Here is a 110,395-nt window from a genome sequence, read left to right as displayed (position 1 = left end):
CGCAGCAGCGCTTTAAGGATGGTCCTTTGCCGCCACGGTGCTTTAATGTTGCTGCACCCCCCCATCGGCGGCCCCGTCGGCGGGGGGGCACAGCAACGTTAAAGCACTGCCACGGCAAAGGACCCTGCAGAACTTTAACGTTCCTGCCCCTTTTGGCCCCCCCGGCCACCGACAGGCGGGGGTGGGAGCATAGGAAGCAGCTGCCCTGGGGCTGGCGATTTAAAAGGGCCCGGGGCTCCGGATGCCGCTGCCACTATGGCAGCAGCGGCGTCCGGAGCCCCGGGCCCTTTAAATTAACATGGGAGCCCTGGGCGGCGCGGGCCAGCCGGACTGGAAGGGCCGGCCGGGGGACGCTGACCCCCCCAGCCCCGCCCCTTCCACCCAAGGCCCCGCTCCTTCCGGGGGCCAGAGCCACCCCGTACCGGTAAGTGGCCTCAGTTACTTTCACCCCTGCCTCTAGGCAAAACCTTAAGTTACAAAAACAGGAATATACATTCCCTCCAGCACATCTTATTTTAACAGCCGTTAAACAAAAGGAAATCTAACGTATTTCTAGCTAGATTACTTACTAACTTAACAGGAGTTGTGAGGCTGCATTTCTGATCTGTTCCCAGCAAAAGCATCACACAGACAGACCAAAGCCTTTGTTCCCCTCCTCCAGATTGGAAAGAAACTTGTCCCCTCATTGGCCATTTTAGGTCAGGTGCCAGTGAGGTTACCTTAGCTTCTTAACCCTTTACAGGTGAAAGGATTTTGCCTCTGGCCAGGAGGGGTTTTATAGCACTGTATACAGGAAGGTGAGGTTACCCTTTATATTTATGACAACAGGTAATTTAAAAAAGCCATAATAATACTGTAGCAAAAGGGGTCTGGAACCCATTACAGGTACTATAATCTGTTATGAACACAGAGCATGAAGTAATTGGCGCCAATCTGGTTATCTCCCCCATCTTAAGATTGTTCCATTATCGTCCCCAGTGCAAGGGAGGAGAGTATTTAAGGATAGTGGCATATAAAATCCTTTTATCCACAGAATGTCCTCTCGTATTCCTTGACTGAATCTATCACTCTTTCAAATATCAAAAGTCATGGTAATGGGAAGGCTGGACGAAAATAAGCAGCTGGTAACCTTCCTAATGGGCAGGAATGCAGGCTGAAGTCTCCATTGAATTCAGCAGCGCTGTGGAAGCTTGCACTCGAATTGATAACATTTGTATAGAGTACAGTTTGAGCTTATAGTGTAGCTGGATTTAATAATGTGAGATATTACTCATGCTAAGTTCTCTATCAGCGCCAAACAGTGTGGTGCATATACACCAGGACTAGTTTTTAAATGGGCTTCACTCATTCTTAAAAAAAAAAAAAATCATGTCCAAGCAAAGACATTGATAGAGATGGGCCTGAGCTGCAAAATTTAGGCATAAGTACTAATGGGGGTTTGGGGATTCTAGTTGGCTCACACATAAAGTGAGGCCCTAATTGTAAAACTTGGATCTGGATTCAGGTCCAGTTTGTAAAACTTAGATCTGGGTCAGGATTTCAGACTTCCCAAGAACTGAGGGGAGTTTGGATATGAATATATTTGTTTCAGGTCTTGGTTGCAAACTCTCCTCCATTTCGGTTGCTTTGGGATTCTGTGTCAAACCCAGGAACCTCTCTAGATATAACAGCTGGTTTTTCAGAAGGCAAGCTGCATTATGTTATAACACATCTGTTAGTGTAACTATTGAGAGCATCTTCGTTTTGGATTGATCGCAATTTTGTTGTATATATATAATGTTTTACAGACAGTAAGCTAATATAGTGGAAATATTTGGTACCCTGTCAAGATGTTTTCAGCCCCAAAATTAGGTTTTGTTAAAATGAACAGGATCTGAGAAAAGTTATTCATGATGTAATTTTACTAACTTTGATAGAAAGAATGAGGCCTTATATGATTTTGTGAGTATGGCACAATCCAAAAATCTGATTCTAATCCCAATTTTGCCTGAAATGTCAGGGAAGTTTGGATCTGGATTTGAATCCAAACTCTCTTGTTTGGCTTTATCTGTCTAATAGTCTTGAAGGAGACCCTGAATCCAAATACCTCCACATTTGGGGAATTTCAGATCTGAACTTCAAGGTCTTCTCTAATTATTGACAAGATTTTAATGAAATAAAAAAAACAAAGCTGCATGACTACGATAACTTGAATTAACCCCTAGACTACTTAGTAGTGATGTTAGTCAGCTGAGATCTATGCTGGACGTGAAATGCTTTGAGTTCTCCATTTTCATACAGGGTGAGTGGGATGGGAGCCATTTTTTCCCCTTCTTTTTTAGTAAAAGTTAAGTTTGGAGGAATACTAATTAAAGACCACAATTTCAGACTGTGTCTGAAAGCACAGCCTGCAGCAGAGCCAATCTCTGCCTCCGAGCCGGAGTGGCTACAGGACCTGAATGACTGGAAGAGTCAGCAGACCAGCTCTTAAGCCCAGCAGCAGAGGCAATTCAGCAGCTGCTTGAAGCATTTGCTCATGACTGGGATAGCGCTGTCTCCTACGCCTGCCTGTTCCAACCTCTCCTCTGTGTTGCCTCATTCCAGGTAACCCAGGTCTGACCCTCAGCTGTGAATCCTGACTTTGGCTCTGATGCTGGTTCAGGCTCTAGTACCTGACTACCAACTCCTGCTCCAACCACTGGGCATGACTCCTGCTCTAACCAGTAGCCATGACCATCCACATCCTAGTCACGGGCCGATGTCTGCCTCGCCTCTATTTGCATGCACACAATTTACATGTAAAGCTGGCTTGCATCTGCAAAGAGCAGGTGCACACAGTATAAGAATAGTAACACCTCTGTGCACGAGTTGCAATTTGTATCTGCAACCTCCATTTGTCTGAGAATTGTTCCAATAAAGGTCTTAGCATGGGCACAATGTGAGAGCAAGAGAGTGTGGGGGTATAGGCATGTGTGCACATAGAGTTTTGCAGTTGCACCAGTGGAAGCTGCAGGACTTGGATTTAACTCTAAAGCCATATTCATGCTGCAGTTAGACCCCTGATTTGTGTAGCTGCTTGTGGACATGACCAGCTTAACTGGCTTCCAGTTATATGGCTTGGTTTGTGTCAACAGAACAGCTCTTTTGCCATCACAACACCTAGCACTCTGCCTAATTGTATTTTTTTAAGAATACATTCTGGGCAGCTTTCCCGGAGTGCCCCAGGAGCTCTTGTCAGCAGTAAGGGCTATTGGCATTTTAGCAGGCTCCTTCTGCCTCTGATCAGAGGACTTCTTACTCCAAACCCATAATCCCCCCTGCTGCAGGAGTCACAGTATCATGGTATCCTGGTATACCATCTGGTATCATGGATCCTTCCTATCACTGCAGGTTGTCTCCAGCTTATCGATTTTCATGCTTGACAATCTGGAAGCAGAGCAGGGCAGAAAAGGTAACAGCCTTCAGAGCACTCTGAGGTGAGACCTGAAAAGGAGATTGAAGTTTGTGCCTGATTCAACGTGAACTGTGAGAAGGCCAGACTCTGGGCCTGGCCAAGTTCCCTCCACTCGTGGGACAAAGTTGGGGTTCTCTGGGGACCAGTGTGCAATCAGTGAAGCTTTTACCAAGTGGGGTTTCTTTGGTTTTCTATAGAAAGAGCTGTTACCATACAACAGGGGGGATAAACATTTCAGAATAATTAATAACATTTTTAAATTGCACAAACTGGTCCAAAAAGCTGGGTCAAAGTGCAGCTATGCTGCTTGCCTACAGCTGATGGGTCCCAATTGGTGGTGGTTCTCACTGCGCTCAAAGTACCTACAGGAAGCAGGTTTGTGATTTTGGGGCTGGTAAGAGCCACCAGTTTGGGACATGAGGAAATAGAAATCATTGCTATTGCACAGGGGGTGCTAGTGACAGGAGATAGGGCTAGAATGCAGCCTTGCATCTGTGGCCTTGGACCAAATGGTGCCAATGTCTCCAACACCACTTGCATTGTATAAGCTGGGAACAAATGGTCATGCTGCTAACACCCCAGCCAAATTACCTAAAAACATTAATTGACTGTATAACAGTGTCCTTATAGATTTTGAATACTCTGTTTGTATGAGCCGTAATGAGGAAATGGGTCATGTGCATTTGTAGGATTGAAGGGCCCTAATTTATCATCCTTGTTGGCGGAAAGGTGAAGGATTAAGTGGGTAACAGTGAGAACTCCCTCTTGCTCCTTGGGAGTATTCCTCCAAGTTAAGGTTGAGTCACGTTGTGGTGCTACTGTGGAAGGGAAGCTTGCAGAGTTGTTGCCTGGTCTGTGGACTTCCATTTATGCAACTATCACTCCAGCTTCTTTCCTGGCAACTAAATTCACATTTAGTAATTAACACCCAGAAACTTTTAATACGTGAATTATACCCTATTTTCTTGATTTGCAAAGCCTTATTATTACCCATGCCAGAGGTGCTATGAACTTGCACATTACATCAAAGCTTCAGTCTACCAGCAAAACAATCATGGTTTTTTTCCACGGCTGTAAATGTGGCACAAAAAATGTCCCTTCAAAAACGAACAAAAAAATAAACAAACAAAACTTGCAAGTGGTCTTCGTTTGTAGGTAAGATTGTTTCAGACAAAGTCAGTAAGAAGAATTTACAAAAATATCTTTAAATCCGGCTCCATGCTTCAAAAGGATTTGGTAAGTAACTCCAGAGCTGTTGGTTAACTCAGGGTATAGACTCTTTTCCCCCGTGCTTTAAAGGGGTCTGAAAAAGTAGGTGGTTCTACCGCTTTCGACAGAAATGAAAGCAACCTCAGTTCTGTCCCCAGCTCTGAGATTAGTTCTGCCTCCTCAGCCTTCCCTCCGCTCCTCCTGTAGCCCCTAGGGCTCTTCGTCCCCTTTTCCCAGCCCCAGGGGCTGGGGCTGGAGCAGGGTGCCCTGGGAGACACAGAGGTTCTCTGCTGTCTCTGTTCCTCACAGGAGGGGAGGAGGGAGCTCTTGTGCTCTTTCTGCTCCCCCCACCCCTCCTGTGAAAATGGTGTGGGCTCCTAAAGGGGTGCGGGGAGAGCTCTGCCTGCCTCCTGCAGCAGCCCTGGTTGGCTGCTTTCCCCCACTGCTCCACCTCTTTGGGAAGAGCAGCCAGTTGGGGTTTTCCCTCAGACAAGGCCAAAATGTGCACCCCTCAGTGACTTGGACTGGAGTCATATAAATGTTACTTGCTGGTCTGTGACCCCTTTTGACCTGGCGCTTTTTGAGCACGACCTTTCCCAATATCCTTTTCCACAAATATACAGGCTGGTGGTGATCCAGCTTTTCATATTGGGAGCAGTGCCATTGCAATTACCCAGGTGCCATGGAGAGCCATGGCTGAGACTGGTTAACTGAAGGAGTGTTCAAAGTAATTAAGAGGCACTGAGGACATGACCCTATTTCTGATAACAGGGAGTTTCAGGGAACTGCTGTTTAGAAAATCAAGGTTGTTTTAATCAAGTGACATTGATTTGCTTTGATATGATGTTGTGCAATGTATAGTACCATAATTGTAGCCTGAGTAGGATCACTTTATGATTGCAATGAGGAGTTGATTGAGGGAACAGAAGTCTAGAAAAAGCAAATCACGCAAAAACATTTTAAAAATATGAAATGTGCAGAATACTGTGGAATTTAGGGGTGGAGTGTGAATTTGTGTAACCCAACATAACCCAATCTGCTCAGCATCACTCAGCTAACAGATCATCTCCTGGCGTACAAAAATCACATTTGAAAAATAAACACCGTAAGCGAAGAAAGATGGTGGCATAGGATGCAGTCTTTAGTCTTATGCTTTGCCTCCAAGGGTAGGTATTCAATGATTTCTGGGTGGGGAGTCTTTTGTGAGTTGTTTTAAAAGAAATATATTAAAGGAGTATATGTGCCCTGAGATTTCAGTGATCAGGAGCTTGATGTTGCAAGGTGCTCAGTACCTCCTGACAGATGGTGAGTGTTCTCAGCTCCCTCTGAGGGGTCCTCAGTACCTTGCAGAATTGGACCCCTGAGGCATCTTGGGCCTGATCTTAGACTCATAGACTTTAAGGTCAGAAGGGACCATCATGATCATCTAGTCTGACCTCCTGCACCTTGCAGGCCACAGAACTTCACCCACCCACTCCTGTAATAGACCCCTAACTTTTGTCTGCCCCAAATCATGATTTAAAGACTTGTACCACTGTAGTCAGTGTTGGTTTTGTCATTCACTTTGAGTACTGCAAGACTGGGCCTTTAAATTTAAAAAGAAAACAAAGATCAGGGGCTATGATCAAGTAGAACAAAGATAGTTAAAAATGTTACTATTTCATAGGGTTGCGAACCCTCCAGGATTGGCATGGAGTCTTCTGGAATTGACATTGATCTCCCAGTGACTATTGAAAGCAATACAAGAAATTTTAATAGGATATTTTAAGAAAATGATATTACGTCATGTTGGGGGAGGGGGATCTCCCGGAACAGCTTCAGTCAGAGTTGGCAACCCTATTATTTTCATTATTAAATATTTTAAAGCTATAGATATAAAAATAAGTATGAATATAATTTTTTTTTAAAAAAACCCAAAGCATAAGTAAACTAAGCACCTTAACTATTAATAAGTGCTTATGCACTAGAAGCATGCTTCCGTCTGATATGACATTTATTTTTTACTCCTGAGGAGACAGCTGATGAATCACTCATGATTTTTCCCCTTGTGAGGTATGTATAAGTCTCCTCATGAGTGAAGGTAAATGTTATAGACACTGTGTTGGAACAAGATACAAGTATTTTGTCTGGTGGGTATGGCTGATTCAGGAAATAGGCCTGTATGTGGTACACACACACAAAATCTACTCTGCTCCTTTTAACGCATCAGTTCCTTGGGTCCCAGTACTGCAGGGGGAGTGGCTAAATATCCTCATCTCTCATTGAGATCCAGGGTGTTTACTTGGGGGTCAGAAGTGGACACCCTACATTTGGCTCTCTGTCAGCAAACTGAGATAGAAAAACACCTTTCTCGTTTCACCTCCAAAGGTTCAGAGGCACAATGTGAGCTGTTAGAATTCAGCTGTCCCCAGCAAAGGATTTGTGAATATCCCCTGCTCTAGAACCAAAGGGGAAAGAGATTCTTAAAAGAGATGGCTACAGAAATGAGCATGTATCATTATCACCATAATTAAAACTCTAGGTGTGGAGTGTGGTGGCTTTAGTGTTTCATGATTACAATGGGGAACTGATAGAAATGGTAAGCTTCCCCATGTCTCTTAAGCCATGCAACTCCAGTCTCTTCTTCTGTGTCTGATCTGGCCCTCTGAAGGCTGATTTTTCACCCACAACTTAACACCCACAGCTCTAATGAAAGTCAGTGGGAACTGTGGGGGATCAGCATCTCTGAAAAGCAGGCCCATCTTGACTACTCATTCGAGACTGAGCTTTCAAAATGACAAAGTAAATTATGTGAGTAGGCCCACTGATTTTTCAATGGGATTAAGTATAAGAGTAAAGTTGTGTGTGTGTGTGTTTTTTGTAGGATTTGGCATCTTTTGTACCTTAATGTATCCACTAGTTTTTTGTTAAGAACACCAAACTCACTTCATTCATCCTCATAACAGAAAGCTAGTCCATTAGCCTCTAGTGCCATCTAGCCTCCTTGTCTTCTCATCTTTGGGAAATTTTGTAAGTGTGGTATGAATATTTGGGAAGAAACATCTGATGATATTCATGGGGCCATTTCTTTCTTAATGAAAATATATTTATTAGTGCTAGTAAAAAAAATGTTTTATCAATATTTTGAAAAATGTTGATGCTCTATTAGCTGGTTGAAAAACAGGAAAAAAAGTGAGAAATTTACTTCAAAACTTTGAAATTTCTTGAGGAGCTCCTGTAATTCTCAAACTCCACAAATCTGAGCAAACTATAAGGAAGAAAGCGGACAAGGTGTATGACTATTTTATATTTCCAGTATGATTAATTCCTAAGTGCTTTACAAATGTGATAGGAATCACATCAGAAGCATCCATCTCTGGAGTGGAATGGTGCAGTTGTTAGTAGCATACAACCATATTTCATAGCTCTTCATAACAAAAAAAAGCAGAATAATATTATATGTGAATTAAAGTGAAAGGAGAATGTAGGGTGGGGGGTCCAAGATTAAAACTGTCAGATGACCCAGATTAGCATCCCTACTCTTGGGGGGGGCAAGTGCCACAAGTCTTTTAATAAGTGGCCAGAAAAAAAGTGGGTCAAATATGGTGAAACAATCCACTTCTCTTCAATGCACTTATTTACAGTTCTAATGTGTCAGAATTAACTTTCACGTACCAATTAGCAACATGTACATTTAATCAAGGATCCTTAATTTTCTGCAGTCCTGTGGGAACAGACATACACCTTTTCATCTTGTCTTCATTAGCCATAATGCTCCTCCATTCAGAATAGACAGAAATTAGCACACAGCCCTTTTGTGAACAGCTGCAAATGAAGGCTAAACCTGGCAGGGGGGCTGCCTCATATTTTGATGTAAACAAAATAGACAGGAACAGAAATCATGTGCGCACTGCCACAGGCTCTCTCTGTTCTGTGGACTGTCTTCCAATTAGTTTTATATTGCAAAGTAACACTGCAAAATGATCTCATGAAAAACCGGATTGTATGAGACAGTGTTACTAGGACTCTTATACAAATTTCAGCTTCCATTATAGTGGTATCCACTAATGAGTATAGACAGATATGCTATGTACACCTGGGCACACAATTTTAACTTCCTGAGGACAATTCTTCCTTTGTTCCTCATCAGGCTCCTCTGCTGGATCTGTTCCTCCTGTCTAACTCTTCCTCCTGTATTAGTGGTCTTTCTGTATGGAAGCAAATCTAGCTGGTGTACTTTGGGTTGGCAGAGAACATCTATCAGACAATCAGTGTATGCATTGCAAATTATTAGCTATACACCTGTCCACTATCACTGATTATACGTAGGCATCTATTAGAATTTCCATTATAAACCCTAGATGGCTCACTGGATTAATACAAAAGCCATTCAAAATTCTTGTAAAGCCAGACTAGTGCTGTATGCCCTGAGAGATGCTGTGAATCAATTCAAGGAGCTAGAAAATGAAAGCATAATCTCATTTGTTGCCCCTAGGGAATGAGCTGCATGCTTTCTGTGGGTAACTAATCAGAAGGTGAGGTACTTGTTTTGGGGGGAGATTAAACAAGGGCTGCCACTTTGTAAATATGGATCAGTATCTCATTCCCTAAAATTAAAGTGGTTTTTTTTTGGTTTTTTTTTTTGTTTGTTTGGGGTTTTGGGGGGTAAAATTGGAGGAAATATATGCACCAATTGCCTTTGACACAGGTTTACCAGCAGGTGGTGTTGGATAGGATATTTTAGCAGTCTTTAGTACATTGAAAGGCTTTTCTACAGTTTCTCTGTAGAGTGGCTAGTGCACCAACAGGGGTTCAATACATTATTGACCAGAGTCTGCAGCAGTTCAAAGATTTTTCATGTTATCTGAATGATATAACAGCTTTGTAGAAATCCATGGAAGGGCAATTGCCTAAATTGGAAAATAATCACTCAGACTAGGCTATGGGATGGTGTCACAGGGCTTCTCTGTCATTACCCTGTGTACTTCACTGCCTGACCAGTTCATGTGGCTGCATGGTCACAGACACAAACCAGTTTATTATCTTTCACCAAGGTGTGTATTCTTTTCTTACAAAGTAACACAGTATAATGCAGATTTAGGGCAGAGGGCTTCCCTCCAGCCTTTACTTATCAGCCCAAACTCATTCTCTAAGCTTCCTTCAGAACTATCCCCTTTGCTGCCTGTTCCTTTCACTTAGAGTCTCACAATTACCTGGTTAGCCCAGTGATTACCACCCAGGTGCTCATAATACCCCAAGGGAAAGGTTAACTCTGCCATCTGGGACCTGCAGACTTCTTTAGGCTGCAGCAATGTCAGGTGATCAGGGTGCTGCTGATCATGCCCTGTTAAGAAAAGTGAAGTAAACTGTATTATCTTGAAAAAACGAATTTGGACACCAATATGATTGTCAAGAAACTTATTCACTGAAGGGGGAAAAAATGGAGCTAGCATGCTACCTACCAATCTTACTGGACTGCAGCATTTCCTTGCAAAATGCTAAAGACAAAAATCATTTTATGCTTGCCTGTGCTGGTAAAACCTCTTTCTCATACGTAAAAAATGAAAGTTAGGAATGGCCATGAGAATGCAAAACAGCATTTAATGCCACTAAAATGTTATCATCTGCACTCATGTTTTATGCAGAGATTGCAAAAGAGACTTTAGATGTAGTATTTGGACTAATGAAATTCTATTAATACAGCATAATACCTGAACACACATCCTTATATTTCTTGACTCAAGACTTGGTATTTTTTCTAGAAGCTCCTAGACAGTAGCAATAGTGTATGATTTTGTTTCCATATCACTATGATGTTGATTTAATAAATTAAGTGTCCTGTCTTCTGGAGAAAACACTGGTCCTTAAAATTACAGGGAAGGAGGATAAGGAGGAATTTGCTAATAAAGGAAAGTTTAGCTTGGCCTGATTCTATGCTCAGAAGAAGAAAGTGGGAAACATGTAGAGAGTCAAGTAGAGCAGATGCTAGCTAAGCAGGTGGGAGACTGGTAAATCTGCAGAGATCAAAGGGACAGTGTTAATTTGAGAAGCTTCAAACACAAAGTCTCTGAAAAGGGGAAAGGATGGTTTTGTGGGTTTGGCACTGGGCTAGGACTGAAGAGATCTCTGTTAATTTGCTGCCTGTGCCACAGGCTCTGTATGACCTTAGCTGGATTACTTAACCCCTCAGCTCCACATCTGAAAAACAGGAAGAATACTTCCTTTCTCCCAGCCTTTGTTTGTCTTAGACTACCTTTACTTTACTACTTAGCTTTACTAGCAGGAACTGTCTCTTCCTGTGTATTTGTGCAGGGCCCTTTACAATGAGGACCTGATCTTGTCTGGGGCCTCTGGGTGCTTATCCGAAGAAGCAAGTGGTGAAAGACCCTCTAGAAATACTAAAAATATATCTGCTCAGCCCAGGGGTGGGCAAACTTTTTGGCCCGAGGGCCATATCTGGGTGGGGAAATTGTATGCAGGGCCGGGGCAGGGGGTTGGGGTGTGGGAGGGAGTGCAGGGTGTAGGAGGGGGTGTGGTGTGCAGGAAGGGGCTCAGGGCAAGGGATTGGGGCAGAGAAGGGGTGTGGGGTATATGAGGGGGCTCAGGGAAGGGGTTTTGGGTGCAGGAGGGGTGCAGAGTTCAGGAGGAGGCTCAGGGCAGGGTGTGGACTGTGGGAGTGGGCTCAGGGCAGGGGGTTGGGGTGCAGGAGGGCTGTGGGGTGCAACAGGGGGCTCAGGGAGCTGGGGTGCAGGAGGGGTGTGGCAGGGGGCTCAGGGCAGGGGGTACAGGGTGTGGCAGGGGGCTCAGGGCAAGGGGTTGGGGTGCAGGAGGGGTGTGGGATGCACCAGGGGGCTCAGGGCAGGGAGTTTGGATGCTGGAGGGGTGTGGGGTGCAGGAGGGGTTCGGGCTCTGACCCAGTGCCGCTTACCTAAAGTGACTCTGGGGTGGCAGTGGCGCTCACTGGGGCCAGGGCAGGCTCATTGCATGCCTGCCCTGACCCCACACCACGCCGCTCACCACGTCCCTGCACAGTCCTGGGGGCGGGGAGAGGCATAGTGCTCCACACGCTGCCCTTGTCACGCCTTCAGATACCTCCCCTGAAGCTCCCATTGGCCATGGTTCTCCATTCCCAGCCAATGGGAGCTGCGCGGGGCAGTGTTTGGAGGCAAGGGCTCAGCCTCTGTGATATGTAGTGTGAATTATTGTTACCATGCAATCTCTGTATCCATGAATTGTGATGGCTCCTTTGAAACCATTACAGTTTGTGCTGTGAATTCATAATAATTATAATATAAATTATATAAATATACATTATAATAATTCATAATAATAAGTAGTATGTAATTTTGGTGTTCAGGAGTGGGTGTTAATACAAAGGTTCAGCATTTATATGTCTATTTTCAGATTCAAAAAAATCACTGAGACCCCTTTTCATTTGGAGATATATATCTATTGATTTACAGCAACCTTATTACAATGCTGTGTTACAAATGAAAAGATAAAAGCCCAAACCTCAAAATCAGGAACGTGTATCTGGAATTAAAAAACAAAACGGAAACATCAAAGTCTGGAACTACTCAGTGCAGGTTTCAACCAGTGCTTAAGTTGTAATGAAAGAGGTGCTGGGGCTCAAGCAATTTTTTTACATTGATAACTGACACGGCAAGCCCAGAGGTGCCTGGGCTATGAGCTGCCAAGCTTAGAGGTGCCCTGCAAAGCCCTGGCACAAATTAAGCACTGGTTTCAACACAAAATTAATTCTGCCCTCTTATCCTCAACCACTGTCCTTCATTTAACTTTAAGCCACAAAATGTATCCCGGATAAAACCCTGCAAATTGACCCATAAACTGTGAAACCATCCACTAATAAAAGGCTGGGGACCTTTTTGGTACAGACCAGAGGCCACAACGTTTTACATATTGCCTTTCACAATGGTCTAGACAAACCATCCCAGTCCTTGGCTGGTTATCCCACTCCCATTCACCCTTCCAATATTGGTCAGAAACCCCATACTCAAGATTCAGGTCAGAGATCAACTAGCTCCGTAAGAGATATATGGTTGCACAATAGGAGGTGAATATAAACATCTCTTAAATAATCACAGTGAAGCCTGTAACACTCCAAGGGCCAGTCTACAGAGCTCAAGCACTGATCTATGAGGTGATTTACTACTGTAGATGGAATAAGTGAAACACAACATTTTGCTCCTTCACAAACACTGCAACCTTCCTCAGGAATCTGATGAAATGTTGCCTCCAGTTTTTAAACTCTATTTCATGCTGCTTTTAAAAAAATAGAATCCTGGCTAATGTACTTAGAATGGAATAATAATGACAGTTGTATGTAGGCAAGAGTATTACATGGAATCCAAAATGACAAGTTGTCAAAAATAGTCATGGACAACTGAGAGGTGCACCTGACAAGGTTATAAGACACATTAATGGTGGCGTGGTGGAACAGATGTAGAAAATTACTGAAGGCATCTTTTGCTACTGGTAACTGAGATGCTATTATCTTCTCTGGATCTATGCATAAAGTCTCCCACAATGTTATGTTGTCCCTTTAGTTCCCAATGAAATAGCCCACAAGTTTTTATAGTGTGCTGTAGTGCCATCTGGAAGGAACCTGAGGAAGACGTCAAGTGAGCCAAATATTATTGTTCCTCTTCTCTCATCTACACTGTTAATCAGATTAATAGGTAATTACTGAAGTTCATTGTCTGATTCTTGTTTTTCTAAAGAATTTGTTAGATGTTGACATTGATTATTGTTTATTAATAACACCTTGGACTTCTTTGATATTCATGAATAGATAGTGCTATAGCAGTTTATAAATACTATTTCAGTTTTAAGGTACAGAAACTGAACCACAAAGTCAAATTGGCAAACTTGGCTGACTAGAGTTAAACACATAAATACAATTTTCCTGTCGGGGTATATCTACACTGCAATAATAGAGTGGAGGCACAGCTGAACTGCCTGGGTCACTTGACTCGGGCTGCAGGGCTATAAAATTGCAGTGTAAAATTGCTGGAGCCCAGCTCTGGGACCCTCCCCTCTCCTGGTGTCTAGGGGCCAGGCTCCAGCCCAAGCCTGAAAGTCTACACTTATTACTGGGAGAATTCTGTGCCACTGCACACATGCAGAATTGATGTCCCCTGCAGATTTTTTCCCCCTGCAGAAAATAGATTCTGACAGGGAGGCACTGCAATTATATCTTTCGACCACCAGGGGCTGCTGTGGCACCAGGACAGAGGGCAGCCAGCCAAGGAGAGGGAGGGGGCAGTGGCTGTCTTCTCACAGTGCCCTGGCACAGGATATGGCATGGGGGGGGGGGGGGGAAGATGACAGAGCAGAGTACATGGGGCTGCTGGGGAGTCACCTAGACTGGGATTCAGAAGGGCTAGTGGGGGGACAGACTGGGGCAGGAGCTCAGGAGCTAGTGGGGTGACAGTATTGAGCCAGAGGCTGAATGGGAGTGGGGGTGCAGAGACACATGAGGATGGGGAGAGGAGAGGTGACTGAGTGAGGGTGCAGGGACGCATGGGGATGGCTGAGTGTGGGTGAAGGGGCACACGGTGACAGGAACAGATGTGCCTGACTGAATGGGAGAGGCCAGGGTCTGCATGGGGAAGGAACCCCAACTGCCTAACAATCCCTACCCCCAAAAAAACTATTCCATATCTCTCCCACACCCAACAACCTCCAGGTTCACTCCCAGGCTCCTTCCCAGCAATTACCCCTCTCCCTCAGCTCCTCTGTTACCCCGACTCTCCTAAGTCTTTGCACTACTTCTGAGGGGTGCAGGAAATATGTTTCTGTATTGTAGTTTAAATGAATTATTACTCCGAGTTCTGTATTAATATGCCTAGTAGGGAATCTATTTGTCAAAAAAACATTTCCTGAATCTTTTTTGTTGTCTGTATTGTTACAGACATACTTGCTTACAGGCATTTTGAAATAAATTACCAAAATTGAAAATCGTGTGATTATATTGTGTTATTTTAGCCAATAAAATACGCAGAATTTTAAAAGATTGTATACGGATATAGGGGGGTAGCTACCCCATTCCAGTAAAGAGGGGTTAAAAGCAGTCCTGGAGAGGGCTACGGCTGGGAAGAAGAGTGAAAGCGGCTGAGGGAGTGTCTGACCACAGGTGTGGCTGGCCCAATCAGGGCCCAGCTGACCCTGATAAAAGGAGCTGCAGGGCTAGGCTGCAGGAGTTTTACTCTAGCCCTAGAGTGAGAAGGGCTAGCTGCCTGGGAGCAAGGTATCTGGAGCAGAGCAGTGCTGGAGAAGGGCAAAAGGGAGCTAGGGGGCTCCAGCCTGGTAAAACCCCAGGCTGCAGACCTTGTTGAAGGCCTACAGAAGTACTGGGGCTGCAGAGATAGAGCCTGGGGATAGGACCTGCTGCCTTTGCCTAACCCCTTATCAATGATGAATGGCTATTACACTGCAGTCTGCCCCAGTGAGCGGGGGCTAGATGATGACTGGCGGTAGCCACTGAGGCAAGGTGGGTATAAAGGGTTGGGGGTTCCCCTGGGAGGGGAGACCCAGAGTGTGAGGGTCCTGCTGGGGCAGAACCCCAAGGTAAAGGGTACTGGGGTCAGTGGCAGGTGAGACACCAGCCTGCAGAGGGCATTCTGGGATGGAATCCTGATAATTCTCTGGATAACCAGCAGGAGGTGCTGTACCGGTGAGTCTCAACCTCACTACGACAGAATTTAATGTTTTGGCGGAGAATTTCCTGCAGGAGTACACACTGCAATTTTATAGCCCCACAGCCTAAGTACCATGAGCCTGAATCGCCTGACCTGGATCAGCCATGCATTGTCTATTGCAGTGTAGATGTACCCTTCATGTAGTATGGGAACTCTGGCTGCTCGGCAACTCTGAAACTTGGGTATTCTTTATTTGCCTAGGTGCCTAACTATGAATTTATGTATCTAACTTTAAGCACATTTGTTTGAAAATTCTGGTATAAATTATTTGCTTGAGGTCAACCAGGCACAAACCCAGATCTCTTGAGACCCAGTCTCAAAGGTCCTATCTATGAGTTTTACTATCTCTTCATATAATACACACTATTCATCTAAATCTTAATGCATTCAATGGGCCCAAATCAGACTCTGGTTTTAGTGAGCACAATTCTATTGATTTCAGTGTTAGTTTGAATTCAACCTGAAGTCAATGGACTTGCATCCATTAATGACTCCTTCTTGGACCAGCTAGTCCTGGAACCCACAAGGGGAGAGGCAATTCTTGATTTAGTTCTAAGTGGCAGGTGAATATCTCTGAACTGCTTGGTAATAATAATGTAATTAAATTTATCTTCCTTGTGAAGGGGAAAATAGCAAAGAAACCCATCCCAGTAACGTTTTACTTCAAAAAGGGGAACTACACAAAAAGGAGGAGGCTAGTTAAATGGAAACTAAAAGAATTCTTGTCAGCAAGTTAAGGAAGTATGGGCTGGATGAATGCACTATAAGGTGGGTAGAAAGCTGGCTAGATTGTCGGGCTCAACGGGTAGTGATCAATGGCTCCATGTCTAGTTGGCAGCCGGTGTCAAGTGGAGTGCCCCAGGGGTCGGTCCTGGGGCCGGTTTTGTTCAATATTTTCATAAATGATCTGGAGGATGGTGTGGATTGCACTCTCAGCAAATTTGCGGATGATACTAAACTGGGAGGAGTGGTAGATACGCTGGAGGGGAGGGATAGGATACAGAAGGACCTAGACAAATTGGAGGTTTGGGCCAAAAGAAATCTGATGAGGTTCAATAAGGATAAGTGCAGGGTCCTGCACTTAGGATGGAAGAATCCAATGCACCGCTACAGACTAGGGACCGAATGGCTAGGCAGCAGTTCTGCGGAAAAGGACCTAGGGGTGACAGTGGACGAGAAGCTGGATATGAGTCAGCAGTGTGCCCTTGTTGCCAAGGAGGCCAATGGCATTTTGGGATGTATAAGTAGGGGCATAGCGAGCAGATCGAGGGACGTGATCGTTCCCCTCTATTCAACACTGGTGAGGCCTCATCTGGAGTACTGTGTCCAGTTTTGGGCCCCACACTACAAGAAGGATGTGGATAAATTGGAGAGAGTCCAGCGAAGGGCAACAAAAATGATTAGGGGTCTAGAGCACATGACTTATGAGGAGAGGCTGAGGGAGCTGGGATTGTTTAGTCTGCAGAAGAGAAGAATGAGGGGGGATTTGATAGCTGCTTTCAACTACCTGAAAGGGGGTTCCAAAGAGGATGGCTCTAGACTGTTCTCAATGGTAGCAGATGACAGAACGAGGAGTAATGGTCTCAAGTTGCAATGGGGGAGGTTTAGATTGGATATTAGGAAAAACTTTTTCACTAAGAGGGTGGTGAAACACTGGAATGCGTTACCTAGGGAGGTGGTAGAATCTCCTTCCTTAGAGGTTTTTAAGGTCAGGCTTGACAAAGCCCTGGCTGGGATGATTTAACTGGGACTTGGTCCTGCTTCGAGCAGGGGATTGGACTAGATGACCTTCTGGGGTCCCTTCCAACCCTGATATTCTATGATTCTATGAAACCGTCATAGGAGTGAGATGATGGCAAGCTGCATAGAAACTTTTAAAAATCACCCTACTAGTCTCAAACTAAATGTATTCCAGAAATAAAGAACAAAACAAACCCCAAAATGCCACCATGTCTAAACAACAGAGTAAAAAATGTGGTTAGAGACAAAAAGACATCCTTTAAAAAATATGAAGTCAAATATTGAGGAAAATAGAAAGGAGCATAAAGTCTGGCAGGTCAAGTGTAAAAGTATAATTAAGCAGGCCTAAAAAGAATTTGAAAAACAACTAGCAAAAGACAAAAACTAACAGTAAATTATTTTTAAGTACCTCAGAGGCAGGAAACCAGCCAAACAAGTAGTGGGGATACTGGATGCTCCAGATGCTAAAGGACTACTCAAGGAAGACAAGAACATAGTGGAGAAGCTAAATAAATTTACTGTAGAAGATGTGAGGGAGATTCCTACATTTGAACCATTCTTTTTATGTGACAAGTCTGAGGAACTGTCCAGACTGAGGTGCTAATAGAGGAGGTTTTGTAACAAATTGATAAATTAAACAGTAATACATAACCAGGATCAGATGGTATTCACTCAAGAATTCTGAAGGAACTCAAATATGAAATTGCAGAACTACTAACTGTGTTATGTAACCTATTGCTTAAATCACCTCTGTACCAGATGACTGGTGGATAGCTAATGCAACACTATTTTAAAAAAAAACAAAAAACTCCAGAAGCAATCCTGGCAATTTACAGGCCAGTAAGCCTAACTTCAGTACCAGACAAATTGGATGAAACTATAGTAAAGAACAGAATTGTGAGACATATAGATGAACATAATTTGTTGGGAAAGAGCCAACATGGTTTTTGCAAAGGGAAATCATGCCTCACCAATCTATTTGAATTCTTTGAGGGGGTCATCAAACATGGGAACAAGGGTGATCCTGTGGATATAGTGTACTTGGATATTCAGAAAGCATTTGATAAGGTTACTTACCAAAGGCTCTTAAGCAAAGTAGGCAGATAGGGGATAGAGGGAAGGTCCTCTCGTGGATCAATAACTGGTTAAAAGATAGGAAACAAAGGGTCATTTTTTACAGCAGCGAGAGGTTAATAGTGGTGTCCCCTTGGGGTCTGTACTGTGACCAGTCCTATTCAGCATATTCATAAATAATCTACAAAAAGGGGGGAAAGAGTGAGGTGGCAAAGTTTGCCGTGATACAAAATTATTCAAGACTGTTAAGTCCAAAACTGACTGTGAAGAGTTACAAAGGGATCTCACAAAACTGGGTGACTGGGCAACAAAATGGCAGATGAAATTCAGTGTTGATAAATGTGAAGTAATGTACATTGGAAAACATGATCTCAACGGTACTTACAAAATGATGGGATCTAAATTAGCAATTACCACTCAAGAAAGAGATCTCGGTGTCAATGGGGATAGTTCTCTGAAGACATCCACTCAATGTCCAGCAGCCATCAAAAATACTAACACTGTTAGGAACCATTAGAAAAGGGATAGATAAGAGGGGAAAAATATCATGTCACTATATATATATCCATGGTACACCCACACCTTGAATACTATGAGCAGTTCTGGTCACCTCATCTTAAAATATATATTAGAATTAGAAAAAAAGTACAGGGAAGGGCAACGATTATGAGTGGGGGTATGGAACAGCTTCCATATGGAGGAGAGATTAGAAAGACTGGGACTGTCCAGCTTGGAAAAGTGATAACTAAGGGGGATATGATAGAGGTCTAAAAAATCATGAATGGTGTGGAGAAAGTGAATAAGGAAGTGTTATTTACTCCTTCCCATGACATAAGAACCAGAGGTCACCCAATGACATTAATAGGCAACAGGTTTAAAACAAACATAAGGAAGCACCTCTTCACAGTGCACAGTCAATCTGTAGAACTCATTGCCAGGGGATGTTGTAAAGGTCAAAAGTATAACTGGATTAAAAAAAAATTAGATAAGTTCCTGGAGGATAAGTCCATCAATGGCTATTAGCCAAGACAGTCAGGGATGCAACCCATGCTCTGGGTGTCCCTAAGCCTCTGCCTGCCAGAAGCTCGAACTGGATGCCAGGGGATGTGGGTCACTTGATAGATTGCCCTGTTCTGTTCATTCCCTCTGACACATCTGGCACTGACCACTGTCTGAAGACAGGATACTGGGCTAAATGGACCATTGCTCTGATCCATTATGCCCATTCTTATGTTCTAATTTAAATCAAGCCTGAAATTAGCCCACATTGATTCCCATTAAAGTCACAAACACCTTCTGTTTGTTAGTAAGATGTTTTAGTACAACTGGAAAAAAAAACACAAGGAAATGAAACAATAATAACTGTTTGAAGTCATTTTACAGAACTGATCTCAACTTACAAATGCAGGAAATTCAGTTCTGAGACTGGTTTCAGAGTGGTAGCCGTGTTAGTCTGTATCAGCAAAAACAACGAGGAGTCCTTGTGGCACCTTAGAGACATTTATTTGGACATAAGCTTTCATGAGCTAGAACCCACTTCATCAGATGCATGGAGTGAAAATACAGGAGCAGGTATAAATATATGAAAGGATGTGGGTTGCTTTACCAAGTGTGAGGTCAATCTAACGAGTTAATTCAATTAACAGCAGGATACCAAGGGAGGAAAAATAACTTTTGAAGTAGTAAGAGAGTGGTCCATTACAGTTGACAAGAAGGTGTGAGTAACAGTAGGGAGAAATTAGTATTGGGGAAATTAAGTTTAGGTTTTGTAATGACCCAACCACTCCCAGTCTCTATTCAGGCCTAATCTGATGGTATCCAGTTTGCAAATTAATTCCAGTTCTGCAGCTTCACATTGGAGTCTGTTTTTGAAGGTTTTTTTTTTGTTGAAGAATTGCCACTTTCAGGTCTGTTATTGAGTGACGAGAGAGATTGAAGTGTTCTCCTAACATTCATTGTATCTCAGTACTACAAAGGTCTCTAAATAGCAAATAACCTTTCAATTATATTTGTTCACTAAAGGCAACCACATGAGATTAAGGATGGACTTTTAGCTTTAAATCTGACACCCCGCGCTTCCTGTTTTTCTGACCCTTAATCTAATTTAAAAATAGAACCATTGGTTTAATTTAATTACAAGATTTTTTAAATCTAAATGATTGTTATCTTTAGAAATGTCTTTAGGATAAAAATGAATCAAAGATTGCAAACCATGATCAATTTACTTTAAATCAATTTTAGTATTTCTAATAACCCATCTCTGTAATATGGCCTGCTCCAAAGTCTTTTCATTGACTTCAGTGGACTTCGATTCAGGCTCCGTCTGAACAGCAGATATTGTGTATCAGATTATTTTATTAAGTAATATAGTATAGTGTGTAGATAAGCTATGTTACAAGGTGATGAGCCCATTTAAGAGGAAATGGGATCAGCCCCTTCTGTGCCATAAAATTAGCTCCTTCCCAACCTGAGGGGGTGGGGCTAAGAGGGATCAGTTGATGCTTTAATGGGCCTTAAAAAAGGACTCAGGGAATTCACTCTGGGAACAGAAAGATAGTGAGTAGGCAGGCTGGTTCCTGTGGAAGGCTTTGAGGTGGGGTCCTGGTAATCTAGGAGAGCCAGTCTGGTGCTGAGTGTTTGATACCAGAAGAAGGGGACATACTCAAAGGTAGCCCAGAAAGGGGATGAGAACAGTGTGGTTTTAAGAACTATTTTGTTTCTGGGACCTTCTTAGTGGAATCTTGCAACCCCTGCCAGGGTTAAGTTTGTTTGATGTGGGTGGAGGGCTAAGACACATGTCTAGCACTAATCTTTATGTGGAGTTCATTAAAGAGCCCTGAACAAGAGGCACCCTAAGGAAGGGTGCTTACAGCCCATGAAGGGGTGCTTGAGTAGCAGGTGTCTTGTTACACTGGAACACTCAAGTTGTGTGATTAGCAGGAGTGTGATGGCTGCTTTTTGGGCCCTATCTCTTGTGAGGTTGATAAATAATTCTATTAGGAGCTTAGGATACGCAATAACTAGCAGGATAGAATCTTTAACTTTCATTGCATGATATTTAAAGGTAAAGGGCAAATCCATTTCCAAGCTCTCAAACCAAGAATTGGAACTCAAGGAAGATATGAATGGGGGAAGGAATCTCTTCCCCCCCCGCCATGGAGTAGCTGCTACGGCAGTCCAGAGGATGCAGTAGGCCTGTGTGGGGTGTTTGAGTGCCAAAGGACGCAGATAAATGCCTATTGGGATTTTCAAAAGTGCCTAGACTCCCATTGAAATCAATCTGGACTCTGATTTGCCCTTTCTGAATGGAGTGAAGACTTCTGCAGAGCAGCAGGTCATCTGACTCTAGGCCTTCCTGTGCTCTGATACCCTTTAATCCATAAAAGCTTCCTGTGTATCTGTCCTCCATCTACCCTGCCCTTTCTTGCACAACAGAGGTGCATGGGTTCTTCTGCTAGGAGACTCTTTGAAGCGTAGAGGCAGGACCAGGATTTGTCCCTAAAGGCACACAACTCTATTTGCTTGTACTTGTATCTTTCTAGAGGGATGACTAGAAATTGCTTGTTGATGAGTTGTAAACTCTCAGCCAACTCTGGCCTCACCCCTACAGTCTCAGCCAGAGGGTGGCAACAGGTACATTTTAGGAATCTGCCTTTAGGCTGCACTCTTGAGTTCTTGTGCTATAGTAAAGCTGATTATATTTTAAAAAGTCCTTACTGCAGCAATAACAGGAGCAGAAAACAGCACCAACAATACCCACTTGATGTAAATTATCCTACCCAGAGGGAAAACGGTGGGGACTTTAAAAGCAAGGCTGCTGGTGTTGCTAGAACAGGCCAGTACTTCAAACTATCTGACTGTTCTGTCCTCCCTTGACAAGTTGGAACGTTGTTGATTTCCTTGCAAGCACTGGGGTACTTGTGTGAAATTGATAAGCTCAGCAGTCCTTAAACACACACTGAAAATACAACACTTCCCCTTTAAAATAGAGTCTGAAAAAGGTGTTAAACATTAGGCACCTCTACTGAACCTCGTTAAACACAGAATTTGTGAAAGTTTCACCTCGAAAGAGAATAATGAAGGGTGGTTAAAAGATTTTAAAAGCAAATTATTTTTTCACCCCCCCCTTTTCCCTAACACACACCGGGTTACTAATTAATGGCATAATGAACCATCTAGGCAGGCAGGTGCAGTACTTTGACTCCCAGGCCATCAGCACTGGGGATATTGTCACCCCAAGAGACCTTCCCGTTTATTGAGTGTTTCCCATGCGGCGGAGGAAAGCATTCAGCTGTTGCCTGTGGAGGGCCGGGGAATGCTGGGCTTTGCTGATGTAACGGGCTCCCTGCACTTTTCATTCAGATCTGGTTGGCTGCAAGCTGGCAGAGAGCCTGAGCGACGCCTCCAACTCCGATGAGGTCATCCCAGCTCCCTTTTTTGGCTACTACAGGCAAGATCTGCGCTGCCTCAGCATTAAGGTCAGCTCGCTGCTCCCCCGGGAAAACTGATGCCTCTAGGAAGCCCCCTGCCGCCCTTCCCCCAAGCCCAGCCCCCGCGATTCCCTTAAAGCCGGAGCCGGAGGGGATTGACCGCAGTGGATGCTCTCGTTTGCTCGGATGTGAATGCTGTTTGCGAGTCGGTTGCAAGAAATCGCGGAGCTGCTAGTGCCCGGCGCCCGCCTAACTAGGGCCAGGGCTGAGGCAACTCCCGAGCTGGCTCAGCCCGCTCCTCAATTCGTATCCACCCCACCCCATCCCCGGGCGGGGATGCATCGGCCCCGCAGGGAGCGGCGCGGGCTCCATCAGCTCTCGGTCCCCGGAGACTGGCTCCTGCGGGACAAGCGGCTCCCGAAGTAGGGGTTGCAGCTCGCCCCACGCTCTGAGTGGCGGGAAGAGCAAGGGTTTCCCGCGCTGGGCGCGCTCCAGCCCGCCCTTCAGCACTCGGGCAGCTCCCTGCACGCCGGGCCGGAGACAAACTCCTACGGATGCGATGGCAGAGTAACTCCAGGGCTCGCTGAGCAGCCCAGTGGCTGGCCTGGCCTGCGGCGCGTCCCTCTCCTCACCGGAGAGCCGGGCGGGAGCCGGAATCCCGCCGCAGCTCCCTGCCGCGGCTTCCGATGCCCTTTCGGCTCCGCAGGCTTCCCCGCACGCGGCCCGAGAAGAGACCCAGAGAGAAACTTCAGCACCCGGACAGCTGCCCTCGAGACGCGGGGACGGCAGCACCGCGGCGGGCTCCGCTCCCCGGCCCCGCGGGTGCGTCAAGCCAAGCCCGGCCCGGGTTTCGCTCCCCACCTTTGGGAGCGGGGACCCCGGGAGGGTGAGGGCAGCGACCTGGACCTGGTTCCACCCGCGCCAGCAGAGCGATGGGGAGCTGACCTTCCTCCGCCGGCCGCGCGGCTCCGCATTCGGGTGCTCCGTGTCAATGCCTTCTTCGGCCGGGAGTCTTCGTCTCTTTCGCTAGTTCAACCCCCCTCTCCCCGCAAATTTTCTGGAGAAAGGGGGGCTGATATCTGTGCAAAGAGCCTGCCCTGTCTGTCGTTTGGATTGGCGGCTCCAAGGCTGGAGGGTGCCTGGGCAGTGTATTGTACCAATGCAGCAACCCCGATGAGCTGCAGCGTTAGAAAGAAACCCAGGATTGACGCTGCTGTTGGGGGGTGAAACCCCCCCCCCAACTTTGGCATCCGGGAAAAGCGTGTCTCTTCCCCCCCTCCCCACCCCCCAGCCAAGCTTCTCTCTTCGGCGACCGTAGAAAGAAATTTCCCATCCTATGTAGCTGAGGGTAAAAGCGTACCCGGGGGGCAGCGCCACATCTGGCAGGGATTTGGGGGTTAAAATCCAGTGTCCGCCGCAATCAACAATGGCAAATGAACCGGTGATTCTGAATGTTTATGACATGGTGAGTATGAAACAATATTAAGTTTGGAGGTGGGGGTGAGGGAGGGATGACAGCGTGCGATTGGTTGCAGAAAGACTAAGATGAGGAACGGGGCATCTAGACCTGGAGAGGCTGAATTTTCCAAGCTTGTCTTGTTCTGGATGACCGGGGTGGTGCTGGCTCTGGCTGTTTTTGCAGCACATCACAGCGGATTAACAGTAAAACTGTGCTGGATTTTCTGCAGATTAGGGAAATTGACTTTTCAATTTACGAAGCCCCAGCTAGAGAGAGAGGCGATCGCCTCTCCTATTCCTAGAGCTAGATGCCCTTGACTTTCAAGGCTATCGAGCATCAGGCTGGAGAGAGAGCCCTGGGGGGAGGAAAAACAGTTTACAAAATATTCCTTTAATGTTGTTAAAACTAACAACCCAGATCCGAATCTCATATGTTTAGAACAGTTGAACAGAGGCTGTCATTAGGAAAAGGCTTGAAGAAATGACCTGGGTAATTTTTTTTTTTTTAAGGTGAATAGTAATTGCTTGAGTAATAAGCAATTTTAACTGATAAAGCTTCGGCAAGGGGGCATAGGAAGTGAAGTATTCTGCACTCCATGATCATGCCTGGGAATGTTCTCTTAAAGTTCACAGCATATTTAACAGCTCTCCTTACCATCCCTTTGTGGCAGGGGGAGGGAATTATTTGTGTTAAAATCAATAAACAAAGCAGAAATCTCAAATACAACCTGTGCTACAACTCAAAACCATAAGAGGGCTTTGAAGAAACCATTTTATTTATGGTTCCCCCATACACTCATGAGAGTTGTACCCAGCTCCCTCTTAAATGATTGGCATTGAGTAGCATACAGAGTGGGGACATTTTGATGGGGAAGCATTTCACTTGATTTGTCCTTTATAAGCCAAGAATGTGAAATTCCATTAGTCCCACAATTTTTAATCAACTTTCTGTGGAAAATACCACTTTATTAGGCCCAACATCTGACTTGATCATAACTATCCAATCCCACACTTTAAGAATTTATGGCATGACACTTTATTTTAACTCCATACAGTGGTAATTAACACTAACTTTTAACAGAGTCCATGGAACATATAACACTCATATGCCAAATGAATTATGATGAGGAGATTCATAATGAATGCCAAAAATAGTAATAATGGGACACTTTAAATGAAGTGTTGGCATTTACAGCAAAGATTAAGTGATTCTCTGTCAGCTGGGAAGCCTTAAAGTACTCCTGTTGGGGGAGAAAATTGCTATTTAAACTGTAACACCTAGATCTATGGACACAGAGGAATCCAGCTAGACTACCTTGGCATATACAATACTGAGCCTCATCTGAAGGCTCTCTCTGTTTTATGAACCACGCTGACATAAATTCATTTATTTTGGAATGCACTCTGCTGTAGTCCATGTTTAATTGCTTGGCAGCCCAAAACAGTGCCTTATTTGTGAGACTGTAGTAGGCATCATTCTATCTAATGCCTTGGAAAGGTGACGTGTCATTGGATGGTTCATTCCAGAAAGATTCAGACCAACACCACCTCCATTTGGTTCCTTCATTTTTTTTAGTAAGTGAATTCCCTGAGAAGGATGTCAGCTTGACAGCCCTGCAGGATGAATTCTGCTGATTCTCCTTCCCGATGCTACAGCATGGGCAGCAGTGTAAGGTTTCCTTTGGTGCCCCGTTCTCAGTATGCCTCAAACCTGAGCTGAAAGGATCACCTCCAAAGGTGAGGGGAACCCAGTTTCCATGGCCCATTCAGTCCTTGATTGTTCTCCTGTGATTGTCACCAAAGATATGCCTATTAAGGGCTTTTTTTTTCTCCGCCAGTTTTGCGTTGTGATGTATATGCTTGTCCACAGGGAACTGGGTTGAGGCCACAAATTTAATTCAGACTGAACAAGTTCTGATCTCCACCAAACTGTGAAAGTCTCCATACCTCATTGTTAATCCCCTGGGTTACCCCTAATTTAATGACTTTACATAGAAACCATTCTGATTTCATATTCCAACTGTTTGCCTTATTACTGAGTCACATACAATTCAGTTTCTATATTATAACTGCTGGGGCTACATTCTTTTGACTGGTGCTATGATTTTAATGCCATACAGCATGGGATATGGCCATGCAGTTCATTACATTGTGGTGGTAAGTTATGGTGCAGCAGGGAAACAATTGCTCACATAAATAACTGTTTTAAAAGTAGCATTAATAAAAGGGGGGGGGGGGAACGGCAGCTGGGGATAACAATTAACTATAATTTAAAGCTATGCTTTCCTGACAAAGAACATGACCCCAGTATGGCATCAGGGAGCACTTTAGCTACAGGAAAGCTTAGCTTTGGGGCAAAAGTTCAATTAAGAACCCCCTGTGCAGATATGAAATATCCACTTTGTGCAGTCTTGAGTATTGAACGATTATGGCCATTTATCTCTTACCCATTGGATATATACAGGGTGTCTTTTGAAAGTAATGCTGGTATTTAATGAGGTGCTTTGCCAAATAGCTGCAGTGGGTAGCTACATTTAGAAGCCTTATTTTTTTCCAGCACAAAATAATTGAGCAAAAATTGTTCAGTGTTTCCAAGTACTCAACTTGCTATCAATAAAAGCAATTCTACCCACCTACAATATGGATGGGGATTGTATTATATTTTGTCTCTGCCTAAAGAGCACAAAAAATAGGAGGATGGAGAATGTACCTATTGAGACAGAAAACTTTAAAAATAGAATAGGTGGGCTGTTGACCTAGTGATTTAAAAACATGAATCTAAAGTGATTGCATGGCTCAGCACCTGGTCATGTGGTTCAGAACCTTTTAACCTCCACATGCCCAGTTTGAATCTGTTTGAGAGTGTGGTTGATGGATACATGAAATGAGTTGGTTTGTGCAAGTTCTGAAGGGGTTGGCTGCTCCCTAGATAGTACTGCTCCTTTAAAAGGGTAAATCAGGGCACCTTTCAGATTCAGATGGTGAGAAAAAAAAATAAACTATGTAGTGCAGCCCAAACATTAGTGAGATTATAAAATAACTTGGTTCAACCAGTCCATCTCTGGGTCTATTGACTGTCTGGGAATTTCCTTTAATTATTTGTGGCTTATTTTGGGATGATCAGCTAAATCAACATAACTAACTTTTAATAAAGATCAAGATACTAAATCAAAGATGTAAGATTGCAAATATTTTAAAGTGTTTAACTCTGACAGGTTAACTACATTGACATGCCAAAGCATTTCTCTAAAGAATAGTCAGGTTTGCACAGACTAAGGTCATCAGACAATCTCATAATGTTTCCAGTCAGTTACAGGGCACATGTCTGCTTTTAAATTAACAGCTGTTCATGTATATCATTGCTCTCTTGCTTTATCTTTAAAATTGTCATGATTCTCCACTGCCTTGCACCGTGTGTCTAGCAGAAAAATGCTACCAATCTCGCCTGACGGCATTTGGTACCCACTGTGCCCTGGTATCAATGATTCACCATTGCACTGCACCTGGTGTAATCAGGCCTGGTGGCTGCAGTAAATGTAGAGCTGTAACACTTGATCTCTGTATTTCCTGAGAGCGGGCCTGAGTTTCCTCTCAGTTACACCAGTGCCATTCCACCGATTTCACTGGAGTTACTCCTGATTCTCACGGGAGTAAATGAGAATCCAGTGTGTTCTAGGCAAACTTGATCTTACATTTTCCCCATAATCAGAACCTTCAAAATGGTAGCCAGAATGTAATTATTTCACTTTGGGGACCAATTGGCTTCTTTGCATTTTCCAGATATCCTTTAATCAATTGTAATCCAAGTGGCTGATAGTCAATTGATAACAAGGGGCTGACACTGAAAATCTATGCATAGGTCTCTCATTTGCTTAGCTGATTATAGAATGACAGTGTCTTTTATCGATGTTCTTATATGGCACCCATCACTTTATTTGAGTGGCTTATGAAATTGCAAAGCGAACACACACGTTTTTTCTCTCCACTTCAGTCAGCCAGGCCTAGGTGCCTGCGTATATGTGTGTGTGTGTATATGTATATATATATAAATATAAAATATTTGTGGTATTCTTGTGGGAAGCCAACACTGAAGAAGGGATTGCATATTGCTCTGAAGATGCTGAGGTTTGTGGTCATCCTCATCTTTTCCAGGAGTGAGTTCCAGCGTCACAGGTCAGTTGCCAAGAAAGCTCTGTCTTCTGTACATATGAATCTCACTCTTGTGTTCCATTGTTCCCATGAAACGTAGCTGTTTTGGGAAGTCATGATTGTGCAGGGTGAGGCAGTTTGTCAGGTTAGACTTGAAGATGAGAGCCAAAACTGTGAGTGATGTGGTATTCAAAGGAAAGATAGTTAAGAGATTAACTCTGGGGTGATGTCGTCTCCGTGTCCTGTGTTACTGAGTAAGGAGCTGCTGTTCTATACCAGTTGCCGCATTTTTAAGGTTGTTGGTTTCATATGTAGGTACAAAAAACTGCAGCAATCAATTCTAGAGGTCACAAATGCATCAACTACTCTGGCTAAATCTGAATCTGACAGCATCGGGTGCAGTCTCCTGACCAGCTGCAGGTGGAAAAAGGCATTTTTTCACAGCTATGGCTATTTGTGTCTTCAGAAGCCCTGAAGGGTGCAGGTGGAGACTGAGGGTGTAGACTGTCTAAACAATCTGGAGGCAGATAAGTTCTTTCCACACTACTCTTACCATTTTAGTCTTTCCACCATTCAATTACAGCCAGATATTCTTCATGGATTTGCATTGGATAAAATGATAGAATGGAACTAGACATCCCTCTTCTCTCGTATATTTGAGGGAGGAAATCAATCAAGGAAAGTAAAGAGAAAGCAGTTTAACTGCGTCCCTTAGTTCAAGTAGAAGGAATCAACAGCATGTTGGGTATCTGATCTAAACCTTACAATAATAAACCAATTAGAAGGCTAAAAGAGTAAGTGGCATGGTCTGTGTTAATGAGTCCAACAGCAAAATGTGTCCCTTTGTGCGTAATAAATGGATTTTTGTTGTCTTAGCAACTGCCAGGAAATGTGCCAACTATCAATGTAACAATCTGTTTTGTCAACAGGGTGACAAGTTAACTACCTGTCCATGGTATATCCAGTTATGCCCATATCTTCTAGCTGACTGCCATAAGCTTGTACACCAGCTATTTAATTTCTTGCAACCGTTCAGCTTGTTTGGACACACGCGAGCTAGATCCACAAAAGGATTTAGGCACCTAACTACCACGTTAGGCCTAAATCCAAAAGTTAGATGCTCCCACCACCTAACCCAAGAGGTGCTTAAATTTCTGCCAGTGGGCATGTGCAAAGCCATCTCAGTCCTGACGCCCAGCACCTAATCCCTGGCAGAATACTCAAACTAGGTGTTACCTCTACCTATATCACCAGAACTTGCACTAAACAATGGTTAGAGCACTCACCCAGAATGTGGGTGAGCCAGGTTCCAATCCTCACTCTGTCTGATGTGGAACAGGGACTTGATCCCAAGTATTCCACACCCTAGGAGAGCACCCTAACCCCTGGGCCATAGGTTGTGTAAGTCAGCATAGCTCCATAAAGCAATGGGGTTACATCAGTTTACCCCAGCTAAGGATCTGATCCCATATCTCTTTGATGGGAAGAAGAGAACTCAACTCTGAACTTCCCCAGAGTTTGGGGTGTTTGGATTTGGCATGTTAGAGAGGGAGGGGTTCAGGTGGGGATTCAGATCCAGGGGTTTGATTTTGGCCCATGTGTAATGTAGAACTTGTATGAAACACACACAACCTGAGCATCTGGCCCATAAAGTTGAGCTCCAGATGCAAAATTCAGGCCTGGGTTTATGGTTTGGATCTCCCTCTTATAGTTACTTTCATTTATATCAGCATCTGGGAAGGTAGAGATTCTCTGAACATATGAGACAAATCCATGAAAGCAAGACGGACTTGCTCATACTCCATTCAGTCCTTAGCTTCTGTGCTATTCAGCAACTGGTAGTATTCTGCAGAATGGTCACCTGCCCACTAGCAACTGAACTGAAGCCACCAACTCATTGCTGATGGGCCCCTGAAAATCATCGGATCTATCTCTTAATATGGCAATGTATGGTATATCTGAGTATTATCTGATAATTACACTGGGTCACTAGTGACCTGGGCTGAATTTAAACTGGTGTCCTAGCCTCTGTTAGCTACTCCTCAATCATCCAGTTTTCTCTTGTTTGATCAAGGTTGGATTTTTTTGACCTTCTTGTGCTCATCAAGAACAGGATGATGCAATTGTCTGAATCTTGAGAGATGGTTTGGGGAGGTAAGGGGGAGAATCAGCCACCAAAATGGATTTATTTGTCTGTCCAGGAAGGGGAAAGAGAAAAGTAAAGTTCCTGTGTTTTTTGTATCATTTCATTACTGAGCTAGCCTATATTGCTGGAAAAAACTGATTAACCATATCCTATGTAAATCACGTGTTCATGAAGCTGATAGATTTATTAGCAGGGTGAAGGCAGACACTTCCTTTTGTGGGTTCATATAGCAAGCCTGTGAATCAATGGCATTTCTTATGCCACAGCAAACTCTATGGCTGTGCACAATATGGGCTTTTTTCTAAGAGTAGAAAACTGTTTAACTGATAGCTGGTAATCTAGGGTTCACTGCTGGGAAAGCAGTATTTATTTATTTAGCATTTTGTGTATTCACCGAGCCAAGCAATAGCATTCATAATGGCCAAATGGAACTCTTGGAGCCCACCGCTGAATTTGGTTCCTTGACAACATGTATCATTGTTAGATCTGTACCACAGCTGCAGCTTGGATTGTCTCCAAGACCCCAACAGTGCTAGTTGGCTTTACAGAGGCCTCGCCAAGTTTGGAATGGGTTAAGAAGGGCCCACTGATGACATGGCAGGTCAAAGCTGGGTGGGTGAGCAGTAGGGTCTGTGACGAGGAACTGATTGGTGGTTGGTGAGAAGCACCAGTCTTCCTGCCACAGGGACTCCGCTATCACGTCCTGGCATGGCAACCTCAACCACAATGGGTGTTGTGATGAAAGATGTGTAGCTGGTGCGTTTAAAAGGTCTTTGAACAAGGGCAAGTTTGGATCAGCACGTATCTTCTCAAGCAGCTTGTCTGTTGCAATTTCCTTCTTGATATAAGGGGAGCAATGTGGCTCAGAACTGGAAGTTCTGAAAGATGAGTCGGTTGGAGAGTTTCTGTGATACGCATTGTTGAGTTACATATCAACAAGTTTTGGTGTGTGCCAACCGACTCCATCCTGGCGCACAGTACTCTGCTATTGAGTATAAGATGGCAAGGGCTGAGGCCCTTAGGGTTGGAGCATTTGCTCCCAATGAAAAACCTTCCAGTTTGCTGACAAGGTTGTGGCATGTCTTGATCTTTGCTGCTATCTTGCTCAGGTGGCTTTTGTATGTCAGTGTTCGGTTGGGGGTCACGCCTAAGTAAACTGGGTAGGCTTCATGCTTTAGCCTCTGGCCATTCATTATAATGCTTAGTTCTCTCTTAGAATTGGCATGGTGTAGGAGGAATGTGCTAGAGACTGTCTTGCTGATGCTAGGCTGAAGGCGCCATGTCTTGCAGTAGTCGGCCAGCTTTGCAGCGTCATCACTCAGGGTCTTCTCCAGCCCAGAGGAAGTTGGACCCGGTAGCCCGCAGCAGATGTCGTCTGCATAGATGAACTTCCATTACTGGGTTGGTGGCAGGTTCGTTGCCATATAGATTGAACAAGGGAAAGCAGTATTAGGGAAGGGCAAAGTGCTGCTGTGTTAAAATGTTCTCCGAGAGCCCCCCGCCACATTTCATTCTGGAGAAAAGCAGGCTTAGGGTGCTCAGAATGACAAAAGCATTGCAGCCTGTCTGGTAAGTGGCCCACTCCCTCATTCCAAAATACAGGGCACTTATCAGACAGCCATGAAAGATCTGTCATTGGGAACAGGCTGGCGCAGATCTGCCAAGTAAAGACAGCATGCTGTGAACTGTGTGTAACATGGCTTCCTGGCCTTCAATCCCAGATCTGCCACTGTTTTTTCCCCTGGGATATAAGATTTCCTTTTCTACTCTCCTCAACACCTTCTGCAAGCAGTTTTTATAAGATCTTGATGTTTTAAGAAAAAAAAGTTTTCATTACCAGTACTAATCATCACTATAGGATTTTGAGTGTGTGAACAATTGGCCAGGAACTCTTCTTAGAATATAGCGTGACCTGCATCTCAATAGGTCAATAGAGAGAATTTCCCTGGGATTTGTGAAAGAGAAAATAACTCCTAGTTATATACTACCAGAGTCAGTTATTTGCCCAAGGCCAGAGAGTTTGAACCTGGTCTGTTTTTAGGACCTTCTGGTACTTCTTGGATGGGGCAAGCACTTAAGACCCTCCCTTTCCCTTTCCCTTTCCCTGTAATTATCTCCCCCACCACACACTATTTGATGGCTTCCTGAGAGAGAGAGATGGGACAGGAAGCCAAGAAGTTCTGTCTTCTGACCCTGACCCTGACCGACCTTGGACAGTTCATGCCCTGTGAGATAGTTCCTATGTGTTCTAGTGATATGAGAACAGGCCTGGGAGCTAGGCACTTTTGCGTTCCAATCCCAGCTCTGAGAAACTCTCTGGCCTACCCCACCCTGCCCTCTGGCATGCTTGCTGAGTTTAGTTTTGGTTTTAATGCTCAGTGTTCTTGGCTGTAATGTCATCCGCTATGCTGTTCATTTTAATTTTGATGGATATCCGTTAGCCAAGACAGCTGGCAGTTTTCCTTCTGGTGGCCACTTGGGATGCAAAATGGAGCAACTCCAATTTACCCCAGCCAAGGAACTGGCCGTGTGTGTGTGTGTGTGTTTGTGTATATATATATATATATACTTGCTCAGTTTAAGATTAATGAGGCCAATGCCAACCCTAAGTCATCCTTTCTACTTGGTTGCATAAGTTGCCATATGACTGTTGGATGCTGACGAGCTGCCTTACGGGCACTTAATCATGTGAAATTGCAATAGAGTGAGTAATACGCACAGTATGTCATGATGGTTGGGAAAACTTAAAAACTGTGGGAGCATCTTTGTGATTGTGACCTAGTTTGCTGTAATTTATTGTGTATGAGTGGGTTTTTTCCTCCTTTACTTCAAGAACTCTGTCTGTCTTGAATGAGTGTTATAGTGTGGGTGACACTGCAATGCCATTCAGTGGCCCGTCCGTCATTGAAAGAGAGATCACGCTTAGCAACACTGCCTGGCAACAAATCAGCAGCATTGTGTGCTATGGAAATGTCATTTCTGCTGAAAATAATTTGATATTTAAAATCATATGGGGAGGACTCTTTCAAATATGCAGCCCATGTACTGGCTCTCCCAAAACTGCACAAGCATGTACCACACGTGCAAAAATAGGTTGTGCACAAACAAATGATGATGTGTGTGCAATTTCCGTAGGGCAGGTGTAGAGACTTTTTTTTTAAGTGTATGTGTGTGAAACAAATATTTGATCATCATTTGGGCTGAACTATGCAACTCCCTGCTGGATTAGCTATTTATCCTGAGTAATGCAGCTATTTCAAACTCATGCCAATAAAGCTTCCAAACCAACCCACTGTATATTCTCTAAGTGTAAATACTTAGAAATATGTCTGAAATGACTCCCCTAGGAGTGACCAATCTGTTTCTTCATGGACTTCATGGACCAATCAGTTTCTTCATTTCTTCATGGGTTCATCTAATAAAGATACAGCAGAACATACTCATTATGTTGGGGGATACTTTGGTGTGACTTCTGAAGACCGGAGGTTGCTTAATGGTACCTTGTATAAGTTTCACTGTGACTGTTTCTCTTCCTCTCTCATCATTGTGTTTCACAGTGTAACATGATTTTATATGTACAAACTATATGTTCCATACTGTAGATATCTTAGCTCCTGTTCATCTTAGTGTAAAGGGGCTGGCCTTATATTCATACTATGGTATGTAAATTGCCCCATCTGCCAGTTCTGTCAATACCTGGCCAAAACCAGCACCTGCGTGCAGACTAAATGGCTAAACTGAACCCCAGGGAGATTTCAGTGATGGCAGGAGGAAGAGAAAAGACCTTGGAAAACCATGTCTCCTCTAAAGCATTCCCCATTATTGAAGGCATCTACCCTCAGAGGAAGTCAGTCCACAGTTTGGAGTCTTTTTGGCCTCCTTAGTCCATCTGAATTCCTAAATGGCCATGTCAGGAAACGAATGCCCGCTTCAACTGTGTCTGGCCAGGCAATGGCGCCTCATCTTATGGGCCAGGGCAGACCTACCCACAGTGATCCATGAATATGTGACCCCCCGACATGATTACTGCAACTCAGATCTAGGGATGGTGCTGCACACCCTGAAAAAGCTCCCACTTTTGTTGATACAAAACATAGTAGCCCATTTGCTTAGGAACAGGTTACCAGGCGCACATCGGCCCAGTGCTCCGCTCTTGGTGCTGGTTCCCTATTGAAAGGTCTCTCCCCTGATGTTCAAAGGACTCTGTGGGACTGGCCCTCGCTCTTTGAGGGATCACCAATCTCTTTCCATAATCATGGTCTCCACTGGCACTATGAAATTGTCAACCAATAGGGGAAGCTCCTGAGCGTGGGAGAGACAACTTTCATGTAATAATATCAGGGCTGGACCTAGACTATGGAACTCACCCCTAGAAGAGATAAGAATGGCCATAGAAATAACAGCAAAACTCATTTCTTCCACTAAGCTTTCCCTCAGGGAGTTCACACCCACCCACTCTCTGTTTGCGTTTACTTGCTTATTTGTGTGTGAGAGACCAACACAATCTATAAACTAATTAAACTATTTAACCTACAGAGTGGGAGGGAAGAAAGAGAGAGATTATTTCTATTTTTATATACTTGGGAGGTGCTCTGACAAAGCAGCAGTGGGAGCCATGTAAGTACCTAGTGAGATGGATAGATCTGTGCCTGGTCTCTATTCCCACACTATGTTTCTGCCTCAGTTAGATGAATGTTTGCTAGAGATAAACAATTTATCATACAAATAAGCTCCCCTAATTACTGTATTTCATCTTTCGAGACACGTTTTCTTGTGCTACCAATTTTGCATTTGGTACTTTGTGAAATTTCTCTGATTGTACTACCTATTAATACCTCACAGCCCTGCTCAGCCTCTCTTCCAGTGAAAGAGAAACAATAGTGTACGCAGCCACTGACGTGTAAAATCAATTTATCCATCTCTACAGAGAGAATAGACTATATACAGGATAATACGTTAAGGACAAACTCCTATCTCTGCATCTGTGAGGCACATCCTTCTTGTGAAGAGTGGGGGTTGGTAGAAAATGTTATGACATGAGCTTCTCCCTCTTTGCATTCTTCTGACAATTCAGTAGCCTTAGCCACTGGTTGAAAGAAATTAGACTGTAAACTGTTTGGGGCAGGAACCATCTTTTAGTTCTGGTTTGTACAGCACCTAGCGCAATGGGTCCCTAGGCAATACCTTGGGGATTCCAGATGCTTTGGTAATACAGATAGTGACAGTTACATAAGAGAGATATCGGAGTACAATATTTCTTGCATACTGTAAGTGGGGGGGGGGGTATCGTCCTCTGGGAGCAGATACACTTAAACAAAGATTGTACATCATATTTGTATGTGCATATATATCATATGATGTATAATTCAGCTTTGGACAATATCAGTTTGTATAGCTTTCTATTATATAATGTGGTGTTCAACTAATGATAAGCAGGGTGTTGAGGCTATATGAGCAAGAGTGACTTGGACAACAGGCCTGATCTCATATACACCTGTTTGTCTCCACTCCTCCCCCTCACCCCATCCCCACTTCTGGAGTAGCTCCCTGGACATTAATGGAGTTGATTCTGAATTACACTGGTGTAACTGACACCAGAACCAGGCCCAAAGCTGTGAGTGAAAGAGGTTTAGAAAGGTGCAATGCCACGGTTTAACTTTGCAAATATATTCATGGAAACAACTTTCTCACAACCTTTCCCTTTCTCCCAGCATAGCCACTCATCCTCACAGCAACTGTAGAGAGTCACTGGAATCATCAAGCGCATCTCTCCCAATAGCTTATGTGGAAGACAGTGTCCTTAGGAGAGGTGAATGCAAAAGGGAAGTGAATTTCCCATCCTCCTCTTGGTTCATCTCCTCCCTTGTTTTGTATTTATCTTTCCTTTCCCTTGTGTTTGTAAGACGTGAGCCAGCCAGAACAGGTGCAGCAGCTGGACCTGCCCCTGCATCAGCACAAATCTCCCTATAACCAGACACGAAGAGAGATTGCTGAATGTATAAATACCAGCCGCCTACCAAGTTGCATTTCTCTCTGGCAAATGGTGATCTCATCTTCCTTTTTAACCTGTTTATCTCATCATTGCGTTAGTGTTCAAGGGAAGTACTGATCTGCACTGGGATTCGTGGGCATGTGTTAATCTGGCACTGCCTTGCTCCCTCTTCCAATTCACTCCCCTCTTTCCTTCTTCCTTACTGAAGATATATGTTCAGAGGCTTCCTCTTTGCAAGATGGGAGGGAGGAAAGAAGATGTGAAATGTAAGTGCAAGGAGCCCAAATCTGAATTAGCAGATTGGGGAGGGCATGTGTGTTCTATACAATGGTGGTGCTAATTTGTAAGAAAATGCTTGTTTTCAGGGGGAAGGAAGGGCCAGAGAGACTCAACATATTCAGTGGAGGGGTGGCAATAAGGAGATCCTCTGGAAGATGCTTGGAGGGGTGCTGAGGGAGAACCCTTTGGAGAGAGCGTGAAGGTTTCTATAATTCAGGGACTTTTTTGGGGATGCCCAAGCACTTCTGTACATTTTGGATTATGAGCGAGTTTGCCATGGCAGCAGGCCTCCACTTGAGCACAGGGACAGAAAAAGTTAAGAGTTGTGTTAAATAGTGTGGCCTAAAAAATAAGGATGGGCAAACCTCCAAGTGTTTGAAGGCTCAATTCAGAGAGACCATGCATGTCTGGGATACTTACCTGACCTCGCCCAAGTGTTTGGATCTGCAAAACTGGGCAGGGAGCCTGGGAATCTCCTGAGGACATTGTCTCTTGTGTGGCTTCTGGTCAGTCCAGAGATAAAGTAAGAATGGCCTCTCTGGCATTTCTTATAGTTGGAGAGCTGAGACGTGTAGTAAAAACATTAAAAAAGGGGCTTGCTGTCATTCAAATATTATGTGTAACCTAAGCAAAAATATACAATTTTAGGCAAATGAATTCCCTCATCTTGGACCATCTGCACCTGTGGAGAAAATGGCAGGAGGAATTCTGCAAAATGGCAGGAGGAATTCCCCCCAGAAAGGAATGGGCAAGGAAAGCTTTCATTTTAAGCTCCCATCTGGTAGACCACATGTGTGTTCTGTGGGTGGCTGGGAAGGAAGCTGTCCCTGTCATCAAGTAGTCAGGATATAGTTCGAGCAAAGGTTTCTAGATGAAATCATAATTGACCAATTAGCTCTTGCTTGCAAAAGGGATTTTCTTGCAATTATCCACGTCCAGCAGGGTGGAAATCCAAATCTCTCTGCCTGCTGTGGATTTGCTCTTCTAGTTCATCAGGATTATTTTTTTTCACCACCCACATAATTGTCAGGGCCAGTTTTTCCCTGTTGCCACATGCTAAGGTTATAAAGATGATTGGTACTTCCTAGTGGCAGTGCAAAACATCTTTATCCATATCACTGTGTACTGACAGTTGCATTTTTTTCATTACAGTACTTCCTTCCCAAAGGGTGCACTCTAGTTGCTATTTCCAGAGCAGGTGTCTGCACGTAGCCTCGGCCATTCCACATCTCCAATATGTCCTCCCCTGTAATGCTACTATGTAAGGGCTTGTCTATACAAGCATCTTGGTTCCCAGCAGGCTGCTGGGTAAATCTATCCCACGCCAACTGACAGTACACTAACTGTCCATGCTGCTGCTGCATACTGAAAGTTTACTAGTCCATTTTGATCTACTCCCATTTCAAAGTGCAATTATTTGTACAATGGGGATAGTAGAGTTTTCCTATCTCACAGGGATGTCGTGAAGATAAATATATTAAAGACTGTGAGGTTCTCAAGCCCTGTGGTGGACAGGGCTAGCTAGAGCTCTGTTGTATTCTTCAATGATTTATCTTCATAGTCAGGATATTTCCTGACCACATGGCTTTGAAATTGGTCACCATTTGAATGAGTATTTTAATGTGTCTCTGTGTGTGTAACACATGCATATATAAAATTTGCAGGTAGCCATCTATAGTTACTTGGGCTTTTCTAATGAAATGAAATATGCAGTGAGTTGAAACTGATTCCTCCCACTTCCTCTACCCCATCTCATCTGGGTGTAGTGAAGTAAAAAGCTCCCCCCGAAATCAAACTTCAGCTGTCACAAAGTCAGCAGTCCCCATGCCCTAGTGAATCTCTCTGCTAATGAAAGAAATAGAGGCTGCAGCTAAATGCTTCATCTGCCATATGTGGCCAAAGGCCAATGAAAATAAGGGCCAGGAGCAGGTGTGTGGGTTGCCTCCCAGAAAATTTGATATTGATAAAAGGAAGCTCCAGTAAAAGAGATCAAAGCAGCAATGCCAAGAGGAAATGAGAATCCCAAGCTCAAGTGGTGCTATATCAATCTTCCCACCCCTAGGCAAAACTGTGGGTGGGGTGGTGAGCTCTAGTCAAAAGAATGAGTGGCAATTGCTAATTAGAGAGCTTGCTCCCATGTCACAGAGTTGGAGTAGAGTTTTAAGGGCCTGATTCTGCTCTCGTTAAATTCAGCTGGAGCAGGACTGGCCCTCAGAGTGGGGTTTAATTAAGAGCACTTCTATTCTCCAGTCTGGTAAGAACTGGTGGTATGCACTGGAAAATTAGCATGCTTTGCATTTGCAGAATCTCTGAAGAAAGGGAGTGGGAGGAGAAGAGCCACTGCCTTGCATGGCAGACAGCTGTAGCACCTGATTCTTATGAGAATTACATGGATTTATGCAGGTATATTTTATATGTAATAATAGATAGTACTCAGGTAGCATTTTTAACCTTTAAAGCATTTTACAAATGCCCATCCCATGAGAGAGGGAAGTATTTTCCTTCCTGTTTTACAGGTGGGGAAACTGAGGTAGAGAGCGTTCCTTGATTTGCTAAAGGCATAGACTGAGTTGGAGCCAGCCTGGATTAAAACTCAGGAGTTTCTGGCCCCCAGGTTTCATTTATTTTAGATTAAGGCCCAAGTATGAGTTTCATCAGTAAACTAAAGATTAGTAGTATTCAGAGCCATTGATTCACACACATTCTAAGCACTTGTATTTTTCTCCAACAGCCATTAAAGACAATTTTGTATTTGAAATGGTGGGAGGAAAAACATATAGCTTGTGTATATGTCTGTCTGTCATTACACACAAATTAAGGCAGATCTCTGATTATGACATTCATCTTGACTGGAGAGGAAATATAAGAGTGCTCATTTATGATTACACCAGTCATTGGATATCTGTCATCTCCTCACTCACAAAGATAAATGTCCTGTCCGATATCATCTGTCATGGTTTTTTTTATACATGATGATACATACAGTGTAGCATACAGCTAACTGGAGACTGTGTACATCTTGGGATCCTAATAACACCATGGGAACAATGTAGAGTGAAACCTAAATTCTGTGCACAGCCTTATTTGCAGTGTGATCATTTTATGTACTTGATGGATCATCCAAGTAGTTAACAAGGAGAATCTTTTCCCCTCATTTAAAATCTGGTTCTTACCAGAGACAGCCTTTTGAGGTGTTCTGGCAAACTTTTATAAATGGGTCAGAGGATAAGTTTGTTTAATTGGAGTTTCTGCTGTGACAAGTGCAGACTTCAGATTACAAGACTGTTTGTATAATAAAGGTGAGAAATTCTGTCCTGCTGTATCATCTAGGAGTATGGCATACCCTCCCATTTTAGAGTGCTTAAAAATGTACCATGTTATGAAATGATCCTACAGAGAGAGATAGACCGGGGAACAAATTCATCCCTAGGATGGCTTGCCCCAGGGATAAGTGCATAGGATTTTAGTCTGTTTTATACATGCTTCCATGCACCATGGGGGTGTCTCCTCTTTCTCTCTTCTCCACTCCTCCAGAATAGTCCTAATTAGAGATGAGCCTGAATCAAACCAAACCACTGCATCAAAAAACACCCAAAGTTTGCGGAAGTTTGGATCTCAGTGCAAACGTTGTGGCTATTCTCTATTTTAGAGTTTTACTAAATTGCCCATCTCTGCTAAATCCCTGTCTCTATAGTGGGCTCAACCAGAACCTGAATCTGAACTCTGGGAAGGTTTTAGATCCATATCTGGATCTGCAATTTCTGGCTTGGACCCATCTCTATTTATAATGGAATGGTCCAGTGCTGGAGACAGCATTTCTGCCAAAGGCACTTGGCAGGGGCAGTGCAGAGGGGGACTTTTGGGGGCTATAGCCACCCCAAAATTTGCCTTAGCCCCCTCCATAGCCAGACCTGCCAGTAAAAAGGTCAAACATGATGCAGAAATAAGGGTGGCATGGTATGGTATTGCCACCCTTCTCTGCTGGTGGTGGTGGTGCTGCCTTCAGTGCTGGGCACCTGACCAGTAGCCGCTGCTGTCCGGCTACCCAGCTCTGAATGTTGGTGGTGTCCACGGCTGGTCTTAGCAAAAATGGTGTGAATGGGGGGTGGGGGGGGTAGCTCCTTGTATAGTGACGACTGGAGTACGTACAGAGAAAAATTAGCAGGTGCTTAGCACCCACCAGAAGCCAACTCCCTCCCACTCAGCGCCTCCTGCCAACCGCAGATCAACTATTCCATGGTGTGCAGGAAGTGCTGGGAGAGAGGAGGATGAGATGTGCTTGGGGGAGGGAGTGGAAAGAGGTGGGGGAGAGAGCAGGGTGGGAGTGGAAAGAGGTGGAGTGGGGCCTTGGGGAAAGGGGTTGAATGGAGGCAGGAAGAGGAGGGAGTGGGGCCTTGGGGGAAGGGGTGGAAGGGGGGCAGGAAGAGGTGGGGGTGGGGCCTTGGGGGAAGGGGTAGAGTGGGGGGTGAGCAGGGGTTGAGTACTCCCAGGGAAAATTGGAAGCTGGCACTTGTCACTCTGTGCTGTTGCTACATTTTTGGGGGTCTTTTTTTGGTAGGGGGCTAAGAGGTTACAGTACTGGTCTCTTCCTAGTAGCGAACTCTCTGGTTCAAGGCACTTGGCCGTAGACTGCACGCACGCCTTCTTGTGAGACAATCTCTCTAGGTATTTACACTGTTTTCATTTCCGTGGGATCCGAGTGCCTACAATCTGTCACTTCATGGGGCCAGCTCACTTAGCTGGGATGCATAGTTGGGAACTGAGTTCATGTGTTTAATAAACTTTACAAGCATTTTTAATGGTACACCGCTGAGTCCGCCTGGAGGATAATGATGGAGACAGTTAGAAGCACTCTTTACATTCTTATGTGCGTGAGAGGTGGAATTAAAGTTCCAAGTGTAATTTTTTTTAAAAGTGCCTGTAAGAGGCATGTTAGAGGCTATGAAATTGTTCTTTACATGAACTTTTAAAATTTCCACCTGCATAAATTTGTTTGATCCAGTAACAGCTTTAACTACATCTAAATTGACACAAATTGAGACAATAAGCCTGGAATTACATAGTGCCAAGTAATTATGTATTACAAAGTGACATCTTGAAGTAGATCAGTAATGTGCCATATTATGAAATGCTCCTACAGAGAAAAGAGAGACATATACACGTGCCAAGGGACCAAAATCCCCCCGGCATAATGTCATTGGCTTTAATGGCACTTACAACAACAGTTGAACTTGGAGGACAGGGTTTTAGTTGGTTTTTAGTCCAATTTGCATTTTTAAATTAAAAGGAAATAGTTGCTGGCCTCTTCCCATCACTTTCTTCTCTCTCTCTCCAAAAAGAACTGAGGCACAGGAATTAAGTGACTTCCCTAAAGACACACACACAGTCTGTGGCAGAGCTGGGAACTGAACATCGGTCTCCCAAGTCTCAGATGAGCACCCTAACCACTCAGACATCCTTTGTCCCCTCTACACTAATGTCTGAACAGGATTCCACTTTCTGAATGATTCCGAGTGCTATTTCTTCCAGAGGAATTGTGTCCTCTATTCCCATTTATAATAATGAATGGAACACAAGGGTTGTTCAATTGCCTGTGCAATTCTTATTCCTTCCTTTAACTCACATGATGATGGAAGGGATTTCTTATCCTTTTGTGATGACTATAGTCAAGACAACTTGGTTGCTATCTAAACTTTCTCCAAGTAGTCACTCCTGACTTCTGCTGAGTCCTTAGGGAGTTGCTTTATCTGGTTATCTTCTTTCCATGGTGTTGACAGGTGCCGCCTTTTTGAAACCTTAAGAGAGACTATTGTCCCTGATGAAAATCAAGGTGAATCTAGTAAGGCATGCAAGACGGATGCTGAGGCTAATGCAGGCTTGTTGCTGAGAGACTTGAATCTTTTCTTCTTCACTAGCTCTTTTAAGGCTAGTATTCCACGGATGAAATTAACAATCTCAACACAGCTGATGAAATTGAGTTTTTTGCTTTTTACTCGTACACTCTTTTACTCTTGCCATCTGAGGGAGGCAAGTACCCTTTGGATGGGATCATGATATTCTTGGCAAAGGAGGCCAGTATGGTGTCCCTTTTTGAAAGGGTAACTACAGTAGATTGACTTCATTCTTTTGGACTTTATAGAACCTCATTATGTGTCTGTTTAAACACTTTCCCTTGCTGAGGCATTCAGTTTCCTTTTGACAGACAGTATGGATGTATAGGTAAACACAGGCCTTTGAGTCAGGACATCTGCTTTCTGCCCCAAATCTGCTCCTGACTCACTGGGAGACCTTGGTTAAGTTGCAATCTCTCTGTGCCAACATTTTCCTGTTTTTAAAGTGGAGATTATAATGTTTTCCTGCCTCACGTGAAAGTTGCAAAGCTTAACAATTTAATGCTTGCAAAGTGCTTTGAAACCCACAGATGGACTGCAAAATAGAGGTGAAAAGTGTTTATTTAATCCCCTACTCTGAGTGAAAAGAACCACTGACTCTCTCAGAATTTATAAAGAAGCATTTACTTCAACATTCCTCTTTTCTGTCCAGGCTGGGAATTCTCCTCCTCTTTATGATTTCTCAGTATCTACCCTGGAGTAGCCTTTCTTTAGTGTCTCCTGAGGGACTAAATCAGAGAGCTCTGCTGCTCCTTTAGAGAGAGGCAACAACCCAGATGAGGATGAACCTGCACCTCCTGTCCTTAGCACTCTCTATCTTTTTATCTGGTTTTTCTTTCTTAGGTATTTGTAGCTCTGAGTCACTCGTTGCTGAATTCCCTTGGTTTAGCTGGTCTCTTTTTGTGACTCACCTCACTTCCAGAAATTCTCTCCTAATTCTCTCACAGGCCCAGTGCAGCGGTTCTTCAGAGCAAGGCTCTTCAGACAGTGTGTCTGCAAAATAATGCTGACAGGGACTTGTCCACAGTGGATCTGCATTTACCCACTCACTCCATAGGAAGACCAACTTTGCTGTAGCAGATAACACCATTGGTCTACCAAGTCCCATCCTCTAGCACTGGTCACAGCCTGATGCATGAAAGTGCTGCCTTCCTCCCTCCCCCACAAACACCTGGCTAATTACACAACTGTTTTTGTGGATGGTTTGGGGGACAGTCCCTTCTGATCCTGGCAGGTGAGCGCTGATGCTCTGAAATGTGAGATTTGATTACACTTCCCTTAGTACAGTGTAAACAGAGGTCAGAGTGTGACTGAAAAAATCGTGAGGCAGGAGGCTGAGCAGATTTTCCATTACTCCAAGCCATGAAACTAATCTAGATGTCAATGGGATTGCAGAGGGGCAGGCTGCTGTCATAAGAAATAGTTGAGGAGGAAGATGAAGAAATCTTCTTCTCTTAGAGGGAGACTTCAACTTGCCTTACAAATAGATAGGCCCTACTGATAAGATGTTACGTTAATTGTAAAACACTGGTCAGATGACAGCTCTGCTGACTGTAATGGTGAATAATTCAGTTCCTCGAGTCCAGTATCTCTGTGCTGTGGAAAAATGGGGGTGCTGTGGAGCAATTACATGATGGATAATCAGCCTGTACCAGCTATAAATTCCCTCGTTGGCTGGCCAAATTTATTTTCCTGTCTTCCTCAAACTGCAAAGGTAATGTAGTGGCGTCTAATAATGGTAGGCAGGACCCATCATCTGCCGGCACTGCTCATCCGGGTCTGGGGAATGAGAAACTGCTTAGAATTGCAACAAACCCTATTGCTCAAGGGCTCCTGAGTGAACAACCTGAGGTTGAGAGGAAAGTTTTCACCTCCACCCACCACCATGACTATGCAGAGTTCCTGGCTTCCCTCGCCTGGACGGTTCAGTGTCTGTAGCTTTGAAGGAGAGAGCTACCCTCTGAATAGCTAATGTCTCAGGTGGGCCTGCTTTGTCACTGGATCAGACGATTGGTGCCCTTTAGTTCAGCATCCTATTTTTGACTGATGCTAATACCTGAAGCTTCAGAGGAAGGCCAGAAGGCCCCATCATGTACCTATGAATGTCCATGGTAAATGGCAGGGAGAATTCAGTCCTGACCTCCATTGCTGATCAGCCTACACCCTGAAGCACAGTATTTGATTACCCTCATTATAATACATAACCACAAATGTGATGGTGGCAGCCATGAAATATCCCAGTTCTTTTAAAACCCAAGATCACTTCTGTGGCCTACAGTTCCAGAGGCTGACTACGTTTCTGCACAAAGCAGGAGTATTTCATTTCACTTGGTCTAAGTTTACGGACCTTAAATTTCTTTAGATGACTTTTTTTTGTTCCTTTTTTAGGGGAGCATAAAAAGGAGGATTCAAGGTCGTTTTCACTCCGCCCTTGAATACCTTTATGAAGTCCCCTCTAACTCTTCTCTTCTTCAGTCTTGGGGGTTGGCAATCTCTCTTCCCATGTAAATTTCATCCTATTGCTACTCATTGTCGTTGCCTTCTCTGGACCTTTTCAGTTTTTGCTGCATCTTTCTTAAGATGAAGTGACCATGAGGCCTGGCACAGGGCTCCAAAAGAAGGGAAAAGTAGCATTTTATTCAATGGGAGCTAATTCTGCCCTGGCCTCTGCGGCTATGGATTCTCCCTTGGCAGCAGAATAAGTACAGTTCTGTTTTTTGGGAAGGAGGGCAGGTTTCATGCAGGGGATGTACACTCTGTGCAGAGCATAGCTCAATTTCACAGCAAGTGGGGCCAGGACCCACGCAAAGTCAGGGCTGCGGGTATTGTGTTATTTTCTATCCCATTCTTAAAGTGCCCAGGTACTCCATGTTTTTTAAAAGTACTGCTGCTCTGCACAGTGGTAAACACTCCCTTTGGAGTGACAGAGGTTGATAACAGTGGTGTACAAGAGGAGGCATTAAGCCTGAGTCCCAGTGTCCCTGAGCCATGGGACATTGCCCCTTCTATCACAGAGACTGTTCAGGATGCACATGATGGCCCTGTTAAGCAGTACTTCTGGTAGAATCATGGAACTGTAGGACTGGAAGAGACCTAAGTAGGTCGTCTAGTCCAGTCCCCTGCTCTCAAGGCAGGGCTATGTGATAACTAGACCATTCCTGACCAGTGTTCTCTCAAATTTTTCCCACCCATGTGCAGAATGAATTTTATGTGCACCAATATGGAAGAGATGTGTGACACATAACAAAATTCATGTGGTGGGGGTGGGACCGAGGGGTTTGGAGTGTGGGGGGAGGCTCAGGGCTGGGGCATAGGGTTAGGGTGTGAGGGCTTCGGCTGGGGGTAGAGATTCTGGGTTGAGGCCTTGGATGAGGGGTTCAGGACTGGGGCAGAGGGTTCTTGTGTATGTGGGGGTGGGAGGTGAGGGTGAGGGCTCTGTGGTGGGGCCGGGGATGAGGAATTTGGGGTGTAGGAGGGTGCTGGGTGTTTTTTGTTGTAACAGAATGGGATCTTAAACTAATGTGATACCAAACCAGTGTCAAGGTGGCCAAACTTGCATCATCACTGAACGCTTCTTGCATCTGTTGGCTTGGAAAGGATTAATTTATGTTTACCTTGGGTTAAGGTTCTGAAAGTGTTAGTGAATAACCTGCTGGACGCCTAACCTGTGTCAAATCCACCACTGTATTAGGCCAGCAAGTGCAGTCTATCTAAGTAAAGGCAGAGGAAAGTGTTTCTCATCTTGCATCTGTCATCCCTGTTCTCTCCAAGAAGTTTCTATGTTTATTATGTCAGGTTCTAAGGAAGTAGTCTGACACCTTTCTCTTTGCTAACATGCCCCAAATAAGAGGTGAGTGGCCAGGGGCCGATCGCTAGCAGACTCTGTCTGTGGCTTATTCTGCATTAGGGACCTGAGTGCCTGCAAAAATCTGCCCCATAGCAATCACTCCTTTTGTTCTACTCCCACCTTTTATGTACGGTAATGAGCAGTTAGTCAAACGAGTTGAGATTTGGGTACAAGGTGAGCCCTCTGGTGCTAATCAATATAAAGCAAAATACATTTGTGCCACTATTTTTTCTGCTGTCTATTACACTGGATAATTGCAGCCTGGGTGAAAAGCATAGGTAGGGTTTATTCAAGCCAGTAAAGACCCTTAATGGAATGGGAGGGAATGCTAAACTCCTGTGCTAGCTGTGGGGAACAGGGTGCAGGACCTAGAGGGTTGCGGAATCTGGGTTGGAGACTGGGTGAGAGCCTGGACAGAAAGGCCAGCTGAGGTGTTAAAGCTTCTTTCATCAGGAATGTAAAGTTTTAAACAGCGCCAATATGACTTTCACCACTTTCCCTGTCCTTTGTATCTCACTCGCTCCATTCCTGACATACCCAGCTGGTAACCATGAAAAGTCTTCATCCACTGCTCTAAGTCCTAAGCAGGGACCTCCTATCTTCCCCAGTCTCTTCCTTGTCTATTGCCACACCTCCATTGCCCCATCCAGTTTTCTTGTAGACCAAGGCCTTGTCTCTATCTGTCAATAGCTCTGATTCATCAAGGAGTGTAAATGCATTGGTGCTGATACTGACCCCTAAATGCCTTTGTGCAGCTTTGCACCTATTTAATTAATCAGGATTTTTGCCTTGCTTCAAGTCCTTAATTTTTTTAAAGTTTTTCCATATGGGGAACAAGTGTGTGCATGTGTGTGGCCGCGTAAGGAGGGGAGTTTGAGATGTCTAGGAGTTGGTTGGTTGACTCTATGATGCTGAAAAAAGATGACCCCTTAAGTTAAATTTTTGAAAAAGTTGATTTGTGAGGTTTCATAGTCTATTCTAGGAGCATTACTCAGTGTTCCAAATACCCTCAAAAATCCAAGGGATACTTAGAGCTCCCCAGAGCTGAGTTGCACAGAGTTGTGAATACCCCACCAAAGCCAAATGCTTGCTGCTGTTGGGGTCTCCATTACAGCTGGGCCTAATGTCAAGTTTCTGCTACCGTCTGGGGAGGCACTAGCAATTCCTAAACAAGTTGCAAATGTGTGGGTTTTTTTTTTTTAAACAAACTGCAAACGCATATATCTATTTTTTTCTCCTTTCATATAATTCTCAAAGCCAGTTGACTCATTTTTGCTCTGTCATTTCAAAAATTATATCCAGATCTAGGTTGTGATTCCTTTGCACATGTAGCCCAAAACTGCACTGCTTTTTCTTACATTGCAAAATTCCATCTAATTTCCTGTATTGTGGAAATTAAGTGTAGACAAGGCCATTTTAAATTTTCTTCCCAGGTTTCTAAACTTTTCAGGTCCCTTTGTATTATTTCTCTGCCCTCACTGATATCTAGAAAACCTTCTCATAAATGAGTCAGAGAATCTTGCAGCTCTTCCTTTTCTGTACCTTGTCTCCCAGTAGGATTAAAACCTGTAATTGTTAAACCTGTTACTGCTAAATTAAACCAGTTTTTTGGATTAAAATGTGTTATGAGTAGCTTCTATTATATTTCAAAAGTGAATTCCGTGAATGGTACAGGATAGAGAGCCCTTCAGACTGAAGTCTTATCTATTTATCCACAAAGGTTATCAATATGCTTCAACCCAAACTTGAGAAGTCCGCCTTCCAGGGCTGCAAAGGGAATTCAGTGTTCCTGGGATTCTCAGTAGAGAGGCCAAGAACTAACTGGACCAACAGCAGAGCCAAATTAGTGTGAACTGGGGTGGTTTTTCGGAGGTGGACTTGTCTCCACTAGAAGACTGGACTGAAGCCATCAGCTATTCTGCATATGCCACCAACTACCTATCAGATGTCATTGACTTTGATTCATCACTTGAACCTGAGGTGAAAGGCTCTGCAGCCCATTAACAATCCTTTCCCAGTTGTCTGTTGACTTCCATTTCTGACATTCTAAAAGTGTGGTTCCCAAGGACAGCAGAAGAGAAATAATGTTTCTGGGCCACCGACAACCAGATTTAATGTGTTCACCTTTTGTTTACAGAGAAAGAAATCATATAATGGTGGAGATCCTGGAAATGGGGTCTTGATGTGGAGCAGTGAGCTTTCCTGGCTTGTCACCGGACTTAACACTGGAACTTCCCATGGCTTCTAGTCTAGTAGGACAGGCGTTTCTGTTCTTGTGTGACCAAACATTTTGGTGAATTCCTGTGGCGAATGAAGTTGTAAGAGTGGTGGTGGTTCAGTTTGTGTGGTGCATTCTGTGTGGCAGAGTTCTAAAGACCTGGTAGCTCTTATGACTGCAGTTGTTTGGAGGCTGCACTCAAGAACACAGCTGTGGATGTCATTTGTAAATAAGGACCCACATATTTATTTCTTTGTTGTGGTTTGATGTTCTGATCCAATGAAAGTCATTGTAACAGATTTTTAAAAGTATATTTCGCTTATGGGATTTCAGGAGACTAAATAATTCCCAGTTGGAATGCTCCACTGAGGGCTAACATGCCTATGCCATGCAGCAAAGGCACTGTAGAGTACACCACACATTAGGAACCATGTTGAAGACTTAATGTTGGAAGCTATCCTCCAACCAGGTAAAATCACATGTAGCTGTTGCATTGTGATAACAGAAGCAATTTTTCCCCAGGTAAAAATACCAAAAGGAGATCTCAGTTGTCCACTCCCTCCCGAAATATCCTTTTTTTTTTTCTTTTTTCTTTTTTTTGACAGCAGCTATTAATAGTGTCTTACAATCTGTTCCTGTTTTCCAAACCATTAGGGAAAACAAGGTTTTATACTTGGTTAATTCACAAGCTTTGTACCGCTGGAAATCTGAGTATAAAAATTACATAAGTCACAGATGAAATGAGTCTTGGATCTCATCCAATGGCTAGAGAGAACTTGCTAACATCAGACCTGCTATATAATGTCATTTCACATGATGGTGAGTTTCTGCTCCTAGGGCTTCTGTCAGGATTCCTTCCCCACTCTGAACTCTTGGGTACAGATGTGGGGACCCACATGAAAGAGCCCCCCTAAGCTTATTCTTACCAGCTTAGGTTAAAACTTCCCCGAGGCAGAGATTTCTTTCTTGCTTGGGATCACTGTCACCACTAAGTGATTTAACAAACAATCAGGGAAAGGACCACTTGGAGTCTTATTCCCCCACACCTACACCCCCTTTCCTGGGGAAGGCTTGAGCATATATCCTCAACAATTGGTTACAAAGGGACTACAGACCCAAACCCCTGGGTCTTAGAACAATGGAAAAATCAGTCAGGTTCTTAAAAAGAAGGATTTTATTTAAAGAGAAAAAGGTAAAAGAATCGCCTATGTAAACTTAGGCTGGTAGTTAATCTTACAGAGTAGCCGAAAATTCAAAGGAACCCCCTCTAGCCTTAGTTTCAAAGTTACAACAAAATAGGGATAAACCTCCCTCTAGCAAAGGGAAAATTCACAAGTTGAGAAAACAAAGATAAACTAATATGCCTTGCCTGGCTGTTACTTACAAGTTTGAAATATGACAGACTTAGTCCCAAGAGCCAACAGCCACAGAAACAAAGAACCCAAAACAAAACCTCTTTTCCCCCATCTCCCAGATTTGAAAGTATCTTTTGTCTCCATTGGTTCCTTTGGTCAGGTGCCAACCAGGTTACTTGAGTTTCTTAACCCCTTTACAGGTAAGGTTATGACCGCTTCAGGACTGGAATAGAAATAATGGTAGGATTGAGGCATATTAACAGAACTATGTGCAAGCCCAGGACTGGAAAATTAGTGGATGATGCACATCAGGGCTGAGGTGTTTTGGCAGAGGTTTGTGGGGTAGCTTGTGTCATGCCTGCTTATAATCAGGGTAATCTTGCCTCTCCTTCAGAAGCATTACATTTATATCAAGGAAGTAAAATATTTTGTTTGGTTTTTTCTGTTTCCTCCTTCACAGACATAAGCAAGGGTTCTGGAAGCCATTAACCTATGTTGGAAATATACACTGGGTGAAATCAGGGCTCGGGTGAAATCAATGGGAGTTTTGCCATTAATGTCAATGGGGCCAGGATTTCACTCAGTGAATTCCTGAAGTGGTATTCCCTGGTTTCCCCTCTGTCTTCTTCTTTCATGCTATCATATTTCACATCTGGATCAATACAGCCTAAGAACTGAATGTCAAGACATTACTTTAGCACTCCCTTGACTGGCCTACTGAATCAAACTGGCGCTGCCTCGACTAATGGCTTTTGGTTTTCACCTTCATGTCATTAATGGATTTTCCCATGCTTTGTGGTGTGTTTGTGACTACATCCATGCACTTAAACATGCAAGCATGTATATACACACTTCTCCCTATGTATACCACAGCATGTGCTAAATATCCTCCCATTCTTGCACAAAGCCTAAGCAAGTGAACTTTGCACAGAGGATCTAAGAGGGGCTGATCTGGGGAGAAATAGTCCCTGCCAACCTGGTACCTTTCGTGGAACATCTGTGTAGCCAATGAACTCTAATAGCAGCTGGGAACCCCTGTGTGGCCCTACGGGGGAGAGGTTAAACCTTTGTATCCGCATATTGATAGGTCCTTTCTCAGTTTGCCCTTATCCAGGGGTGAAAGTAAAATTGAGCTCTTACGGGTACAGGGCATTGGGCAGAAGGGGCGGGGCTGGGGTCAGCATCCCCCAGCCAGCCTATCTGCGCTGCCTGGCTCACGCTGCCCGGGGCTCCTGTGCCGATTTTAAAGGGCCATGGGCTCCGGCCGCTGTTGCTGTGGTAGCAGCGGCCGGAGCACCGGGCCCTTTTAAATCACAGCCCCGGGGCAGCTGCTACTTCTCCCCCCGCCCCCTCCCCGTCAGCGGCCGCGGCAGTGCTTTAACATCACTTCCCCTTTTTGCACCCCCATTGGCGGCCCTGTCGTTAGGGACCCAGCAGGGCTGCCAATGGGGGGCACAAAAGGGGCAGCAACTAAAGCGGGCAGGTACTGATGGCTACTTTTTATCGGTACGCCGTACTGGTGCATACTGCCTTACTTTCACCCCTGCCCTTATCATGCTACTGACTCCTGGAATTCTTCTCAACCTCACCCCTCTTTGTGATGCACTATGGAATTGTATAAGACCATCTATGCCTGCAAAGGAGGAAGGCTCAGCATTTGGCTCTCTCTGTGATTTGGCTCCCGATAAAAATGACTCTAAAACAAACCACAAACAGTTGCACAGATGGAGTCCATTTCAGAAGCTTGTGACACTTAGCAGGAAGACTCCAGAGGCTCAAGATCACTGGAGCGCAAGGTGGTCAGCCCAGGCCCCTCGTACCTCTACATGCTCCCTGCTCACTTCCAACATCCAGATCTTAGCCTTAGCTCTGCTCCCCTTTGCCCTTACTTATTCTCCACTTGCCACATGAAAGAAAGTTAAGGCAACCTTGTTAAATTACATTTGTATTGCCTCTTTAGTGTGAGGGGAATTTGACTGTCCACCAAACATGACTCTCCAGACAAAGAAATTCAGCCCATGGGATTGTGGGATACTTTTGGTGGACTCCCAGAACATGAGTCTAGTGGGGCTGCATCTACAATGTAAAGCAATAGGGCTTGAACCATGGGTCCCAGTTTGACTCAGGTTTGGACCCTCCACCCCCAGGGCATCCTGGGAATGAGCCCTGGGTTAGCACAAATTGTGTGTGGACAGAAGGGGGGTTAGGCTTCAGCCTGAGTTTGAACCCTCGGCTTACATTGCAGTATAGACATACCCTAAAACAGGGGTCAGCAACCTTTGGCACGTGGCCCATCGGGGTAATCCAGTGGCAGGCCAAGAGACATTTTGTGTACATTGACCGTCCACAGGCACATGGTTCGCTGTTCCCAGCCAATGGGAACTATGGGAAGCCATAGGCCACAGGGATGTGCTGGCTGCCGCTTCTCGCAGCTCCCATTGGCCGGGAACAGTGAACCGCAGCCACTGGGAGCTGTGGGGAGGCTGTGCCTACGGACGGTCAACGTAAACAAAAAGTCTCATGGCCTGCCAGTGGATTACCCTGATTGCCACGTGCGGAAAGTTGCTGATCCCTGCCCTAAATGGTTAGCTAGCCAGACCATCCAGCATAGGAGGGAAGGAAATATTTCTGTGACTCATTGTTGAACATTAGATGCCGGATGGGGGGTAGTGGTCTGAGGTAAAAAAGCAGGGTTAAAGTCAGTGATCAAAAATTGAGTTGCTGGCAGATGTGAGCAATGGTGTTAATGGGCAACTACTCCTGGGACCGGACCCCATGAGTGCTCTCATTTCCCTACACCTTGCAAAATGAGGTAATCTGTACTCACCTTCTCTACTTCTCCAGACCAGTCTTATCTGCAGCGATCAAAATGTTGGTGTTTCTCAGTTTTTTACTTTTCTGAGATGCCCTCACGTGGCTCAAATCATGTCCCATTCAGATTTCCATTTCACTTCTGTAGCTGCAGACTAGAGATGGGTACAGGGATAGGATTAGAATAAGAACCAGTTTGAACTTTCTCCCCAAATTTTACCAAACCAAACCACACTACAAGGCTTTTGGCTAGAGCTGGTCTCAAACCCAGCCTCTGGAACCAAAAAAATCCCTGAATTTGGACAGTGTTTAGAATCTGAATCTAGATCCAGATCCTATATTTACAGTTTGGTTAGTTTTCTCCACTGCCTCGGTTGTTCATTTTCAGGCTTTTCTCTGTGTCTTAGTTCCAGATGGGCCTGAGACTGAACTGCCTAAATCCATTCACTTGGGATTTACTGCCCAATTTTGCAGACAACATGTAATAAAAGTATGAGACAGCAATGTGCTAGTCAGAGACCAATGAACATTATTCCCTTGACCTGGGGTGGGGTCACTGTGATGCTTCTCTGGACACTCAGGGCTGTTAGTCACCTTGATGCCACCTTCCTCCAGCATTAGTTCCCTAAATAACTAGCCTGTCAGCCTCTCAAGTCTCTTCTCTGGGCTATACCAATGCTGATGGTTGACAATAGAGGTACCCCAGCCTCTGAATCCCTTCACAGTGTCCCCTTGTGGTATCCAGCCACCAATCACTGGATATCCATAGAAATCCCAGATCCTCCATGCCCAAAGGAACAGTGTGCCCCAGTTTTACCTTAGACCAGCACTCTTGCTTTACACCAAGCACTTGAGTTCAATTATAAAACAAAAGGAAATTTATTTTAAGAAAGAACAGAGATTCAAATAGAAACAAGTGTGAGTGGAAACAAGTGGTTACATACAAAACAAATAATAAAACACAAACTAGGGCCTAAGCTTACTAAGTTACCTTTCCTGGCTAATGAAATATATTCTCACACCAAAGTTCAGCCTTTTGCAGCATTTACTGGCCCCAAGGAGCTAGGACCCGGTCTTTCATTAAGCAACCCCTTCTTATTCAAGGTGCCTCCTCAGTGAATGGATCCAGAGAGTCTTTCTTCACCCTGTTATATACTGAATCAGTCTTTTGTCTTTATTCCCAGGCAGGGCCATCCCCTTGCTGTCGTATTTTTCCTTTTCATTCCCAAGTGGTTTTGAGGTTTAGTTTATCTTTGATGGTTCTCCATTGACTTTTCTGGGTTGTTGTCAGTGCTTAATTTGTGCTAAGGCTTGCCAGGACTGAGCTGGTCTGGCACCTCTAGGCTTGGCAGTTCATAGCTCTGGCACCTCTGGGCTTGCTGCATCAGTTATGAATGTAAAAAAATAGCTTGAGCCCCAGCACCTCTTTCATTACAAATTAAGCACTGGTGGTTGTAATGGTGGATAACTGGGCAATACATTATGTAATTGACTGACCATGCAGGGGTGACAGCTGCCTCCCACCTGAATGGTCCATCACCGAGACATATGATTTCCTGATGACTCACTGTCACTCCAAGACCATAAGGAAATAATTTTCAATATAGTCACATTATTCTTAAGTATTACCTGTGCATGCATCTCCCAATGACTATGAGTATCACTAAGTTGTAAGCTTTCAGTAGAGCCCTCATAGGCTACCTCTTATGGATAAATTCCATGAAAGTGGTGTATTAGGTGTTGTGAGTTTGTCTCTTCTGAGGCAGGAGTTACTAGTAAAGAACAGGGAACACTTTGCCAGTTGGCACTACTGGGCCTTTGTGTCAGTTACAAAGACCAATAACCCTGTCATTTGACAGGGATCAGTATTTGCTGACTTAATTGATAGCTGTTACGCTCAGAAATGCAGACAGAATAGGCAAGTTTCTGTGTGCTTGTACATACCAGATTTCAGATCTGACTTATTTGCTCAGCAGGAAAATAATCTGACTGATGTGCTCAGTGTAGAGCAGTCATTTCCCGAGATCTCCTGAGGACTGTGTCAAAGTGCCGGCAGGTGTTTGCTGCGTGTTCAGCATAGCCTTGAGACAGCTTCTGCAGCTCTCTGGAGACAGGGATGAGGTGAGGACAATGGTAACCCTTGCTGCAAAGCTGCTTTGCTTTTTGGTGCCTCTGATGACAATCATTGGGATGTTTTTTGTATCTGAAATAGTCATGGGCCCAAACCCAATCCCCATTCCAATAAACATTCAGGATTGAGGGTGTTTGAAATCTAAAGCTTGACGCAGATTCAGCCTCTTCAAATGACTCCTACTAGTATAATAGGCAGAAGCAAAGCACCAGGGTCAAGTTGCTGTACTTTAGGATTTTCAAAATCTTTATCTGAATTTTGAGGTTTGAGCCCATTTCTAATTTAAAAACTTCCCCCTACTTCCAGGTTCTTTATTCCTCCAACCATCTGGGTTGGCAGAGCCTGCAAATGCTGTGAGGCATTGTTGCTACTTAGCCTGAGGTGTGGAGACAACACATGCCATTGGACTGTGTGGCGAGTGATCCTCAGAAGGTTCAGAAATCAGGCTCAGTTCCAGGGCTTCTCTGAAGCTTAGCAGAATGAAGTGAGCATGTGAGCAGCCAGCCAGTGAGAATAGAGGAAGGCAACTGGGGGAAATAGGGGATGAAATTAGCAGAGAGATGAACAGCAATTAGAGAATGAGGATAGCGTCACTTCCTAGGGTGCAATCCAGACCAGTGAGGAGTTGTGTCCTGCAATCTTAGGTGCCTCACAATGCGTTGCTGTAGCTCCTCACCGGGGCCACTCACAACCATCCTACTAGCAAGCAGGTCACACCCTGAGTGTCTGTGTGCTAGACAGCCTTGGTTCAGCAGTTCTGACCTCAGCAGCCAGTCTACAGCCCTACTCTGGCTTCTACCAGCCTTCGTTACTACTTGCAGCGTGACCCCAACACACTCCCAGTCCTAAATTTTCTCCAAACTGTGTGCTCTGCAATGTCCAGCCCTGGACACTTCAGAGAAATAATATGGTTTGTGTGCTCCTTTAAGGAGTGAAAACACACCAGTTTGCCACATTATCTGGAGCTGATGTTCATTTTAGTATGAACAGAACAATATTGGTTTAATAGTGAAACAAGTTTATTAATAAAAGCAGATAGGTTTTTCAGTGAGTTGAAGTATAAGAGACAATGTTAGAAAGGGTTACAATCAAATAAAAATGAAAACACGCATCGAAAAGCCTAAAGATTTGATTCAAGGCTTTATTTAAGATGGTGTTTCTCACCAACAGTCTTCGAGCAAGATGGTGAATGATCCATTCCTTGGTCAGGATCTCTTCCAGAGGCCCATATGCTGGTGCCTTTGTCACCTTAGGTGAAAAGATTTTTGCCTAAGCAGGTTTCTCACCTATATTCGGTTCCAGAGACTTCCGTCCGCCCCCGCCTTGGTTGAAGGACCCATCTTTCTCAGCCTCCAAAAGCTTTGGCCCCTTCTGTCTGTCTAGTGATGGATGCCAAAGATAGCTTCTGCCCTTGCTTATATCTCCCAAGTTCAGTGACCTTGCTTCATGAGGCAGGATGAGTAATTTTCCCTCTGTTGATACTCACACCTTCTTGTCAACTGTTGGGAATGGGCGACTTCCACCTTGATTGAATTGGCCTCATTAGCACTGACCCTGCAATTTGGTAAGGCAACTCCCATATTTGCATGTGCTGTAATATATATACTGCTACTGTATTTTTCTCTCCATGCATCTGATGAAGTGGGTTTTAGCCCACAAAAGCTTATGCCCAAATTAAATTTAGTCTCTAAGGTGGCAAAGGTTGTTCATGATGGTCTGTTCTTCCTGTGGGCTTCCCATCTCCCTATATGATTTCTATGTAAATGGGTCTTCCATTGTTTCTGATTCCACCATCTTAATATATATAGGAGACAGGTAGATAACTGTGACATTCCCCACTGTCTGAGCAGACAGTACAGCCTAATATCAATGAGTATCCATAATTCCTTACATTGTGTTAATACATACATTTCACAATTATATTAATCACCAGTGTGTCATCAGATTTCCGAAAAGACCTCACCCTCTATACTTTTATAATACAGTAATATTGTGTACAATTATCATTTGAGGCTAACCTGCCTCTCCCCGTCTTTATAGCCCAGTAAACCTTTGAAATGAATTCTTCTGAAAAATAAAACCCAGACCAAGCTTCTCTCTCCTGCTGGAGGTAGACACCATGCATCTTCTCCCCCACTTGTTAGTGTGAGATTTGCCTCCATCCCTTGTTAGCTTGATGAGTCTGTTTACTATTTATATGTAAATTGAGGTAAACACACATTCCTTTGTTTAAGATAGACAGGTTTAACAACTCCCTGGTTCACACATGCTTTAGTTATAATTCCAGCATATATTTGTAACTCTTAATACTCTCGGTGTACATACGTTGCACACATATATTAGTAAGTTGTTAGTTTTCAAATGGTACCTCACAAGGCATATTTTGAACAAAGATTATTACAATAGTGTGTAGGGTGTGAATACAGGGCTGCTTGGTGTCACAGACAGAAACAGAAATTGGTGGAGAAGAGTAGAAACTGTGGAATGGGACCACTACTGGGGGATCCTCCCTTCCTTCCCTGAAACAAGGTGTCTGTTGCTCAAAGGGAGGGTTTGCTGTTAATTGAGACCAAGGGGCACAGGCAGAAGTTCCCAACCTTCACTTAGCTCCAACCCCATGCTCTTAGGCCATCACTTCCATAAACACTGCACTTCACAAAGTTCAGTTAAAAAGCCTGCCTAATGAGGAGACAAATGGGGATTTAGTAATGGGAAAGGTGACAGATTGGCTGAAGGACTACAGAGGCTCATGTAGTTTGCCAGCTGCTCTCCTGAAATGGGAGCATGTGTTTTAAGGCAAAGATCTGCAAAGAAGGAGAAGCACTAGGCGCTTCCTCGCAGGGGAAACAGACTTGTAATGCCTGAGAAACTGCTAGCGAGGCATTTTGGAATTAGGGGTTTATGGTATTTGGGTTGAACCTCCTCCTAGTCACCTTTGGGACTGCACCTTGTATAACAATGCAACACTTTATATAGAGTTGCAGTCAAATGCATCTCCAGATATCTCACAGAGCTAATACAGTCAGTATTCAATCATCGTCAATAATCCGTAAACAAGTAGAATTCAGAATGTGGATTAAGTGTAACAAATTTGTGGTTACCTGCCAACTGTGAAGTGCCTACTCTGCTGCACATCATGGCCATGCAGACCCCACAGAGACAGAAGGGATACAACTTAAATATTCTGGCTTCAAAAGCACAGACTCCCTACTATGTGAGTTGAGAGAGAATCTCCTTTAGGTGTTAGCATTATAGAGTCTGTGACAAGTTGGGGGCAGTGGTACACATATACAAAACAGTTCATTACAGGATTATTCAGGGAGAGTGACAAATGATTGAGGCTAACTGTCCTAGCAAGGCTCAAAAAACCTCTCACCATGATGTTCTGAGTCACTAGGAAGTATCTGGAAGAGGAGAAGAGAGAGTAAATATGTGCTGGACTGTAGAATTCCTCTGCCCTTGGCGGAATGAAGATGTCCTGGACTTGGAAGCAATGATCTCATTTTCACTGAATTTTCTGAGGTTGACCACTGATTTTGGGAATCCGTATGAGACCCCATTGGGCTGGTTTTGGAGCTGCAAATGCTCAGCCCTTCTGAAAATGGATGCATTTCATATGAGCTGGCACTATGTAAAATGTTGACCTTAACCTCACTGTGTTTTTGTTTCTCCATCTGTTCTGCAAAATTATTACCTATGTAGCACAGATAGTGGGGAATGGTGCTTTATGGACATGTGAGAAGAGATGTTCCCTGCTCCAAAAAACTTGCTACCTAAGTGTAAACACAAAAAATGCCTTAATACAAAAAATCTAAAATGGGGAGCGTATTTACCTAACTCACATGGGTGTTGTGAGCCTAAATAAATTGGTGTTTGTAAAGTGTTTTGAAATCCTCAAATGGATGGGTGGTATAAAAATTGTTGTTAACAAACTTAACTCTGTGTTAACTAATGTTAAAATTCAGAGAGATAAATGTCCCCCCCCCTCCCCAACATCCGCTGCTGTAGTAGGTTCTTGGTGAGCTCATAGTACAGAGCGTATATTTACATCTAAACCCAGGGGAAAGTCCCACACTGTGAAGTCCAGATGAACAGTTTGTTAGGATATCACCCCATCAGTTGGGCAAGCACAGATCCCAAATCTAAAGGGGATGGTATTCTGTCAGTGGAGAGAAAAGGAGTAATTGTGGCACTTTAGAGACTAACCAATTTATTTGAGCATAAGCTTTCGTGAGCTACAGCTCACTTCATTGGATGCATTCAGTGGAAAATACAGTGAGGAGGTTTGTTTGTTTGGTCCTTGCTAGACTCCAGAGAGATAGCCTTGAGGAAAGGACACCAGGATATATAATAGACCAAGGTCCTGTGTTTAGTTTATGCTCCACTAATGCTTCCAAATTTACCTTTCTTCTTACTGTAGTACTGGATAAATGAATACACCTCTACCTTGGGGATTGGAGTCTTCCACTCCGGCATCGAGATCTACGGCAGAGGTATGAAGCTTTCTTTTTAGTTACATCTGAGGCTGGGGGACAATCCTACTGATCTTACGATTTTTTATAAGAAAGGGGTGTCCTGGTTTGTGCCTTTTGGGGTGAGGGGGCTCTGAGGAGTGGAAATTCAGTCAATTATTTTTAGACTGAGGTGTCCAAAGTATGGTATGCATCTCATGCAGTTCTATCGTGGACCTTGCAAATAATCTCCTTTTCAATGTAGACATGCTGTCTGCAAAGCTAGAGTACTGTTTCTTGCCTGACATCCTGCTACAGCTTTGAAGAAGGGACTGGGGAACATTATAGGCAAAAGCTCTCCAGTGAAGCAAAGTAAGAGACACGCAGAGAGTAGCTTTAAGGATAATACAGTTTCCCTTATTTTAATACATTTCCTAGTTCAGTGTCTGAAGAAAGAATCCCAGAAAAATGGCTTTCTCACTGTCCAATTACATGGTCTCAGAAAATCAGTCATTTTGCATCAGCGAGAAAAATAAAATGTCAAAATTCAACCCTGCCAAAGACTTTGTTTCATAAGCTCCTGGAATGGCCTAAGGGGAAGGAGCACTTTACTAGATATTGAAGTTTACCACAGAGTGTTTGGTAAAAATATAAGTCAGCTCATTAATTTATGCAGTAGGGAGTGAAGCTAAAAATGTTTAGAAATCACTTGCCTTCACTGAGGAATCAATCAATATGAATAACTATTACATTGCCTTTTAAAAGGGCAGTGAGTATTTAATTCCAAAAAGGAAAGTACTACATGAATGGCTATGCTTTTATGGCATTTCTAAAGGTCTTTTATGAACAAGCAGAACATCGTGACTTTGGTATCTGTCAGGGAGAGCAGGTAAGAGAACATCTAATAGTTGAGATTTTAAACAAGGAGCTTTCAAAAAAATCACATCTGAGGTCCTCTGGAACAAGGTAGTTCAACAGATGTGCCATCTGAACTAGTCAAAATGCAAATCACCCAGCAAGGTAGCAGTCAAAGCAATGTGAAAGAAGTAGCAATGAAAAAATTCCTATGCAGGGAGGGGGAAAGAAGCCTCATAACAATGGCTTTTAAGAATGCTGAGTTCCTGGACAGAACTGTGGCAGGTGTGGCCGAGGAGAGCACAGGACAAATTATTATTTATTTATTTATTTGTGTAGTGCCTAGGAGCCACCGGTGGAGGTACATACAGGTTGTGCAAGAAACAGGGATATTAGCAAAGCAGCTATCAAAGCAAAGGAATCAAGGAGTACAAGCAAGAGTGAATAATTTGTGTTTCTTAGGATCTGTGTCCAAAGGCAGCGTTCATGAATAGATTTGGATCTAATCTCAAGATTTGCAACATTGGTTAAATTTAAAATTAATTTCAGGGGTAGAGGTGATTATTTTGTAAAGAGATTTAAGAAGATAAGCCTTAGTCCTAATCTGGAGTAGCCCAGGGGAACAGATCCATTGCCTCAGTCCATTCAAAACTTACCTACAAAGGCAAGGAGCCTGTGGTGTTAATGAGACTACCGCAAGTAAACTAGACCAAGCCACAATCATTAAGATGGCCCTCATAAAACTGGATGTTGGCATGGTGTTCAACAGACAGAGCCTGCTTAGAACAGAGACATTCCAGATCCTATTGGAAGAGAGGATGTACCCTATGTGTGCAGTACCACCTGGAGATTGCCCATCCCACTGCTCCTGAAAGTGAAAGAAGAACTGGAAAGGATGGAGAGGAATGGCACAATAAAGGGCAGTAATGAACCACTGGAGTGATGTGTCCCTGTAGTGTCATGAGGCAAGGGGGAAAACTATTAGCACAGATCTAAAGATGCTCAATGAAACAGTAAGAAGGGAAAGAGAGATTCTTCTCACCACAGAAGATACTGTCCCCAAGTTAATGGGTGCAACAGTGCTCTCTTCACAAGGTTTCAGACAAGTTCCTCTCCACCCCAACAGTACCAACCTTTCTGCAAAGCCATTCAGAAGATATTGCTCTTTGCTACCTCCCAGTCAGGGTCACAAGCACCCAGAAATCTTCATATGGAAAAGGAGTGGGATTCTGCAAGGCCTGGAGAGAGTGGAAGCTTTTCTGGATGATGCTATAACTCCTAGGAAATCACAGAAAGAACATAGCATAATACAGTATTGCAACAAGTTCTGATGGCAACGTTACAACAAACCCAGCAACAGTTCTGATTGATAGAAGAGGGGGGAGGGCAGATCCAGAAAAAGTTTTCCAAAATTTTATTTAGCAAATTGGAGAAAATTCATACTTAACCTACCCTCAAAAAAACAAGCTCTTTATGAACTCCTTAAAACAAAAGTCTCTATGTGGATCTGGAGCCAAGCATAAAAATAAGCTTTTGAGGATCTAAAGAATCTATTAACCACATCCCAGGTACTGATATTTTATGATGTTTCCAAGTCTACAGCGTTCAGCTGCTATTGTGGGGTGCTAATAGGAGCCTTTAGCATATTGCTCCTGATGGCTTTCAGATCCTAAAACCGAAACAGGGAGAGAACATTTGGCAAGTATATGGGCATGTGAGAAGATCAAATGGTACATATAGGGTTGTGGCAGTTTCATGCTCAAGATGGACCACAAACCACTCAGACATTTAATAAACAGCAAAGATCTAGGAAAGGTGCCCCTTACATGCCAGAGTTTTCTCATGCATTGTTTGAGAATTAAACCTATTGTAGCTATGTACCATGGAAATACTTTGCGGTGGCTGAGAGTTGCCAGATCTAAGAGGCTTTCTTCTCTAACTGTTGGAATGCAGCCCAAAGCTTATCCAGCCTTAAACCAGGAGACCCAATCCTGGTAAAACCATATGAGGAAGAATGTTGGACAACACCAGCTGTTGTCACTGGACATAGCTGCAGCTTGAGATCCTACATGACTTAAACTGATGAAAGTACTCAGTACAGAAGAAAAGGCAGCACCTTTGGCTGTTGGAAGGAAGGTTCTAGACTGGAGCTCTGCAGTGAAGCAGAGAGAGAGAGACAGAATAGTGTTAGGGGTAATTTTGTTTTTCCTTACATGAATAAAGCTCCTTGTTCAGTGTTAGAAGAGAGTGTCTTTGTGATTTTTTTTTCTTTTACCATTGCCACATGACCGATTACATGTTCCAGTATGCAATGGTCCATCTTGAACCAAGCAGCTTTTACAGTTGACTTGAGATGGAGCATGACATGATGGGTCCTGCAGTTTCCATAGGTCTGACCTGCGTAAAGTGCAGCTGCAATTAGCTCAGTTTTTCTAAAAATCAGGTGGAGACTTTTTTGACTCCTGGTAAACTGCCTGTGTATCCTTCTGCTGGGCAGTGTTTGGTAACCCTCTGCTCTACTGAAGAATGGAGGAGTTTTCTTAACTGGGTGTCAGTCCCATCACCTTCCTATATTACTTTAGGATTTCTTCACCTTAGTAATAAGCTTTGCTGCCACCTTGACTTGCTGACCAAATCCATTCAGGCCAGCTCAGAGAGCCCCACACAGGGATTGCCTAGGACTATGGCCAACTAATAGCATTAGCAGAGATGGAGTATGATCGGGAATTGGGGTTGTGAGGGTATCCTGGGGCTGATATGTAACTGGAGTAGGAGGATGGATTTTAGTGCCTGACTGAAACTGTCTCTGGCAACGGTCCTAACACTATTGCTGATGCTAAGCCATGCAGACAGCTGCTGTGGACTTTCCCTGATACAGCCTTCATTTGATTACTCACAGTCTCTTTCTTTCCTTGTCAGAATTTGCCTATGGAGGGCATCCTTATCCTTTCAGTGGGATTTTCGAGATCACACCTGGCAGTGCGGTAGAGCTTGGCGAGACCTTTAAGTTCAAGTAAGGGCCCTTCTCCACACACCCCTCATCTTGCCGTCATCAATGAGCCTATTTAGGGTCAACAGATCAGTCCTGCCTTGCCATTTTGAGTCTCATCTTCCTAGTACCTGCTCCCACCCCCACCATGTTTCCACCTGCTCCTGATTAAAAAGCAGTCCAACAGGACTCTTGGTGTGAGTGAAGGCTGTGCACAAGGAAATGGGGCAGCATATCTGAGAGAGTGCTCAGCGTTTTCCTCCTCCGTTTTCAAGTGCAGTTTGACATGAACACAGTTCTTTTTTGTAATTTGGTTGTTTTCTTTTTGTGCTCCAGTTTTGCCACTCAGCAAAATTCTGAGACTAGTACCTTGGTAGCTGCTGCAGAGCCAGTAGAAGGAGCACAAGAACATCACACATTGCTTTTTATGCTTTCCACAAAACCAGGAGCTATTGGAAGTTTTCTCTTTTGTCTGCTTCCTATTGACAGAGTGGGAATACATTACTTTCTAGAGCAGAAGTGGGAGGATTTTAGATGCCCCATTATAAAATATTCAAGGTGATCAGATTTTGGGACTGTGGCTCAGTTAATGGAAGATGGAGCCTGTCTTCCCTAGATCACTGATTCAGATTTGGCTCAGAAGAAATTGACTGACTGCAGGATTTTACCCTCTGAGATCCATGGCCTATGTCAAATGAACCTTGTGGGGGTGGAGAATTTTCAATCCAGTTCTTACCGTCAGAAGTCCACATCACAAAAACCACCACCATAAATGGCACACTTCTTGGTGGTCTCAACTGATGGACCCCGGACTGAATGGGTAGAGAAGTGGTCCCTGCAGCTCAGAGTTAAGGCAGTTTTGCAGGGTAGTGTGTAGGGAAGGTCTCAGTGCTGCTGCCTGGGCTGTACCTATTTTTGTGGATAAATAGAGAACATTAGCTTGCAGAGTTGTCATTCAGGAACTTTTCACTAGCACTACATACATGTAAACCAATCCTGCCAAATTTAAAGCCTAAATGACTTGCCAGTGTCTTGTTTTCTCTCTCTTTAGCCTGTGTCTATTCAACCTTTTTCACGGTGTCTTCCCATGTTTCCTGTTTTGTTTTTAAACTAGAGAGTCCGTTGCTTTGGGCACCACTGATTTCACAGAAGAGGATGTGGATAAGATTATGGAGGAGCTGGGCAAGGAGTACAAGGGCAACGCGTACCATCTCATGCACAAGAACTGCAATCACTTTTCCACTGCTCTGGCAGAGGTTGGCACAGCTATTTTCTACTTATCTTTACTGTTTCAAGACCCACAGCAATGCTCATGTGAGAACTGGGGCCAGCACAGCCATAACCAAATCTCTGATCTCTGGCTTTAACCCTCCTTGTGATGTTGCAAAAGTTCTTTGCTGTTCTTAAGCTTTCAAAAGCATGCAATCAGGATGGTACTGAGGTCCAATACAGCAGGTTAATCGCAAGTAGGTATTGTCTGTATTGCTCACCTATAACTTATGTATCTGTGGTAAAGAGGTGGGTGCTGAAATAGTGCTGTAGGGCAGGGGTACCTGCACTCTGGCACATTGTATTGGCTACTCAACAGAAACTGGAAGGCCATACTTAAGTAGCATTGTGATACAGAACGGCCAGGGAGCAGTGGTAGAGTGCTAGAGGGGAAATATATAAGCTCAAGGCTAATTAAGGTGTGGTTCCCTGTAGACTAGGGAAAGTGGCTGCAGGTTAATTGGAGCACCTTCAGTCAATTAAGGCCCTGTTAGGAACCTAATAAGACCCCCTGCTTCAGGCAGACAGAGAAGAGGAGGAAGGAGAGAGGACTGGAGCTTGGAGGTGTGCTGTGAGACTTGGAAAATCAGAGAACTGAAGTAAGGGGGACCCTGCCCAGTAGGGGAGGGGGACTGCCTTATGATAGTATGTAATTAAAGCCTGTTTTTTACTACAGGACCCCAGTCTCATTCAGTAAATGGGTAGTTATTCAATATTTCTTTTTATCCTCCGCATTCCATGTTTGACCCCAAGTCTTATTTACCACACACCATCCAAACCCTGCAATGAAGACTGATTTACTGATTTCCTCATGGACTTTTCTATGGCACTCAACACTTTAGTATCTGAGTGCTTCACACATATTAATGAATTTATGTTCACAACACCCTTATCTCCATTTTACAGGTGGGGAGCTGAGGCACAGAGCGATTAAGGTAAAAAAGCACCCCCTTATTGTGGATGCCTGATTTGAGACACCCAGGACTTGATTTTTCAGAGTGCTTAGCATTATAGAGCGCTTCATACGTTCAAAGCACAGCTTCAGTTACGGCTGTGAGTACTCAGCACTTCTGCAAATCAGACCCAGGGTCTCAAGTCAGGCACCCAGAAAATGAGAAACACACAATTAGTGCCCACTTATGTAAAGTTTGGTTTAACTGACTTGTCCAGCACCATACAGGATCTCTGTGGCAGAGGCAGAGATAGACTCCAGTTCTCCAGTCAACTGCCTTAACTGTGAAACTTCTCTTTCTCTTCCTGCAATCCCCTACCTGATTCACTATACGCCTTCCAACTTTTGCAACAGATGAAGCAGAGATCCTATAGACAAAAGTCTCTGTCACTACACAGTTTTGATTGATCCCCACAGCAGGTCCATCTTGTGCGTTGAATAAGGCAGGGGTCTTGTGGGAAAATGGTATAGAGTCATAGATTTTAAGGTCAAAAGGGACCATGATGATCCTCTAATCTGACCTTCTGCACAACGCAGGCCACAGAATCTCACCCACCCACTCCTGTAATGAACCCCTAACCTATGTCTGAGCTATTGAAGTCCTCAAATCATGGTTTAAAGACTTCAAGGTGCAGAGAATCCTCTGGCAAGTGACCCGTGCCCCACACTGCAGAGGAAGGCAAAAAACCCCCAAGGCCTCTGCCAATCTGCCCTGGAGGAAAATTCCTTCCCGACCCCAAATATGGTGATCAGGTAAACCCTGAGCATGTGGGCAAGACTCGCCGGCCAGCCACCCAGGAAAGAATTCTCTGTAGTAACTCAGATCCCACCCCATCTAACATCCCATCACAGGCCATTGGGCATTTACTGCTAATAATCAAAGATCAATTAATTGCCAAAATTAGGCTATCCCATCATACCATCCCCTCCATAAACTTATCAAGCTTAGTCTTGAAGCCAGATATGTCTTTTGCCCCCACTGCTCCCCTTGGAAGGCTGTTCCAGAACTTCTCTCCTCTGATGGTTAGAAACCTTCGTCTAATTTCAAGTCTAAACTTCCTGATGGCCAGTTTATATCCATTTGTTCTTGTGTCCACATTGGTATTGAGCTTAAATAATTCTTTTCCCTCCGTGGTATTTATCCCTCTGATATAATTATAGAGAGCAATCATATCTCCTCTTAGCCTTCTTTTGGATAGGCTAAACAAGCCTACCTCTTTGAGTCTCCTTTCATAAGACAGGTTTTCCATTCCTCGGATCATCCTAGTAGCCCTTCTCTGTACCTGTTCCAGTTTGAATTCATCCTTCTTAAACATGGGAGACCAGAACTGCACACAATATTCCAGATGAGATCTCACCAGTGCTTTGTATAATGGTACTAACACCTCCTTATCTCTACTGGAAATACCTTGCCTGATGCATTCCAAGACCGCATTAGCTTTTTTTCATGGTCATATCACATTGGCAGCTCACAGTCATCCTGTGATCGACCAATACTCCGAGGTCCTTCTCCTCCTCTGTTACTTCCAACTGATGAGTCCCCAGTTTATAACAAAAATTCTTGATGTTAATCCCTAAATGCATGACCTTGCACTTTTTCACTGTTAAATTTAATTCTATTACTATTACTCCGGTTTACAAGGTCATCCAGATATTCCTGTATGATATCCCGGTCCTTCTCTGTATTGGCAATACCTCCCAGCTTTCTGTCATCTGCAAACTTTATTAGCACACTCCCACTTTTTTTGCTGAGGTCAGTAATAAAAAGATTAAATAAGACTGGTCCCAAAACTGATCCCTGAGGAACTCCACTAGTAACCTCCCTCCAGCCTGACAGTTCACCTTTCAGTATGACACATTGTAGTTTCCCCTTTAACCAGTTCCTTATCCACCTTTCAGTTTTCATATTGATCCCCATCTCTTCCAATTTAACTAATAATTCCCCATGTGGAACCATATTAAATGCCTTACTGTGCTCATGTAATTAAAAGCGGTGTCATAATTGTGAGAACCAAAGGTTAATTTAGGAGGGAGCTGGTGATTGGCTGACACACACCCAGATTCTCAATGGTTCTGGTCCGTGTTGCCTCTTGAAAGAGAGAAGATTCAGTATCCATTATATAAATTTTATTAGTGTTAATAAACAAAAATAAAATCAAGAAAGCATATCGCTAAAAGGAAACTTCTATTAACACTGCTAAATTGAATTAAGAAATACAATTACCAAATCAACAAATTAACAGCAATATTGGATGGTAGTCAAATCATCAGATTTATTTTATACAACAGCTAATCTTATAAGTCATAAAAATGAATCTCAGGAGGTGGTTGTCTGTTTGGTTATAAGTTCCAACTAAAGAACTTCATCCAAGGCAGCGCAAAAGAAGAAATTTGACAACTCTTATTTACCAATTTACAGCCGACCGTTTTAAAGTGTTTTAGTTCTCTCTACAGAACGTGGAACATGCATTCAATAAATAGCTTTTAAGAGACTGAGTTCAGGGTTGTTTAAACTTTCTTTCCAGTTCCTTCTCCACGTGACCTTTCTTGGCACTCTCACACATGCACGCGCACGCACACACGCACAGCCACGCTTCCATATTCTAAAACGCTAAAAAAGGCCTGGGACATCTTCCAATTAATAAAATAAGACAAAACCAGGAAAAGGAAAAATAAAATACTTAACAGGGTTTGAACTCTGTAGCGCTCACGGCCTTTAGACTAGGATGGAATAGGCGCTGGAGCTGCAGTCAGGGAACCAGATGATGATGTAGCTGGTACAGTGCTTGGTGCTGGGAGACTGGGCAAAAGTTGGTGGAGTCTTTGTTGTTCTCTTCACTTCCTTTCCCCAAAGGTGGTCTGCTTTGTACACCAGGAGTGTCAGTCTTCCCTCAGCTGGCTCGTTGAGCTGGTGGACAAAGGCCCATGGCTTTAACCTTCATTTTTATAGTTTGCGATTTTTGCTCACTCCACTTACAGCACCTCCCCCTAAGGTCTTTCGACAAATCAGGCATGAAATATACCTTGATCAGAGGTTAGGTAATTTTTAGGCCAGCATCAGTTTGAAAAAGCGCTGCTTAAGCCAGCAGTTTTAAAAATATTTATTGTTGCATACCACAAGCACTATGGGGGTGAGTTTGTCACCCCCCAAAATATCCAAAATGGAAGAGGCGCAAGACCCTTTTTGAGGAAGTTAACCTATCTCTCTCCTCCCTGACCCTTCAGGGCAGAAAGCCTTCGCTGACATCTTGTACCAACTTACCAAAAGTGAGGGCTCAAAATTCAGTAAAAATAGCTGGTTGCAAAGACCCGAGCAAAAACACCAGCCTCTCAACATCCATCAGCAACATTAAAATTACATGTGGACATCATCTGACAGATGTCTCTGACTTTTCTGGTAAACATGATAATTTGGCAGCCTTCCTATTTTTAAAACGGGTGACAGGTCATGCAGCTTATCTCTTTGGAAATTTCAGTCTTCTAGGGGAAAGACTTTAAAGCTTCTTAAGATAAATCCCATTTAAACTAAAAATAATTAAAGTTTATATAAAGTCTGTATTTTCATATATGTTGTTTCTCTCTCAAATTGCACACACACAAGGGGGCCAAATTAAGGTTGTGCAGGCAACTTTTATTTTGGCATTTCCTAATTTTTGACTGCTTGACTTAATATTCTTTTTATGTGGGTTTTAATGTAACTTCCTATTAAAGTTTAATAATTAAACAAACAAACTGAAAAAACAAATTATATCATGTGGAACCATACTGACCACCCACGGGAGTCATCAGCAGGGTTTGGATCTTTGCATTCACAGCAAAAGGCAGTAACTAGTAGCAGTAGTAGGCTCTTATCTTCTGTGTAGACCAGTCAGTGGAGGGTGGCAGAGAAACACGCTTTGCCAGTAGGTGTCATAGACATTAAATTGTCTGCTCTCAGCCAGAGACTCAGGACTCCTGGGTTCAATTTCAGGTTCTGAAGGGGTATGTAATCTAGGTATTATAGACCCTTATGCCCCCAGCCTGTCTCTTTCCACCGTACTGCTATCTATCACACCCCAACTCTCACCCTTCTGCTCTTATCCACCCCCAAATCTCCACCCACTCTCCTTCTATGCTCCTACTGCACCTTGCCTCCAGCTCTCCTCCCCTTATTCAAGCCCCTATCCCCTGGCTTCTGTCCCCTCACTCCTCTGAGACTATGTACCCTCCAACTTACCCCTTTTGCTTCATCCATCCCTCTCCCCTTCTGTTCTTATCCAGCCCCACCCCCACAGAGGCTCCTCTTCATCTGAGGCAGACCACAGCGTCTATTTAATAATGCATAGCTACATTATGCAAAAGTGAAGGACTGGAAGTAAAGAAGAATATACAAGAAAAAAATTGATGTGGGGATTTAAGTCAGCAGAATGTAGTTACTTGCTCAAACTGGGATTTGACTAAGGACACCAGATTGAACACACAGCCCCATGCAAAAAATCCCCAGGGAGCTCAAGTGGGTGCATGGGGTCAGGACCTCTCTTGCTACCTCTCATCCAAGAGATGGCACTTTCAGGAGTACGGTGCCTTTACACTGCTCTTGGCATTGACTCACTTCTGACATGGAGGGAAGAGTGCTACCTACTGAATCATCAATGCCACTTCCTACAGCAGCTTGGCATTCCTTGGAGGCAGTGTGGCCTAATGGATAGTACATTAGACTGGGATTCTGGAGACCTTGGTTCTATTCTTGGTGCTGCTGCTGACTTGCTGGGTGACCTTAGGGAAGTCTCTTCACTGCTCTATGCCTCAGTTTCCACATGTATAAAATGGGAATAATGATACTGACCTCCTTTGACTGGCACTTCAAGATCTACTTATGATAAGAGCTAGATATTACTACTGCTTCTACTACTGCTTCTATTATTACTATCTGTCAGGCCAATACTACTTGGGATATTTGATGAGATCACAGCCTGTGGTGCTCTCCGTGCAGACAAAATCAGGGGTAGCACTATGAAGCTAGGGAAAGAACTATCTTATCCAGAAGGAGAGAGCTGAGACAGCCTAAAAGCCAGTTGGCAATGTAAGAGTTAACATTTAGTTTTCACAAACATGGTTGGGTGAGATGGACAGCCATGTGCTAGCTGACTGTGTCTGGCCTTCTTAATTTCCTCATTTGGCTGTTGCCCTGTTAATTAGTGTCCATACAGATGTTACTCAGTTGGCTGATTGGCTGGAAGTTTGGAGGCTACCATCTGGTCACGTGGACTGAAGGCAGACTCCATGGCACATTAAGCAGACAGAGGTCATGTTGCCACAGAGAGAGGACAGAAAGGAGTAGGAGCTCTGTTCTCCCCATGGAGGATGGGTTAGGTTCTGAGTCCCATCTTAATAAAACACCCACTCTTCCCATTGTTTGGGCTCAGCTGATTGATTGGGCTCCCTCAGACAGAAACCCAGTTACAATCTGAGATGGGCTTGAGCTACCACATTCAGATTTGGATCCAGTTTTTGAACACTCGATAGTTGAGAGATAAAGGCGGTATGTGTGTTGATTTCAACCTCTCTCTTATTACAGTAGGACAGATTTACTTTTAACAAGACCTCAGCTTGGCTTGCCTTGCCTTTTCATGCCCACAGTTGTTGGTGGATGCAAATAACTGTGGATGCAGTTGATATCAATGTAAGGGGACTTATTCCTTCATCCACTTACTTCCCTGGTCCTTCTCGCATGAACAGAGAGCAACAATACCCGAAGTCCAAAGGTGCAAACAATTCAATGTTTATTGGGGTGAACTTCCAGCAAGCATGATTCCAGTTTCCTTCCTTAGTGTCCCCCTTCCCAGCTCTGACACCACAGAGCCTTACCTGTGGCCCTGTTCCCATTCCTGCCCTTAGCAGGACATGATTCCAATTTCCTCACCCCCATTCCCTGTTCCCATTCTCCCCCCCCCCCCCCCCACTTCCTGATTGACTGCAGACTGTATAGTAAAACTTGAGTTCTGCTTAGCTATACCTTAACCAATCATTTTACTGAAACTTAACTAACCAATCCTAACATATTGTAACATGATTATTTAACCAATTAGTTTACACCCAGCAAAATTAATTATACAGCAGACAGAAACAATCACAGAACCAGACAGAGATTATACAGACAATAGGGAATATTGTCTGTATAATAGGGAAATGGGGACTACAGTGATAGAACAACAAAGAAATGAGGATTTCACATCCCAGCTATTGAGAAGTGAGTTCTTGCCAGACAGGATGCTATCAAACTAAGTTTCCTTTTACATCTTCTAGGCACTTCCCTTTCTCTGGAGGCGATACGCATTATCAGGACAGGATTGTATTCCTAACAGCCCAATAGCACCTTATTTCAAAGTGACTAGTTTGGAATGTGAGGATGTGACCATTCGCTTCCCAGCTTATGGCTGCCTCTGCTGCTTAGCCAAAGATTTAGCCTAAGCACAGGGCCTCAGACTGTCATAGTAAGAGAAGGACCTTACACTGGCAGACAGTGATTTTGATTCTTTCTTTTATACCTCTATAACTAGCTAAGTGATAAGAATACACCTACATTCTTAGAGTATAGGCCTTTACAGACAGGCCTGAATATCTATATCCTAACAGTCATTTACATGTCTAACTACTGGACTGCACCCACATATTAGGCATCTAAATGATTCTAGCTGCAACCCAGATCCCACCTAGCTGCCCCTAGTGGTACCTTCATGGTTCATCTGGGAAGGGAGTGGGAAATTAGTGAATGTGGCAGCCTCCAGCAGAGATTTTCAGATGTGAATTTGCAAGCAAACTGCAACGTTATTGTTAATAACCTGGTTCCCTTTCAAATTCTTCTAGGGCAGAGGCAAGTCTTAAACTGTACAAAAGTGTGCTCTGTGATCCCTATGACAGATCATGCATGACTGCTCCAAACTGTCCCTTTTGATGACACATCCTCAAGCTGATGTCCATATAATTAGGTACTACATTGAGAACCACAAACTGGTTTTAATTTTAAAGGGCATTTATGTTGGAAGTACACTGCAGGGCTGCAGTGACAGAACGGCCAGTGCTCGGTTCATGTATTGGTTCTTTGCTCCCTGCTCTTGAAAGGGGAATGATTTTCTTTCTGATTTGTATGCGTAATTTATCTGAAGTGCCACAGAAAAGGTCACAACCTTCTGCATCTTGTAGCAGCCTCCCATCCTGGAGTTATTTATCTGTCTTACAGTTGCTCTGAAACCCTCCTGCTGCCGCTTTTTTTAAATAATGGGGGCAAGCAGGAAAAGGCTGAATCAGTCAATCCAACCAGGTCAGGTCTTCTGGGGCACAGACAGAGAATCCCTGATAGTTATTGGGCCAAACGCTGCTCACATATGCCTGTGTGAATGGGCAATAATTCTGCTTAAATCAATGATAGCAGAATTCAGCTGCGTGGTTGAGAAACTTGTTCTAAAAGAGCTCTCTGGGATGCTGAGGTGAGAGTTAAGCATCCCAAATCGCCTCCTAAATTATCACATAATTTTTTTTTAAACCTAGAGAGACTATTTAAAGAGACTGAAACTGATCCTGAAGTTAGCACATTTGGTTCAAACTCCCATGCGATTATTCTTTTGAAGTCTCTATATTTCTAAGACTATCTAGATTTGATTGGTAAAAATCACTTGTGGGAAGCAGTATCATCCCAGTGCCAGATTCCCTTCTTACCATGCTTGTTTTTTCCCTCCTTTTGCACCTGCTGCTGCCTTTTTCCTCCTTTATTCCTCCACTCACAAGCCAGTAGGTTCCCCATCTGTCAAGCATCATTACAGCGTGGGCTAGTGGAATGATTAAGTGGAACTTGGCAAGGTTCAGAAGTTTGGTTTGGATTAGCACCTTGAGGTTGAACTGATTATCTGAGCATGTTGGGACAAATTCATGCACCTTCACAGACTTCAGTGGTGTTGCACTTCCTGACTCTATCCTTAGCAAAAATTCCAGTATGCTCCACTGAAAGTTTCCAAATGCTCCCTCTTCTGTCTCTATTGGATTTCTTTGGAAATCTAGGAACCAGTAGACCAAAGAGCTGCTTTGCTTTGTTGCAAAATTGGCCAAATGGAAAAGTAGTGTGGGGATGTGGAAAGCATCCATTTCCTTCCCATGTATGCCTTGGTCACCTCTCGACAGTCTATGGCAGTGTTAATCCTCCCCTCCCTATCTGAAATTCTTCATCATGTGATCACAGCTCCCTCACACCCAAATTGGATCAGGAAGTGGAGCCAAAGAGTAGTTTCCTAAATGGGCAGTGGGGAATGGTATTGAGGAATTAGTTCTCTGCTGATGCCTGATGACTCTGGAGTTGGACAGGATCATGTAGAGGGAATTTAGAAAGATACTTTGGTTGGTGGGTCATGGGTGCGTTTATGGAGCTGGTTCTAGGGATGGTGAACGTAGTGCCCACTTTGGAGACCAAAGCTCTGGGACTAAGAGTAGTGGCAATAGTTACTTTTTTTTGTTTTGTTTTTGTTTTTTAAAGGGTTGAGAGTGATGAAAATCTCATGGATGAGGAGTGTCTTCTTGGGAAGAATAAAAGGAAGGTGACTGAAGAAACTTGTGTCCTACTAGGCAGTTCTCACAATGTCACAAGACCAAGGTTGCTCAGACATGCTTGGGGCCATAGCTACTGGCTCATGCAGACTCTGGATTCTCGCTATTAATTGGTAATGAGACAATACCTAGAGTTCAGAGGTCTGATTTAAAGAAGCATGCAAAAGCTTGGCTGCTTATCCGCCAGCCTTTGGGTGGTAGCTTCTTTTGTTTTATCTGTCTTATTCCATAAAAGGAACTTAATTGCTTCTCCTATTTAGTCCGGCTAGCACACTTCTCAGCCCCAGCTAGGTCTGTGATTGCCCACAGATCAAAGACCTGCTTGCTGGCAGCTACCAACACCAACAGGAATGGAAGGAGAGTGCGTATGAGGTCAGCAGTTAGAATGGGAAATTGTGAGCTAGGATTCCCGTGTTCTATTTCCTCTGCCGCTGACTCACTGTGCGACAATGGACAAGTTTGCTAAACCTCTGTGTCTCCATTTTCTGATCTGTAAAATGGTGATGCTAATACTTCCCTCTTTCATGGGCATAGTGTGAGGCTTAATTATCTGCAAAGTGCATCAGATCCTCTGATGACAGGTGCTGTAAGGGGCAAAGTATATATTTTTTATTAGATAGCCTTAGTTGGCTGCCAGAAGAACAAAGAGAGAGACTCCTAAGCCCCTGAGCTGGTTTAGTTCAATCTGCAGTAAAATAGTTGCATGTCCTTACTAGGGCTGAACTGCATGGTGAGATTCCAAGCTTGTCAGAACCAGTTACCACTGAGCTTCATAGCTAAAAATCTTTTGTGTGTTCTGGTTCAACAGATTCAGCATCACCTCACTCAGAGCATCCTGCTATGAGGGTTAGCCCAGAAGCTCACAAAGGCAGTTGGGTTCTCTGAACTTTGGTAAACATCCAAACCCCAAATGATTTGGGGTTGTCATCCTTGGCAACGCTTACTTTGAAATTGCTAAGATAATGGCAAATGGAGTCTGAATGTGGGATTATGCAGGGTATTGCAACCTGAGGGCTAATGTGAGTGTTAGCATGCAGGAGTTAAGCTAGCCGTCTAGTGGATAGGGTACTGCTAGTTGCTGGCAGCATGTTAAGATTATCAAGATTATAGGGGCAGATGGAGCCAGCTTGGGCAGGCACACCTGATGAAAGCATGCAAATGGAATCTTAGTAGGAGGAGTCTGTATGCAGTGTTGTAGCCATGTTGGTCCCAGGATATGAGAGAAACAAGGTGGGTGAGGGTCCAATAAAAGATATTACAACTTCTGTTGGTGAGAGGGACAAGCTTTGAGCTACACAGAGCTCTTCTTCAGGTCTGGGAAAGGTACTCCGAGTGTCACAGCTAAGTACAAGGTTGAACAGATAGTTTAGCATAAGCAGTTATCACATATTCTAAGGGACCATTCAAGGTGAAGTGGCTCATTAACACCCGTGTAATCATAGCACAGAAAGTGGGGTTAGTGGGTTACAGATTGTTATAATAAACCATACATTCAGTGTCTGTATTAAGAACATGATTTTTAGTGTCTAGCAAAGTCATGAATTTAAGCTCCCAGGCTCGTCTTTTCAAAGTGTTGTGCAGGTTTCTTCTGCGTAGCTGGAAAGCTTGTCTCTCTCGCCAACAGAGGTTGGTCCAATAAAAGATATTCCCACACTTACCTTGTCTCTGGGAAGTATCTGGCGATTCCTGATGCTACGTGATTTTCAGGTGGAGCCATATCCAGATAGGATACAAGATTTTGTCCCCCACCCCACCCCTGTAATTCTGGGCAAAGGTCTCTCTATTAATAGGTGGTGGTATGTGGCAGGGAGGGGGGTGTAGGTCTGTCACTGGTTGATAGAATCATGCTGGACAGGTTTGTGCCCTGTGTAATTGAAGCCATGGTGGAATGGGGGTTAAGGAGTCTTAAGATGCCTGCTATGTGGACAGATGAAGTTGTTTTTTGCTTTCAGTGTGGGGGTAAATGGGTCATCCTTCATAAGGGCGGTTGGAGCCATGTTGGGATGGGGCAATTTGTTCTATTGGAAGGTGGAGGGTAGAGCTGTGCTGAGGAGCTGATGGCTGGAGCATACTAATTGGCCTCTTGGTATCTGTATTTCTTTTCTAAACCAAGGTAAACCTGCTGCTGTGTGCAACAAATTTACTGCAGTGTTCTGATTTCCTTAAAAATTGTTTGATTGTCAGCAAGGCAGGTCTGCTGCATCAAGAAATGGTCAAACAAGAAAGCCGCTTTTTAGCCATCAGTGAATAATTTGACTCCAAAGCTTCCCAGACCCACACTTAGCAGAGTGCAAGCTCTAACTTTATTATTAGTTAGGAAACAGGAAGCCCATAATATCCCGGAAGTCACTGGAGAGATCAGAGCTGGAATGGGAGTGTGGATTACTTCTGAATGCACCCGTGTCCGATTTTGAAAATGCAACTGCTTTTGGAAGCTGAACTTGAGCATATCCCAGTCAAATAGTATTCAAGGTTTCTTCAGCTATAATTACTGTTGGTTTGTTCTGCAAAGATGAGGCCCATGGGATGCGTTTGTGGGAATGGCATTTTGTTCAGCAAACACTTATGAGCTATTCTGGTTAATGGTTGGCAGGGGGCAGAGACAGTTAGGACGAGTGATGGGCAGCAGGAAGAAATAACAGGGAAACAAAGAACATCAGCAAGTGCTTGCTTGCTTCATGCCTGGTCCAATATCCGCTGAAGTGAATGGAAAAACTCCAGCTTACTTCAGTGGGCTTTGGATGTGGCTAGCTGCGGGTAGGGGCTGTATATTTTTTCTTAGTTTAAGTACCATGATGATTTACAGCATTCCACAGAAGCTCATTAATAATGACATTCTGTATCCATAAATTCCTCCTGCAGTTTCAATTGGAGGTGATTTTTGTTTATTTCCTGCCATAAGGTTGTGTAGTTTTTCTGTTGAATACAGCAGCTGTTTTATTTCAGGTCTGGCTACAGTAAAGCAGTGAAATGAGCAGATTTCTAGGAATAGCTTCTATTATCAGTTTAAGTTTATGAAGCATTTTAGAATTCCTTGGGATGAAATATGCTATATAAAAGTCTAAAAGATTATTCTTTCATCACTAACCTTTATGCTCTTGGCTGCACTGAATGATTCTCTCAGCTCAATGAAAATGATTAACAGATAAATGGTTCAGAGAGGGCAACAAAGATGATTAAGGGTATGGATCAGCTGACGTACAAGGAGAGACTAAAAGATTAGAGCTGTTCAATTTAGTCATAGACATGAGGGCCATAATGGACTATGATGATTACCTGGTTAGACCTGCACATCGCAGGCCACAAAACCTTACCCACCCACTCCTGTAATAGGCCCATAACCTCTGGCTGAATTACTGAAGTTCTCAAATCTTGATTTAAATACTTCAAGTTACAGAGAATCCACCATTTACTCTAGTGCAAACCAGCAAGTGACTCGTGCCCCATGGTGCAGAGGAAGTTGAAATTCCCCCAGTATCTCTGCCAAGCTGACCTGAGAGAAAATTCCTTCCCTACCCCAAATATGATGATCAGTTAGACCCTGAGCATGTGGGCAAGACCCACCAGCCAGACACCTGGGAAAAAGTTCTCTGTAGTAACTTGGAACCCTCCCCATCTAGTGTCCCATCTCTTGCCATTGGGGATATTCACTAATAGCAGTTGTGGATGGGCCATATGCCACTGTATGCAATCTCATCATGCCATCCCCTCCATAAATTTATTAAACTCGGTCTTAAAATAAGTTAATTATTTTGTCCCCACTTCTCCCCTTGGAAGATTTTTCCAGAACTTCACTCCTCTGACGGTTAGAAACCTTTGTCTAATTTCAAGCCCAAACTTATGGATAGACAGTTTATATCCATTTGTTTGTGTCAGTTTTGGTCCTTAACTTAAATAACTCCTCTTCCTTCCTGGTTTCAGAGTAGCAGCCGTGTTAGTCTGTATCCGCAAAAAGAAAAGAAGGACTTGTGGCACCTTAGAGACTAACAAATTTATTTGAGCATAAGCTTTCGTGAGCTACAGCTCACTTCATCGGATGCATTCAGTGGAAAATACAGTGGGGAGATTTATATACACAGAGAACATGAAAGAATGGGTGTTACCATACACACTGTAAGAGAGTGATCAGGTAAGGTGAGCTATTACCAGCGGGGGGGGACCTTTTGTAGTGATAATCAAGGTGGGCCATTTCCAGCAGTTGACAAGAACGTCTGAGGAACAGTGGGGGTGGAAATAAACATGGGGAAATAGTTTTACTTTGTGTAACAACTCATCCATTCCCAGTCTCTATTCAAGCCTAAGTTAATTGTATCCAGTTTGCAAATTAATTCCAATTCAGCAGTCTCTCGTTGGAGTCTGTTTTTGAAGATTTTTTGTTGAAGAATTACCACTTTTAGGTCTGTAATCAAGTGACGTTCTTGTCAACTGCTGGAAATGGCCAACATTGATTATCACTACAAAAGGTTCCCCCCCACTCTCCTGCTGGTAATAGCTCACCTTACCTGATCACTCTCGTTACAGTGTGTATGGTAACACCCATTGTTTCATGTTCTCTGTGTATATAAATCTCCCCACTGTATTTTCCACTGAATGCATCCGATGAAGTGAGCTGTAGCTCACGAAAGCTTATGCTCAAATAAATTTGTTAGTTTCTAAGGTGCCACCACAAGTACTCCTTTTCTCCCGTCCTAATGTTTTTCCCTCTGATGCATTTCTAGAGAGCAACCATATCTCCCCTCAGCCTTCATTTTGTTAGGCTAAACAAGCTAAGATCGTTAAGTCTCCTCTTGTGAAGTAGGTTCTTCGTACCTCTGACCATCCTAAAAGCCTTTCTCTGCACCTGTTCCAGTGTGAAATCATCTTTCCTAAACATGAATTGCACACAGAATTTCAGATGAGGTCTCGCCAGTGCCTGGATAATGGTACTAACACTTCCCTGTCTCTGCTGAAAATACCTTGCCTGATGTATCCCAGGATTGCATTAGCCTTTTTCATGGTAACATCACATTGGCCGCTCATAGTCATCCTGTGATCAACCAATACACCCAGATCTTTCTCCCTCTCTGTTGCTGCTAACTGATACATCTCCAGTTTAAAGCAAAAAAGTCTTGTAGTTAATCCCTAAGTGCATGACCTGCACTTTTCTTCCTAGCTCTTTTACTACAGTTTTCAAGGTCATGCAAATCTTGTATGATATGGTTCTCCTCTGTATTAGCAATACCTCCCAATGTTGTGTTATCTGCAAATTGTATTAGCACACAGCTACTTTTATGTGCCAAGGTCATTAATGGAAGTGTTAAATATGACCAGTCCCAAGACCTATCCTTGAGGAACTCCACTCATAACCTCCCTCCAGGCTGACCATTCACCTTGCAGTATGACCTTTTGTAATCTCCCCTTTAACCAGATCCTTATCCACCTTTCAATTCTCATATTAATTCCTATCTTTTCCTATTTAACTAATAATTTCCCATGTGGAACTGCATCAAATGCCTTCCTGAAATCAAGGTAGATTAGATCTACTACATTTTCTTTGTAGAAAATTGGTTATCTTCTCAAAGAAAGAGATTATGTTGGTCTGCCACAATCTACCTTTTGTAAAACCCTATTGTATTTTATCCTGATTACCATTTACCTCTATGGATTGAACTACTCTCTCTTTCAAAATTTGTTCTAAGTCCTTGCTTGCAATTAAGATCAAACTCATGGGTCTGTAGTTTCCCAGTCACTATTTTTTCCTTTCTTAAATATATTTTTCAATTCTCCAGTCATAGGGTATGACCTCCCCCACAAGTTTATATATTCATTAAAAATCCTTTGCTATTGGGGTGGCAATTTCATGTGCCAGTTCCTTTAACATTCTTGGATGGAGATTATCTGGGTTCCCTGATCTGGTTCCATTAAGATGTTTATGTTTGGCTTCCACCTCAGATGTGATGATTTCTGCTTCCATAACCTCGTTCCCATTAGTCATGCTGCCCGTGCCCCCAAGCTCCTCGTTACCCTTATTAAAAAAAGGGAAAATATTCATTTAGGTGTTTGGCAGTGCCTAGATTATCTTTAATCTTCACCCGATCCTCCGTGCTTAGCGGTCCCACTTCTTCTTTCCTTGTTTTCTTTTTATTTAGTTGGCTAAGGAATCTTTTACTATTGGTTTTAATTTCCTTTGCAAGGTCCAACTCTGCTTGGCTTTTGGCAATTCTCACTTTTCCTCTACACTTTCTGACCTCCAAGAGGTAGCTTTCCTTGCTGATCCATCCTTTCTTCTATTCCTTATAGGCTTTCTGCTTTCTCTTAATAACCTATTTGAGATGCTTGTTCATCCAGTTTGGTCTGGACCCTTCTCTACAAATTTTCCCCCTTGCTTGCAATGCAGGCTTCTGATAGTTTCCTCAACTTTGACTTAAAGTAATTCCAAGCCTCCTCCACATTCAGAAACTTGAGTTCTTCAGTCTAGTCCACTTCCCTAACTAATTCCTTTAATTTTTTTAAATTTGCCCTTTTGAAATCAAGGACCCTAGTAGCAGACCTCTTATAAAAGAGATGATTAAGGGGGGGAGGGGATATGACAGAGGTATATAAAACTGTGAATGATATGGAAAAAGTGAATAGAGAAGTTTTATTTGCCCTTTTCCACAATACAAAACTCAGGAGTCATCCAATGAAATTAACAGGCAGCGGGTTTAATACAAACAAAAGGAAGTACTTTTTTCACACAATGCACCATTAACCTGTGGAATGTGTTGCCAGGGGATGTTGTGATGGCCAAAAATATAACTGTGTTCAAAAAAGAATTAGATAAGTTCATGGAGGATAGGTCCATCAATGGCTGTTAGCCAAAATGGTCAGGCATGTAACCCCATGTTTGGGGCAACCCTAAACCTCTAAGTGCCAGAAGCTGGTAGGGGAAGACAGGTAGAACTTTCCAAAATGGCCCTGTTCTGTACACTCCTCCTGAAGCTTTGGTACTCCCATTATTCGAGGAAGGATACTGGGCTAGATGGACCATTGGTTTGACCTAATATGGCCGTTCTTATAATTGCCTGTGCTCACTCTTGGTCCAGCCTCAGTCCCCATCTATCCGCACTTGTGGGTAAGAAATTTGGATTAAGAACACAAACCCCTTACATTTCCATTTTAAAGTGGTCCTATTGTCCAGCAAATTATATGAAATTTGCAGGTATCTCATTAAAAACAAAGGCACATGTTCTCAACTGTCATAAATTGGCATAATCCCACTGTAGTCAGAGGAACTATGCCAATTTTCACCAGCTCAGGATCTGGCCTGAATTTTCCTGGTCATAGCAGCATGACATTTTTGTATGTGCAATGGCATGAAAACATATTCCTCTTTTGCACAGCTCTAGATGGCAAGGAAAAACCTAATCCTTATAACTAAGCTTGGAAGGACTAGATTTTTATCAGAAAATGTCAATTTTACCATAAACACAGGCACAAAAATATTTCCATTGATGATAATTGAAATTTACAGATAGGCAAAATAAGAAAAATGCTGCTTGAGTTCTTAGTTTGATTTAAGGATATTTACTTTGTATATTTTGACATGTGATGTTGACAATTTCTGTTTCAATGGCTGTAAAGCTTTAACTTTTTGAATCTCAATAACTACATTCATTAAATAATTTATGGCCTGAACCTCTATTATTTGGACCCCCCATAATTTCCCACAACTGTGAACATTTAAAACTATAAAAATAGAAGAAAATGCTTAAATATAAACACTGATAATAACCACCGAAATCACATGTATAAAAAAATCAAATTCTGCCCAGCCGACTTATAACAGAAGCCAGTTGATAAGTAAGAAGTGTCAGAAGAGTAAGCAAATTATCTAGGTGTGGCAGTTAGTTTTTGCAGGATTGGGAGTCTTGTTTGGGAGCAATTCCCCCCCCCCGCCCCCAAGAGCTGCTGGATTCTACCTCTGATCTTTCCCTGCCTCCCGCCACTCCACCAACCTGTTGCTTCTGTATAGTTGTTAGAGAAGAGCAGCTGGGAAAAGAAAAACTGGAGTGTCAGAGTCAACCCTTCAGGGAAGAAGCTCATCACAACACACAATGGGATTGGCCTAGAAGACATGTTCAGCATGGAATCCACATTCCAAGGGGTGAATCTCTGAGTTGTGGCTATTCTGAGCCATTGGCCTGGCAGGAACACCCTGCTGCGAAAGAAGAATTCCTCTTTGTGCCCTTGCAATAGCTTGAGTGAATTACAGTTATTCATCCATTGGGTATGATAACCATTATTCTAAGTGTCACCAGTAGTCCCAGTCTTAATTATACTCAGTCTTCCCTAGAGGGCCTTCTGTTATTAGGCCACTTGCTACCTATCTTGTCATCCTGAATCTTCTTGCTGTACTTAAATCCTAGTCTCAATGACTTTCACACAGGGGAACATCTTCACATGGCAGGCTTGGTTTACAGCTGAACAGGTTGATACCTTTGGTGAATCTGACTACTTGTTTTGTTCATCAAGATGGCCTGTAGTCCAGACTCTCAGCCTTTGAGCATCTCAACTGGAGCCCTGGTTGGCTGGGCTGAAATAGCACTTCCTCACCCACAGCCCTAGAACCAGCTGTTTCATTTGACCCTGATTTTTTTTTCTGCTCTCATAACTTCTCTGCTCATGGATTCCTATGTACATGCAGCTATATCCTCTAGCACGGGGACATAGAGATGCAACTGCCATGTTCCTGCAAGTAGGCAGAGGGAGTATGAGTGATGGTTTGGCAGACCCATCATTTCTTCCTGCTCTTTCCCTTTTGCAACCTCCTTTCCAGGTTCATTGTGACAGTGCAGAGGGCTTGTTTCACTTTACAAGAGGAAAGTGACTGCGATTCGAGGGAGAATCTCCATGAGGACTATGTCACACCCAGGGTGGACCAGAAAGTGATTGCACAGGGGAATCTGGGCATCTGGGCAGCCCTGCTTGCGCTGATTTTAAAGCTTCTCACCCCTTTCCCCACTGGCCTTAGGATACCAATTCCCTGAAAACAAGTTAACTACTGAGTCCATTCATACTCATTTACTAGTCTCAGCTGTTCTCTACACTGTGAGATGAAGGCCATTCACAGTACTGCTCCTTTAGTGCATGCACACTGAATGCAGTCTGGCCTGAGCTTTATGGTATGTTGCCACTCAGTCTATTTTGTTGATCTGTGCAGGCTAGTTACACTCCCTGGGGTGTAACTTCAAGTTTTTACATGGTAACTATAAAACAAATTTAGTCTAAACAATTAATTCCAACATGAAAACTTTACTAAGGCTTTTAAGGAAACTAAGCAGTCATGGGATAACAGGGAAGGTCTTCTCATGGACCAGTAACTAGTTAAAAGATAGGAAACAAAGGCCAGAAGTAAATGGTCAGTTTTCACAATGGAGGGAGGTAAACAGCAAGGTCCTGCAAGGGTCTGTGCTGGGACCTGTACTGTTCAACATATTATTTAATGATCTGGAAAAGGGATTTGCCAGTGAAATGGCAGTGCTTGCATATTCAAAATTATTCAAGATAGTTAAGTCCAAAGCTGACTGTGCAGAGTTGTAGAGGGATCTCACAAAACTGGGTGACTTGGCAACAAAATGGCAGATTAAATTCAACATTGATAAGTGCAAAGTTATGCACTTTGGAAAAAATAGCAATATATAATGATGGGCTCTAAATTAGCTGTTATCACTCAGGAAAGAGATCTTGGAGACGTCATGAATACTTCTCTGAAAACGTCAGTTCAATGCACAGCAGTGTTCAAAAAGGCTAACAAAATGTTAGGAGCTATTTGGAAAGTGATAGAAAATAAGACCAAAAATCTCACGCGCCACAATATAAATCCATGGTTTAGTGTGTCTGGTTCTGGTCACCCCATATCTAAAAGAATATAATGGAACTGAAAATGGTTCAGAGAAGGGCAACAAAGATGATCCAGGGTATGCAAAAAGAAAAGGAGTACTTGTGGCCCCTTAGAGACTAACCAATTTATTTGAGCATAAGCTTTCGTGAGCTACAGCTCACTTCATCACGAAAGCTTATGCTCATATAAATTGGTTAGTCTCTAAGGTGCCACAAGTACTCCTTTTCTTTTTGCGAATATAGACTAACACGGCTGTTACTCTGGATCCAGGGTATGGAACAGCTTCCATATGTTGAGAGACTCAGAAGGTTAGGGCTGTTCAGTTTAGAAAAGAGACAAAGGAGAGGAAATATGATAGATATATAAAATCATAAATGAAATGGAAAAAGTGAATAGAGAAGTTTTATTTGCTTTTCCTCACAAACAAAAACCAAGGATCACCCAATGAAATTAATAAGCAGCAGGTTTAATACAGTAGAACCTCAGATTACAAACACCAGAGTTACAAACTGACTGGTCAACCACACACCTCATTTGGAACCAAAAAAATGCAATCAGGCAGCAGCAGAGACCAAAAAAAGAAACAAATACAGTTCAGTACTGTGTTAAATGTAAACTACTAAAAAAATAAAAGGGAAAGTTTAAAAAAAAGATTTGACAAGGTAAGGAAACTGTTTCTGTGCTTGTTTCATTTAAATTAAGATGGTCAAAAGCAGCATTTTTCTTCTGCACTGTAAAGTTTCAAAGCTGTATTAAGTCAATGTTCAGCTGTAAACTTTTGAAACAACAACCAACACGTTTTGTTCAGTTACAAACATTTCAGAGTTACAAACAGCTTCCATTCCCCAAGGTATTTGTAACTTTAAGGTTCTATTGTAGAAACAAAAGGAAATACTTTTTCCACACAGTGCACAATTGACCTATAGAACTCATTGCCAGGGGATGTTGTGAAGGCCAAAAGTATAACTGAGTTCAAAAAAGAACTAGATAAGTTCATGGAGGATAGGTCCACCAATGGGTATTAGCTAAGCTAATCATGGACATAATTCTGTGTTTGAGGTGACCCTAAACCTCTGCCAGAAGCAGAGGGGAAGATGGGATGGATCTCTCAAAAATTGCCCTGTTCTATACACTTCCCCTGAAGCTCTGGATTTGGCTGCTGTCAGAGAAAGGATACTGGGCTAGATGGACATTAGTCTGACCCATTATGGCAGTTCTTATGTGAAGTTGTTTTTCGCTACATCTCAAGTTATGGTTTCATGCTTGAGTGCATGTTACCTTTCAGGAATGTTGTTTAAAACAAACAAACCTCATGTTAGACAACCAGGAAGTACGGAGTTCAAGTTGCACTTGTCCACAAGGTACCCAGGCTCCCGTAACTCTGCCTTTATAGAGATGCGAGGCTGCCATCTTCCCTTCTTTGCATGCAGAGCATTAAAAGCACGCACCACAGAGCATTGATTCTAAAATTTAATCTATGAATGCCCAAATGCTAATTGTGCTGCGTTGTCAACACAGTAACTCTTTTTCTTTTCACACGACGTTTGCACAATAGCATAATCTGGCATATGAAGTTTGTAAAAGGAGACCTGCCAGTCTGTGTCTTCTGGCATCTGTAGAACTGGTTGCCACATTGAATCACAAGGCCTGGTTCTGAGGGCTTGATGAGAGCCATCTACAATGTACTGAATACCTTCAGCTACTTGCAGGATTCTGCCCTTAGAGTCTGAGTCAAAGCCCTTGGGAAGACTCACAATGACTTCATGAGGCTTTGGATCAGGCCCTTAATGAGGTGTGGGAAATGATTGGCTTCACTGTGTTGTTTGTCTAATCAGAAATTTGTAAAATTCTGTGTGCATTCTAAGTATGATCCTAAAGAAGGTTGTGAAGCAGCGCAATAATTATATGCTTAATGTTGAAGCTTTCTAGTCTTTGTGGTCACTGATGAAAGGAAATTCTGTAGTGGTTGGATTAAGAAGTAGGAGTTTCTGATTTCTGAGGGCCCAGGCATGGAGATAGAGTTAAGATGGTTTGGGAGTTGTGTTTGAGAAGTGTAACCGTCACTCTGCATTTTATAATGTATGAGGATTGTACAGTGTTGTTCTTACAAACTCTCATTCTTGAAAGGTAATACACACCAAAACTGCTGAGATGTGCCTACCTCAAGTGAGTCTAGAGAGTTTATTAGGCCTCCAACAAGGCAATGTAAGTCTGTCAGGGTCTGAAAAGGCTCAGACCTCCTGTTGTCTGCAGTCCCATCCCGCTGCAGGTGTCCTAAGGTTTGCAGGACAAGGACTTCCTTCCTCAGGGCCGGCTCCAGCTTTTCTGCCGCCCCAAGCGGCGAAGAAAAAAAAAAAGAAAAGAATAACCCGATTGAGCTGCCGCCGAATTGCCGAGAAAGAGGGAATGAAGGACTCGCTGCTGAATTGCTGCCGAAGACCCGGACGTGCAGCCCCTTTCTATTGGCCACCCCAGGCACCTGCTTCCTTCGCTGGTGCCTGGAGCCGGCCCTGCCCTTCTTACAGACCTCTGAGGTCTGCAGAGGGAGGAGCATATGAAAATTGGATGGGGGGGGGGTAAGATGAGAGGGGATAGGATGGAAGGAGAGTAGATGAGGGAGGCATTCCTTCTGGGATTTGCAGGATAGAACCTCCTTGCAGTGGCGAAGTTCTCTTTTCCATTAACAAGCCTCTCTAGCCATCAGGTTTCACTTTAGATTGTATCACTGCAGGGGAAAGGACCAGAGACTTATTTTTTCCATTGAAGGGTCCATTGACATGCTATAGTAATCTTGCTGAGGCTGATGTTCCCTGTAGTCACTAAAAGAGAATGTAACGTTAGGTAGGTGAGATCATTATACAAAAAATGTGGTCCATGGTACTAGATCTCAGCTAGGTGACTCCAGTGAAGTCAGTTTTATCCCTCTACTATGTTCTCTCAGTCTATGAAGCTGTGATCAGTAATGTAGCAGAAGAGCCTGTGGTCTGTTACTTGCCACTGATTCATAGATTCCAAGGCCAGAATGGAGCATTGTGATCATCTAGTCTGCCCTCCTGTATAACCCAGGCCATAGAACTTCCCCACAATAATTCCTAGAGCAGAGCTTTTAGAAACACTTCCAGTCTTGATTTAAAAATTGCCAGTGATGGAGAATCCACCAGGAACCTCGATAAGTTGTTCCAAAAGTTAATCACCCTCACTATTCAAAATGACAGGTTTCAGAGCAGCAGCTGTGTTAGTCTGTATCCGCAAAAAGAAAAGGAGTACTTTTGGCACCTCAGAGACTAACAAATTTATTTGAGCATAAACTTTCGTGAGCTACTGCCACAAGTACTCCTTTTCTTTTTACTGTTCAAAATGTATTTCCAGGCTTAATTTGTCGGGCTTCAATTTCCAGCCATTGGATCATATTATACCTTCTTTGCTAGACTAAAGATCCCTTTATTAAATATTTGTTTCTCATGTAGGCACTTATGGACTGCAATAGACTCCCTGCTTAACCTTCTCTTTGTTAAGCTAAGTAGATTAAATTTCTTGAGTCTATCACTATAAGGCAGGTTTTCTAATCCTTTAATCATTCTTGTGGCTCTTCTCTCACATTCCTGCTAACTGGGTTCCCTCCTTATCCCCATTCTCATGTTTAGGTCCCCAGTACATTTCTAGATATCCCAAATATCACAGGGGTATTTGGAGATATTGGTCTAAACCTAAATATCAGTGATATTTAGGGAACTATTCAGTTTGCTGCATAGTACCATTTAGGGACGATAGTTTCCTGTTGCGTTATTCCAGATGTTTTTTATCACACTTTTTGTCACTCTCCTATTGCATGTGAAGTAGCATTTCTGGCGTATGTGGGTCAGATTACCCAGCTGTCAGTTCCAGCAGTAGTAAAGGATGTGGCTGCCAGCAATAACGTGCTTTAAGCACATGATGGATGTTATAAATTTCTGCTATTTTCCTTCATTTAAATGAATTCAACTCTGATACGTTGGAGGATGGGAATTGGGCCTGACTTCAGGGGCTCAGAGGCCCTCTCTATTTCCTGCATAACTTGTAGATCGGTGAGCTGAAGCACTGGTGTGGACTTGAAAGCTCCACAGAAATAGATTCCAGACTGTCAGTTCCCATTTCTCCCTCACTTTTGGCTTCTGCTCTGTATGTCTGAACTGTGTTTCCACTTGGCTTCCCAGACAGCAGCGAGGCCATTTGCAGCTCTTAGCCACGCACCCCAGAAGAACTTCTAGTAAAGGGAAGCCAACTTCTCTACTGTAAAATGCCGCCTAGTGGCAGCAGTAAGTACACACAGCTGCTACAGAAGTTTCCTGCCTCAAATGGGGGCAATGCATGAAGTGTGCAGGTTTTAGTGTGAGCCGTTAATCCAGAAGGAAGGTGGGGGAAGATGCAGGACGTACATGGGGATAAGTAGTGACTCTCAGTACCTACTCTCGCTAGCCCACAGTGTTGAATCTGTCTGTAGGAGCAGTGAGAGCCCCCATGGCACCAAAATGTATTGGCGCAAGAGGAATAGCTCAGATTGAATACAGAAGCTGTGGAAGGTCCAGGGCCAACAGCAATGAATGGATACAATTCACAGGGGTTTTGTATGAACAAGAAAAACTGTTCCTGGAATGTGTATTTGGGATTTTTTCTCTAGTAGCTGTACCTCTCAAATGGCCACTGTCTACACTACCAATTTGTGTCAACAAAAGTGATGTCAACACCCAAAAGTCGACATAGTACAAATCACAATTTCATGTTCACACTTGCTCCCTCTGTCGGCAGATCGCGTCCACAGTGGGGGCACCATCATTGACAATGTGATCAATGTACTGTGGGTACCTATCCCACAGTCCTTCTGTTGCTAGGTGTTGTGGGATGACAGAGTGGATCGCGGTGCATCTTGGGACAGTGCTAAATGTCCCATGATGCGTTACTTTCTTTCCCAGCACTCCATGGGCTTCCGGCTTTCTTTCACGGCATTTTTTCAGCGGCCCTTCTTTGCTGTGCACCCCAGCATCTTTGTGAGAAGGGATGGATCCCACACTGCTCTGCTAAGCTCTGTTAACTGTCATGAAGATATTGTGGATGGCAGTGCAGTTAATCATGAAGTTCCTAACCGAGGAAGACTCGCAGGTGCCTGACATTCTGCGCGTTCTGGATAGGAGCAACTTTAGATTGCTTTTGGCATTCACAGAGCAGGTGCATAGGATAGACCATCACTTCTGGGCTCGTGAAACAAGCACTGAATGGTGGGATCATATTGTCATGCAGGTGTGGGATGACAAGCAGTGGTTGCAGAACTTTTGGATTCGGAAAGCACCTTCCTGGAACTGTCCGCAGAGCTGGCCCCAGACCTGCAGTGCAAGGACACCAAAATGAGAGCTGCCTTCTCAGTAGAGAAGCGTGTGGCAATCGCTGTGTAGAAGCTGGCAACTCCAGACTGCTACTAGTCAGTTGCGAATCCATTTGGAATGGGGAAGTCGCCCGTTGGGGCTGCGTTAATGCAAGTGTGCAGGGCAATAAATCATAACCTGCTATGAAGGACCATGACTGGGAAATGTGCATGAAATAGTGGACGGCTTTGCAGAAATGGGTTTCCCTAACTGTGGAGAGGCGGTAGATGGCACACACATTCTAATTTTGGCACTAGACCACTTTGTAATGGAGTCCATCAATAGGAAATGGTACTTCTCCATGGTGTTGCAGGCACTTGTGGATCACTGTGGGCAGTGATGTGGATCACTGACATTAACGTGGGGTGGTCTGGGAAGGTGCATGACACACGCATCTTCAGGATCACAGGCCTGTACAGAAAGCTGCAAGCGGGGACTTTCTTTCCTAACCAGAAGATTACAGGTGCGGGGGGTTGAAATGCCCATAGTGATCCTGGGGTACCCTGTGTACCCCTTAGAGCCGTGGCTCATGAAACCTTACACGGGACACTTGGACAGCAATAAGGAGCAGTTCAACAACAGGCTCAGTAGGTGCCGGATGACAGTTGAATGTGCCTTTGGCATATTAAAGGCATGCTGGCGATGCCTTTATGGCAGGTTGGACCTTACTGAGGATAATATTCCCGTGGTCATAGCCGCATGCCGTATATTGCATAATCTCTGTGAAGCTAAGGGTGAACGGTTTGCTCAGGGGTGGAATGCTTAGGCAGACTCCTTGGCCACTGATTTTGAGCAGCCAGATACCAGGGCTGTCAGAGGAGCCCAGAGAGTAGCTATTTGAAGCAGGGAGGCTTTGAGGCAGCACTTTGACATATCTCTCTGTCTTAATTGCTTTAATGTTACATTATATGTAGTTTTCCTAGGGGGCAATGGTGACATTTGGGGATTTATATTCCTATAATAAAGTGATTAAAATACCTGTGCATGTATTGGCAGTGCCTGCAATCTCATCTTGTACCAAAAAAAAGATGATTTACCATTATAAAAGTTTTCTTTTATTGCACAAGAAATAGCGCACACAAACATACAGATGCTTGGCGGGAAAGGAGGAACCAGGGAAGGGCAGACTTTCACAGCTGTGTGTAGGTCCAGCTATCATTGTGAAAGTTGTCTGAGGGGGTGGAGTGAAGAGGAAACCGAGAAGTCCCAGAAGGTGGAAAGAAATGAGCGGGAGGTGTTTGGCAGGGCATGGAAAAGAGTTCTGAATGTGCTGCAGTGGAGGTCAAGTACTGATCTACTCAGTCTGCTGTATTATTAAGGACTTCAGCATCTGCATTTGCTCCTCCATTACTTTAATCATCTGCTCATTAGCATCCTTAACAAATGCATTATTCTCTTTTCTGTCATGCTATTTGGCTTCCCAGCACTCCTTTCATTCCCTTTTTTCTGAATTGGAGCACTGCAGGATGTCCCAGAACATGTCATCTTTGCTGCATCTTGGGCACTATTTTATCTGGTGGAGACGCTCAGCAGGGGTGCGTGGGGTGTTCCTGAAGGCCACATCTGGTAAAGCACAGGGGACAATGCACAGAAGCGAGATTGTTAAATTTACACACAGCATTGAAACATTTCAATTAAATACACCTTTTGCAACATTGCTGTCACTTTCTCACTGACTCTAGCCAGGTACACATCTCTGCGAACACCCAAAGCATGGTGAGTGTTGACGGGGGGAAGAAGGGGCGCTCCACATGGAGAAAAGAGCACACACTCTTTGCAAGGGTCATGGTGCAGCATTCTAGGGAACAAATTCTAAAATTCTCCCATACTTTTCCACAGGTGGGGATAATTCTAGCAGACATCTCACTGCTAAGGGTAAGCAGGGAAACGAGGGTACATCCACTCCATGCTTGTGGCTTCCGCCCTGCTCCCTATGCTGCTCACCTATGTGCCACTTTGGTCTCCGCACAAGTGATTTCCATATGGCATGGGAAAGTTTCCTACAATGAGGGAAGGAACAAAGCTGCTCTGCCAGGGAACTTTTAGCAGAGGATTACTGAGTACCTCCAGGAAACTTTCTTCGAGATCTCTCTGGAGGATTCCCGTGAGATCTCAGCATGCATCAACACCCTGTTCCGCCATATTGATTAGCTACACAGGGAAATGTCCAGCTCACAGAAACCCAGACAGCCTCCCACATTTCTTTGCCCTGAGCCCACCTGCGCACTACACAAGCCACAGCCACTTACCAGAAGTCTCATCTCCAGCTTCTGGCTCACTGCTGAGAGCAACTGCTGAGACTGGCTAGGTACCTCTGGAGTGGAGAACAGTTCCTGGCTGCCCGCCTCACTGGGCGACCCTGCTGGGAGCTGCACATCCTCATCTAACTCCACCTCTTCATCAATAACTTCTTCCTCCGGGTTAGGTCCTCTTTCTGCCATTTCTGTGTCCTCCAAAGTATCCACGGGGCTCTTGGCGATGGAGGTGGGGTCACCACCGAGGATAGCATCCAGCTCCTTATAGAACCTGCAGGTCTTAGGTGAAGCAGCGGAGCGACGGGTTGCCTCCCTCACCTTATGGTACGCTTGCATCAGCTGCTTAATCTTCGCTCTGCACTGCAGCATGTCCTGATCATAGCCCTTTTCACATAAGCCTCAATAAATCTGCCCATAGATATCCCAATTCCTACGGCTCAAGCGCAGGTGGGACTGCACAGCCTCCTCTCCCCATATCCTGAGCAGATCCAACAGCTCTGCTGTGGTCCAAGCAGGAGAGCATTTGCTGCTATAACCTGCCATGGTCACCTGGGAAGATGCAATGAGGCCTCTCCATGCCGAGCCAACAGGAAATGAAATTTCAAAAATTCCCGGGGCTTCTATGAGGGAGGGATGGATGGTTGTTTACCTGGCTGTAGGGCAGTGGAGTTCAAACTGCTGATCAGAGCAGTCAGGATGGGCATTGCTGGAGGCCAATTAAAGCAATGAAATGAAGTGTGGTGTCTACACTTGCACTTTGTCGAAAAAAATGTAGAGGAAAAAGACATAAATCTCTTGTGAGGGTGGATGTATTTTTTTTTTTTTTTTGCCAAAATGAGACATTGTTCCCGACAAAAGTTGCCTCCCAGTGTGTACGCATTCACTGTTTGAGTTGACAAATGGCAGTTTTGGTGACAAAACTTGGTAGTGTAGACAAGGCCTTCATGTAATGTTCCTTAAATCGAGGCACATTTGAGAGGTACCTTAGTGTTACTCAAGCTGTATTCTCTCTCAGATGGATGCCTAAGAATCCCCATGCTACCTCTTCAGAGTTCAGTTTGATGCAGCCTAGTCCAGCCCTCGTAGCTCCCTGTCTTCATTTTATGAGGGGGGATAAGCATCTTTACAGTCAACTTAAAGGGCTTGTTTAGTGCAACAAGGCTCCCTGTCCCAATTAGCAGGATCAGCTAGGAGCCTCAACTGCCTTCTCAAAGCCTCAGACCAGGGCCGGCTCTAGGTTTTTTGCCACCCCAAGCACAAAAAAAAAAAAAGGGCCAGAGTGCCACCCCTTGAAAAGTTCCGCCTCAAGCACATGCTTGGTTTGCTAGTGCCTAGAGCCGGCCCTGCCTCAGACAAACTGGAAGAAGACAGCATTCCTTATTCCATCCACTTTTCAGTACTTCTGCTCCCAGGGACTCTGTAAAGCCTGACAGGAATTCAGATGAGGATTCACTACAGATCTTTTAAGTTTCCTAGGGCAGCCAGTCGGTACCTTTTGAAAGCATGATGGGTGTTTATTTTGACCTAGAAAAATCAAGACCAGTGTTTCTGGTACAAGACAGTTTACCTGTTGTGTCTCAAAGGACTTGCACACATCCCTCCACAGAAGGGAATGCCCTTCTTGGGGGAGAAAAAAGTATTCCGCATTGTCTGGCATGTGTGACACCCAGGAAAGGGTTACACTGCCGGAAACAGTGTCTGGCCATCAGGGTAGGTGAGTTGTTCTCCTGATGTAATGTTTCTAACTGATTATTCTGCCTAGGGAGCTACAATGGGCAGAGTTTCCAGGGATTCAGATACTATTGGAATTCTCCCTCTTCATTTTCCTTGTACAGCTTTAATTAAGTTCAGTTGGTCTAATCTCATTTTCTCTATTACCTGTGGATTGATAAGTACTACTACTCCAGCCACAATACATTGCAAAGCAGGCAGCTCAAACCTAAGGAAAAGGCTGTACCACTGTTAGGATTTCCCAAAGTTCCCTTTGCTAGCTTGTTGAGATTCCTATTCCACTGTGGAATAGTAACAAGATGGCTTTGGTGGTGGTGAAGACCCAGACTGGCGTGTCTCTGACAGAAGGGGAACTACTCAGGCCTCGTCTACACTTAAAAGCTAGGTTGACATAGCTACAGCACTCAGGGTGTGAAAATGTCACATCCCTGAGCAGTGTAGTTATACCTGCCTAGCCCCCGATGTAGACAAGGCTAGGTTGATGGAAGGATTCTTCCGCTGCCCTAGCGACCATCACTCAACAAGGTGGATTACCTATGGCTATGGAAAACCCCTTGGTAACAGGGTGTGCTGAGTTAGGAGCTAACTTAGCACCCTGTCACTCCACTCCCCACCAGTACTGTATATATTAATGGGGACCTTACTGGAAGGCGGGGAGTTGACTGAGGGTGCCACTTCACTGAGGAGAACTACAGCTGAGGGTCTGATGGAGGGGGAAGCAACCCCAGCTCCTGGGATAAGATAAGCAGACAGGAAGGCAGTGCTGGGGAAGAGGACGGAGCTGAAGGAGGCAGAGATAGGCAAGACTGACTGCTGCTAGTACTGGTCCCTGCCCTAGAAGAAAGAGGGGAAGCTGGCTCTGGAGTGTAAATATATGTAAATAACACTGCAGGCTGTGGCCTGCTGGAAAAACACAGTACAATATGGTGGTGGCAAAGGAGACCTAGAGTGGTTTTGGTTTGTGATTAAAGCCTGAAAGGTCTCTCTCTGGATTGCCCTGTGACACCCTCCTGTCACATCTACACTACAGAGCCGCTGTAGCTGTACCACTGTAGCACTCCTAGTGTAGACGTGATCTTAGGCTTCATCACTGCCCTCGAGCTCCATAAACTGCCCTAATCAGTGAGTGATGGCCTGAAGTCCACGTGTCCTTAAGTACATTTTACAGTTCCTCCTGGCTTGACTGATTTGCCCTGTGAAAAAGCTAATAAAAGCAAAAGCCCTCAGCGTCATTTCCACATTGGGAACAGCAGGAGCAATTGCCACAGTTTTCTTTGAGCTGCTCAGTGAAAGGAATCAAACAAAACAGCTGCTCCAACCACTCCTTCCTTCTGCTTCTCTTTTTCTAGCACTAATTTTCCAAAAGCTCCACTACTGTGTTCATTGTTCTAATGGTATTTTTGTGATTCCTTCTTAGCTTTGATCCAGCACCTTTCCCCAGAATTAAATGCACACTTAAAAAAAAAGGCCTTTTATTTTATATATTCATTTTCCAAGGAGGCGGTATGTTACCAGAGCTACTGGGGCTGGAAAAGGGATTGAGGGGCATGCAACCAAAAATGGAGGCAAGGGTACTAGGTTTGGAGATACTAGTCAGGGTTCAATGAGATAGATGGGTAAAATATTTGCTTTTCAAAGGTGAGTGTTGGGCTAAATTTATATAATATAATTTAAAAAATGAATTTTCTTAAGATCCTGGATGGAACTAAAATGACCTGCTGACAAAATCTTATTCAGTGGTTCTCAAACTGTGACTTGTGGATCAGTCTGGGCTATAGATCCTTTCTTGTTAACTATTCTTAAACCCATGATGTAGGGATATGGTCCATGAGAAGATCTGGCAGTGGTGTTTAGAAATTTGGGAGGAGTGGTGACTCCATGAGGAAGTCACTGATGTAGGAATTTGTCCCCAAAATGAAAATGTAGAACATTACTGATTCCTACATAATTTGGGTGTTTACAAGTAATTTTGGAAGCAAAAGAACTACTCAAGGGACATGTATTCACTTCTCTGATGCTTAGTACCAGTGCCCTGGGTTTCATACACTTATCTCTAAACTTTAAAGTAGTTCCACATGCTACTGTTATTCAGTAAAAATGTATTTGGACTCATGTCCTAAGGGAGAAAGGGTCTGTGTCACAAAAACAATCCCCTGAACCATCCCATGCCATCATGTCAGATTTTGTGTGGTTATTACAAAGCAAAACAAAACATGGCAGTACACATGAGAGCATACACAAAACAATGCCATGCATGTGGTATGTATAAGACCCACAAGACACTGGGATTTGTTCTTGGTGGTTTTTTTACTATTTCAGTAGTTTATTTTAAGGAAGAATGGAGGAGCTAAGAGTTACAATAAGAAAAGGACTTCAAGGTGCTATGGCATATATCTACTTTGTAGATTAATCAACCTGACTGCATCAGTGTTACAGAAAGTGGGGAGCAGACAGAATAGTTCCTCACAATCATCCATTCCCCTGGTTACGGCCAACTGTCAGCTTAATGAAGCTCAGGGCAATGTCAGTCCAAATCTTTTGGCATTACAGAGTGAAAATGGCATCAACTGTGTTCTGAGAGCTACCCGCAGGACTGGCTTTCTGATCTATGAGCCCCAAATAAGGAGAGAGCGGACAGAGGGGAGAGAGCAGACAGGAGTAGTTTTCCCCACCTTCCCCAAACCTGCTGATTGAGGGGCAGGTTGGGCTGGCCAGTCACTTGGGAGTTTGCCTAAGGCACCCCAAGAAGAAGCTTACATTGTTTGAGTTTATGGCTGGCTGTGACCTCAAAAGATAGCCCCTGTAATCAAACAGGAATCTTCTGAGCACTGAGGAATCCAGACCATTGACTGACTGGGGAGGAGGAGGAGGAGGAGGTGGTGGTTATAGCAGTCTCGTGATACACATGCCTTGGTGCTGGTAACAATGTTCCTTTTCTGTTTGCTCTGTAGATCCTGTGTGGGAAGGAGATCCCCCGTTGGGTGAATCGCCTAGCCTACTTCAGCTCGTGCATCCCTTTCCTCCAAAGTTGCCTCCCCAGGGAGTGGCTGACCCCAGCAGCCCTGCAGACCCACATCAACCTCGGCCTCCACAAGGAAGAACAGGGAGACACGACAGATGAGGAGTCCCCATCCACTTCTGCGGCTCCCTCAGCCTCAGGCACCTCGAGAACCTGTAGGCATACCCGGGTCTAAGCTGTGCCCAACATGCTCCCTTCTCTCGCTCTCTGGGTTTCATTTCCTCTCTTACAGCAGCTTTCTTTCTCCCTCTTTTCTTCGCCCAAGAACATTGAGGGAAACCCCCTTTAATGAGAAGACGAGCTCTTGATCCTTCTCGAAGGGTTGTCACTACTGTTGCTTGGCAAAATGACGCTGAACTATAGCATTGTGCTGACAAGTGTGGTGGCTAACCTGGATTCTCCTCTCAAGGCCCCCTGTGCTCCTTGATCCACAGAGAACTACTGACTTTCTGGGCACGAGAGCATGGGACTAGAGGAGAACCATACCAGGAAGTTCCTTGGCTGGAACTGTTTTTATTCTTTTATCTCCCCCTCTCTCCCCTCTCCAGTTCTGTCAAAGCTGCCCCCCACCTACAGCATACCTCCTGGACATACCAAATGAAGGAAGCAGAACCTCAGCTTGACTTTCTCATCTCTAAGACCAGCAACAAGCTCCTACCTATCCTCTTTTTTGTAATTACAAGGTTTCTAAATCATTCAAAGGACAAGTGAAAGGTATTGCTGTTGTATGACCACCAGTTTTCTGTGTTAGAATTTGAGATTAGAGGACTGCCCCCCCGCCAACAACAATACCACAATTACCTAGAAAACAAATGTATAATGGTGGTTTTTATTTGGTTACAACAGGGGCGGGGGTTAATGCTTGGGGGTAGCTACTAAGTAGATGCAGGGGTGGCCTTTGATGGATTGGTTCTCTTAGTTTCCGTACCCAAGTCACCAGTTTCACATCCCTGGTTTGCTGTTTCCCTTCCTTTTCAGTGGGGTGTTAAGTCTGTCTTCTGGCTGGCTAGCCAGCTGCCTCTGGCAACCTGTGTTTTGTGGAGGGACTTCTGGAGTGAGAGGATGGTCAGAGGGAATCCCTTGGGCAGACTGCTATTTCCTGCAGTCTTTCTCCCCAGAACCACAGAACCAAACATATGGGTCCCTTAGCAGCCATCTACCCAGTCTACATTTAAAGCCAAGCCAGGAAGGCAAAAACTATCTAGACAGAGAATAAACCAGAAGAATTGACATTTGTTCCCCTGCCTCAGAGGCTGTTTTGGGATGGAGAGGGTAGCTTGGAATCCTGTCAGGAAGCAGAGGTTGCTGCCCCATGTACATCCCCATGGCATCTTTTGTTACATAACACTCTCTTTATTTCAGTCATTTGCGATAGAAAAGGGGCAAGGCTGGTTGACCAACCACCCCAGCATTGGTTCATAGATGTATTATGCCCATGATAATGGTTTCTATGCTGGGGGGCAGGTGGAGAAGGGAACAGGTATGCCAATTCCATTATTCAATCACCTAGCCAGGAATTATGTTCAGTGACTACACCAGCATGGGAAGGGAACATCTAGGTCCCTCTTCCCCCACCATGCAGCTATGCAGAAGAGGAAGACAAAAGAGCCTGAGGATGCGTGTGTAATGTATTGATTTAGGGCCTGATTCCTGGAAGCACTGCGCTCCAGCTGAAGGCAGGAGGAGCTATCGGTGCTCAGTGCCTCTGAAAATCAGCCTCTTAGTGTGAATAATCCTGTCTCCAGCCACAGTGAGAATAACAGACTGCTAATTACAACCAGCTAAGCAAGCTACTCCATTAGCTCAAGTTTACAGAAATTGTGGGCCTGGTATTGAAAGTCCTGGGTTTGATCCCCACTGATATGCCTGGTGTCTGTACATACGTGGTCTCAGTTTGTTACGTGTGTGTGTATCCAGCACTCTATTATCCTGGGTTCCCGGTATAGTTGCGTAGAGCCAGCATCACATTCTCTATTACCCTGGTTTGTTCCGCGGTGATTTACTAGGATCAGCATCATATTCTCCATTATTCTGAAGTCGCCAGAGCTGCTGCCCAGACACAACATTACACAATACAGTACTGCGCACTCAGTTGTCCTGCAGTGACTCGTGTCACTGCCTAAACCAGTCATGCAATCTCCATTTTTCTGAAGTTCCCAGGATCTCTGCCAAAAAACAGCATTGTGACCGCAGGTATGTGCAGTGACTAGAAGGAACTGAGTGGAGGTCTCCCGGAGCTTTCATTTGGCAAGGGAACATTGCACTCAGATTAAGAGGTTATAACAAATAGTCCCTGATCGACTGCCATCCATCCATCACCCCAACCTGCCATCTTGCATCTGATCTCATATGAAGTGTCACATTGGAAGTCCCAGGTGGAATCAGGGCACCAGTGACATACCTTTCCTAAGGGAAATGCTTTGTCTAAGGGTATGTCTACACTATGAAATTAGGTTGAATTTATAGAAGTCGGTTTTGTAGAAAGCGCTTTTGTACAGTCGATTGTGTGTGTCCCCACACAAATGCTCTAAGTGCATGTAGTCGGCGGAGTGTGTCCACAGTACTGAGGCAACCGTCGACTTCCAGAGCGTTGCACTGTGGATAGCTATCCCGTAGTCTCCGCCGCCCATTTGAATTCTGGGTAGAAATCCCAGTGCCTTATGGGGCTAAAACATTGTCACGGATGGTTCTGGGTACATATCGTCAGGCCCCCCTTCCCTCCCTCCTTCCGTGAAAGCAAGGGCAGACAATCGTTTTGCGCCTTTTTTCTTGAGTTACCTGTGCAGATGCCATACCACGGCAAGCATGGAGCCCGCTCAGCTAACTGTCACTGTATGTCTCCTGGGTGCTGGCAGACGTGGTACTGCATTGCTACACAGCAGCAGTTTATTGCCTTTTGGCAGCAGACAGTGCAGTATGACTGGTAGCCATCGTCGACATAGTCCTGGGTGCTCTTTTAACCAACCTCGATGAGGTCAGGGGTGCCTGGGCAAACATGGGAGTGTCTCAGCCAGGTCATTTCCCTTTTAAGTTTTGTCTCATGGTGATTGAGTCCTACTGGCAGTGCACTGTCTTTTAATCAGCAGCCAGCAGAAGACGATGGCCAGTAGTCATACTGCACCGTCTTCTGCCGAGTAATCAGGAGATGACAACGGCTAGCGGTCGTACTGCACAGTCTGCTGCCAGCAAGATGTATAAAGATAGATGAAGTGGCTCAAAACAAGAAATAGACCAGCTTTGTTTTGTATTCATTTTCTCCTCCCTCCCTCCGTGAAATCAACAGCCTGCTAAACCCAGTTTTGAGTTCTGTCCTTGAGGTTTTGAGTTCTATCCTTGAGGGGGCCATTCAGTTTCTTGCAAAGCCACCCCCTTTGTTGATTTTAGTTCCCTGTAAGCCAACCCTGTAAGCCATGTAGTCAATCGCCCCTCCCTCCATCAGGGCAATGGCAGACAATTGTTCCGCACCTTTTTTCTGTGCAGATGCCATACCACGGCAAGCATGGAGACCGCTCAGATCACTTTGGCAATTAGAAGCACATTAAACACCACACGCATTATCCAGCAGTATATGCAGCACCAGAACCTGGCAAAGTGAAACCGGGTGAGTAGGCGACGTCAGCGCGGTGACAAGAGTGATGAGGACATGGACACAGACTTCTCTCAAAGCACGGGCCCTGGAAATGTGGACATCAAGGTGCTAATGGGGCAGGTTCATGCGGTGGAACGCCGATTCTGGGCTCGGGAAACAAGCACAGACTGGTGGGACCGCATAGTGTTGCAGGTCTGGGACGATTCCCAGTGGCTGCGAAACTTTTGCTTGCGTAAGGGCACTTTCATGGAACTCTGTGACTTGCTTTCCCCTGCCCTGAGGCGCAAGAATACCGAGATGAGAGCAGCCCTCACAGTTGAGAAGCGAGTGGCCATAACCCTGTGGAAGCTTGCAATGCCAGACAGCTACCGGTCAGTTGGGAATCAATTTGGAGTGGGCAAATCTACTGTGGAGGCTGCTGTGATGCAAGTAGCCAACGCAATCAAAGATCTGCTGATATCAAGGATAACGACCCTGGGAAATGTGTAGGTCATAGTGGATGGCTTTGCTGCAATGGGATTCCCTAACAGTGGTGGGGCCATAGACGGAACCCATATCCCTATCTTGGCACCGGAGCACCAAGCCGGCGAGTACATAAACCGCAAGGGGTGCTTTTCAATAGTGCTGCAAGCACTGGTGGATCACAAGGGACTTTTCACCAACATCAACGTGGGATGGCTGGGAAAGGTACATGACGCTCGCATCTTCAGGAACTCTGGTCTGTTTCAAAAGCTGCAGGAGGGGACTTTATTCCCAGACCAGAAAATAACCGTTGGGGATGTTGAAATGCCTATAGTTATCCTTGGGAACCCAGCCTACCCCTTAATGCCATGGCTCATGAAGCCATACACAGGCAGCCGGGACAGTAGTCAGGAGCTGTTCAACTACAGGCTGAGCAAGTGCAGAATGGTGGTAGAATGTGCATTTGGATGTTTAAAAGCGCACTGGTGCAGTTTACTGACTCGGTTAGACCTCAGCGAAACCAATATTCCCACTGTTATTACTGCTTGCTGTGTGCTCCACAATATCTGAGAGAGTAAGGGGGAGACGTTTATGGCGGGGTGGGAGGCTGAGGCAAATCGTCTGGCTGCTGGTTACGCACAGCCAGACACCAGGGCAATTAGAAGAGCACAAGAGGGCACGGTGCGCATCAGAGAAGCCTTGAAAACCAGTTTCATGGCTGGCCAGGCTACAGTGTGAAAGTTCTGTTCGTTTCTCCTTGATGAAACCCCCTGCCCCTTGGTTCACTCTACTTCCCTGTAAGCTAACCACCCTCCCCTCCTCCCTTCCATCACCGCTTGCAGAGGCAATAAAGTCATTGTTGCTTCACATTCATGCGTTCTTTATTAATTCATCACACAAATAGGGGGATAACTACCAAGGTAGCCCAGGAGGGGTGGTGGAGGAGAGAAGCACCAGGAGGGGTGGTGGAGGAGGGAAGGACAAGGCCACACAGCACTTTAAAAGTTTAAAACTTTAAAACTTATTGAATGCCAGCCTTCTGTTGCTTGGGCAATCTTCTGGGGTGGAGTGGCTGGGTGGCCGGAGGCCCCCGCACCGCATTCTTGGGCATCTGGGTGAGGAGGCTATGGAACTTGGGGAGGAGGGCAGTTGATTACACAGGACCTGTAGCGGCGGTCTGTGCTCCAGCTGCCTTTCCTGCAGCTCAACCATATGCTGGAGCATATTAGTTTGATCCTCCAGCAGCCTCAGCATTGAATCCTGCCTCCTCTCATCACGCCGCCGCCACCTTTTAGCTTCAGCCCGCCACTTACTCTCTTCAGCCCTCCACCTCTCCTCCCGGTCATTTTGTGCTTTCCTGCACTCTGACATTGTCTGCCTCCATGCATTCGTCTGTGCTCTGTCAGTGTGGGAGGACAGCATGAGCTCAGAGAACATTTCATCGCGAGTGCATTTTTTTCGCCTTTTGATCTTCGCTAGCCTCTGGGAAGGAGACGATCCTGTGATCCTTGAAACACATGCAGCTGGTGGAGGAAAAAAAAGGGACAGTGGTATTTAAAAAGATGCATTTTATAGAACAATGGGTACACTCTTTCACGGTAAACCTTGCTGTTAACATTACATACACAGCACATGTGCTTTCGTTCCAAGGTCACATTTTGCCTCCCCCCCAGCGCGTGGCTAGCCCCTCCCCCCACCCGCCTCCCTGTGGCTAACAGCAGGGAACATTTCTGTTCAGCCACAGGCAAACAGCCCAGCAGGAATGGGCACCTCTGAATGTCCCCTTAAGAAAAGCACCCTATTTCAACCAGGTGACTATGAATGATATCACTCTCCTGAGGATAACACAGAGAGATAAAGAACGGATGTTGTTTGAACACCAGCAAACCTACACTGCAATGCTTTGTTCTACAATGATTCCCGAGTATGTACTACTGGCCTGGAGTGGTAAAGTGTCCTACCACGGTGGATGGAATAAGGCTTCCCTCCCCAGAAACTTTTTGCAAAGGCTTTGAGAGTACATCCAGGAGAGCCGCGAATGCCAGGGCAAATTAATCATTAAACATGCTTGCTTTTAAACCATGTATAGTATTTTAAAAGGTACACTCACCAGAGGTCCCTTCTCCACCTGGCGGGTCCAGGAGGCAGCCTTGGGTGGGTTCGGGGGGTACTGGCTCCAGGTCCAGGGTGAGAAACAGTTCCTGGCTGTCGGGAAAACCGGTTTCTCCGCTTGCTTGCTGTGAGCTATCTACAACCTCATCATCATCATCTTCCTCGTCCCCAAAACCTGCTTCCGTGTTGCCTCCATCTCCATTGAAGGAGTCAGACAATATGGCTGGGGTAGTGGTGGCTGACCCCCCTAAAATGGCATGCAGCTCATCATAGAAGCGGCATGTTTTGGGCTCTGACCCGGAGTGGCCGTTCGCCTCTCTGGTTTTCTGGTAGGCTTGCCTCAGCTACTTAAGTTTCACACGGCACTGCTTCGGGTCCCTGTTATGGCCTCTGTCCTTCATGCCCTGGGAGATTTTGACAAATGTTTTGGCATTTCGAAAACTGGAACGGAGTTCTGATAGCACGGATTCCTCTCCCCATACAGCGATCAGATCCCGTACCTCCCGTTCGGTCCATGCTGGAGCTCTTTTACGATTCTGGGACTCCATCATGGTCACCTCTGCTGATGAGCTCTGCATGGTCACCTGCAGCTTGCCATGCTGGCCAAATAGGAAATTGAAATTCAAAAGTTTGCGGGCCTTTTCCTGTCTACCTGGCCAGTGCATCTGAGTTGAGTGCTGTCCAGAGCGGTCACAATGGAGCACTCTGGGATAGCTCACGGAGGCCAATACTGTCTAATTGCGTCCACAGTACCCCAAATTCGAACCAGCAAGGCCGATTTCAGCGCTAATCCCCTTGTCGCGGGTGGAGTAAGGAAATCAATTTTAAGAGCTCTTTAAGTCGGAAAAAAGGGCTTCGTCGTGTGGACGGGTGCAGGGTTAAATCGATGTAACGCTGCTAAATTCGACCTCAACTCCTAGTGTAGACCAGGGCTAAACGTTTTACTAAACAGCATACATAACTAGGTTTATTTTAATCCAGGCAAGCTGCATTCTTCCTCCATTCAAGCTTTTGGGGAGAGGAGACATTCTTGAGGTTGCAGGACACTCCTTTGGTGCAAGCTGTTAGCACTATCAAAAGATTTTAAAAAATTGCAACGGGGACAAGAAGGTGGAAGAGAATCAAACCATCACTGTGGCTAATTCATAGCTCAGAATGTGTTCTAGTCCTCAAGACTGCTGCTTACCTCCCTACCCTGGCCAAGCTACCTGACCAACGGTGACCAGAATAAAGAAAGCGACACTGTGGAAATAAAAAGTATAATAACAATATTGTTACCTGTGTAATTAACCACATTTTAATGATTAAAATGGAGTTTTTAAAATCTAATGTATTGGTCCCCACTGATTCAGTTCGTTTATTTTGGGCACTTTGCTTACCCTTCAGAGAGTGAAATTAGACTGGTTGATTTCACTTTCTGGTTGTAGTCACTTTTACTTCCTATTTCTCCTGCACTGCTCAGTGCTGTTATTTGGGCTCCTAACACTGTCAGGGAAGTTTCAAATACAAACATTTTCCACTGGAAAAAATATATATGTTTGTGTACATTTGGAAAATATTTTTATTCATAATGTTTTGTTGCTCCCCACCTCTTTTTTCACTTAATTACAAAACCTAAAGTTGTGGCCAAAAATACTTGACAGTGTCCTTTTAAAAGGAAACTGAGAGGAGCCATCTTGGCACCTTGGGACTAACATCCGAGAGTGATTCTTCTTATAGAGGGCCTAGCCTTGCAAAGATGAGGTGGTAAGAGTTCAGGCATGGTTATATTAATGCTGGAATGAGAGAAAGAGAGGTTAGCAATAAACAGAATCTGCTCTCAGAAACTATATTTCAATAATGCCAGCTCTCCTGATTTGGGGAGACATTTCTTTCAGAAGGCCCCTGTCACTTGACTACTTCCCTTTCCTGATCTAGGATTTGGGGACCCCCAGCTCTGAAATGCTTAAAGATCATAGAAAACAATAGCTCTGCTTTTAGTCTTTGTCAGTTAATTCCGTGAATTTTGTACCACTGCATTGGGACAACACAGTGAAAAGTGCCAGTCCCAGCACCACAGAGGGCCGGGTTGCAGAGGTGCTCCCCTTCCTCATCCCCCACCCCTCCCCAATACTTTTGGTTGGAGTTGTAAGCATTCAAGACCTTTGAAAATCAGGCCTATATTTCTCTTGCATAGCTGGTAACTTCAAGAAGCAATAGCATTTGTGAAGATGTCAGTCCAAGCTAAGCAGTCCTACATCTTCTGCAGCTGAGAAGTGGCGTACATGTGGCATTTATGGTAAGTGACTTGATGACCTTTTAATTTTCAAGATTTTAGCCTGCTAAAAAAGAACAGCATCACTGATACTAGAGATGGAAATACCTCATAGGCCATCCAGCTTAGGGCAGCATTGTTCCCTAGAATATACTTTCCAGGGCTTTGTCTGATTTAAAAGACCCAAGCTATCTGACTTCCATCATTTCCCATAGGACATGATTCCATCTGTCTCATTGTCAGGAAGGCTTTTTTGGTATTTAGCCTAAGTTTTTTCCTTTTCTTAATTTCATCCCATCACATCTAGTTATTCCCCTTAATATCCCCTTAAACAATTCTTCTTCTCCCTCACCTTTAGTGTTTGTACCCTTCAGATCAGTTCAATCATCTCATTAGATGGATTGGTTTCTTGGAGGATTTGGTCACTGAATGGAAACACCATTAAGGGGTTGTACACACTACCATGTATGTTCATATAATTTATGTCACTCGAAGTGTGAATAAGCCACCCTCCTGAGCAACATAAGTTACACCGACGGATGCGCCGGTGTGGACAGTGCTGTGTCAATGGGAGAGCTGCTCCCACTGACATAGCTACTGCCTCTTGTGGAGGTGGTTTTATTATGCCCATGGGAGAGCTCTCTCCCTTCAGCATAGAGCATCTTCACCAGATGTGCTACAGTTTGCTTTTCATTATATATTTGATCATCATGCATAGTTTGTTTATGCTTCTGGCCTGTCTAACACGGAAGAGCAAACAGGGCCCTAATAAAAGGGGAATCAACACTGAAGTGCAGAACTGTTTCTACAGTTTCATGTTGTCTCAATGAATCGGGATCCTTCTTACAACTATTATTTGTATAGTACCATTGATGTGTATGGTACTTAGTGGGCCAAATTCAGTTCTGGCATAGCTGCTCCCATGTGCTCCTTTAACAGTGTTGAATTTGGTCAAAAATCTTTGCCCTGTGGCATTAACAATCTAAGTCAGGAACCTTAGCAGTCATTGGGAACTGCACCACGAGTTCCTTGGGAATAGGACTGGGCCGTGAGGGCTTAATCCTGCAACACATAGCTTGTCACCTGCTTGGGGTAGGGGAATGTGACTTTTATCTGTCTAGAAAGCACCATTCTCACCTATGTTGCTGTAAAAATACTACTAGTATAAACAGTGACAGACTGCCAGGAGAATTGAGGGTCCTCAACACCTCTGAAAATCAGGCCAATTAGTTAGGAGCCTAAACATTGACTGAGATGCCTGACTTTAGATAGCTCTACGTTTGAAAATGTTGGCCTAAGTCAGTGGCCTGAGGTCACACAAGTGGGAATAGAATTCCAGAGTCTTGACTCCAAGCCTGGGGGGTGGTCTCAGTGGTTACAATAGATCTGTCCATCTCTTCCTGTTAGGATTCCACTCAATAGTACTCCCTTCTTCACTCTGTATTTTGTCAGGTCTCCAGGCTGCCAGGGACCCTTCATATGGGACATTAAATTCCTTGAACTATCTGCTTGAAATTTAGATTAGCAGCTTAGTAGATTTTTAAATTTCAGTGGGGGTTGACACATCATCTCCCTCGCTGCTGTGACTTGATGTAGAACTTCAAAGACAGCTGTTCCTTTTTAGCGCACCTCATCCCTTCTATGCCCCCCATGCAGCAGCTTCTCTGCTTGCACCTTCTGGTGGCAGCCTCTCCCCTTCAGCAGCTTCTTCCCTATGCCATTTCACCGTCCCTCCCTCCTTCTTGCCAACTGTGCTCATGTCTGCCACATGTGGCTAGAGCTGGCCCTGTGTTTGAAGCACTTAGCAATTATTTGTAATTAATTCATTATATGATGCAGGGAACCAGTGATCTAGGTTTGCTGTGATGCTGTCCAGATGTTCAGGCTGTGCAGGTCTCATTTGATTACTAATTACAAACTCCCACTCTGTCCTTTTTCAAATCCATTGGTGTATACTGAACCCCTTTGCTGCGGTAGAATGCACAACACAATCATGTTCCTGGGCAATGCTGACATTTTGCCAACACCTTATGGTGATACAACTCCCTGGATGGCAGCACCTGAGACATTGTACACCAACTGCCTGGTGCTGTGTGGCAGCACACAAGTGGTACTCGTAGAAATTCATTGTGGTTCTTAATCTAAACTAAACTGCACACTCGTGCCATGATAACAGCTTTGTTTTTGTAGAGCCTACAGAAAGTTACACACCTGTTGTTTTATTACTCATGGCTGTGCTGATTCATGTGGCAAAAATGAAAAACTCTGGTGGCAGCTGGAGCCTGAGGACTGCATTAGTCAATGAGCTTTAATAGACAGTTAAACATTATGGAAGAAATTCTGCCCTCAGAGGCAAGAATGATCTGCCTATGAAAGCCAGCTGGGGCTGCACGTGCACAGTTTAAAGCAATGTATGGCCAATTGACAACACACCTGTAACTTGTCCTTATCCGGTTGAAGACGGTGCTGTTTTGAACATCAAATGACGGCCAAATAGTGTTGATTTCAGGTATAAATAGTGCAGGCAGGTGCTGTACATGTTTCTCCTCGCTGGGTCTCCTAATGCACATCAATCCTGACCTGGAATGCCCTCTGCTATTCCAGTCCTGTTCTCCCTCGCAGCTCTGCCAGTGCACCGCCTTCCTCCTGCACTACAGCACCTCCTAATCCCATCGTGTCACCCTCCTCTAGCTTTATCAGGGGGGCTCAGTCCTCTGTTGGCCCAGTTTGATTCACTCTGTAAATCACACCAAAGTTTGATTCATGGGGCAATGAATCCACCAGCACAGAGAACTGGGAGGAAGGAGGACTGGCCAATCCTGTTATACAGTTCGGGGGGGGGGGGGGGGGGGGGGGGGGGGGTCTTATCTGCATTGCAAAACAAACAAACAAAAAGCCCCAAACAACCAACTGTGCTGATTTGGTTACAGAAAGGCACCCCTGTGCCAGACCAGGCAGGAGTGCGGAGACACATTGTTAGCTGTTACAGCCACTGGGATTTAACCCCCTGGTGTCCAGATACAACCCACCTTTAAAAGCTGACCATGCCAGTAAGTGGCTACAAACTTAATTAAAGATTTGTGTGGACAGGGACTTATTTACTCTCTGGTACCCCCTTGCCACAGTTGGCAGAAACTTTCTGCACCTTTCTGAGGAGACAATGTGAAACAACGGCACTAATGTTTGACACCATCTAGTGGTGAAACAGGAAGTATACTAGTACAATCAACAGGTTAATTTGCCCAATTCCTAAAGTCCCAAATTTAGCTATTGGAGGATAGGTCCACCACTGGCTATTAACCAAGATGTCAGGGGTGCAACACCATGCTCACGGTGTACCTAAACCTTTGCCTGCCAGAAACTGGGACTGTATCCCAGGGGATGGATCACTCGATAATTGCCCTGTTCTGTTCTTTCTATTTGAAGCATCTGGCACTGGCCACTGTTGGAAGACAGGCTATTGGGTTAGGTGGGCCATTGAGCTGACCCAGTATGTCCATTCTTATGTTCAGATGTGAATAGACTGCACTGATGTTTGATGCCATCTTGTGGAGAAACAGGAAGTATACTAGTACAATAAACAGTCTAATTTGCTCTGTTCCTAAGGTCCCAAATTTAGCTACTGAAATGCTCCATTGCAGTGGAGTGAACCAGGCACATCCACTCTTGTGAGTCCTAAGCTACATGAAATGTTCAGATGCAGTGGTGTTATCCAAGAATACATTCCCTCATGGCTTCCACCCTGAGCTACCTGAGTGCCCATCCTAGAGAGCAGTGATATGGTCTAGGAGGCCTAGAGTCGTGGAGGTAAGACAGTGAATTCTTTGCTAGCTTGAGGCACACAGGCTTTTCAGGCTGTGTACATAAAAAGCTATTGGAATCACCCATATCCATTAACTGAAATGCAAACACGTCAACAAAATAGCATCACTATTGAAAAGCAAAGCAGAATTTACAAACTCTATTTAGTTGTAATAGGGCGATACCTGTAACAAAGGTAAGGGCTGTTTTAAAATATTTTTAACATGCTAATGCCCCTTTAGTATGTTAGTATCTTCTTGAACACCATCAGTGCAATTAGCATGGTACAGAGCAGAGGAGAAATGTTCCCTGGCTCCCAAGATGGTAATAAAGTTAGAAGGAAAGCAAACAAAACACTCAAAGCTCTGCATGACCCTATGCTGGAGCTCGATGCAGGGCAGCACCACATTCTTTTGTAGTTGTTATGAGTGAATCCCGTCGCTGGAGTTGCTGGGAAGTTAGGTCTGTAATGATTCATAGGGGAGCTTGCTCCTGTGCTGGTGAAGGTGCAGCATGAACCCAAGAGACAATGGGGCAGCTTCACGCACCCTCGGAAGTTTGCTGAAGATTGCTGAAGTTCACCCTCTGCGCACCCAGCTTCTCCATCAGGGCATTTCCACTAATGTGACTGAACTGGGCCTGCAGGGGGCCCTGCTCCACAGTCTGCTCCCCAGCATAACAATTTGCTGATTTGCTGTTACTGAGCATGCAAATATCTGCTGTAGCATCCTCACTTGGGATGACAGTGTGCTCCATGCTGTTCACGGGAAGCAAATCGGAAGCGAGAAATGGGCAGAATCTGTGTGTAGGGAAAACCTGGATACACAGGAGGATCAAGCAGTTAGAGGTAGGGAAGAAGAGGTGCAAAATCAGGGATGGGTAGCGTGATGGGGTGTCTGCCCCACCCTGGCATGCAATGGTTTTGTACAGCCCTAAAGAGCCTGCACAGGAAGCAGCCAATAAGAGAGGGGCTGTGAGAAGCAGCCAATCAGTGCCCAGCAGGCCCATATAAAAAGAGACACAGGCAATGCAAGGCTAGTTTCTCCCTGGAGCTTAAGGAGGGAGGACTAGGTGCCTTACGGATAGAGAGAAGCTAGTGCCCTGGACAGAGCTGTGCTGGGCAGGAACGGGGAGTAGAGGGAGCTCCTGGCTGGTTGCTAGGACTGGTATCCTGATGCGAGGGTGAAGAAGGTGCTGGGACCACGAGGAAGTGGCCCAGGAAAATGTATTGAGGAGTTGAAGAGGATGTAGTATGTTACTGCCATCTACAGAGTCCCTGGGCTGAGAGCCAGAGTAGTGGGCAGACCTGGGTCCATCTCACTTGCCACTGGGGAAGTGGCTGGATAGTTGACTGCAGGGCCTCCAGAAGGTGGGGAGCACAGATTGTGACATGGCTGGAGGGCTGTCATAAAGAGGATGCTGCGGTCCTTGGAGTGATGTAGGTTTGAGAGCAGACATGATGGCACGCGGGACACCATTGGGAGAAGATGTACTGACTTGCAGTACTAATCCCCGAGACAGCCATCAGGAGGCACCAGTGTGGTGAGTGGAGCCCCCATCACAGGTAGGGTTGCCCATTTTGGTTGGCCATATTCCTGGAGGTTTCATCACATGACATAATCTTCAATTAAAGATCATCATAGGACTGGAAGGGACAGTGAGAGGTCATCTAGTTCAGTTCCCTGCACTCATGGAAGGACTAAGTATTATCTAGACCAACCCTGACAAGTGATTGTCTAACCTGCTCTTAACAACCTCCAATGGTGGAGATTCCTCAACCTCTCTAGGCAATTTATTCCAGTGCTTAACCACCCTGACAGAAAGTTTTCCTAAGGTCCAACCTAAACTGCCCTTGCTGCAATTTAAGCCCATTGCTTCTTGTCCTATCCTCAGATGTTAAGGAGAACAATTTTCCTCCCTCCTCCTTGTAACAAACGTTTATGTACTTTAAAACTGCTATC

General features: G+C 44.3%; 1 protein-coding gene across 3 annotated transcripts; it reads left to right on the top strand.

Moving 5' to 3' along the window:
- Positions 1 to 22,453: 22,453 nt before the first annotated feature.
- LOC102933476 (deubiquitinase DESI2) lies at positions 22,454 to 98,129 on the top strand. 3 transcript variants are annotated; one of them, XM_043548023.1, is made up of 7 exons: positions 22,642 to 24,051; positions 38,915 to 39,013; positions 59,284 to 59,356; positions 63,089 to 63,182; positions 64,273 to 64,414; positions 91,051 to 91,086; positions 96,149 to 98,129. In XM_043548023.1, exons 2-7 carry the CDS (start codon positions 39,008 to 39,010, stop codon positions 96,389 to 96,391), a joined length of 594 nt encoding a protein of 197 aa, XP_043403958.1. In that variant the 5' UTR covers positions 22,642 to 24,051; positions 38,915 to 39,007; the 3' UTR covers positions 96,392 to 98,129. The 3 variants fall into 3 exon arrangements, with proteins under 3 accessions (XP_027673954.1, XP_043403958.1, XP_043403957.1); XM_043548022.1 differs by lacking the exon at positions 38,915 to 39,013; XM_027818153.3 differs by lacking the exons at positions 38,915 to 39,013; positions 91,051 to 91,086 and having other exon boundaries at positions 22,454 to 24,051.
- The last annotated feature ends 12,266 nt before the right edge of the window (positions 98,130 to 110,395 follow it).

The sequence above is a fragment of the Chelonia mydas genome, chromosome 6 (genome assembly GCF_015237465.2).
Source record: "Chelonia mydas isolate rCheMyd1 chromosome 6, rCheMyd1.pri.v2, whole genome shotgun sequence".
Taxonomy (NCBI): domain Eukaryota; kingdom Metazoa; phylum Chordata; order Testudines; family Cheloniidae; genus Chelonia; species Chelonia mydas.
Note: the sequence above shows the minus strand (reverse complement) of the source record. Positions and strands in the feature narration are given on the sequence as shown.

Excerpts from the sequence above, each read along its gene's own strand:
- LOC102933476 (XM_043548022.1), top strand. The coding sequence starts at position 24,013 with ATGGCAAATGAACCGGTGATTCTGAATGTTTATGACATG. Across the intron at positions 64,415-91,050 it reads TTTCCACTGCTCTGGCAGAG|GTGGGGATAATTCTAGCAGA; the intron begins GTTGGCACAGCT and ends ACTTTTCCACAG. Across the intron at positions 91,087-96,148 it reads CAGACATCTCACTGCTAAGG|ATCCTGTGTGGGAAGGAGAT; the intron begins GTAAGCAGGGAA and ends TTTGCTCTGTAG.